The following is a 142,066-nucleotide window of genomic DNA, read 5'->3' on the forward strand; positions in this document are numbered from 1 at the left end:
CTTACATTACATATATATATATATATCATGATTCCCACCAGATATATCTTCTATCTTCTGAAGGGTATAACAGCGTTTTGGCGTTTTTTAACCTAACGGCTCTGAAGAAAATAAGTCTCAGATGCTATTCAATGGAAAATGTTCTAGAGTGCAAGCGGTCTGTTTCAGACCACATTAGCTAAACACCGGGAGGCGTTCGTTTCTTTTCGCAAAATGCCATTAGCACAATAAATAATAACCATTATACTCTTGAAATGTTTTTATAACTAAGTACTTGAAAACTTTTTTTCTCTCCATGGCAGGTGAGTTATGATGAATGAAAGCACAAAATTGATGTTATGTTTTGCCATGAAATTTGTCGGTTTATTTTTTCGCTCGCTGCAGAGATGAGTGCAAAAAAAAAATTGAAATCCTTTCTCTTATGCACTTCGCCCTCTATGTAGTATAGGGCGTTTGTAGATCTCCTTCACTCATCTTAATCCTGGGCTTAGAGTTCCATTTCGTTAACTCTATCTGCCGCAGTTCCTGTTCGGTTGACTTGACCTCTTCCAGTTGTTTTTTGGCCTTCCTCGATTTCTCAGTTTCCCTTGTATACGTTTTCCAGGAGACTGTCTGCCTCGTTACACTATCACGCGGTTCTCTTCTCGAAAAGATCAATTATGATTGATTTTGAGTCTTCCCTTGCTTCTTTTTAGCGTTTATTTATTCGAGACACCTATTAAGTTCATTACAATAGAAAACATGGTATAGGAGTGTAGTAAATGTGCTAGCCCGACATTTCCGGCATTTGGAGGAGAAGTCATTAAACCACTTGTGAGGTCAATAATTTGCATGTTAGGGGATTTTTGTGATAAGCAACTAATACAGTTATGATAGATCTTTCCACAAGACTGTCTATTTTGAATAGACACTATCACGCGGTTATCGACTGCATTCTGACAGAGCTAATCGAAATGAACATGATCAGTTTTGGTACGAAATTGGTGGTAACACAGGAAAATAACCCCATAAAAAGTGTGTATTCTTTCCAGGTTTTACCATTGATTAATACAAAAAACCTTCCTGGCCAGTAGACTGAAAAGGTGTAAAGAGAAGACGGTAGCGTGAATAAGAAGACCGAGAAAAACAAAACGAAGAATAACAAGAAAAACTCCGGGCACGGGTCAGCCAAAAAAAAAAGCGTTATGGATACACGCCAAAGTAAAATGTTGTACCTTTTAATCTCTATAAAAATCTAGCTCCAGTGTAGACTTTCTTAAAGTCCTTCGACGCGCGGTTTAGGTGTGCAAGTCTAGCTGCAGTGTAAAAAAGTTACGGTGGCCCACAACTGTCACGGCAAAAGAAAAACCTCGCGGCAAAAAGAAAAACCTCGCGGCAAAAAGAAAAACCTCGCGGCAAAAAGAAAAACCTCACGGCAAAAAGAAAAACCTCGCGGCGAAAAGAAAAACCTCACAGCAAAAAGAAAAATAGGTCCGCATTGCGTACATGAATCTAGTGCTAAGCTTTACAGTCAACTCTCTCTTAACGGACACCTCTATAAGACGGACACCTGGTGATGGTCCCTGCCGTTTTTCAGTCATTTTACTGTAACCAAACTCTCTATAAAACGGACACCTCTCTAAGACGGACAACGGACACTTTGAAATCATTAACGGACACTTGAGAAGTATATTTTTATCCAGTTTTATTAGTGAAAATACTTCCAAACTTCGTATCGACCTAAAGCAAAGTTAGTCGGAGCCCTAAGAATACCTGTATACCAAGCTTACTGACCACAAACAATGACGCTTTAACGGATTACTTTTCTGCTTACGTGTATGAACACTAAAGGGGACATTTTCTACTTACAGTATTACAGCTTGTAGAAGCTCTCAATTTTTGCTTTAATTTTTGCCGTGAGGTTTTTCTTTTTGCCGCGAGGTTTTTCTTTTTGCCGTGAGGTTTTTCTTTTTGCCGCGAGTCTTTTTCTTTTGCCGTGACAGCAAAGTTAAGGGCAATTTTGCAACGTAGCACTAAAGAAACTTGAAAAAAACAAGTTAACGATTTTTTGTGAAAATTCAGCGGCGAAAGGGTCAAATTGACAGCTATAAGGCCGCTGTAAAATATGAGTTATATTGCTTAAAAAGAAATTATACTTCATCAGTTTGACGTTTGTCATGCAAAATTTCAAGTTTCTTTCTTTTCTAAAATATACTTTTAAGTATGTTAAGATATTAATGCGCATTATATCAGTCAATGGAGCTGGCTTCATTTTGACGCCCTTTGTCTGTAATGAATGGATTACACTGTAGGAGATCCTTGCAAATACAAATCAGCAAATTTACAATATTTGCATACTGTATTCCTTAAACCTTTTTCGGGAATTCTTCTTAAAACACCCTGGACTGTTCACAGTCCCCTATTTTTCCGTGAAATCGTAGAGATCGATCGTTGAATTCGACGGGCCGCCATCTTGGTTCCTGAACGCGAGCAAAAACTGGGGAGAGTCGGAGAGTACAGGAACCAAAATGGCGGCCAGTCGAACTCAACGATCGATCTTCACGACTTCACGGAAAAATAGGGGACTGTGAACAGTCTAGAAACACCCACACTGTTGGCTTTCCGCGTAACGGCGTCTCAGAAACACGTTTTTGCGTGGGGCCATGGACGCTAGCTCGATATGGTAAATGTTTTGCCCCATATGGCGTAAAAAAATTAATCAGTCTGCAAGTTGTTTCCTGCATAAAACGTTGCAAAAAATGAAAACGCTTAAAGGTCAAATGAACAGAAATTTCGATTTTTGTTATTTTTTGCCAATGTGTTTATTAAGAGCCAAATAAACATATCCCAAAGTTTCAAAGCAATCGGTCGTTTCCTCGCAGAGATATTGCGAGTTGAAAAATGCTTTTTTTAGGCTGTCATAATCGTAGAGTGCTCGGAAAAATTGTCGGAAACAAAAACTTGTGACGTCATAATTGGTGTTTTTGAAGACGACCGCAGACCGATTCCGCAGACGGCACCTTAAAATTTAAATAAATATGTTTAGTGACATTTCAAGCAGTTATTTCGTTCTGTTCGGCTGTTTTTCAGTGGATTGATTGTTGGTTATTGTTTAGAGAGGCTCATTTTTTTAAATAGAATAGCTAAAGCACAAAAATAGCTTAAAGTTTTGTTTGCTGCGTTTTGCATATCATGTGAGAGATAGGTAGAATGCACGCTGGTATGAAAACAAATCAGGAATCTCTATTGTTCTTTCTCATTAGCATTCAACGTTAAATGAGCAGAATTATCTGCACGCGCGTTAACTATGCACGTGCGTTTTGAATTTTGGTTCACTTCAAAGCCGTTCTGCACGCGCGTTAACTATGCACGTGCGTTTTGAATTTTGGTACACTTCAAAGCCGTTCTCTACCGAACAACAACGTGAAATGACGAAATTCTGCGTATTTTGGACAACGTCAGCCACGACGGCTAATGTTTGGTTTTTCTATTTGGGGTTAGCGATAAATAAGCAGAATGCGTCCGAAAAGCTGCGAGATTCTCAAATAAAATATAAATTCATTTTGCACCAGACGTTGTCGTTGACGTTGCCGTCGTTGCGGTCTGCGAAATCGGTCTGCGGTCGTCTTCAAAAACACCAATTATGACGTCACAAACTCGTACCATTCCTTCCATTTCAGTGCGCAGTCATTCAGAAAAGTTTTCGTGAAGCCTTCGGAAATCTTCGTATTTTTTGCTGTTATTCACCCTTTAAGGCTCGGAAAGCAAAAGTTTTCTTAATTTTAATCAATAATGGATAGTTTTAGTGTTTGGTTGGTTAAAATGGCATTTTGAAATTTCTGTTCATTTGACCTTTAACAACACCTTTGTTTGAGACGAGTCCTGGCCTAAAAACGTCAGTGTTTTTAAAAATGATAGGAAGAAAACATGGAAAGAGTAATCAACAACCAACAGCGGACTCATTTCCGTTAAAATTGCTGTTTTAGTCACGTGACGCAATTCCACCTGCAGCTGCCACCTGCTTCCGGTGAGCACTAATTTCACCTGCCCACCCTGGACAGTAAAAATATCGATAGGGCCGACGAGATGAACCACTGTGTGTTTATACCTAATAATAAATATACGCCGATTATTTTGGAGGAAAGGCTTGTCGTCCATCACTTTAGTTTTATTGATAATGACACTATCTTTTTCACTTGAGCAATAGGATTTTACACGCAATTTCTCTGTCATCTGACAATAAAGATAACACGATCACTTTGAGACTTTACCGCTCTTTAAAACAAGGATTTTTTTTTATAATCCTTTAGTTTAGTGGCACGAGGTGTAATTAAGGATTAAAATTTCCATGCAATTTTGATGCAAGTCAAAACAACCTTCAGATATGAGCTTGCGTTTTGTCTCAAAAAAAAAATAGTAATAACAATAACAAAGCGATAAAAATCATGGAATTGCGCGCTACAAGCGCTGTATGTATATTAACGCAAAGTTTTGAATCTTTCACTAAAATATATTTATATATATACAGTCCCTCAACAGACAGAACTTTAATAAATGGACAAATAGTTAGATCCGTGATGGACGCGTGGGTTCCCGGCCGATGTATGACAGACAGAGAAGTATAATTGTTGTATCACTCGATCGACCATTATTAAATGTCTGTTCAGTTCATTTCAATTTGGCAAAAAATCGCTCTCTTTTCACCCAGCAACAAGATGGCGAGTGCTCGCAATATAATATATACAGCGGCCGCATATTACAGGCGAGCGATTCGAAGCAATTCTTCGAGCAAGCAATGTTTCAAGAGAAGGAAATTACCATTTTTATTTTTTCGTTGACTGCTGTGTAAACAAGAGGATCTAGCAAAAGAATAGATGTCTAATCATAAATTGACATGCTTGGTGATCTAGAGATGAATTTTAAAATACGATAAAGAAATTACCGCGTAAGGTTTATTGCGTTTTTCGCTCATCTACTAAACGATTGGTAAATTGATGTCTAAGAAAGTTGTTTATCAGCTGCGCCATATAATTATTGTAGTTTCGCTGGCATTTTGACACCGCCGAGAGAGAAAGATGGGCAAAACATTCGTCTCCTTGGAAACCTATTCAGTGCGATTGTATAGCCGAACGGCGGGCTTCTAAACGAGGCAATATTTATTTCTCAGGTGCTGTTTCACTGAGAAAAAGAAATCCTTATTTTTTTTAAACCGCTGTTGTTACAAGAAAAAAAAAAAGAAAACTCGCCGATATTAATGCGAAGACAAGCATTAGCGAACGTGATAGAGAAAATCGAAAAACTACAAAGCTAGCGACGCGATGTAAACTGCGCGATGTTCAACAAGCGTGGACAAAGACTGGCTATTATTTTAAAGGTTTTTTGAAGCCATCGCATTGGTATTACAATCGAGGTAAGTCTTGGCTATATTGACATCTTACTTGAAAACGGAAATCTAGGAATATTTTGGAATAATCAGCGTGCTTTAACGTGTTATCATTCATAAGGCGAATATATCGACTCGCTGCGTTCGAGAACGGCTTGGAATAATTTTATCGCGATATAGACTTGACCGTATAGTAAAAATTATCACTCTCGTCGAAACATTTGTGCTCTATCGATTTTATGAGAACCACTTAAACTACTCCGGCTTCCGATCGCTTCGAAACTTAAACGGAGATCTCAGTTACAGCGAGAGAAATACACTAGATATCCGTAAACTTTTTCGATTCGTCTGATATATCTAACTGCGGTTTATGCTTTGGCGTGCGGTAATTACACTTATCGACTAAACTTAATCCAGGTATCAATGCTAAAAGGACCTTCACCGCGTACATTTTACTGCAATGTTCGATCAAAAATTCTACACATTGCTGTAGTAAAGGCAACAATCTGCGAAAGAGCCAGAAAACTACGACACTAACAATTTTGTTTCTTTTTCGTGAGTGAGCGTATAAACCGTTTCTTTTTATCAAAACTCGAAAAAAAAAAAGCGTACAGGTTTATTTCATTCTTAAAAACCCAAGCACAATCGAGCTGCGTTTTCAGTGATGTTCGCTTAATGAGCGCTAAAAACACTGATGTTTAGCGGTATATATACTGTTTTCTCTTAAGTGTTGTCGGTGATGATGTCATCCGCAAGGAAACAGGCGAGGGAAAAACATTGTTTTTATTTTCTGAACACAAAAAAAGTCGAGGTAGAAGTCGGTAGCGGAGGCGTTGTATAAAATAATGAACACTGATATATTACGAACCGAACTTGTTTACCGAATGCAAATTCAAGACGAAAATGAAGAAACCATTTAAATTTGATCTTGGCGTCTTGAATTTTAAAAGAAATTGAAGGTAAATTGTGAAATAGCGCAGAATCTAAGTGGCTTTGAAGTCGCTTTCTTCGCGTGCGGTTATATCATGTATGGAGTGACATTTCTAAAAGATTTACGTCGTGCGCTTGAGATTTTGCCAACTTGGCTATTAAACATTAATCTTAGCCCTCCTTGAAAATAAAGCAGAAGAAAAAGCAATGAAAACAGATTTAACTGTCACTTATTAAAATGGGACAAAAAGGCCGGTGTTTGTACTTTTGTTTGCATATGGATCAGGGAAAACTTTTTTTTGCATCAGGTCCTTTTCGTTGCCACGACGACATTCGACCGCAAACGAAATCTGCGCCGATTAGTGGGGCGATATTTTAAATAAACACAGCTTCTACAGGTAACTTTTGTATTTCAAAAGGTGTAAGCTGACAGTAAAAACATGTTTATTAAAGTACTTTTTTACCAGCAGCAACGGCCGGAAAGCTTAAAGCCGAATAAGTTGCATGCGGGTCTTAAAATCATGGTCCTAGCTGGGACGACCGAAAATTCTCAAACATCTTGTAGTTTCGAAGCTCTTGATATAAATCGATCAAAACGTGTTAGTTAAATCTGAAAACCATTCAGTGAAGGGGGACGTATTATTTTGTGGTTGATCCGGTATTTATTGTATCTTATTTATGTCGCTGAAATTTACATTGGCAACAGGGATGAAGATTTTGAATGTTATTTTTTCAAAACCAGGTGTTAATTCTGAAGCCTATTTTTTTTTTACTGTAATTACATATTCCTATTTACTGCAAACTTGCCATGTTTCCATGACATTTATACATTCCCTAATAATCAACAAACAATTTTAAAACTTAAATATTCTGCACCCAACATATGAAATAAAAGTCATTTTCCAAATTAAACCTAAATTTTAAGCTTCCTAGCTCACGATGTACGCTAATACTTATAAAAAGGCTTTTCGAAGTGAAGATAATGTTATCTTTCACAGGCAAAAATTAATAAAAATTATCATCTGTTCATCCGCGATAGGTATATGGAAGCACATACGTTTTATTTTAAACTTAACAACAACATCTTTTAGAGATATTTAAAGTGATGTCTTGGTGATTAAGATCACAATTTGCACAAGTTACATCTGTTCCCCAGTAAAAGTTTCTCACAGTTTTTCGTCGATCCACAATTCACAGGGATACCTAACAGACCGTTTCGGTGAATATTTATTCGGAAGACCTTTAAACGCCAGCCTACGAATTTTGGATTAAAGTACGATGAAAAACTCGAGATTTCTTTAGCTCAAACTTTCGTGACATGGTGAAAGTAATGCCTGTTGTTTTTGGAGAGAAAAAAATGTCCTTTTTGGGCATGGAAAAAAATTCCAGCTACCATTTTCGGAAAGGCAACAGCGGCTCGTAAATTCGGGTAATAATGTTTTGTTCACTAAGATTTTCTGAAGTTTGAAAGTTCAGCGAGTGTATCCAAAAAAAAAAACTTTTCTTAGCGTTTTAAAATAAGGCTTTAAAACGCACCAAAAGGACATTATAGTAATTTTTTCTCGTTGGGTACACTTGAATTTACTTAAAAAGTAATTTATTCACCCCGCGAATTTCATGCAGTCTAATATATTGTGGAGAAATAGCGATAATATCTCGAGATTCTAATAAAAACAGTTCAATAACGAGTTTTTAAAACAAAAATAACAAAGAATTGTACTTAATCCAAAGGAAGGACATTTTCCTTAAATTTTATCACCACATTTTTTTCCTATAAGAAAAAATTGTAGCCTATGATCTGTTCTTATGCTAAAATAAACTAATATATTATTTGCTGACCAGATTATGTTTACAGATTTTCTGTGCCTGGTTTATTTCCTTATTATTTTTTTTAAGTTTTGGTTCAAATTTTATTTTCGTGCATCGAGGTTGAACATTATCTCACATAATTCTAATTGCTAGAAATACTAGCTCATTTATCGAAAGAAGTGCCCAAACCAGCAATTAACATTAATCAAGACATTGGAAGGACAGGAAAAATCATATACTTAATTGCCTCCATCATCGGTTTAATTTATCACCTGAGTGGTACTTGAATTATTGTATTTTAGAGCAGACACTTCTGACCAGACGACAATGAATTTCTAAAATGGTCTTAAGCCTCGGCTAAACGATCAAACATTTTTGTCCAACATCGTGTTGGTCACACACGACATGGAGTGGCTAATCGAGCAAACAATGTTTGATCAAACATCTACCAAAGTCAACCCACATCGTTTGTGCGTATTACCGCTGAAATTATAGCGCGACGTTACATAGATTCGGTTTCTGACTGGTTGCTTCCCCGCTTTGGCTTGCTTTGTTTGCAGAGGTGGCTAAACGATCAAACATTTGCGCGTAAAGCAAATGTTGGATGAAAATGTTTGATCTAGATCAAACATCGGAAACCATTTAAATGCAATGTTGAGAGAGTTGGCTGATAACGGTCAAACATGCTCTTCCAACATGATATTGGACGAAAATATATGATCGTTTAGCCGGGGCCTTAGAATGCATTTGAATTTTGGTCGTCCGTTTTTAGACTACGAACCCGACCTTTTTATGATCAAATAGTCAGCGAGGCAGAAGAGTTGATTATCGCTCATAGTAAACGAGGGCGAGTAGTCTAATTATGTTACTGTAGTAGATTCTCCAAAGAATTGCAGTCTAAAACCAAGAATATTAGCATTTTTAAGCCTAAATTCAATTCACGCGCGCGCCATCGCATTCTTTTAGCGAAGTGAAAACAACGGGAGAGTCAGACCAATCAGATTTGCTGATTTTCAAAAGAACGCGCTGTGTGTGTGTGTATACTAAAGTCAGTTAGTAGAAACTTAGCTGTGTTCTATTGGAAATCCGCGAATCTGATTGTTCCCCAAGAAACAGTCGCGCACGCGTAGCTCTTTAAGCGGTAATTTTCTTGATTTTTGTCTTCAAAGTGCACAAAACTGTAGGTTTTGGACTGCAATCCTGAGTCTACTAAAACAATAGACACACGCCCTCGTTTCTACGACGATGTCACTCGGTGCGCCCGGACATAATAGAGTGTTCTGTCGAGGAATATCGGCTAAGCCCGTGATTTCTTAAAACAAATATAGCCCGAGAAGCGAAGCCGAGGATTTAAGAACAATTTAGGGGCCACAGACCGAGTTGAGACAGAACCTCTTTTTTTCCCATCCGCGCACCGTTTTTTTTGAGGATAAACTCAATGAAAGCCGAAATTTAACAAACGAAAAAAACCAGACGAGAAACCCATAAATGAGTAATTTGGTTGGGTTTTTTGTCTGCAGGCGGCTTGTTTACAAAAAACAGTCACGGGCGGGCACTATCGATCGGGGCATTTTTTCACGGGAGGGCACTATGGGCTGATGTGCCCCCGGCGGACGGGCACTATCGCGTCACGTGTTCAATTTAAACCAATCAGAATCGGAGAAAATTTAGTGGTGAACTATAATCGCCATAGAAAACTCGGGCTCGTAGTCTAATTGTTAGTCTAATTGTTAGTCTCGTAGTCTAGCGTTTGGTACACGTCAGGTTTGCTAAGATATTTCTCCCTGCAAAGGACATGCGTCCCAACTCAATTTTTTCTCGTTTAAGCAAAATCGGAAAGAAATTAAATCGGATGATTATAATAACAAATTTAAACAATCTTAATAAATAGTTACTAAACATTATCATTAAAAAGGCGAAAGAAAAAAAAATCCAATATGTGAAACCAAGTTCACTGGCCTATGAAGTCACAAAATACGCAAATGAATGCAATCAGCGGCGTTACTCGTGAAATAATCAAGGCTCGACATGGCTAAAAAGAAGTCTTAAATGCGCTATTAATGAAATGTTGCTTACAAGGCCAGCTAAAATTACTATTTCACGTAGCAAATGTCGAGCGAAATATCCAGTGCGAGCCAATTTATACCTGGACACTGAACGTTAACGCGAAAAGCGCGGAAATTTTTGCGGCAAAGTGGTCAGCCGGTGCCATGGCAACTGGGGGTGCTCGAAAATTTTTTATACTGTAAGGCTCCGCCCTGAGATGTAAGCCCTAACCCTTCCATATACCTTTGACAGGAAAATAGCAGTCCTTTCACATACCGTCATACCTACAGAAGGGATACTGCATCTAAATAAACTATTAAAAATACGAGAAAAAAAAATGGTTGACTTCACCGAAAGAGGTCTGATTCGTTCAAACATGTCAGGTATTATCAAATCGTTACTGGCCGAAAGTGAATTGTGCGCGACAGTGCGATATAGCAGAATTTCAGCTTATAACCTTATTTTCAGGAAATACTTGAATAGATCCCTGCTTTTTTCGAGGGTTTTATTCTCATTCATAATGATGCGGCATATCAATGTTAAAATATCTTCGCTGGACGACGGTTTTCACTAAATGGTAACATGTTTTTGGCCAAACGGTAACGCAACTGGACGCAAGTAGTCGCAAGTTCAGTGAACTTCCGTTGGCTGGCCAAACGGACTCCCAAGTTTACTCGCAAGCACACGCTAACTCGTACCCAGATGTTTACACAGTTCAATGCCACTGCGCGCATTACAATTCAGTACTTGAAGTAAGACTTCGTCTGCAACGCAGGCTAGGTTAAGCTTTGGCCTGATGAGCCACTTGGCATGACAGCAGGCTTTACCTTTACCTAAATAAAGGTAATTACTAATTACTTTAGTTAGAACGGACAAATCTGGATGGGATGATCTATGAATACCTCACGGCGACAGCGAGACTGAATAAGCTCGCGGGTTTCGTTATCGAACTTGCTTAGCAGCATCTCTCCATTGCATCTGAGTGGTCACACTAATTTCAACAATTTGAAAGCCTCAAGGAAGGCTGCCAATAAACGAAACTTACTTGTTTCTACGATGCCAAGAACGATCGACAAAAACATGAATGTCGATCTGTCTGGAGAAGAGCCATTTTAGAATGGTTACCAGCAAGAGATGATACCAGTTACGTCATCATCTTTACGTCATCGTTACGTCATCATTGCTCAACGTTCACCGGGATTAAATAGTCTACAAAAAAGCGGTATTAATTGTGGACTGACTAAAACGTGCCTTTTTAGCGTTAAAATACCAAGAGAGCGTTACTACTCAGGGTCTCAAAGGGGGGGGGGGGGGGGGGGTTTCCTGGAGCCCTGAAATTTCTGCTTTGGAGCGCCGGAGCCCGATCATTTTACTGACTGGAGCCCTGATCTTTTTTTGGCTGTGGAGCACGGAGCCCAAAGAAATTTTTCGCGGAGCCCAAAGCCCAGCGTTTTGAAATTTGATCATTTGCGATCCCAAATTGCATTTTTTCTTGTTTAATGACTGCATTTTGTTAAACTTTGTTATTATTGACCTTAGTGATATTCAAGTTAAATATTCAATCCACTTTTAAATACCGGTAGTTGGAGACATGATAACCGTCTTCTTGGGTTTAAAAAACTGGTCGAAATTACGGACGTTTTATTTGCGGACTTGATTTAGCGTTGCAAAATAATTTTTATATCTAAAGATTGTAGACCATAGTGGAGCCCGGAGCACAAATGCAGATGATATGGAGCCCTGGAGCCCTGAAATTTTTGTCTTGGAGCCCTTGAGCCCTGCATTTTTTAGCCCAGAGCCCTGGAGCCCTAAACCCCTTTGAGACCCTGCCTACTGAGTGCAAACAGACAACTGACAAATAGCCAAACGTTAATGACTGCTGGCAAAAAGTCCAAAATTTTGAATAAACAATCAATAATCATTCCCGAGATCTGTAGCAAAAGTGACGGCCCATTTGTGCGCTTCTTTGAAAAAGACTGGTTTTGAAAATGGACTCCTATAAGCTAACCTTTTCTCAGCACTAATGAAATCAGGGTACTTAAACAAGGTTGGGGCAGCTGCAGAGTTCAGAGGAAGGAAGCCGATATCCAAAAGACAAACTTAACAGTGCGTAAGAAGTTTCCGGAAGAAATTCACCTTTGAAGTAATATTGCATTTACTGATACTGACAGTACAGTGACAAACGTCGAGCAATTAGCGAGACAAGCTTTTCTGTCATTTAGCCCCAGGATATTGAATTTGAAAGTAATATGCCAAGTAAACACCATCGCAGGCGACTCGAAAGGCGCTATCGTGTCAGGGTAGGAACTTGAGAGTTTCACGGAATTACAGAGGCGGACAGAGATCTTTTGAGTCAATTCGAGCCAGAGAAAATATCCAGAGCTGGTTTTACAAGCAATTTTCATTGTAACTGCGGAAAACAATGGCGACTTATCACAAGATATGGCGACACATTCATCAGCTGAACGTATGTAGTAAGAAAATTACTTTCGATTGCATGAATGCAAGAGTTACATAGCGCATTTGCGATAGTGATATAAAATAAGAAAAAGAAAGAAAAAGCTTTGGCGGTACATTTCTAATCTTTTTAATATTTTCGCTATTTTTGCTTTGGAACTAGCATGTAAACTCTGTATCATTTATTTACAAACAGTATAAAAGTTGGCTAAAATGCGTTGTTTTTACGGTTCCAAGAATTGAAACGTATAATGATTGAAAAACTTCAACCTCCAAACATGCATTTTGGAAAAAAAAAAAAAAAAAGATTTGTCAAGATCCTGGTTTCAGGCCTGACCATTAAAAATTTTAACCAAATACGTCAGAGAAATTCAAGCAAAGGATACAAAAGAAGTTGTTTTAATTTTCCTGTAATAACAAACTCAAACATTACGAAAGCGCAAATCTGTCTTTGCCATTTTTTGATCACGTACAATGCGAGGCAGTCGGCAGCATTTACTTTTTAAGCTACCGTTAATTAATACCACTGAATGTTCTAGACTGAAATGGTACAAAGTGTATGACAATATTGCTTCATCCTTCTACCAATGCTGACCGAAAAAACAGCTCGTCTTTGGGCGAAAAAAGTTTGTAAATAATACATTCACATTGAGCGTAGCTCGCATTTCTTTTCAAGCGGATGTTAAAGTTGCCATGTTTGTTTGCATAAGAAAATTTCAATGTTACAAAAAGTGCTTATTCGTGTAATCTTTTTCTTTTGTCCTTTCTTCTTAAATGAGGGCTGGATAACAAACGAAGCGCGGCTGCTGGTCTTATACAGCACATCAAATTAGTTTTTTGTTTTTATAGTAGTATTTAATTAAGCACAAATCCCGGCAATCCGTTCTTAAAATATGAAACTAAAGAGCAGTCGTGTTTTAGCAACGCCCCCACCGAACACGCAAAAAATATATTAAATATCAAGAAATTACCATATCAACAATAAGTTGATCAAATTACGATATGAAGGCTGGGAAAAGAGAAGTTAGAGCCAGGTGTTTAAAAGATATCATATCGATATATATTTTGTGTTCGTTTTATCGTCATAATTTTCCTGACAGTTTTGAAAACCATAGATAGCAAACATTACCATTGAATTTCAAAACTTCACTGAAAACAAATGATTACTGTGCATTTTGCAATGGGTAAAGAAAATGTTTTGTTTTTACAACTCATATTCTCTTGTATAAGTACGATAGTTATCATTTTTTAGCGAAATTCTCATAATAGAATTCAAGGCCACGAAATTTCACCGTACGCATACAGCCGGCCTTAATCAGTTACTGATTTGCAGATGTTAAAAGCCATTCGGGAACTTTCTTTCTCGTTTGCTAAAAAGAATAAAATTAAACAACGCAATTGTTAAGCCTGATTATGAAAACTACGAGGAGAGATAGAGTATAAATAAATTCAACCAGGATATAAATCATCCACTTTCCTTGCAGTTTAAAAACAATTTATTAACCTCCCGCCCACCCTGACTAACAAAGTATCTTTTAAAAGCTCAAGAATTGTAGATCACGAACCTTGATTCCTACATGAACGTAGCGATTAATTGCCAAGATACATCACTTCACAAATCATGATCAGATGGTTTGGCCTGTCGGAAGAGATCCGTAAAATTTGCTCACAAAGTGTGTCGCTATAAAAACCCGAGTCACTTGTCCAAAACGCATGAAAGATCGGGAAAACGTGATCTAATTGCCAGGGGAATTTAACAGCATTTGTCTGGGTTCTTCTCTGCGTTTAATTAATCATAACAACAGTCATCTTTTGATACAGTTGAATCCCGATAACTTAAACCTTCAGTAACTCGAACTCCTGCTAACTGAAACCTTTTTCGATTTCCCTCCAAGTCATTTTCTTTTTACAAATTTTACCCTCGATAACTCGATTTGCCAATATCTGGAACCCGTTTTTCTGTTTCCCTTGAAGGTTCGAAATATCGGGATAGGACTGTATATCATTCGACTCAATAAAATTTGGTTTGTATCTGATCTTAAAATCGGTTCAAAAAAGTTGGTAAAAACGTATAAAACTGAATTTTCGGTAACTCTCTCATTTACCTTCATCAGAGTTAAAATTGGTTCAGTTTTGCATAAAAAGTTTTAATACGCCGCCGGTCTCTAGGGATGTTCTCAATGTTAAATAAACTTGTGGAAAATGCACATGCTCATTCACACAGTTAATGTCCTGGATAGAATGTAGCGCTTCTAGGAATAGGCGTTGTTGCTTCTAGGAATAGGCGTTGCGTCATTCGACTCGCATCATTGTAACGCTTGATGGCTCAAACCAAAATTCCACGAAACGGCTTTTTTAATTTACCAGAAACGGGCTTTAAAAGAAAGTCTAGTTTGATGCTTGTTGTACGGAGCAAACGCAAAAATGGTGAACTAGAGTATGGAGACCTCAATAAGAGTTAGTCTAGAGAGCTTAGATACAGTTTTGTTTTTAAGCTTCAAGGGAAATAGATATGGGGGCAGATATTTATTTTCCCGCAAGATGCGGCTCAAAATGCAACCTGGTATTTGGTCTACCCAAGCATTATTAATTACAATTAGTGTATCAGAAAGAATGACATGTGTATCAATTTGAGAAATAACTGGAATTTATTTGAATTTCAGATGTATCAGGGACGGCGGAGCCGGGGGGGGGCTGGGGGGACTTTAGCCCCCCCCCCACTTTTTTCGGAAAAAATAAAGACTTACTAAGAGAAAAGTCACTTAAGCCTCCCCCCCCCCCCACTTAAAGTCACTAGTCAGCCCCCCCACCTGAAAAACTGCTCCGCCGTCCCTGTGTATACTGTCTGTATCCTCTCAGCATCTTTATCACACGAGGAAAAATTACCTTATATTCGTTATGTCTAGCAGACTTTGGCCATCCCCTTTTTTTTTTTCTTTAAAAAAAATTTTGTCCCCCCCAAAAAAGTTAATAAAAAAAACATAATAATATCTTGAAAACATTTTATTTTTAACTGACTCATATTAGAATATTACTTTTGAAAAGTAATTTTGATTAACATTATGTGAAACAAGGTTTAACCTCTCAAGCGTAATTACACTGATCAAATAAGTAGAAATCTGAAAATTGCTAGAAAGTTTACTGATTGATAAAACAAACTTGAGTGTAAAAATCAATTTTGAGATATACCAAAACTGCCTTGATAGATTTCGCCTAGCAGCGATACCTATAACTTGTTGAGTTATATTGCTGAGCCACAAATTAAGCCAGCGTTTTCATACTGAATCTCCGCACGATATAAATATGATCATTGTAATAAATAAAGGAGGCATTTGCTTGATCTATTGATGGGGTAAAAAAATTTATACTCGAACCCAATATAGAAAAAAAAATCATAACGGAATTTCATTTCATTTTAAGTTTTTAATTTAGAAGAATCTATATATCTATTTTTCAAAAATGTCCTCATGTTTATCCATTTCTTTATCCAATTGTTTGTTATCATCGCATTCAAATGGCTTCCTTCCAGCAGTGAGATCTGTTTTACAAAATCAAACTATTACGTAATACAAACTTCGGTTTCCTAGGTGAACTTTTATACTACTCAAACTCGCTCTTCAGTTTATGACAGCCTGTTAACTCTACGTGAAGAACCACGGAGAGGTCTTACGAAGTAAATAATGAAAAACCTTTAGAAAAGGTGTTATGAAAATTATCTGAAGTCCGTTTATTGTATTTAATCACCTCCCATTGGTAAGGCAGCTGGAGAGCGCGATGGGCTTCTAATTTTAAAATCACTTGATATTATTTTCCACTAAATTAAAGTGCCTTTTCGTACTATTTTTAGAAAGAAATTTGTGAAATTACAGGCTTCGCAGCCAATCAACTAAACATCATCGGCGGGGGGCCGGAATATTTAATATTATACATTATCAAATCCACTATTGATGGTTAATTTATGCACAGCCATTTCTCAATATTGCCGCGAGTCATTCTGAATAAGCCGGATTTAGCTCCGTATGTCTCGCAAGCATGATCACTTCTTAGTTAAACGTGTTCGTCGACCTTTTCGACGTACATAACAGGTCAGTTCGAGAAGACACTCGATTTAAAAGAGCTTGTGGAAATGACAAAGGAAATGTTGGCAGCGCTGGCTCGAAAACTTCTCAAGGTACGGATAGAAACAATTTGCTTGATTTCTTGACCTCCTTACTGAGATATAGAAAACATTGGCTTAAGATAGTCTTATCGTTTTCTTTGAATAATCACGTAAAGATAAAGAAAAACCTCAAAGTTTAAGGCAATAACTAGGGCAGATTTAAAATGATCGATTGAGGTTTTGCTTACTGAAGCGAAAAAACTGTTGCATGACTGAAATTCTCGGTCTTTTTATCTGTGACCCTCTCAAGCGGCGTATTAAAGAAATCGGTTCGTGTGTACAAGAATAAGCGATGTACAAAAGAGTACCAATAACCGGCATAAATTTTAAAACTCTAAGGCAAAAGCGTTTTTTCTTAGTTTTCTTTTTTTAAGGCGTGTTAAAATATTGGAAAACTCGGCCGTATTGGACCGGCGAGAAATTATCCAAAAGAAGAAAAAATAAACGCAGAATTGAATCCAAAACTTTTGCTTTTTCGCCACAAAATCGACAGAAATGTTTATTTTGAATTAATGACTTGTTTGCAAACTTACAAAAACGATTCCGATCAAAGGAAATAGATCTATTAGCAAAGAGCTGTGGGTAATTGAGGCATAAAATCGGTACGAGTGTATTGGCTTAGCCATGACAACAAAGTAACTCATTTTAAGCCCATTTTGAACCGAAAAGAAAATTAAAATAACAAATGAAATGGTCTCTCTATTTTTATTTTTCTTCATCGTTTTCAGCAGAAATTTTCCAATTCATGAACTCAATTTTTTTTCTTGACTCTTTTTTTTAACGAGCTGTCAAACATACAGATATCAGTTAACCGCAGAATAATATTTAGAGTAGAGCTCCTTAATGTGGAAGCCTGTAATGAAAGAAAACCCCAAAATAGACTCAATAAGGCGCCCGCAAAATCCGCCTTCGGAAGTGATTAACACGATAGTTTTCCTCCATTTCACGAATAAAGTTATCTCCTGTGCAAATTCGAAGTGATAGGAAAAACAAGTTCTTGGTGCGTTTTTTACTTTTAAGTATTTTATTTTTTCTCATTGTCAATTGAGCAATTAATAACTTGGCTAAGTGATCGGTCTTTAAACGAATGAGGGAAATTAAATGCGGAGAAGTAAAGTAAAAAACTTTACTTTGCATTAAGGCCACTTTTTCTCTTTAAAGCTCTCGCTATGGACATGACACTCGCGTCATCCTAGCCTATGCAACGATTTGATTTGTTTTCGAAACAAATTGGAAGAAGAGCTCTCGATAAAAACAGAAAACAAACTCTTTAACTGAGTCGCGCGCTTGCGTCAGTTAGTTAATTGGAGACACGTGGGTCACGTACGTTTAGCTGCTTCGTCGCCAGGCGTCCTCCTACTTGTTTGTACACGTTTCGCTTGGCGTTGTGGGACTGACGTGCACGGACGCACGGTTCGCTTGGTGTTGTGGGCCTCCTGTGCTGCCAGTTTTCCCGCCTTTCCGCCCTAAATACCGACGCCCTGGGGACGAGGCATTACGTTAAGCGGGCTCGCTTCTTTTTTACGCTCGTTAGTTTCCCGCGTTTCTTATGTTCTTGTGCGTAAGACAGGAAATTTGATCGTTTCAGCTTCAAACTCGAAGTATTATTTTTTTTCTTACAACGGGACCATACATTTCTTTAAATGTTAGCTCAGCCTTTTGGACGTTGTAGAAATGATAATTTTTCCTGATTCTCGTCAGCTATCTTCTTGCTAATGTGTCAGAGTATTACAACAGAGGAATAAGTTGTTAACAGGGTTAAATTTGATTCAAGGTCACCTTATTGCAATTAATTGACGTTGTTGCTATGGCAACGTGAGTCGCTTCTCTCGGGCCTTAACCGAAAACGAACACGGTTGTAACGGTTCCCCTGGATATAAGAAACCCCCCGGATAAAATGATCCCCGGATATAACGAACATACAGTGAGGTCTTGATCATGTCCCCAGTAAAGAACTTGATCCGGCTTTGCCATGTACATGACGAATATGTTAAATATAACGAGACATATAGCAAACTACAGACATTTTGGTAACCGAACGAGTTCGTGAAGGAGGGATTGCATTGGCAAATCAAGAAAGGATCTCACTCTCTCTACTATGCACTTAATTACAAGACGACACGCTTTGCTTTGTGTTTATGTTGTTTGGTTACCAGCTCCAGCGGTCGATGGGATAATACTTAAAGTTTACCGAGACCACAGACCTTTTCCTTCATGTAAATTTCTCAAGTAAAACCAGATTTGAACCGGAATTCAAATTTCGATTTTCGGCTTTTGTTTTATTTATTAGTCCATCTTTTGGCAATTTCATTTCAATTTGTTTTGACAAATAATTTTGAAAGTTATAAGAGAATCTCATATTTATTTTCACCGTTATTACATAACTTTAAAGCTTTATTACCTTGTAAAGTTATCATCTTATCAAATTCAGCTCATCGAATTAAAAAAAATGCATTTCACCGCAAAGATTCCGAAAAAGTCAAAATATTTGCACATAATTAATTCACAAGCTTAAGGTCGCGTTTGATTGCCTAAAAAAGAAAACATTTTCAATAAGGGCCGGGAATTGAGTGAATTTGTACGAGTACATCTAAATTCTTGCACTTGTCAAAAGCAGACATTTCGTAGCCAAACAGAACGATTTTAAAGGCAGGTTTAGATAGAAGCCTGTCCATCTTATAAAGAAAAAAAAATCTGGCAAGTTAACACAAGGTCGGCCAATTTTAGCAATAAGGCAAACTTCAAAGACTCATTCCGACAAAAATATCCGCATCATTAGAGTAAATAAAATAAAGAAGAAAATGCTTTGATAGATGGCACGCTTCCTGAAAAGAAAAAAAATGCCGTGTACTATGAAACAGTTTACCCTCACGTTTCGCCGAATTGAGCGTAGCGCTTGAAAATTGCACGAAATTGGAATGGTTGTGGCCCTTGAAGGGTCTTTTAACGCGTCTTATTTCGGACACTGGTCATAGGAACGTCAAAATCGGTCGGGTAAGCTTATTTTTTTCGACGTTAACTTTCAATGAAGCCCGACATTCTCTCTGATTAATAATGTATGAAAACTTTTTTTCATTTTCAATTGGTCCTCGTCAGACGACTGAAAAAGCGAACAGAGTTTGCTGCAATATTAAAAACAAATCTTATTTTAAACAGAATGCAAATGTTTTCAAGGTGATTGATGTGTATTGGTTGCCAATAGGAAACGCGGCTCTAATTGGAAGAAGAAAAAAACAGTGACAAAATGATTTAAAGTTTCCGGCTGCCTTCGATTCATTAAAATTAAGTGAAAATCTTATTTTGTTTCAAACTTTGCACTGAATTTCGGAAAAAAATTCAAGGCAAATGTGGCTGACATAGCTGAGATTTTTTCATCAGGATTTTACCAAAAAGGCTAGAAAAGAAATTTGATATTAGAGGACAAGACCTGTTGCCATGGTGACTTGACGGAACAACCTATTTGGTCAGGGCTGGTTCGTTTCCTATTATTTATTTTGTGGACATATGTGATTTCTTTATCCGTAGAAAACTTGACTCTTAAACACATAAGCTCCATCAGTTCGTGGGAAACACGCGGAAACAAAAAAGCAACGCATTAAAAGACCGTAGTGTTAATGTGCTTGAAATTCATTATGACTTGTAAGTGGAACCCCGATATAACGTCTTGTATAACGTTTCCCGTATTGTTATTTTTTTCCCGGCTATATTAAATTTGGCGGAACCCCATATATATATTCTCTATATATATATATATATTTCCCCCCCTTCTTTTTTCGGGGTGTATTGTATTTTTTCTCTTTTTTTTTTTACTTTCCTGGTTTTCGCGACAAACGACTGAAGTATTTCAGCTGAACTGCAATGTAAATGACATTTTTCTCCAAATTACGTTCACCCAGCAAAATCATACTTCAACGCGTTCTTCTCCAGAAAAAAAAAATCAATGAATGTTTCGCATAAGCTAATGGCTCCACTTTTACTTGGGTTGGTGTTTTGGTCTCAAAAATAATGCACTGCACTTAACACATTTCAATAGTGATTGTTTGGGTCTGGGTTTGAGAATCAATTATTTCACGCGTAGGGATTACGAAACTTCAATGTCATTTATGTCACAGAATGATAAATTGAAGGGCTTTAGCTGAGAGAATTACGCACATTGTGTGAACATCGGAAGGGAGTACGTTCCAGTGAAAACTAAAAAAACTGTCAATGGCGACTGCATTTGTGGCATAACATTAAAGTATTAAGGTTTTAATCCTGCTAGAAAGAATCACTAAAAGCTTGCCATTGTGTGCAGGTCTTCGTACATTTAAAGGAACAATAACGACATCTACAACAAGAAAATCGCATCATATATTCTAAAGCCAAAGAAATACATCCAACTTCGCTATATGACAGGCCAAATTTGAAGGCTTTTTTGTAATTATTCACAAACGGCTAAAAACACCTGCGTCGCCTGGAAGTAATGAATTTCTAACCCTTTTCTGAAAATGTAATCTGTTTTCGTTAAATTGGTTCGAACTTGCGAAATAATACCATTTCATCAAGTAAGCGTTCTGGACGTCTGCTTTAAACAGTGTTTCAGGGACGATCAAGAGATTACATGGCGGCCTATAAAGAATTTCAAAATGAGGTAAATTATACTTTAAGCTTTGCTATATTGTCAACTGTCAGGATAACAGATGATTATAGCTCCAGCGAAAAATTTTACTTAAAATTCAACAGAAGATGAAAACAACGAATAAAATCTTGCTAAAGATGGAAACATGAATTTATCTTGATGAAGGTACAGAGAATGTTCATTAGGCGTTGTGTCCAAATATTCATGTCTCTCATATTCTAGCAAACCGTAACATGTAGCTTCCAAGCTAATGTTTAATTCAGCTACGTTGAACGCCATCGAAGGCCGAAGAAGACAAGTGTGAAATTCATTTATTTGAAAACCTCGACTTTTGTTTTAATTTGGCCTACTGGCCTTTCAAAGTTCGCGGAACTGAATTAAGGGTACAAAATTCACTGCATACACTGGTATCTATTTCAATGAATGTGCGATATCGCTGCATGCAGGCAAATTACTTTTTCTTTATACAGTTAAGGTGGCAGTAAATGTCTCTAGTGGATCTAGAGGTTAATTCATTATGTTTTCGGGCGGTTTGAAGACGTCGAGACAAGTATAACGCTCACTACGTCTGGTTTGTGGCATCATTTCTGCTTTTATGCCTTTGTTGTATAAAACCAAGAATTAGCCGACTTTTCATTTAAGGAAAAGTCGGCCCACGTTTACGAAATATATGCTACGTGCATGATATATAAGCAATGCTTACGGAAAGCCACAAGAGGAAACATTAAAATTTGGAGTAATTATTATACAAACATTGGCTCGAAATGACAAACAAAGCCCTCTGAGATTAATAAATAGGCAAGTTATATATGAATGTTTTCTTGGAAGTTTCTTCATCCGCCTTGCCGGTGCGCATTGCATTTCTTATATGTAGGTACATAGCGCTTTTTCTTTTCCGTGCAAAATAATAGCAAAATTTAAAACCGATAGATTTTTAGGACTCGAATCCGCTGAATGAATTGATTATCAAGTTAGAAAAATCTTAGTCAAGTCCCAAAATTCAGTTCGTTCATGTTGTGTAGGCCAAAGAAATAAACGCACATTGCGTTTCACAAAAGCTATCGCTAAATCAAGAATTTGGCAATAAAACTCTGAGATTAAAATGTTAAGCAATGGGAAGTCATATAATTCATAAATATTCGACCATTAGTTATTGATTAGAAGAAAATATTACTTTCTCCTTTTCAGGACTTCCCAGAGTCGATGAATTTATAATCGTTAATTCGCTGTTTTATGACACTGAAGACCATCAAGTCATTTTGAACACCGAAACACGCTCCGGGAAATAATGTATAGTGCATGAAAATAATCATCCAAGAATATTTTCTTTTTAATATTTCTTGGTGATCCACGCTTTGGTTTAGTTATTAAATAATGTCATTTATTTGCTGCAATCACTCGCTAACCTATTGTTGCCTTAATTTCAAGCTTTAACACATTTAAGGCTACACCCTATAATTGTCATTGGGAGTTCACCCGATTGAATCGTCGCTTCGGTTCGGAAGTTGTTCGGACATGTTCTTTGTGTTTTCGTGTTAACTCAATAAAATTCTGCTTTTTCCTTCGCGCGCAAAGCGGAGTGTAAAATATCTCATTTCCATCAACGTCACTGTTCATAGTATTTTCAGTTATGCTAACTAGCATTCGTTTCGGTCGGAGTCACATGTCTGAGAATTGAGTGAGCCTGCGAGTTTGTGACAGGTTGCGAAGAAACGACAACTAAACTCTTTGGCTGTTTTCACGAAGAATTGCAACAAACCAACCACACCGCTACTAACCAAACAAAAAAGCAAACAAATAAAAAAAAAACAGCCAAACAAACAAGAAGACAGACTCTTTTCTCTCGATCCGGCAGTTGTAAACCATTTGAGATGTTGACTGAGAGAAACGGCAAAGCAATGCAGTGGAACCCCACCACACCTTTCCGAGTTACCCTTTGCCTCTATTTCAAAACGAGTCTACGTACGAAACCCGTTTCATGAGGGTGTAATGGGGATAGCTAAGTCAGTAAGCAGCATAAAAATGCTCCAGTAGTAAAGGAAAAACGCACTTAGTCAGAAGCAGCAAAAAAATCGTTTAGTCAGTTAGTTGACATGATTCTGAGTCCTGAGAGTCTTATAGTGGTTCCCAGTGCTGTCGCACTCCAGCTGCAATGTTCTTGAACCGTACACAAATCAGCTTGAAGAACATTGTTTAAAACCCGGCCACCACGCCCAATCCCATTTGAGTGTAGATGGAGAACCAGGCATCACTCTCCCCCACCCAGAAGTAGAAAAAAACGACAGAACTCTTCGATACTTCCCCTCCTGACTCCCCACATTGCCAGAGGAGGAGGTGCAAGCCCCTGCACAGTTCCGCCCCCCCTGATGTCACCCTATGGGCACCAGAGAACGGAGTGAGATGAGGTGGATAACTACCCCCAGGGCCGGGCACGGAGGGAGAAGGGGCTGAGTAGGTGAGGGGCCCGAAGGCGGGGTAGCCTTCGTCGCCCGCCATGACGCTAGATTTACGCCGAAGCGAAAAAGTCCTTACGCTAAGCAGTTAACCCCATTGACACCCTCTTTCATATGAAAGTGAGTTTCACCTACAGGTCCATTTTCATGCAAATCAAACTCATTTTCATTTGAATGGTTTCGCACGTAGACTCGTTTTAAAACAGAGGCAAAGGGTAACTCGGAAATGGTCTATTACGGCCACCCCGTCAGGCCATGTCGTAATTACGGCCACTTTATTTCGCGCCGAACAAGAGCTTTGCCAGTCATGTTTTTATTTAATTTTAAGAACCTCCTTAATACGACCACACTGTTAATACGGCGAACTTTTTGTGGCCGGTTGATAACCTGATTATGTATATAACAGTGTTCAACTGTACTGTCAGTTAAACAAGCGTCGGTAAATCCTCGTGAGGGTATACCGAAGGGTTTGCGACTTTCACTGTCCAATCACAGTTAGCACGGATACTACGTTATGTCAGCTTGTCGTAATCGGGTGTTGCTTAGCAGCAATGGACAGAAACCGTTGCCCGGATTCAGTGATTCAGTCCATTCTCCGAGACGTTACTCCGAGCGCTAGTCACACGCGGTAAATGTGTACGACATTTCGTAGAAACAATTTCAACCTTTTTTTAACTATTTGTTTCTTGATTATTTGTAGCCGATGGGAGGGTGCTCTTCGGCAGTGTCCCCTGAGGACCCGAACGGACAGCAAGCTGCAAAGACACACTGGTGTGTCTGCTGTTCCAGGTAAGTTGCTCTGACGAAATTTTTGTGTTGTCATAATTCAGCCCCTAACCTGGCAAAACGACGAAACATGTTTCCAGAAACACTTAAAGCGCGCGCATATTTCCCCCTAAAGCTTCCCAGTTTTGCCACACGAGAAGCATTGTTTCAAGCGTCAATCTTTGTTTCCAAGAAGCAAAATTTGCTTCTGCTACACGGCAGAAACATTCCGTGCCTGTCTGCGTTTGGCATTGAAACATAACAAAACGAGGAAGAAATTCAGTTGTGGACACGTTTTTCTGGAAACACGTTTCCTCGTTTTGCCAGGCCTTAAAGTGAAACAAGTGTTGATCCACGCGCCGGTATATATCTAACTGGATTTATGAAATCGTCGATTCACTTTTTTTTACTGCAACTCGGGCCAAAGGCTTTTCTGTCGCTTTTTTCCCCCAAACTCGTCGATACAAAAATTAGACGGAATGCCTATGTTAAGGCATATCGGACTCTTAAACAAAGATTTTAGCGTACATGGTGCAAAAAAGAGCTCACTTTTCACTGACCATGTTTTCTAAAATCTAGTCAGATATATATTTTGGGTAACCCGATTACTAGACTAAAACATTTTAAGGGGTGCCGGATATGTTTTTTTTAAACGTGTGTGAGGCAGTGGCGGCATTTTTTCTATGCAAATTAGGAGCAGTAAAGTTCGATTTAAGACGCTCAAAAAAGTTATCACATTTACCGCGCTGCTAAAAATAAAAATTCTGAACGTGACGTAAAAACGTGCTCAAGAATGTTCAAAGCGATCGATGTGCACTGATAAGGGAAAACATGGCGAAGACACGACGGTTTTTATATCGCCTGCCCCCGTCCCACAAAAAGAATTGTATTGTAGTGATTTCATTTGGCCCAAACTCAAACATGTTATCCCTGAGGCAATAAGTGAAACATTTGGATTTTTTTTCAGTCGAAATTTTCACACTTTATAAATACAATGTATAATTCTATTTTTAAGGATGTTCGTCTGAAAAAAGAAACATATTCATTTCATTTGCACAGTCAATATACATTCTGAAGAAACGAGCTTCGTAAACTCACTACAATTAACTGTTAGCCGAAGAGAATGAGATCAATGGAAACACAGCTTTATTTAGAATTCCTAAAGGGTAATTTTTTTCATCTTTTTTCTTTTATTTCTTAAAAGGCACAAGGGAAAAAAAGGAAAAAAGTCTAATAAAAATGTTTCGTGTAAGCGATAATCAGTTCAGCGCACTGTACTCACAATCTCAAATTAAAACAATTGCTTGATACAAGTATTACAAATTACATAATTTGATTGTAAAACCTGATTGGATATTATGATATGTTTCTATTCCTAACAGACAAGATTCTACAGCGGCGCTTTTGGCCAAAAAAGAGAAAGACTTGGACTGCGAACGGTAAGCATGTGTTAAATTGCTGCGGGCAACAGCAGTCAGTTTGCAGTCATATTTAAACAAATGAAATGACAAGTCCAGTGATAAGAGATTTGTTTCTTGTAGTCGTCTGCTATCTATCTCAAAATCCAAACAGAGATTCGATAACTGAGAAATTGTTTATCATACCTGAAATACTGGACAACGCCTTGGCGTCAATGGCCAGTACTAGAAATAAAATGAACGTATTTTGGGCAATTTTGGGCCAAAACAAAAGGACGGTAAAGAAAAAGCTAAAAATAAATAAATAAATAATTTACTTATATTGCGCAATTATCAATTTAAAAATTTTCAATTGCGCATTACAATACTAAAAATTTAAAATTTAAATTCACAAGCTAAAAAAGACCAAAATGTAGTTCGGAGATTCGAGATTCGAGTTAAAGCCGACATCGAAAGTTAGTTAGTTCGAGCGGGTTTTTTTTCGTAAAACCAAAAACCAAAGTGATCACACATTAAACGATTGTATTGTATTGTATTGTATTGTACTCTGCCCAATCACCAAGCACGCAGACAATCTAGTGAACCAATCAAAACTTGAAGCAAATACATGTAGCCGATACGAAGCGCGGGAAAAACGTGTTTGACTAACTAAGTTGGTTTTAGTTTTACTTCTGATTAATATTGGATGAGAAAGTGATGCAGGTTTTTTTAAACCAATCACTAAGCGTAGTAAAGCAAACCCAAATCAAATTGCGAATTACGGTTTTTTCAGTAATTCAAGTGAAAACCACTTTATCCTGGATTACTCAGTTTCGTTTTGCTTTACGATGATTTGTGAGACAGTTAAAAAAAACCTCGCGTTTTGTTTCACATACTCGGACTCACATCCCATAAACGTGATTAAGCTGTACCTTTCTTAACTTTTTGTGTTAAATACTGAAAGTGACAAATACTCTTTACAATACTACAATGCTAACAGTTTTTTCTCCATTCACAGGCCTTCTCCCGAAGAGGCTAAAAAATGGGCAACGTCCTTTGAAGCGGTGTTAAAACATAAATTTGGTGTGCAACTATTCCAAGACTTTCTTCGTTCACAGTACGGAGAGGAGAATCTTAATTTCTGGCTAGCGGTGGAGGAATACAAGAGCTCAGACGATAGTACTCGAGCAGAAAGAGCGAGGATGATCTATGAGGATTATGTATCCACTCTGTCGCCCACAGAGGTGAGCTTTACTTTACTTCTGATTTCTTTGATAGAAAAACGAGAGAGGAAAAGAAAACAATTGATTGCTTCCCAACTCATTTTTCTCAAGGTAAGCCGAATGGAAGAGACGTAAGCGCGGTACCCTCGTTCGAAATAAATTTCGCCCTCTAAGCTGATCTTGAAAAAAAGGAGGCAATACTCGAGTCTATTTATTTGCTTTATCGATAGATTGATTCGTTAGAGTGGTTTTTTAACCGTTGAAACAAAAACTAACGATTAGTGCTAATAGTCAAAACTTAAGAAAGAAGAAGAAAATAATGGAATTACTTTCTAACAGTATGTTATTATGTGACTGGTTAATTGTTTACTTCCGTAATTATTGAATGCCTGATATATTGATGGAGCGGTTTTCAATTGAGGGTCGAAAGTAATTCTGAATTGCATTGGTTTTTGATTGGTTTAAAAAAGTTGCGCCACTTTCTCAACCAATCAGAAGTGAAACCAAAACCAATCGTGACTCACTCACGCTTTCTACATTTTATGTCGGCTACATTGATCTGCTTTGGATTTTGATTGGTTCACTAGATTGTTTGCATCCTTTGTGATTGGCCAGAGTGATAACTTTGGTTTTGGGTTTTAAGACACTCAAATGAAAACCGCTCTATATAGATCGATTAGATTAAATTGGATTCAGATTATATCACGGATATAAAAACAAAGATGGCTACTAAACCTGAAAAAAAGAAAAGGTTTTAAGAAAACCGGATCTTCTACTTCGTCCACAAACAGTGGTGCATTGGAAACCCGGCTAGGACAGATGCATTGCTTCCAATAACATGGCGTAAACAATTAACATAATCCTTCGCACGCGGTACGTGCCTATATTTCGCTATCCAACTGGTTTGTGCTCTTTTTCTTTGCAGGTAAGCCTCGACGCTAAAGTGCGGGCAGAAATCGACAACAACATGAGCAATCCGGACAACGACACGTTCAAATGTGCACAAGATCATATATTTACTCTCATGTATCACGACTGTTTTCCAAGGTTTATCAAATCAAAACATTACAAACAGCTCTTGAAAAGACATTAATCATGGCTTACAGGCATCAAAAGGTTTATTTGCAAAAGCTTCAAGGATACTTCAAGTCAAGAGAAATGATTCTTCTTCTTTGCTGATGAAATTTCTTCAGTAAAATACAGACCACAATTCTGATACTCTACTTCCAATACTGATAGCCGAATATAGAAATTCTCTCATATTTATAGTCTTCATACTTTTCTTATAACGGTAGTCAAACTTCAAGCCAATGTCCTTTTGTGATCGTTTTCGTAATTCTCAGGACCTAAACACTTAATTATGTACTGATAACTTGAGGAGAAGTTAGATACCAATCACGTTTGGGTCTCATGAAGCCCTGGTGATGAGTTATAACTTCTCTTTACTTGTTTATGACAAATTTATGTAGAACGGTCGACAAAATGAAGGGACTGAATCATCGCTGGGAAAACGTCTTGACTGAAAGAAAAAAGGATAAAATATTTGGGAGAATTTCTATGTTGAGGTGTGACTACAAAGCTTTGAATTACATCGCCTAGATACTATGATAAGTGTAAATACAACGATTTAGGTAAAACTACCGCTTCTGTAAATTCTACAACTGGTTAACGCTCTAAACGTCAGTCGATGGTCGTCTGATAAATTCTTACAGCGGTGGTTAGACCCAAGTTCGAAAACTAAATTCCCCTTACGGCAAATTACCATGCATTTTATTTTTGACAACAAGCAATAGTTATCAAGAAGCTTTTCATTAGTACTGTCAGGAGAAAATAGGCATTGGTCACTCTTGGGTTCAACGGAATATTTTGTTAACATTCCACAAATCCCGGCTACATCTTGTAGGAATTGTAGCTTGTATATATACGTAATTGCAAAGAAATTCCGTAAGTACTGTTTCCCAAAAAATAACAATATTTTACTACGGAAAAATACATGAAATCATTCCGAGAAACCCAAGGGTGTAGAGCCAAAGCCGAAGAGAACCGACGGGATTAATTTTGCGCCGTTTCCGATCGGTTCCGATTTGTTCACTCAAATTCCGATTTGAGTCCGAAGTTAATTTTGTCGGGTGCGCCTTTATGCAATGTACGTGTGATAAATTATCAAGAAGCGCTATTTATTTCGCCCCAGCTGACAGAGTAAAAGGGGAAAATGTTAGGATTACCATGGAAATCGAAGTACAAATATTGTTTCCTTGAGAAATATGAAATTGTGTAAATAGATCAAGTGCAGTTGTACAAATGTTTTGTTTCCCCGGGACATGATGGGCTGGCCCGCCTGGTCACTATACAACTGCAAGTATTTGCAGTGAAAATTGCTTATTTATATGGAGAATAATTCATTCATAATAGGAAGAAATGACATAAATAATAAAAGATGACATGAACAAATTAATAATTGTAATAAAATATGAATTGAGTTACATTGTAAATAGGACAAAGGTTATTGTGACGAAATATAATAAGCTCGTGTTTCCCGAGCAATGGCCTTCAAGAAATTTGTACAGAAAATTACTAATAGTAGACTTGTGAAATAAAAAAAAGGGTGTTGATCTGGCGTAATAGTTCTTCTATTTCCCTCTTTTTTCTTCTTTTTTTATAAATTAAATTGACCACCATGAACAATTGAAAACTTAACTTTCTCTGAGTCAGAGATTGCTTACCCCTGTAGCTGGCCAGATTTTTCGCTTTCGCAATCATAATCCGGAGTGCGGGGGGGGGGGGGGGGGGCTTTATTATTGTTGATCATACTCTTTTAAGAATTCCATGACTATTTCCATGCCCCTTTCCATGACTTTTCAAAGTTTTCCATGACCCAAAATTGACCATTTTCTTGGAAATTTTCATTACCGTAATGATTCGATTTAGCGCCCCCTCAAATAAGGCCCCCTCCGAATAAACGCCCCTCCTGAATGTGTTTTTGTAAATAAGCGCCCCTATTCCAATAAGCGCCCCCACATTAGCGCCCCCGTTCTCATAAGCACCCCATCAATAGTGCCCCGTGGATACGCCCATACCGAGCAGACCACAGATACTCCTGACCGTCGCCGCCTGAAATACGCAATGAACATCAAAGAACTACTCAACCCGTTGAACATTTCGATAAGCGCCCGCCCGAAAAGCGCCCGTCCGAGCGCCCCCCCGAGGCAGAAGCGCCCCGGGCGCAAATCGAATCATTACGGTATCTTAATTTTGGGTACGTTTTTACCTTTTCTTCGCAAAAAAGTTAAAATTGGTAAAGTGCAAAACTTGAATTTTCTTGTTATTATTCCCTTAATTTTGTTTTGACGCAGGTTGTAAGAAAAATGTTTACTGTAGCACACCTAGAAACGAAAATGTCTCGCGGGTTACGTGTTCTTTGCAGCAAGCGTTAAACGGAGTAGAACTGAGTTCTACTTTCGCAACGTTTACAGCGATGTTGCAAATTATTTCTTTGCCTTGGTGTGTTACACTACACTCTTTTATTTTATAAGATCTAGTTTATAAGAATATCGAGGAATGATTTTTAAGAATATTTTAAGAATAAACCCGAGGTGAGATTTTGAAAAGAATACAGTTTTAGTTGAAACAAAATCAGGTATTTTCATTTCCCACTTTATCTCTGCGAGGAATGCTTTGTTTAGCCAAGGCCAGGCAACGAAAGAATGGAAGTGCAAATGTAACGAACAGACGACACCAACACAATTGATTACCCAAATAAGGAAAGTCAAAGGACGTGTCAAGAATTTTCAGCCAAACATGATCGGCAGAAAAATAAGAATATCAGCCTGGGTCGGAAAAACTGTATTCTTATATAAAAAAAGAGTGTAAGTAGCGTTTCGTGCAACTTGTAGAAAACAAAATTTTAACATAGCGCGCACGCAAGCCCTTTCTAATTCCTATTGAGCGATCATGGTATATATCTGACGTGTGCATTTGCATTTTAACTAAGTCGAGTTTTATAGCTGCGAGTTCCCATCGTTTACTCCGAGTTGGCTTTAACGTCTCGTATCCAATAAGGGCGAATGGAAAATTGTTTTATTTAAAATTCTTGGACATTTCCTTTTGACGTTAACGAAGTGATAGTGCGAAGAGGCGGGAAAATTTGTGGCGCGTGGTGTTCACTTCTTAAGTTGAATGAACCCGCGAGGAGAGCGAACAAGGGAGTTTTCTTTCGAAGATTTCCTCGAACAATCACTTCCAAAGTCGTCTATACGTCCTAGAAAATTGTGAAAACAGTTAAGTTTTACGGGAAGATCCGAAGCAGTACATTTTCTGGACGGTATACGCCTTGTGCAAGTCTAACAAAGCATGCGTTTAATTACATTGTACTTTAGTAAATAATAAAGATGGTAGATTCAAGCTCGGTGAAAAAGGAAGAATACATGAACGAGGGGAAGAAATCGAGCCCCGACGGGACGAACCCATGGCCTCCGAACCGGTGGGGCCCCAAGAGCACGGAGACCGCGGAGCACAAGTGACACGGCGAACTGCGGAAGCGACAAAGAGAAAAAAAAAGAGAAAAACGACACGGCGGGCCCACAACAGATGATCGACACGGGACGGCCGCCAGCACGAGGGGGGACAATCGTCCCACGCCTGAATAATTTCTTCACTACATTGTACTTGTTTACGTCTCCACGGCTGTCATGGAGACTACAATATTATGCTGAAACTGAAACGGAATTAAGCTCAAATTGTTGAGTCTACTTCCCAGCAGGAACCAATTCTTTATTAAAGGGACACTGTCATGTACTCAGTTGCCGGGTTAGAGAGTTTTAATTGAGGCAAACAAACCTTACCGCCACAGGACAGACGGAACTCAAAACTCGAAGCAAATACATGCGCAGGGAAGGGGACGTGCGGATTGTACTGAGTGGTTAGAAAGTGGCGGAGATTTAAACCATCACTAAGCGTGTAATGCAAAACCAAAGCAAACGCTTTACTTTCGACACTCAAGTGAAAACCGCTCTAATAATGTGAAAGGAATGATGCCCACTGCCGTAATACACATGATTTTAAATTTTATTTTTTCCCATGATGTTGCGATATCTCTCTAATCAAACTTGATGCATACATGCACTCTTCACACACTAAACAGTCGTTGAGTTTGTCCAGTTTACCAAGTCAAACTTAAACCTACAATAACTCACATAAATGCTCTCTATATTCCCTAGTTTTCAATAAATACAGCAACATTGCAATCCTCTCAAATTGGACACCTAAGAAAACCTCAGACTGTCTGTACTGTCAAGGTAAACCGATTAGAAAAGATTGTGGAACAAGTGACACCAGAGAAACACAAGTGAAGCAAGCATCCATGCAAGGAAACTACAGTGTAGTTCTACAATCAACTCTCGCTATCCGACACCTCTATAAGACGGAAACCTCCATAAAACGGACACCTGGTGTTGGTCCCATCCTTGCCGTTTTTCAGTCATTTTACTGTAACTAAACTCCCTATAAGACGGACACCTCTCTAAGATGGCCAGTTGGAGCCAGTCCCAGAGGTGTCCGTTTTAGAGAGAGTTGACTCTATATACTGGTGTATCTCGATGCATGGTTCCTAAGCTCACACGAAAACTTGCTTTCCATTGTTTAATTATACATATGCATTTAAAAAGAGTGAACAATTTGTTTGCAAGCAGCTCAGTAGAGAGAGAGTCACTATATACTAAGTTGTTCTTAGCACTGCCTGTATGGCAATGCAGCATTAAGAGCTTTTAAATTAAGATCTATATGTGTAGCTGTTAGCAAGCTCAAAACCGTACATACACTGTATTCTCTCAAAGACGAGATACACGTAGAAAACCAGTTATTTAAATTTTTCAGTTCGGTGGCTAAATTAATAAATTACAATATCAACTACCACTAGGCAAGGTAACAGGAATTATGTAATCTAAAATGGTTTCCCTGTGATTCAATAACTAATTGCCACAAGACACCAAGTCAAAATCAACTTGGAAAAAAGATAAATCCAGCCAAAGTTTTTTTTTGTCAGCAGAACTGTAAAAAGAGAGCAGAAAATTACATTAGTAATTTATTTTAAGTTTCTTTCTGTCTCTTATTGTGAGGGTCCTAAAGGGGATATAAATCCCATTTCCCAGCCCAAATTTATCCCAGATCCCATTTCCCAGCCTATTGTTTTCCCAAATTTCCCCAAATCCCAATCCTAGTTCTATATTTTTTTCTGTGATTCCCAGTGCCAGTGACCCGAATCCCATTTTTGCAGTGAAATTTGGCCAAATCCCAATTCCCATTTTACCCCTTCAGGCCCTTCCATTGTCAATTTGAGATGTTTATTGTGTTTATAAAGTATATGTACTCACTTTCCAGCGGTTTCCACAATCTAAACAAAGTACAAAAGTGGTCATTGGCTCATCAGCGCTACGTGTTTGTAGCTGTGTATAGGTGGTTCTCCGCTTGCCACACTTCCCACATTTAAAAAGATCTGTTTCTGTTCCTTGGTTTTTGGACACCTGCGCTTCACGGATTCCTTCCTTGGCACATTCCTGTCGAAACTGCTTCATTTCTTCACTTGCCATTTCCTGTGGAAAAAGATAGGAAAGAAATATAATGCTTGAGATCTTTCAGTGATAAAACATTTGGCTGTCTGCCAACAGACATCTTCCTTATAATTAAGCTGACACCTACATGGAAAAATGTAATCAAGGTTAGATTTGATCACATGCTAGGGTTTGGTCCAAACTTAAAAGGTAAAACCTTTTTGTACAGCTTACTAATCAAAGAAACAAAGAAAATGTAAGACAGGCCCGTCCGGTGTTCACGAGGCGAGACTGGCGAAACACTGTGATTTATTAAACATTACATAACTGAGGAACAATGTCATATAGCTGGAATTCTTTCTCCAACAGTACATGCTCTTATTGTCTACCTTGAGGTCACATGACATCTTGCAATAAAAGGGCTTCCTGCCAAAAGTCTCTGAGCGGGCAACATTGCAAAATATATGACATCAGAAAAAATGTTTACTGTAGCCACCTAGAAACGAACATGTCTCGCGGGTTATGTTCTTTGCAGCAAGCGTTAAAAGCCAAAAGTCTCTGAGCGGGCAACATTGCAAAATATATGACATCAGAGGGTTACTGTGCACTGTTGCCCGCGTATGTTGACTAACAACCACCGTTTTTCTCTAAGTCTGTTCTGCCTTATAACATAACATTATTATTATAATGTTTCTGCCTCGTGCGTTGCGGAAAACACTGACATTCAAGGACCAGTCATTAAGTGTAAACACCACATGAAAGTATTGCTCAATAGCCTTCACTTAAATGTACACACAACAGGGTTTCATCCATAGAATATTTAGCTGGAAATTTGCAAAGTTAAATAAACAGAACCACATGAAAGTACCAGTCTGACAGAATGGTTACACGCATGGGTTAAGTGAAATTATTGTAATAATCTGAAGTACTTTTAAAAGAAAGTTATTTAAAACCTCACCTCTGTTGGCATCGTTGCAAACCTTTCAGGAGAAATATCTCCAGAGAGCACTTTCACTTTAAGTAAGGGATTTTTGGTATCACGAAGGTTACTCACACGACTTCTGACACGCTGCTTATATTTTGCATTTGTGTCTCGAAACTCCTGGAATATACCTTGAAACAAAAGTCAAGGAACACAAACAACAGTGAAGGGTATAAGTAACACCAAATTCAGTTCATGATGCACTAAAACAAAGGAAATAAATAATTTAACTCAAACTCAAAAACAATTTTAAATACACAACATACACCCCACCCAGAAAAAAAGCTAACCCTTTCACACCTCTGACATAAAAATCCTTTTGGCGATAAAGGCCTTCTCAAACACAAGTGTAAAGCCCATGGACTTATACTTAGATGTAGCTCTTGAAGAATGATATATAAGTATTCGAATTATAAGCCTTCTATTGGATAGCTTGTTTTCAATAATTTTAATCCCAGAGTCTTGAGACCTGACTGACTAGACTGTAGAAAGCGTTAAATTAGGACTGTTAAAGGCAGCCATAACAACCAAACAAATTCATGTAATAAAGTCCCCTCCCCCTTTCAGGAAGTGAGCCTAACCACTGAACATTAGTGAGAGATCTTTTGTAAACAACACAAAATCATTATTTCTATCTTGAAAACTATCCTAAAAAGGTTGCAAAGGATACATTCTTCACATGCTGCAGCAAAGTCTTCAGCAGTTATGGCTGTAACCACAAACAAAACATATAAAGGTCATTTTCTTGTAGTTATTGTTGTTGCTTTTTGCTGTTGACAAGTAAGCTACCAAACAGATAGAGTAGAGCCAGGTACCCACATATTAAACAGGTCTGCCTGCCAAAAATATATCTGCATTTTACAATTTTTTAACTTATAAGAACCTGCAAATAGAGTAACACTACATATCATATACCGCCCCCCCCCCCCCCGGGAGGGAGCGCGGAAGAAGGGCAGGGTGGCGGGGCGCGAGAGCGGAAGAGGAGCGGGAACGGAACACGGTATGTCGTTGCACAAAGAAAAATAAAATAAAGTGAAGTCACCTACTTGGTTCAAATTCACCTTCCACTTTAAGGGAATTAACAATCATCTCCCTACACTTCCCTCGCACAGAGTCACCTGTGACCTTCGGGGGGTGGGAAGGTGATAACTTTGTTATCCTGTGGGGTGCTTGGTGCAGAAGAAGATGACTTTGTGCTCTGTGCTGGGGAGCTACTTCGACTGGATTTTTCGCTGTTTGGTGTCTTTCTGTCACCATTGGTTTCATCACTCTTTCCTCCAGATTTCTCTGTTTTGTGACAAAAATGCGTCATTCTACATAATTATGGCTTGTACATAGATGGACAACACCAGGAATTAAAACTAAGTATCATGTGATTTCAGAAAATCTCTACATGTATATCTGCCACACTGGCCACAGTTGATGTTAAGGTAAATGAATACCCCCCCCCCCCCCCCTCCTTCTACACCCAATTCTTGTCCGTTTATACATGTGCGCGGAGAAAGGCACTACAAGAGTAATGTGTCCAAGAACATGACACATTGATCAAAGAAGATAGGGCTCGGACACAGAACACTCAATCTAGAGCATAGCACAATAACCATTAGGCCACAGCACAGCCCAGGAACAAGTGCCAAAAGCATGCTTGGATTGATGGGTTATTACAATCATTTATACCATGCCAAAGAAAATACAGCCAATCAGAATACAGAATTAAGCCGTTGTATATTCGACAGCATTCAACCCAACATTCTCATCGTGCACTTGATATTTTTACCCGGCGAAATGTAGCACACCCACGCCGCGCCCGCAGGGGGGGCGCGGGGGGGGGGCGCGGTAGTGTATTTTCTATGGCATGGTGTACACTTTCTCATGGTAAACGATGGAATATCCCACTTGTCAGTCGTATTGTCTTTGTATACACACTCGCCTAAAGGCTTGTGTGTATACCGCAAAAATACAAGTGTCAGGTGAGATATTCCAGGGTATACCACAAGAAATCATTAAATAACTAGTAGTGTATGTACTGTATGATTCAAAATTTTGACCTGTAATACCTTTCACGATTTTCTCCTTTTATTTCAGTTTTTCAAATTTTGGGCAAGTATTTCAACTGTTAATACAGTGCTCTTCATAAATACAATATACAAACAGTTTCTTCTCACCAGGTAAAAGCTTCTTCCAGGATTTAATGAGTGACTTAGCCTGTGTTTGCAGATCTGCATTTTCACTCTTCTTTCTCAGAGTGTTGACGGACATGCCTATTCTTGTTTTCTGGAGCACTTCCAGAGTGATTGGCAGGTCTTTAAGCTTTTTCAAAAGATCCACTGCAACGTCAGAATCCATCTGGACACAATGACAGAGAAAACACAACAAAATTACATTCTGTAAAATAGTAATACAGGCAATAATTATTTTCTTTCAACTTGTCTTGTTGCATTGCAAGTTGTTTCCTGTTGTTGCAGCTGTTACCACCCGTGTTGCATGTTGCGGCAACCTGTTGCACAAAGTTGAACTCAGGAATACTTGGTGCAACATGATGTCACAACATGCAACACTGGTGGTAACAACTGCAACAACATGGAACAACTTGCAATGCAACAATGTTGCAAGAAAAGTTGAAAAAATTGTTGTTACTGGATCTTTAGTTGTTCAGGTTTTCATAAATAGACCTCTTTAGCTACGCATGTAAATTGCCCATTGTAGAGCATGTGACACTCTCATGAGAATTGTTCCTTGTCTTTCTGGAAATTATTCGTTCATTTTCACGTGAATTTGTTTGAATTTGAAATAAATAATTTTCAAGGGTAACATCACCTGGTCTACAATGGGACAAACAAACAAGCTAAAGAGGTCTATTGTACAGCTAACATCTGCTAAATAAAGGACACCTCCTAACGGCAAAAAATGATCTCCCTTAAGCAGGCACTTTTTCAGGTCCAAGAATGTCCTCTTGCAGGAGGTTCCACTGCATTTCTTTTTGGAAAATAAAATTCATTGTTAAGCCCAGGGGAAAAAATGGTCACATGAGGTTTCACACCCAATCATTTCGCGACATCCAAACTCACACCCACCTTTTATAGAGAGTACACTTACCGCGTTCACTCCCAAGTATGACAGAGTTTGCTCCCACATATGGCCTAGCTTCTAAAAACTAGCGAGTGAAAACGCTGAATATTTCTTTTTCTTCAAGCATGAGCAGAGAGTGACTGTGTTAGCAATCGGTGGGCATGAACTTAAAAGTGGGTGCAAACTCAATGGGGTGCAAAACCTCCATAAAAATTGACAGTCACACAGTCACCAGTAACCAGGGCTACTAAATTTTGAGGTTTGATTACCTGATATGCAACTACAGTGATGTCCCAATTTCTCAGGGACGGCGGAGCAATTTTCCAAGTGGGGGGGGGGGGGGGGGCTGACTAGTGACTTGAAGTGGGAGGGGCTTAAAAGACCCTTCTCTTAATAAGTCTTTATTTTTCTGCCGTCCCTGAATTTCTGGGGGGGGGGGGAACTCCAGGGGAAATGGAAATTGGTTCAAGAAACTGGGAGGTTTGAGAAGTCAGGTGTAAAATTACACAGAACTTCTATCCAAGGGAAATGGAAATTAGTTCAAAAATTCTGGAGTTCTGAGTAACTGAGGGTTCAAGAAAATGGGATTCTACTGTAAGAGACAAAAAAAACTGCAAGGTAAATAACAAGTACGACAGAGATTACACACAACAAAAATTATCTTGAGGTTCAAAAGGCACTGCAGAGCAAAGGACATACCTTATTATTTCTTATTTTCACGGGACTTAATTTTCACCATTTTTGCGAATTTTAAAAAAATTGCGAAATTTAAGACCCGCAATAAAGGTTGTTGCGAAAAATAACGGCGCGAACTTTAATACCCATCCATATAGTTTGTTATAATTTATCGACGTTACGGTCAGTTTACTACATAATTATCTTGGTACAGTCGTCAAACTAGCTCTACTTTGTTACGAAGAAACATGTCCAACCGTTTTTAAAGCTTTGTTTTGTTAAATGGTTTTGTTTAGTGTCATTGGAAACTAATGCTGTGGAAAATTAAAATCAGTTGTACCAATTTTGAGATTTATCAGTTGTGCCAATTTTGTTGATCAATACAGTCCAGTATTTTGACAATTTTCGCAAAATGTATTTGCTTTCAGCGTATTTTTTTGGCCAAATCACGAAATTTAAGTCCCAAGAAAAATGCCCGTTCCATTTTCACGAAATTAAGTTCCCGCGAAAATAAGTCACAATAAGGTATTGAAAAGTGGAACAAGACAGATCAATGCTGATGAAACAAAAATTGAAAGAAAAAAAGATCTTTGACGTTTTATTGCAAAAAATGCCCCAAATATAGCTTTTTTGGCTTTCATTTTCACATATTAAATTTATACTCTCTCTTTGGAATTGGAGCATATTGTCAAGCCAACATAATACAAAGTACAAATATGTACAAAGAAAATATAAAACATCTAGTGATCAAATCTCAGAACTAACTGTAAAGAAATGTATGGTGTCCATTAAGGAGATATCAACATTTGAAGCTTGTCTTCGGACTAAACGTGTTAATTTCGCGTTTTGCATGCGTGGAACGTACGTCCAGCTGGAATATCGAACATGTGTTTACGGAAGACGACAAATCCGAGTTTTTTGTACGAAGTCAAACTGAAACAGATGCACTCATGGAATAACTGCTTTCGAAACTTTCCTGGTAAAGCTTTGCAGAAAGAAAACATGAGCTATCGTTTCTGTACAGAGCTAGCAAGTGAATGGGTTCTTTGTAATGTTTACAATAAGCTTACCTGCACTGGTACACCGGCCGGCAAATGACAAGAAAATAAAGGAAATGTTCCACTCACCGCTCCTTCTTGGCCAACTATCTTTTCTAGTTGCTTGCCAATCTTGAAAACTTCTTCTTCGAGATTCATTTTGCTCAAAATTGCGAGTGATTGCGCAAAAAGAAGGAAGCAGAAACACAAATTTCACATTGCAAAAAGCGATTCGCGCCACATCATGGCCGACTAAGCGACTACGTAAGCCCGCGAGACTTTGCCAGCGGACATTGGGTGCCAGTCGCGCCGTCTTCAGGAGCAAGAGGACTTTGTCGACTTTGTTACGTTTCTTTTTGTGTTTACGGTGGTTTATACGTACTCTTGTCTTTCCCACCGATTCACAAATATCACTCTAAAGAAAAGAAAGAAAGAAGGTGTCATTTCGCTTGTTTACCATATCCATCCGATTCTAAACTAGCCTGCAGAAACACGCGCGGAACTCGTAACGAGTGATTCGCGCTCTCACTCGCGCGGGGTCATGTGGAGCATCGCGAGTTTTAGCCAATCAGAGCTCAGACAGATTGCTACTTTATCTCTTATAAAAGTTCTTCTTTTTCCAGCTAAGGCAGCCATTCTAACTTTGAAAAGCAATCTCATGCGCTGAATCGCACATCTTGCAGTCTCGCCAATATAAAGTTTCCTTCATTTGAATAAATTTGTTTTCGGGACAGAAAATACCGTGTTCCATATGAAATGATTAATTTGATGGGATCAAATTAAATTCGCTTCTTATTTATAATCATGACTAGAAAACAGACGAAATGGGTGTGCAGCTCGAACTATGAGTCCTGAGTATTTTATAATGCCGTCCTCAACAAGTACATTGTTCAAACATACAAATCTAAATCACTACTACAATTAAGCCTATGCGCCGCCTGTCACGAAAACCCAAAAACACAGTGGAAAAATGGGAACGTGCTCGCCAACAAATGCAGGCGCATGAACCTTTTGGGGTTAAAGGTACAGTACAAAATGAATGAATAAATTACAACTATCAATCTTTATATACGTCACAACAATAGAGTCAATTAACCCAATAACGGCTCACGTTCGTTCATACCTATAAGAACTATTTAGTTTTACATTCTCTGTCACTGCCACTTACAGTTTAGCCTGCGAATACAGCAGCCTCTCATTCGCTCCCGCTACGAAGAGCGAAGCGGGAACGAATGAGAGGCGGCTGTATTCGCAGGCTACTTACAGTTTAGTTCCGCCGAATGTAAATACATTTATTTTTTTATCTGTTATGGGCTGAAGTATTAGGAGCAACGATGACGGTCTTGTTTTTTATTGATAAGATGGCAGGTGTACTAAGCTGTGGTTAAGTATGACATGATACGGGCAGCTGTGTCTAGTGAATTGAAAACAACTGACAACAAATGCCCAAAATGCCTCTTGCACCGGAGGCCAGGTAGCTTGTATAGTAAACAGCAAATACCTCACCTCCCTTCTCACTTCTGAAAGTTAAACAAGACAAGCATTTTTCTCTGTTAGCAGATAATTAGCTTTTTGTACCATCGGGATTAAAAGGATCTTTTCTTTTGCGCGGAAAAAGGTTGTCCCTCCCTCTCTTTGTCCCGTACGTTTTGTGTGTTCTGTTTTGTTGCGTTAGTCAAGTTACACTAGTTGCCAAGGTAACGTGGTTAATTAACACCCTCTGCTGCATTCGCATTGGCCGCATATATTATGCTTGCAGAGTGGATTTGTTTGCCTGATCTAAAGGCGAAGAAGGGGTAAGCAGACGTTTAGAAACTTTTGTCTTTACGCGATGTGTTTATAGTTTTGCCGACCACAATTTATAAAAAAGAATGGACGAGGAGAAGACAGCCAGTGAATCTCCAGACGATGGCGATCGAGTCCTCGACGCTGATGAGGTTAAAAGCGGCGATAATGTTGACAATGCAAATGTTCCAATATCGAACGATCTGACTACGAAAGATCATATACATTTGACAGGTAATGAAGATAGTGTGGAACAAGTAGAAGAAAACATCAACGAATCAGACGGAAAAGACGGCAAGAATGAAGAGAACGGCGCCCAGACAGACGACGATATACAGCCTGAACGGCTTGAAGTCCCTAAAGCGACACCAGATGTCAAGGAAAATAGCGGAGAAAGTAACTCTGATAACGCAAGTTCGCACGAAGGATCGAGCGAATCTACATCTCCAAGTAAGTCGGTCAGTCCGCGGAAAGCGAAGAGAAGAGCTATCTTTGTATCGTATGCGCCGGAGGCGAGTTTCATCGAGAAACGTTTAATCTCTTATACAATCAAAGAATTGAAAAACATCGGATTTTGCGACGATATTTGGTTCGATAAAGATGACGGAGTGCCTATAGAAAGTCCATTCTGCTTTCAGCAGAGATTGGAGATTGCCGAAAAGTGTCGCGCATCTATTATGTTTTTATCTGAGGCCTACTTCAACTCCGGGGTTTGTCGCCACGAGGGAGAAATTTTACTCGATCGGGACGAAGAAAACGCTCACGACAACAGCGAAGAAGTTGAAAAGCCTGCAAAATTGTTCTGTATTAAATATAGCCGCAGCAAGCTCCCTCAAGAATACAAGCAGCTGGGGGAACGAGTACTTGACTTAAGTCACCATGCAGCTTCTAGCGTGGCTGAACTTTCTTCGGTGGTTGTGGGCGCTTTTAGCGAAGCCCTGGAGAGGTACGCTCCACAATACGGGATGCGCATTCCGTCTCCTCCAAGTGAACCTGATATTTTAAAACTAGACCGACAAAAGCCAGTGTCTACGTGGAATATACCCGATGTGCAGGCCTGGCTTGCTTCGCTGAAAATGCAAGCGCACTGCGCGCTCAGCTTCGAAGAGAATGAAATCGACGGCTATTTGTTGGTTTCCATGAGTGAAATTGACATGGAAAGCCATTTAAATGTTGACAGTCGAGTAGCAAGGCGGAAACTTCTGCAGCAAGTCAAGAAAATTCAAGATGATCAAGCACAGTTCAAGGAAAATTGGTACTTGAAGTGTAAAAAGAGCAAAGTTAAGGAAGATACTGTCTATGTTATTTGCGATCCAAATGATGCCCGGTTTTATCAGAACCTGCGAGCGGATTTAGCGCACAAAAACCTCCAGGTAAAATTTAATTAGAATTCTCAATTAGCGATTTAACAGTCACGCTATTGTGTTATATATTAACTTAATTAGCATGTCAATGGATTTGTGTAGGAATAATGTAGGATACAAATATCGTTTCCACAACTCATTACAGAGATTGATTCACGCTTTTCTGTTAATTGAAAACAATATATTTGCACTTATCATATCGCGTAAACCCGCGATAAAATTACCCTCTCGCAGATCCACAGTCAGAATTTGCAAAGCCCCATTTTTATCTAGACACAGACAGAGAAAAATAGGTATAAGCTGTTTTACTTAGCATTTTCATTAAAAAAGTCTTTAACTGTGTCACGAAATTGATAGTCAAAATCTAAGACTGTTTATTTACACAACTTGACAGCCAGGTTCAAAACTGCGTTAACTTTTTGACGCGCGTGTTGCCGCGCTCCACGCTTGAACACTTGACTAATTCGCGCACGAAATTTTAGCTAATTTGATCGATAAAAGTGTGTGGCTGCCAGAAAGCCTGTTCTGAAAACGTTTATTTCGGCTCGTTATTTTTTCAGGAACAAGTAAATAAACTTAGCTGAAGTATTTACGTTCCTGCTTAGATTACCAAAAATTATTTTTCGCAAAAAAAAGGGGTATGGAGAGGAGGGAAGTAATATTATGTTGATGGATGTTTTTGATGTTTTTTTCCCAATATTATTTTTCGCACGTTAATAGTTTCAGCGCTTAACGTATTTAAAAAAATAACGCAACTTAATATTAACCCAAATGGAAGGACAAAATGGTTTAGAATAAAGGATAAAGAAATGATAGGGTAATATTACTGATAAAGGACATTAACCCGAATGTCCCGAATGGCACAAAGAAGACATCTTTTTGGTAACAAAAGGAACAGACGAAAAAAGAAAAGATAAATCGCATATATATCGTTCGATATGCGAGTTAGAAAGATCCCTCTGAGAGAAATTAAAACTTTTGTATATTTATGAGCTTCCAAGTTTGAGCAAAAATAACAGAAATTCACAGCATAATGTCTAGTGTCGCGGAAATAAGGTTAGGCGGCAAGTTATTAATGACGGTGAAATTAACACTTCAATTCAAAAATTCGCGTTAATTTTATGGATCGTTAATTTCCTTCAATTTATGAGGTACATTACGATGTGAAGGAGCTTATTTTGATTGGTTCACGAGCTAAAGTATAGGAAAGCGTAGAAATGGACTGTTATTTACAAGTAAAACGCTTAGAAAAGAAGCTAAAAGAGTGAAGTATTTGAACTGCATATTTTGTAGGCTTGAGGAAGGGCTTTCATTTTCCCACGAAGCAAGAATTACCTTTTCTTTCAAAAATGGAACATAAAAGGGTAAGGGAATGGAACTTGGGGTGAAGCCTCCCCGTAAAAGACTCTGTCGATAATCCCCCTGGGGGGGGGGGGGGTTGGGATTTAAGTGCTTCAACTGCTTTTGAACTGATTTATCCAGTATAGTGGCATATGCATGGTTGCAGGAGTGTATAAAACTGTGGGATACAAACTAACTCTTTTTTCTACTTTCTTCACAGGTGTTCAAACATGAACGGCTTGGACAATCCAGAGAGGAGTTCTTACAGCTCAATTCTGCACACCTGGCCGCCTGCAGTCACGTGATCATCCTCCTTACCACCGCAGCTGCCACGTCACTGTTCGTGTACAACGAGGTTCTTTTCGCTGATTGGCTGGGTAAACCTTTCGTGGTTGCCATGGCAGCAAATTCGTGGGATAAACTTCGCCCGAACATGCAAGCCATACTGGGAGGGTGTCCCGCGGTGAATTTTGAGGGAAACCCTTATGAAGATAGCATTGACATTCTGTTGTACCACTTGAAACCTTTTCGTACCATGCCTGCAGTTATCCTGGAGCAAGATTTCTTGGATAGAATGGTCGAGGGCCTCAAACCTTTAAGAGTTCTTGCAGCGCTTCCTGGTAGGTGTAAGGGACGGACCATTATTTTCTTGGGGGGGGGGGGGGAAATTTTTTTTTTTTTTTTTTTTTTTTTTTTTTTTTTTTTTCTCTCTTTTTTTTTTTTTTTTTTTTTTTTTTTTTTTTTTTTATTTTTTTTTTTTTTTTATATTTTTTTTTTTTTTTTTTTCCCCCCCATAAATTATTTTTTTTTTTTTTTTTCCCCCCCCCCCCCCAAAAAAAAAAAAATCCCCTAAATGAAAAAAGTCGCTTTTCTGGAGAAAAAAGTAACAAGAGTTGTAAAGTTTCGCTATGGTTGGTATGAATGACTACTTCAATATAGAGAATATAGCACTCTCTCTTTTTTGCTACGTAGGCTGGAAGTCTTCAGGAAACTTGTTTATCTTTGGAAAAGTTCGAAAATCGATCGGAAACGTTCGTAAGGCCTTCGAACAACAATCGGAGAATCCTCGGAAGTCGCTTCAGTCTAAAAACTACACAGAAAACAAAAAGTTGCTAGAACGGAAAAAGGTGGTCCAAATATAAAAAAAAACCTGCCGCGTTATTTGGGACAGTCTTTGTCCCCCACGTTCCAAAACGCTCCGCCTCCTCGGCGCTATACTGAAAATCCGTGGAACGAACGCGAAAATGAAGCTTGATCCCCCTCGCTATTTTCGCGCTAGTTTCACGGATTTTATGGCGAAAAAGAGAGACTGCTCGCAGTCTAACTGAACGTCAATAAGAACATTTAAAAGTTTAGAGAACAAGTAGCGTTTTGGTAAATGTTTAATTTTCAAGTTGTTTTGTTCCATCATAAATTAGAAAACTGCGTCAAACTTTTCAAAAGTTTCACTTGAGCTTGCTAGACTTGTTGCACGTCATAATTATACCTAGTAACAAAAACCTAGCAACCAAATCGACAGTCTTTTCACCCTCACACCAGATGATTCTTTATACTGCCTTGTTCGCGCGCTGAAAACGTATACTGTACACTGATAATTTTAATGTTTTCCCTTACAGATAAAAGCAGTGTAGATAAGGAGGAAATATCTCCGCAGACAAGCCTCTTCCTCAGTTATCACTGGGATGTTCAAAACAAAGTGCAAGTTCTTGTTCAGTACTTGGAGAGTCACGGCTATCAGTGTTGGACGGATGTGAGTAACGCAAACAAGCGTCACGCAACTAGTAACTCGCCCAGTCACGAAAGCGCCCCAAATCAGATTCAGCGGAACATCAAAGCGGCCGCAGCTGTTGTGTGTTGCGTGACACCCAAGTACATTTGCTCGGAGAATTGTACAAAGGACCTTAACCTTGCTGTATCCATGAACAAACCGGTAGTTCCCGTGATGCTTCAATGGCTGGCATGGCCGCCGGAGGGTGGTCGGGTGCGTAGGATTTTGGCGCCTTTACAGTGTATCGACATGAGTAATGAGAGTCTCTTTAGGAGGAACCTGAGCACTGTTGAGAGCCACTTAAAGAAATTCGCGGGAAAACAAAGTCCACGTGATAGGCACGTTATAGAGCACGTGCAAATCGCCAAGAATCCGAAGCTTCAACAAAAATCGCAGCAAAAAGCGTAAATCAACAAGCGTCTTTGACAAATAACGTGTGAATTTCTCCCCACTTTGGCCCCGCCCTTTAATACCGTACGACTCAGGAGTCCCAATCACTGGTCGTGAAAAGTGTCTTGTATAAAAAGCAACACATCCTGTCTAATTTTAGCAATGACAAGAAAAACTTAACGAAGCCTCTTTTGGTTGATCAAGAATATATTTTAAGATCCAATCAGATATGCGGCGTAGTGGCAAATTCATGCTGGAAATCTGTGTGTTTTGGGGAAGGGGTAGGGGCAAATTTCTTTCGGAGAGCTGACACGTAATAACTATTCTTTTGTCAGCGCACCAGTTATTGAGGTGTTCTGTACCACCATCTTCGGCCCTTTGAGCCTCATTTGACAAATTGAGTTAGTCCCTGTTTTTTCCCCTCCCCCTCCCCCACGTGAATTTGCCACTTCAGATAGGTATGACACAATTTTATCACAATTTCACTGTTGTGGCTGAGTGCGTCGGTTTTTACTGAAACCTATTCATGACACTTCAGACTGTTCATCATTTTCGAAACATTGTTAAAGCGGGAACAAAATCGACAGAAAACACTACGAAAGAAAGGCAAGGAACAATAGAAAAGATTTTAAGTGAGCATTAATTAGAGATCAATGATTGCAATGGACTTGAACTGGGGTATAGACAGAAACAAGAAAAAGATATTTTAAACAGAGATATGTTTGTTAATTCAATTCTGTAATATAGCCAAATATGTTTATAAATGAGGGTGATTGAAATTTATCGTCTTTTGTCTTTCATGACGATCAGAATTTCTCTACCATGAGCGTCCCGCATGTCTTTTGCGAGTAGTATTTCCAAACTTCCGACAAACTCATTTTGCGGGCAAACTTAAAGTTCAATTTAATTCGGTTAAACTTGGTGCTCCATCGTTTTGTGAACTTGCACACTCAAGGAACGAATCTTGATTCTCGGTTCGCCTGTATTCATCCAAAATACAAATTATCGCAGATAATCCATGCATGTTTTTCGCTACTGCAGCAAACCCTTAATAGATCCAGTCATGTAGGTTTGGTTCTACATATTTCCTGTAGATTAAAGTCAGTATGCTGCACAAAAGTGACAAAGGTTTAAATTACAGGTTTGTTGGTTGTGTAGCTCACCAGTTTTTTTCTGCAACAGGTTGCTCCGGCATGCCCATACAATTTTCGCCAAAAAAAAATATCTTCAAGAAATAAAAGTGTAAATTCTCTTCATTTGAATCTATCAGAATAGACACTCTTACTCAGTGTCCTCGTTGCAAAGTATTGATCCAACTAAGTAACAACAACGACAGCAAACATTTTATTTCTTCTAAGTATAAAGCATACGTCACAAATTTTCACCTCCCACAATAAGCAGGGCCTTGTATTCGAGGCAGGTGGTGAAGACGAAAATTATCAAATCATAATACGGGTAAAATGATAGAAGTGTTTTAAAACAAGTTATAATTTAAAAAAATTCAGGAACTTTCAAAATCACAAGGAACCCACATCATTCCTGGCACACGAGCTTCAGGTTTTGAAAAGGCGTATTTTTAAAGTATGTGCTTCTAAATCGATACTTTGTGTTCTAACCGAACGCATATTTATAATACTATTTGCTGCATGCACACGCGCGCGCGCGCACGAAGAACCATTCTATCGCCAAGACCACTTATAAATTAGAACCTACGACATAAATCGTAGACAATGCTGCTGAAAGTTTTTGTAACCAACGGAATAAAAAAATGGGCTGAATAGAGGTACCTATAGCGATCGCCGTTTTCCAACGGCAGAACACAGCGAAACAAAACATGGTGTAACTTTCCAACATGTTGGCTAGTGTTAGAAGATTTTGGCGATATCAAGTGGACAGCGGATGGGCCTGGGTCGTGTGCTTTGCTTCGTTCTTTGTGCAATGTGTTGTATTCGGGACTATACAGTCTTTTGGGACACTTTTTATTTCATTGCTTAACGATTTTAACTCTGGAGAATCTGCAACAGGTACGCTATTTGTTTCAATGCATATTATTTTAAACTTGACTGACATTTATATTTAATACTGTCAATTTTTTTTAACGGATCCCTCTACAAGACGGACACCTGGTGTTGTCCCCCCCCCCCCCCCCATACCGTTTTTCAGTCATTTTAAGGGGTCATGAATGGTCCCTCAAAATTTCACGTTTTTCGCATTTCTCGCAATTTTTCTCAAATTTTTTTTGGGTTTCTTTTCCCTTCTTCTCTTTTTCGTTTTTTTTTGAAGGTAGTTTTTTGAAAAGTCTTTTTCTCCCAATTTTTTTTTTTTTTTTTCTCTTCCCCCAAAAAAAAACCCCCTTCCCCCTTCTCCCAAATTTCCCAAAAACCATTTTTATCCCCCTTTACTGTAGTTACTATACTCCCTATAAGACGGACATCCCCCATTTCACGTTTTCGAGATTCATCATTTGAAATTAGAATTCGTGGACCTGTTGATGCGAAAAGAAATCTATCCCGTGCCGAAGAGAGTGTCGTTGGGTATGGGAAAGGAAACATTACCTCATAACTGTAGTTATTTCCTACATCACTGACAGCGACGAAGCCGAATGGTCAGGAAAAGCGGAACAGGGTTTTGAGGCCATCACTGGACCCCTGGCAAGATATTACTTACCCAAACAGTATATCAAAATTTGTTGGCAAGTTCCTGCTTCACCGTAAAATAATACTCGTAAAAGCCCTTCATCATCTGTTCCAAAACGAGTCGCCTGTGAGACCATCTTTCACATAGTTATAATTAACGATAGATTTCTCCTTTGTCCGCCATACTTTATTTTCTAAACAACATCTTCTTTGTAAGTGTGCAATATCTGCTACGTTATTTTCATTTGTACACAGCATGGGTCGGTTCTTTGGGATATGGATTTCTCTTTGTCATCGGACCTATCACAACAGCCCTGTGTGAACAACTCGGATGCCGCGTCATGGCATGCACAGGCAGTGTGCTGACCACCTTCTCCTTGCTTTTGACGTCATTCGCTCCCAATATCTCCAGCATGTACTTCACGTTTGGCGTTCTGTGGGGGACTGGAGGCAGCTTCCTGTTCTTCTCCGGACTGCTTATCCTGAGGTTCTACTTCAACAGAAACATTTCTCTTGCTAACGGCATCACCATGACAGGAGCTGGATTCGGAACGCTCGTCTTCAATGTCATGCTGCAGGAACTCGACGAAGAATACGGCTGGCGCGGAGGAATGCGCGTTTTAAGCGTATTTGCTGCCTTAACGTTCCTGTGCGGATGCGCGTATATTCCACCACCGGCGGACTACTTACCGTTCGAACGGCCGAGCCTCTGGTTTCGGCTGAAGAGGCTCATTGATCCACGCCCATGGAAGGAGAAAGCCTTTACGATGTGGGTGTTATCATTGTCCTTCATCCTTTTCGCATACTTCTTTCCATACACATATCTGGTAAGTAAAACTCAGTGACTGTTAAATTGCTTATACTGAATACCAGTCACAAAATCCGTCCTAAATGCGGCTCTAACTATGGGCATTCATAGGGTTAGTGATCCCGGAGAATTTTGTGAGTGGGGTTAAGGTCACAGTGCGACAACGTTCATACATTTCAAATCGAAATGACTTGCTGCGCGTTCAAACTGATATGTAATACAATTATCTTAGGCAACTCATCAGGTTGTCAAAATTTCATGCACTTGTAAACGACAACTCTTTCTCAAGACTACGTACTATTAACACCCGAAGGGACTCCTATATGAAAGGGGCGGGGATGCTCGTCGGATCGGACATTTTGATAAAAAAAACCCTAAAAGAGGCCAATCTGGGTGTGACTCAAGCCTTTCAAAAGATATCAAAAACCTAAGAATAGAATTTATTTTCTTATATTTATTCAAGTGCAGCCCTAAACAAGACCATAATGGCTAAAATTATTGGTGTTTTGCCCGAAACACCCCTAAGTGAGACCAGAAATCCGAAATTTACACCCCTAAGCGAGACGACGAGCATTCCCTCCCCTTTCATATGCGAGCCCCCCCCCCCCCCCCGGAGATTAACAATTACAAATCTTAACAAATCTCTACTTGAATTGCTCTCATTGCTGGGTCTAACAAACCTATCGTATAAATGAGTGAAAGGAGTTGTAAGGTAATCATATACTAATCGTGGCTCATGTTACTTACCCGAACGACTTCACACACCCAAATGTCGAAATCTCTACTAACATCATTGCCATTTTTACTGTAGGTCCGCATGGCAATGACACTAGGTGTCCCCGTCTCTCAAGGGGCCCTTTTGCTTGGCTATCTCTCAATATCCGCCATATTTGGTAAACTCCTGTGCGGCCGGTTGGCGGATCTCCCGCGCGTCCGATGCCTGTACATTTTCGTTATTTCAGCAACCATTCTGAGCCTGTCTTCGATGTGTGTTACAGCGGCCAAAAGTTATCACGGCCTGCTCGCTTACACGTTAGTTGCTGGATTCTTTGACGGTTGCTTTGTTGTGACAGTCCCACTTATTACGCAGGATATTGTTGGAAAAGACCTTATGGCCAAGGCACTCGGGAGCTTGTATGGCGTTGTAGCATTTCCTTTGACTTTGGGACCTCCTGTTCTAGGTGAGTGAGTGAGTGAGAGACTTTATTTAATGAGGGTGACCCGTGACAGTAACTTAATTTACTGATAAACTTGGGGTCCTCAGCTTAAAATGGGTCTGGGGTCTAGGTAAAGCTAAATTACTGGAGGAATAGGATTGCGAAGACTGGTGTATTTAATTTCAATACTTGCAGTAAAAGAAATTAGTACTTTTAGAAGGCTCCCTGGGTCGGCTTGGTGAAGATAACCACAACTGGGAAAACAAGCAGCGATAGGTAAAGGGCTTCAGTTTCATCTCAGAACTCTCCAAACAAACTGCAACAAACTTTAAACGTAAATGCTTATGAAACATGATATTGAAATGATGACGATCCTAACTTAGAATCGAAACCTAAATGCGCAAGCAATTATTCGCATCGCAATTTGATTAAAAATACCTTTCTTTTCCCCGTCTACTTTTTTTGGTAGTGTTTTCTTAGACCTACTTCAAAACTAAAACATCTTTCACAAAAGCTGTCCTTTAACAATCAAAATTCGATCGATGTAACTAAATAAACATCTAAGATTCAAACAACTATTCGATGAAGATTTGTGAAAAATTGCGTTTGTGGTTTCTAAAAACCAACCACTGCACTTAATTTCCAGTCGTTTTGGATCGGCGTCAAGAAAAAAAATCTAGGGTCTTTCTTGTTCCGGCTTTACATAACTGTTCTTTTTTATGGGATTCCACTGCTAATCATTATTTTTTATCATTTTATTTTTTGTTAAAGGGGAACTGTACAAGTCCACTGATTCCTTCAAAACAGCTTTCTTTGTTTCCTCTGGTTTTGTTCTTGTCGGTGTAAGCTTGATCTACATCGTTCAGAGGATTCGTCCAGATCTGATTCACAAGCAAGAGCCTAGCAGACAAGAAGTGTACGATTCGTCTGTGATGCCTTCACCAAGCATTCATTCCGCAAGTGTGGTAGATACCTTGAGTGGCATGTTTGTCACAGAACAGGGACTGTCTGCCTCTCACTTAGATCCAATGGAAATAGGCTCTTACCAACGATTCGATAGTTTTCGCCGTGAGGATTCAAGAGCAACGTTGTCAGAGCCTTTCCATGGGCGAAGGGCAAATCAGACAGAGATAGAAGCCGTATACAGGCATGCTGTTGACAATTTGTCAAACATCAGTGAAGTAACAGGACATCATCGCGAAGGATCAGATACAAGTGACATTCCAAAAGCTAACGTTCCTGAACAATCTCACACGAGCAGTGTCTTCAGTGGATCGATGCTGTCATCATCAGAAATGCCGTTAGAGAATGTCGATTCTCCCACAGGTTTACAAAACGCCCTGGAGGCGACAGACGATTTACCAAAGGCAAGCGAATCTGGTGCAACTCTTGTGGGTGCAAATATGGGAGAGTCCCTTCATGTAGATGAAGGCGGTATCAGCATACCTGGTGATGGCATCATGATACAAGAAGGTGATCAGCAGGAACTCGCAACCGGCCCAGCCGTTGGCACACAGACTGTTCTGGAAGTAGGGGGCAGCGAGAAGCCTGAGAGCGATGATTTTGATTTATCCACAAAAATTCAACCGTTACAAGTGGGACTGGAAAATGAAGAACTGATTTCACCGGAGCCAATGATAACTGAAAACAGAGACATGGAGCTTGGAGTGGAATTGGTTAAGCTACCCCCTCCTTCTGAAAGTGATCATAAAAGAAGAACCGGTCCTCCGGAGTCATCAAATGAAGAAAGTGATACTGTCAGTTTTTCCGGCACGGATGACTTTGGCAACGATGTCGTGAAAACGTTAATACCAAAGACAAAAGAAGTAGACTCTGATGAACACACATTTCAAGATAGCGATGGGAGTACAACAATAACTCTATTCATGACAGGTCCACCGGAAAAGGAGGAAAATATGGAATTACAAGTTGTAAATGAGGTGCTTGAAATGGTTCGCATTCCACCACCCCCGGTAATACCACGCACAGGGCAGCTGGTAGCGTTGGAAAGCGACACAACTGAGGATCGGAAAAATACATCCCCTTGCGAGGTGAAATTGAATACTGATCAAGATGACCTTTATGAAAAAGAAGTGGCTGATGATAATTCTTCTTGCAGAGATGTGTCCATCGCTCAACGCAAAGAAAGATTACATCTTGCCATTATTGACCAACTTAATCTGTTAAGTGAAAGACTTGAAGCAGTTGCCGCTCGCCAGAGTGAGGAAGAGGATTATGGGGACGGTGACAAACCAGATCAAAGACCTCCATTCTCACCAGCACTTCAGAGCTTGCCTTTAACTCCTCGTTATTCCGCAAATCAAAGTGTACCACTCACACCTGTCCGTTCGTGGTCAAGTTTTCTCAACACCCCAGCACCAACTCCACGCCAAACACCTCCAAGTGCGTTTCACACAACAGCACCAACTCCTATTCATACTCCACTTACACCAGCTCAAGGTGTGTCAGGAATTTGCACGCCTAGTGATGTATCTGGGGCTAACCCTTCACGGTCAAATGTTTATGAAACGGAACAGATGAATTTTCACGATTCCACCAATTGGGACGACATAATCGACGTCTGCAGCAGCCCTTCTCCTTCTCAGGATGCTGTCAGCCGACATCGGAGCAGAAGTTCTTCAACCTCTGAATTTGGGCAAGAATTTGTGCTTAACGAATGGAGTATAAGAGAACCGCATGGATCGACGGAGGCATTCTCTTCAAAACCGTCAAGTGGAACCAACTCCTTAGTTTCGAATAGCGCCAGATCACTGGCTGACTTGAACAGCGTGAGTGAACCTATCGATGTTGTTGATATCACGATCAATGGAAGCCACAGAGGACACATGAACTCCCCTGAAAAGTACAGTCCCACCCAGCAACTGGAACCTTCGGTTGGTATGTGTCTACCACCAAAGCCATATGTACAGAACGAAAATACAGACGCTTCCGGAGAAAATCCGTTTTCGCAGCCATGCTTAGATTTCAATACGACAGAGCTCCAAACAAACCCACTGAACGACTCAAGCCAAATGGTAGCCACAAATTTCTTCCAAACCTTGGCACAAGAGGTACCACAAGATGTACCAAGGGAAGAGCATTTATATGGTGATGTGTCTCATCCACAAATAACTTACCAACAATTTAGCACTTCAGATCCAAAGGAAAATTATGACGAGTCAGCAGGTCCAAATGAACTGAAATCAGACACAGCGTTTATTTATTGTGAACCTAAATTGGCAAGTATTCCCCAACCAGAAGATTTTTCAAACACTTCTCCTGCGTCCAAACAACAAAAAAAGTCAGAATTCATAGCAGATTCAAGTGAACTCCAGATACAGAAATCCTGCTTTGATCCAAGCCCACTGGACTCAAAATTAAACCCATTTTTGGAATCAGACAAAAACGAATTTTCGGAAATTACTCAACATCATCCATTTCAAAAGTCACCGGACGGATTGCCAGTTCGGTCGCCAAATCCATTCCAAATTCCTAGTGAAATAATTTCACAAGATGAACACCTCCTGTCTGTCTATCAGCCAAAAGGATTGCCTATCGTCAAGGAACATTGCACAACCGAGCAAATAGAGGCGTCCTTATCTCAGAGTAGGTCGTTGACTCGGATTTCGCCAGAATTGAAGACATCGCCTCAAGCAACGGAGTCATATTTTCAACCCAATTGTACTGACAATCTGGTTGAACAACAAGCAGTGTCTCAGCAAATTAATTTCGCTGAAGAGGACTCACAAAGATCATCAGAAGAGTCGGAAACTGTTGTTTCAGACCATACATTCACCTCATCTGACGATACAGAACAGGAGACAGAACAGCAGCTGAGTAATCAAAGCACATGGACAATGTTTTCTCAAAGTAAAGAGGTCTTAATTTTTGAGATGGATACCGAAAGTGAATCATCTTCAGACAGTGCTGTGAAACATGAAAAAAACTCTTCTAGTTCGTCTAGGGATTCGAAAACAGGAAACGAGGTTTGTTTTACCGCCGATCAAGAGGATCTGTTTCCTCCACTACAGATCTTTTCTGACATAATCGACATCCCCACATCGAGTAGTCAAGGTATTCCTCTCAAACTACCTCCTCCACCAAGACAAACCCATCGGAAGCGAACGGACGTGTCAGATCTACCCAAAACAGGACACGCTCTTCCTAATACAATTGGTGGCAAGGATGGTGAATCCAAACAAATATCTTTAGTAGATAAGCACATTTTCAAAGAAACGGTTCTTCCACCTGAGGCAAAGTTAGTCGATGAGCATCGTGGATCTTTGAGACAACTAAAAGGTGGTAATGTTGTTGACACGCACCCTGTCTCAAGTGATGGAGATTTTTCGGCGACTGGGAATTCGGTGAGCGAGATTGAATCGGATTTGTTATCTGAATCTAAAATCGACGAGCTAACACAGAAACTGAGTGACAATTCAATATCTGTCACGGTGTGTCAAGAATTTGAATCAATTAAAGATGAAGACGAGACCTTCACAGGCGAGGAAGCTGATGATTCAAACCTAGATGGAGAAATGGCAAAGATTTCGTTCCACGATGACTTTGCACCTCTTTTAGTACAAAAAGATGAACCGATACAATATGTGAATCTTCGAGACCTTCCTGAAGATTGCCATGTTCTTCAGAAACGCCCTTCGACTACTTCGTCAACAGACGATTCTAGTACGTCCACAGATTCGAGTCTGTCAGAAAATGAAATGCCTTATAGTAAATTACACGAAGATACAGCAGAACAAGGATAATGATGAACAGTCTATAAACGTGATCACTAAAGGATGATTGAAAAGGTCCAGAGATGGGCCTACTAGACCAGGCCAGAAAACATTGAAATAAAACATTTGCTGCCTGAAGCCATATGTCGTTGTTGACGTTTTGAAATAAACATGAGATGAACATTATAATTTGTATTTTGTGACAATTCCTGACTTCCTTAGTTGCAAATTGTCAATTTCGATACAAAGTTCCCAACTTTGGCCCGACTGAACTTTGCAATTTAGCTAGTTGAGGAGAAACAAAACATGTTGTTTCAAATTCATGGCGATATCTGAACTCAATTTTTTTTAAAGGAAACATGTTAACTATGTTAACATGGCTAACATATTTAACATAGTTAACATGTCAACATGCTAACATGTTAACATTTTAACTATGTTAACTATGTCAAAATGTTTAACATAGTTAACATGTTAACATTAACATAGTTAACATGTTAACATGGTTAACATAGTTAACATAGTTAACATAGTTAACATAGTTAACATCGTTAACATGGTTAACATGAATAACATAGTTAACATGTTAACATGGTTAACATGTTAACATGTTAACATGGTTAACATGGTTAACATGGTTAACATGGTTAACTATAGTTAACATAGTTAACATGGTTAACTGAACATGGTTAACATAGTTAACAAAGTTAACTTGGTTAACCATGTTAACCATGTCAACCATGTTAACATGTTAACTAACCATAACTAGCCATGTTAACCATGTTAATATGTTAACTATGTTAACCATGTTAACATAGTTAACATGGTTAACATGGTTAACATGGTTAACATGGTTAACATAGTTAACATAGTTAACATGTTAACATTTTAACATGTTAACTATGTAAACTATGTTAACTATGGTTAACTATGTTAACTATGTTAAACATGTTAACATGTTAACCATGTTAACAATGTTAACCATGTTAACATGTTAACGTGTTAACTATGTTAACTATGTTAACCATGTTAACTATGTTAACCATGTTTACCATGTTATCATGTTAACAATGTTAACCATGTTAACATGTTAACTATGTTAACTATGTTAACATGGTTAACATAGTTAACATGTTAACATGGTTAACATAGTTGACATGTTAACATGTTTAACATGGTTAACATAGTTAACATGGTTAACATAGTTAACATAGTTAACATAGTTAACACGTTAACATGTTAACATGGTTAACATAGTTAACATGTTAACATAGTTAACATGGTTAACATAGTTAACATTGTTAACATGGTTAACATGGTTAACATGGTTAACATAGGTAACATGTTAAAATGTTAACATGTTTAACATAGTTAACATAGTTAACCATAGTTAACCATAGTTAACATGTTAACATGTTAACATTGTTAACATGGTTAACATAGTTACAATGTTAACATGGTTAACATGGTTAACATGGTTAACATGGTTAACATAGTTAACCATAGTTAACATAGTTAACATGTTAACATGGTTAACATGGTTAACATGGTTAACATGTTAACATGTTAACATGTTAACATAATTAACATGGTTAAAGATGAATTCCAGTCCGTACTGCGCAATCTCGGCTGCAATGTTTATGTGAGCCCACACGAAGGGAATGTTTACAAGCAAAACTAAAAATTCCGCGACAAACTTACCTTTTTCTTCATTATTAACGCCAGATATCCTTGCAGAACAAATAATAACGAGTAGAAGAACCTTGACGCTATTTCAAACCGACGTTTTAGCTCATCGGAACTTCTTGAACGAAACAAACTGTAATGGCGGACTAAAAAACGTCATGTATGCTGTCACCGAAGTGTAACGTTTCAACGAATTCAAAACAAAAACGTAAACAAACCCCGAGTCTGCGCAGTACGGACTGGAAATCATCTTTAACATAGTTAACATGGTTAACATGTTAACTATATTAACATGTTAACATGTTAACATAGTTAACATAGTTAACATGTTAACATGTTCCCGTTCGAACCTGAATTTTTTTGCTTGCTTTTCTCAACTGCTTAAGTTGAGTACATTACTGCGATGATCTTTCATTTGCTTAACATGTTAACCATGTAAACATTTTAACATGTTAACTATGTTAACATGTTAACATAGTTAACATGTTAACATGTTAAAATGTTGACATGGTTAACATAGTTAACATAGTTAACATAGTTAACATAGTTAACATCGTTAACATGGTTAACATGAATAACATAGTTAACATGTTAACATAGTTAACATGTTAACATGGTTAACATGTTAACATGGTTAACATGGTTAGTTAACATGGTTAACTATAGTTAACATAGTTAACATGTTAACATGGTTAACTGAACATAGTTAACATGTTAACATGGTTAACCATGTTAACCATGTCAACCATATTAACATGTTAACTAACCATAACTAGCCATGTTAACCATGTTAACATGTTAACTATGTTAACCATGTTAACATGTTAACTGTGTTAACCATGTTAACATAGTTAACATAGTTAACATGTTAACTATGTTAACGTGTTAACTATGTTAACTATGTTAACTATGTTAACCATGTTAACCATGTTAATAATGTTAACTATGTTAACCATGTTAACATGGTTAACATAGTTAACATGTTAACATGTTAACATAGTTAACATGGTTAACATAGTTAACATTATTAACATGGTTAACATGGTTAACATAGTTAACATGTTAAAATGTTAACATGTTTAACATAGTTAACATAGTTAACATAGTTAACACGTTAACATAGTTAACATGTTAACTATGTTAACTATGTTAACATGGTTAACATAGTTAACATGTTAACATGGTTAACATAGTTGACATGTTAACATGGTAAACATGGTTACATAGTTAACATGGTTAACATAGTTAACATAGTTAACACGTTAACATGTTAACATGGTTAACATAGTTAACATGTTAACATGGTTAACATAGTTGACATGTTAACATGGTAAACATGGTTAACATAGTTAACATGGTTAACATAGTTAACATAGTTAACATAGTTAACACGTTAACATGTTAAACATGTTAACATAGTTAACATGCTTAACATAGTTAACATTATTAACATGGTTAACATGGTTAACATAGTTAACATGTTAAAATGTTAACATGTTTAACATAGTTAACATAGTTAACCATAGTTAACCATAGTTAACATGTTAACATGTTAACATGTTAACATTTTAACATGGTTAACATAGTTAACATGGTTAACATAGTTAACATAGTTAACATGTTAACATGGTTAACATAGTTGACATGTTAGCATGGTAAACATGGTTAACATAGTTAACATGGTTAACATAGTTAACATAGTTAACATAGTTAACACGTTAACATGTTAACATGGTTAACATAGTTAACATGTTAACATGTTAACATAGTTAACATGGTTAACATAGTTAACATTATTAACATGGTTAACATGGTTAACATAGTTAACATGTTAAAATGTTAACATGTTTAACATAGTTAACATAGTTAACCATAGTTAACCATAGTTAACATGTTAACATGTTAACATGGTTAACATGGTTAACATGTTAACATTTTAACATGGTTAACATAGTTAACATGGTTAACATAGTTAACATAGTTAACATGTTAACATAGTTAACATGTTAACATGTTAACATAGTTAACATAGTTAACATGTTAACATGTTCCCGTTCGAACCTGAATTTTTTTCAGGCTTGCTTTTCTCAACTGCTTAAGTTGAGTACATTACTGCGATGATCTTTCATTTGCTTAATATGTTAACCATGTTAACATTTTAACATGTTAACATGTTAACTATGTTAACATGGTAACATAGTTAACATTCCTTCAAGCCAGAGCAGCCTCGAGAACCGCTAATGCCCCATAAAATTCCATCAAGGCCTTGGCAAAAAGTTGGCACAGATATGTTCTTCTTTGATGGGCGTCAGTACCTGATTACAGTTGATTATTACTCCTCTTTCTTCGAGGTTGACAAGCTTGAAAAGACAGACTCCAGAACAGTTATTGCGAAGTCGAAAATGCATTTTAGTCGTCATGGAATTCCGGAGGTTGTAATCTCCGACAACGGACCACAGTATTCTTCTGCTGAGTTTGCAAAGTTTGCAAATGACTGGCACTTTCAACACATCACATCCTCTCCGCGCTATCCCCAAAGTAATGGAAAGGTCGAGAGTGCTGTGAAAATCTGTGAAAACCTAATGAAGAAGGCAGCGTGTGGAAAGTTTGACCCGTACCTTGCTCTTCTAGACTACCGCAACACGCCCACAGAAATTGGTTCATCCCCAGCACAAAGGCTGTTCAGCAGAAGAACACGCAATTTGTTACCTCTGTCAAGTAAACAACTACAGCCTAACACACTTCCCCCACAAGCTGTCCAAGACAAGCTGATTAACTCTAAACAGAAGCAGGCTTTCTACCCGGGGGGGGGGGGGGGCACTCAAAAAAATTTTATACGGGGAGGCTCCGCCCCAAGCTCTTACCCCTTACCCTTTTATATACCATTTTCACAGAAATTGTACCCCTTTCGTATACCTTTTACTGAAAAAAGGTACCCCTTTCATATACCTAAAAGACATGGCATAGACTTAGAACAGGACGTTTTCTTGTCATTTTCATGTTGCACTTTATAAATTAAAATAATACAGCCATAAAGTGCGTCTGTTCGAAATATTTTAATTCAAGGCCCTTTTAAAAACCTAAATGACGGATTTACAAACCTTTTCATATACCTAAACTTGTGAAATCCCTACCCTTTTATATACCTGAAGCCTGAAAAAGGTACCCCTTTCGGGCGGAGCCTCCCCGTATAGGCCATTATATGGAGTACCCCCCCGGGGGCTTTCTACTACAACCTGAAAGGAAAAGCATTGCCTGAGTTGCAACCTGGACAGACAGTCAGGATGAAGAAGCCAAAAGAATCTACTTGGACAGAAGCTGTTTGCAAGAAAATGATTGGCCCACGTTCCTATGTTGTTGTATCGGGTGGCCAAACGTATAGGCGAAATCGCCGACAGCTGCGATCAGTGCCACAATCAGTTTCTCCAGCTATTGTGCAACCGGCATTTGAGCCACTGCGATCTTTGCCACAGGCAGATTCCCCATCTGTTGTGAAACCTGCAGCTGAACCTCTGCCTGTTGTGAAACCTTCAGCTGAACCTTCGCCTGTTGTGAAACCTGCAGCAGAGCATGTGGAACTTGCATCCAATCCGACTGTTACAAGGAGTGGTCGTATTGTGAAACCACCAGCCCGTTTTCAGGACTTTACTACTTAGACCTGCTAGACATTTTCTTTTTGGAACTCTGATTCATTGTTGAACATGTACACTATTGTTGTTTTTATTACTAAGGAACTCAGTCGCTTTTGTGCGAGAACTTTGTGAAAGACACTTTCTTTACAAAGGGGAAGATGCTGTGATATTGAATAAGTTTGCATAATTAAGTAACTAGTGCACATGACTCAGATTGTTATGTAACCGCGCCTCGGGTCTCGCGTGGTCTTGTTCGTCAGCCATTAAAAGTTGTTGTGTTAGCTTGGCCTCGGCGTCTTTACGTTGATCGTAACACATAGTTAACATGTTAACCATGTTAACATAGTTAACATGGTTAACATGGTTAACATGGTTAACATGGTTAACATGGTTAACATGGTTAACATGGTTAACATGTTAACATGTTAACATAGTTAACATGGTTAACATAGTTAACCATAGTTAACATAGTTAACATGTTAGCATAGTTAACATGGTTAACATGGTTAACATAGTTAACATGTTAACCATGTTAACATGGTTAACATTGTTAACATGGTTAACATGGTTAACATGTTAACATGTTAACATGTTAACATAGTTAACATGGTTAACATAGTTAACATAGTTAACATAGTTAACATAGTTAACATGTTAACATAGTTAACATGGTTAACATAGTTAACATAGTTAACATAGTTAACATAGTTAACATGTTAACATAGTTAACATGGTTAACATAGTTAACTATAGTTAACATAGTTAACATAGTTAACATGGTTAACATAGTTAACATGGTTAACATAGTTAACATGGTTAACATATTAAGCAAATAAAAGATCAGCGCAGTAATGTACTCAACTTAAGCAGTTGAGAAAAGCAAGCCTGAAAAAAAATTCAGGTTTGAACGGGAATCGAACCCATGACCTATGTAAACATATTAACACGGTTAACATAGTTAACATAGTTAACATGTTAACATGTTAACATGGTTAACATAGTTAACATGTTAACATGGTTAACATAGTTAACATGTTAACATGGTTAACATAATACAGTAAATGTGTTTACCATTTTACTATGTTATGTTTTGTTTACTATGTTAACCATGTTAACATGTTAACATGTTAGCATGGTTAACATGGTTAACATAGTTAACATGTTAACATGGTTAACATAGGTAACATGTTAACATGTTAACATGGTTAACATACTTAACATGTTAGCATGGTTAACATATGTTAACATGGTTAACATAGTTAACATGTTAACATGGTTAACATGGTTAACATAGTTAACATAATTAACATGTTGACATGTTTAACAAAGTTAACCATGTTAGGTTAACAAGCAGGACTTGCCAAAAATAGTCGTTTTTAACAGTTTTCGTTATTGTTTTCCAGTTTTTTAAAACAGAAGTCCAAGATGTGTTTATTTTTACATATCATAAGCATTCTGGCTTGATTTTGTATCAATTTCCGTTATTTTTTAACTTTCTACGAAAATGATAAAAATTAAGATGGCGGATCCAAGATGGCGGCTCTAATGACGTGACGTGACGTCATATGTCGTCACAGACAATTAATATTATGTCATCTTGTAGAGTAAGCTGAGGGCTTTCTTCTCAGTTTCGCTACGCCTTAATAAAACGAAAAATCCAGGGAGGGGTTCCATCCACCCCCCTCCTTGTACGATGGTGGGGGTATGAGTTTGCTTGTACGTCCGAGGGTTAACATGGTAAACATGGTTAACACGGATAACATGTTAACCACATGCTTTGTGGATGGTGTTGATTCTCTGTAGTTAGCAAGAGTCCAATTCTTTCCCTTCTTTGTTAACCACATGTCAACATGGTTAACATAACATGTTAACATGGTTAACATAACATGTTTACATTGTTAACAACATCGTTTACAACAGTGTTTTATGGCAAAAATTCAGTTATTAAACCGACGTGATTCAGTTAAGTTTGAACTTGAATCATACTTGATATTAAATTAAAGTTCTCAAAAATGTTATAGCACACTTGAAAGTTTAAAAGTTTCATTCGGCTGGGCCCGAGCCCTCCCCAAAAATTTGGCTAACATAAAATACCAATATTCAAAAATAGACCACTTATAATGTTAGGATACTGTTGGATCGGCTTTAAGCGTAGTAAGAGTTTTCCCAGTGCTATCTTTATAAGTGGAAAATGTTCTCAGAAGGCTGGATGAAATGCTATTTTAGTGCCCCCCAATAAATTTAACCCTGCTACGGCACTGGTTTGCACGAAGCTTGCATTGATATACCATGGCACAGAGAGGGTTGATGTTTTGGGAGGGTTCGATGGTGGGTTCGGAACTTAGGGCTTTCCACAAGTTGCTCGAAATTTCCCAAAAAGTTGCCCGTAATTTCTCAAAAAGTTGCTCGAAAGTTGCTCCAAAAAATCCAAAACGCTGCTTCTAATCAGGATAATTTCTTTAAATATATGCTAATTTCCCTTTGAGGGTTAGATTTCTAAACAAAAAAAGATTTCTAAGCAGTTTTCTGAACTTTTACAGCAAAAGAATTATCTAAATAACATATCAAGGGGAAAATTTGTAAAATGATGACGTCATGTTTGCTGAGGATTTTTTGTAATGTTTTAATGCAGAATGAGCCGAAAGTTGAAACGTCTCCAGACGTTTCTCGAAAATCTTCGCCAAACTTCGTTAATCTTCAGGAACGTTCGTATTGCCTTTGAACAACACTCGGATAATCTTCGGAGATCTTCTGTCTGGAAATTGCTCAAAATGCAACAAGTTGCTCGAGTGGAAAAAGTTGCTCGAAGGGGAAAAAGTTGCTCGAAACATGAAAAGTTGCCAAAAAGTTGCCGAGCAACTTGTGAAAAGCCCTAGTTCGGGTACATAATGATGTCGTTATCCTTTTTATTACAAAAGCTAAACGTTTTGGCCATTTCCCTGACATCCGACATTTTCATCAGCGAGAAATGGTCAGGTAATTCTTTCCCCAATAATTTCAATTATTTTTAACGGTATAATCTGCTTATAAACAACTTACAATTCACAACAAAATTTAAACTCCACATGAAAACTAGCAATATAAGAACTTACAAAAAAAGTCACGACACAGGGAAACATGGACTTCACAAAAAACAAAGGCGCGTTAATACTTTTATTAATAAGTAAAGACACGAGTTAGCTTTCTTGATTTGTCTAAATAGAGCAGTTTTCACTTGAGTGCCGAAAGTAATTCACATTAGATACGGTTTTGCGTTACCAAGTTTTGCGATTGGTTTAAAAACCATTTGTTTTAACCAATCAGAAGTAAAACCCACACCAAGCTTTCCTCCCTCACACACGTTTTCCCGCGCTTTCCGTCGGCGATATGGCTTTGTTTTGAGCTTTGATTGGTTCACTATGTTGCCTGTCTTCCCTTGTGATTGGCTAGAGAGATTTTTCGACACTCTATAAAAAAGCTCTATTTGATCTGGGTTTGAAAGTTTTCTTAATTCAAGACTGAAAAGCGCTAAAGATATACGTTTCACGGAAACAATTAAATTAGTTCTTTTAGAAGTTTAAAATAGCTTCTATATGCCCTGCTTCTTTGAAGCTCCCTTCGTTTTACATTCACGTATAATTCAAACTTTTATAAAATATTAAATATCAATTAAATTACTTAGTTGATAATTTTACCAAAAATTTGCCTGCAAATAATCGTAAAGCTAGCTAAGCGAATAATTCCAAAAAATTGTCCTATAAATTCGTTCTTCCCCCTTAACTTTATATAAACAGTAATCTGCAACTTCTTTTCCCAGTTGTAAACACGTTCGTCTGTTTCATGTAGAAGTTGGTTTGGATTGTGTGCAGGTCCTGTTGTTTTTTTTTAAAGAAAAAAAAAACAAGTGATTAAGCGAATAATTCCAAGAAAATTCGTCGTCTGTAATAAGGAAGTGACGGTGACAGTTGGGCAAATTCTCTTTGCTTCAAAGAGGAACTTGTCCAAGTCGTGTAGCAATTGTTCCACCTAAAGTGAAGACGTAGCGTGATTGATTAGAATAAAAAAAATGCCTTAAAACAGGCACGAAGTAAAACGTAGATTTAATTGATTTCGCGCCTGCGAAAATCCATTTATAGAATTGTTTCTTGACAAAGTTCCAAGTTGTGGCTAAGTTCTGTCTGTGAAAGTCTTGTCGTTGTTCTTGTTTCACTCACATCTATAAAGTCGTTTCCATTGCTTGTACTATCAATGATTGAATTTCGAGGAGTAGCAACTTCATGTTCTAATAAATTTTCAAACATTACACTAAACATGTCCATGGAACTAGCATACCATCCCTCTTTTACAAGTTTCTCTTTTTGAACAACTACTTCTAGATCGTCAAAGCTCATAGCTGGTGTTACTATAGTTAAAGAACCAAGTTTGTTTTCTTCTGACGTATCCACGACTTCGCTGGACTGTGAAGAAGGGCTTTGCCTATTGCTATCGCTTTCATACCCAGACGATTCATTCAAAGAGTCAGTGCAGTGCAACTGGGCAGCGGCTGACCACGCGCGGAACATTGCCGACTTCATTAAACTTGACGTACCCCTGTTGCTTAGCAACTCCATGGAAACGCTACGCTGTAACACGTGGTCATGATGCGCTGCCCTCGCAAAGAAAGCTGCTTCGGTGGGGAAGCTGTAAATTGTCCTCGACGGTCTTTTGTAATTAGTTGATCCCTTAGCCAGTTTGTCACTTTCGTTTAAAAGCATAGCCTTTTCTTGACATAGTTCTGTTTTCGATGGCATTAGCCATGGCACTAGGAAGAGCAGACAAACTCCAAATGTCATGACAGCACCGGAAAGGTAAAATGCTATGTCGTATTTTCCAAAGACATCGAAGATGAATCCTGTGGAAAATGAAAGCCGTGATCAACATTAAATTACAGAACAAACTTGAAGACTTTTAGACCACTTGTTCGTTTAGACGACCAAGTCGTCCTCGAAAAATTGGCCGTATTCACACTAGAGGCGGACAAATTGTCTGAGACAGACAAGTCGTCTTAGTGTGTAAAAGGACGGACACGATTTTGGACGTACAAGTCGTCTGAACTTGTCCGGCGATTTAGCCGTCTGGGAAGACGATTTTTCAAAGACGACTTGGTCATCTAGACGGACAAGTCGTGAAAACGTCGTTTAAATTCACTCTAGACGAACAAATCGTCAGACGACTTGTCCGTCTAGACGATTTGTCCGACTTGAAGTGTGAAAAAGGCCATCGTCTTTCTAAATCGACGGACAAATTCAGACGACTTGTACGTCCAAAATCGTGTCTGTCCCGTTTTCACCCTAAAGGTGGATTTCCCCTGACCCGTAATTTTTTACGTGCGTTTACGTGCGTGAAAAAATTTAGAGATAATGTATGAACGACTTGCGTAAACGTGTACGCAAGTCGTTCATACATTGTCTCTAAATTTTTCACGCACGTAAAAAATTACGCGTCAGTGGAAATCCAGCATAAGACGATTTGTCCGCCTCTAGTGTGAAAATGGCTAATGACGCGAAAAAGTCTTTTATAACCTATGGCTACTCACTAATCTGATAACCTTAAGACGAGAATCCGCAGAGAGAGACGCTCTTAGTAATAAGCTTCTGAAGTCACTCAAACTGTACTAACCTGCCACAGGGGGACCCAGTACGTTTCCAATGGCCGCCGCGAAACAAAGGTTCCCAAAGGCACGCCCCACAAGTTTCTCTCCGACAATATACAGGGTACCCATCCCGAACATAACAGCTAAGCATCCATCGAAAAGACCAAACACTACAACATATACAACTAAAGATAAGTAAGTCTTTGCTAGAGGAAACAGTGTGGCGTTGACAGCCAACACGAGGCCTATTATTTGAACGGATGCTACTCTGTCAATTCGGGGACTATTCCCAAGCCTTCCGAACGCTATTCGGGCAGCCGTTTGCGTGAAGGCCTGGTAACCAATGAGTAAGGCACTTTTGGAGCTGGGTATACCAATGTCGTTGGCAATACTAATCTGTTGAGACACAAGAGAGGCTTCTCAGTTCCTGGGAGTCATTAAGATGTCAAGCTAATTTGCGCATATTAATTTTCCTCTCTTGCAGCAAAAATAATCAAGAACATTTTGGAATAAGAATGACTCGTGAGTCGTTGTTTTTTCTTTCTGTCACGGGCATTTTTCTGCTTTTCAGTAAAAAGTACTAAAACTGGCGAAGTACTCTCACTCATACACGAAATGCGCCTAGAACATCATGATGATGATGTAAAGTAACTTGTTGTTGAAGGTAGTGGGGAGCCGTTGTAAGTATTTAGCTGTTTTTCCAGGCCACAAGGCCAGAACTTGAAAAGGTCAGACTGACTTTTTCAAGTTGAGATCTAAAGTTCCTGATGGCATCACAATAATATCACTTGTTTATAGCTTTAGTATACTGGCGCAGTAATTCTTTAACATAACTAGATCACTATTTGTAGGTTTCCATACGTCTTTAGGCTCTTAAATTTTTGAAGTAAAGCTCGTGACAGTGTCCCTTTCATGCCGAGTGATCTGTGCTTCTTATTGGAAGTTACAAATGTAGTGATTGGGTGTGGCAAAGAGCACGACTTCGTATCTATTTCTCGAAGGGATGGGGGAGGGAGCGCTTAAAGACGGAACGGTATCTATCTAAGAGGACAGCTTTCAAAAGCGGAATCTGAATAGTGGAAGCGCCTGCCATTTTTGGCGGCAATAGGGAGATAGTCTGGGCTTGGCCTTTCTCGATTATGCTAGTAAAACTGGCATTTAATGCTACTAGAAATTCTCGCATAAAGCCAAAAAAATGCTAAAATAATGCCTGATTTCTTTAAAAAATGCCACTTGAATTCCAAAGAATGCTTTGTTTTATTTCAAACAAAACGTACGAACTCTTACATTATATGCTCATATCAACAACAGGTGAAACTTAATAATTGTTTGTTTATAAAAATAAGAAATAAAAAAAATATAATTTAAAAAAAAAAAATTAAAAAAACACACGCAAGTAACACAACACAAGTAACACAACGCACAAACAGTCGAAACAGACAGAAATAATCAAATAAAGTAATAAAAACTGTGAAACTTTAGGATTATTTATCCTTCTGTGTTCTGAGTGCTGAAATCTGGATAACAGTCATGAAAAATGACAGAAAATGCTAGCAATTCTTTTTCAAGAAAAAACGAAAAAAAATGCTCGTTTTCCCAAAAAATGCCGAAAAAATGCTAGCATAATCGAGAAAGGCCTAGTCTGGGCTGCCACCACTCCCTCTCTCTCCTTATCGGTGTCCGCTTTGCAAGAGTTGATTGTGTGTCCCGCTGGTGGAATATTTAACAGCAACATTTTTGTAATACAACGAGTACTGAGCTAGCAGTCTCTATATTTGTACAAATTGAGTGACGGAACGCAAAATCAACGAGCCGCAAATTACGCGACTACTCTACTCAGTCGGGAGAACAAGTGCCAGTTGATGGCGACATCACTTCTCCGAGAAGTGACTGACCCCGAGGTTTTCGTCCCAGAAGTTGCTAAGCAATATGGCGTATTGTATGCGCGATTGCTTTCTAAGTACTCGTGAGCGCTCGCGCTTGTTTTTTTTTTCGAAACCAACACTTATTCCCCCGACTGCACTCACGTGAGAGAATCACACTTTGCATACTTACCAAAAAGACGAACGGTATGAAATTTCCAAACGCGATGAAACTCAGTGAAATGGCCCACACCGCAAAGGCCTTATTTTTCCAGGGATTCAAACTAACAAATTCCACGAAACGTAATTTAAACTTGTTAAGAATGCCAATATCTCCCTGCCTATGTAGGTTTCTCTTTTGCAGTTGAACACGTTGATCTACCACACTGTCAGGTCTGCCGTAACTCAAACTAGAAACGCACATTAACAATGACATTCCAGCAAGAATTCGCATCGTTACCCTCCAATCATAGTGATCGATAAGTTGATTGATGGCCCACGTCATCGGCGGAACACCCAATCCAGCTCCAGCAATGGCAATCCCGTAAGCCAGTGATAAATAGTTTCTAAAATACGACGGTAAAATGACTAGAGAGGGGAAGTAACAAAAACTCGTCCCAGCTCCCCAGAGGAGCCCATACGTGACGTACAACAAAGTGAAGTTGGTGACGAATGATGTCGATAGAAGACCCACGAATGAGAGAACGCCTCCGACGCACGTGACTACCCGGCATCCCAAGTGTTCGCACAGCGCGGTGGTTAGAGGTCCTAGGAAAAACATGACACCAAACGCCAGCGAGCCTACCCATGCTGAAAATGAAATAAATTTCATGATTTGCTGTTGCTTGTAATGCCGTCTAAAAGTGGTTTATTAAAAGTACTTGCGATATCCTGCTTCATTCACTCTTAGGGCGCTTTCCATTAGTAAGAAATGGTCGGCCAGACCGGTTTATTGGAGAACAGAATTCCGTTGTTAGTCATATTTGTCCTGTCATATCAGTCAGTGCCTAAATATTTTACATTGTTGTGGTGGACTTGTGGAAAAATCTCGTGGAAAATGCCCATTTCACATTCAAAACCACAGATCCGGCCGACCAGTTCCGACTGTTAAATGAAAAGTGCCCTTAGACAGAAGAGAGATGTCTATTCCTTTTTCCCTTGACTACTAATAATTAGTTTAGTTTGTTCCTAGAATTTGTTCGCCTCCATGTTGGAGAACACATATACCGGGGCAAGTTTTCTTTGCTATTCAGTTAAATATTTTTGAATCCATCAGCCTTGCACAATACAGGAAATATCACGATGGTAATCGGAAGGGAGATCGGCATCGAATCGACACGAAGCAAGTCGTGACCGCCATTTCGGCTTTTGCTTGCATTTTATCTTCTTTGAACGAGCAGCGATAACAACGAATAGCAACTCTGCCTTCGGTAGATACGGTTTAACAATACAGAGGTACTCGTCTGGTCGCCTACACAGATCGCATGCAGCAGCCACACGTGCGCTGACGTTAAAACAACATTAGCTCAAAAGGACCGCGGATATCACCCTCATCCTGACCCACTGTGAGATGGTGATACATATCCAATTTTCAAGCTATTTAGTAGGTCAAAAGGTAAGCTAATGGCACTAATAATAAAGACGTGTGTCTAAAAACAAGATATAGGACTTTCACAGTCAAACTTTAGCTCATGCTATATATGGTGCTAACTGTTAAGTTTGTGGATTAAAACCTGAAGTGCGACCCTTCAAATAAACAACATGATATTAAACATTACTCTCCTGTGGTATTGTTCCGATTTTCTCCGAATGATAGAATCCCCGTTGAATTTCAGTTAAAGCCCGGGAGGGGGACTCCCGTGTAAAAGGACGGGGATGCTCGTAGGAAATTTTGAATTAAACCAAAAAGTTGTACCCAAAAGGAGACTAATCTGGGCGTGGTGCAAGCTGTTTTGATCCCTAAGCGAGACGACGAGCATCCCCGTCTCTTCAAAATGAGGTTAGGTTTATTAACTCACCCTTTTTTAACTAAACTGGTTTAAGAATAACGGTCTAGTATGCTGTAAACGTTTGGTGTTGAGCCCGTCGGGTCAGGGTAAGCTGTAATTTCACAGGAAATGCTTTTAGAAATGTCGCGTCACGGAAGGGGCATTTTTAAAAATTCGGCCTTTATTTTTCAAGTTTATCTTTCGTATCCGTCTCAATCTTGTTAAATTACTATTCCGAGGTCCCTTTTGATTTAATTTTAAGGTAATTTTGTACATTACATTTGTATTGACCTATTATCATGTATGTCTTTCTTATGGGAAAAGAAATAGACTGACTGCTGGTATTCTATAACTGTTATGACGCCAAATGAAATCCCACTCTTTGTGCGTCGTGTGATATGCCTGATGTTTTTTCAGGTTTTAACCATAGGGTCAATTTTAGTCCAAAGTCCAAGGCCACCAAGTAGATACAAGCACGTGCGAGAAACTAGCCTGCGGCTAACAACTGAGAAATGGCCAACATTGACCCAAAACTTTAATATTTTTGCAATAGAAACAAAACTTGGGAAAGCAGCCAAAGGGGGTCTTGTTCTTTTTTCACGCTCACGAAGCCAGTGCGGAACTCGCGTGGCCAGAATTTCACGCGAATGTCGCCCTCGCTTCACGCACAACCAAGCACTGCGCTGCAAACCGAGACACCCATGTCGATTTGTCACGCAATCTTCCAACGCGAAGAAAAAGAGAAAAATTGGTAAACGATCAGCTATTGGGACCGATTAGGATAAAGAGTCAAGAAGCAACAACATCCAAACTCAAGCCACTCATCTGTCCTGTCATGGAATCGATCGAGCCCGGGCAACACTACACAACGATAAGGAAAACGATAAGGATAACGATAAGGAGCACATGAAGATAGCCTTTTTTCCATTTGCCTTTCTTAGCAAAGCTTTCTAGCTAACAGTACGCCTAGGAGGTTTCACCTATTATTATATAAATGGTACTATAACATTAGATAACTTGAAGGGAACTTTCAAAAAATCGAAAGAAAAAAATTAACCCGAACCTACTATATATAGCATTACCGAGTTCCGGTATACGATTAACCGGATGTCATACGAAGTAACCACAAAAATCACGTCCGCTAGCTTAAAACATGTGTGCAAAACTGGTTTGTAGTGAGCTCTCTAACCGGAATGATCCCATTAATTTACGTTATAATATTCCATTACCCTGTTCGTGGTAAACATGGCATATTATTTACCATTCTTGAATTTTCCAAACAAACCTGAACCAATCGGAAGCGAAGTTTGCCTGTGATGTTTTGGATTACAGTTGTCCTTTGAAATAACCTCTCGGTCAGTCAAGTTATATTTGAAATATATTAGTTTGTCCTACAGAGATTTTAAATCCTACCGGTATATATCCAGAAATCTATTAGCATCCAGAAAAACTGCCCCAAAGTGAATACAAACATGACAATTAAAATTAAAAATAAAGCAGATTAATTTACCTGTAGCAGATTCGCTGCGGTGAAATTCCCTCCCAAAAGCAATAAAGAAAATCCCCACAGAACTGTGTACGCCGAAGATAATAAATTGAACGACGAACGAAGATCCGCATACGAACCAAGATCTGCGAGAATCGTAAGGGAAATCTTTGGAATAATTCGTCATTCTGCCCACGGGCCCGGCCCGTTTGTGGATAAAGTCAGGCGCGTGAATTGAACTTCACTCCTGTGGTTTGGACCTTGTTGTTTATAGTTGATCAAACCGGTTTGTTGTTGAGTTGGTGATAGGTTGGTTTCCTGTTCATCGACTTTTAATTCAACCGCGACGGGTACCTGCCTGTAGTGGGATTTCGGCTAGAAAAAACACAAGGGAAGTAACAATAAATTACTTTAATAATACTTTAATAAAAGCGTAAAAAAAATCTACGCGGACGTGAGCTATGAAAAAAGAAAAAAAAAAACACTGTCTTCGGTTCACTTGACCTAGAAACAAACAGCCAAAATTTTAACTCTTGGGATGAGAGGACGACTGACATGTCAGTCTAAACTCTCGGCTGACATAAATTTTTCTGTAAATGTTTGTGTGACGGTGCGATTTTTTAACTATCAGCTAAGGTCGTGAAGTTTTTCTGGGTAGAATGTGAATACATTGATAGCTCAGTTGAAAAGTGGCCTAAAACCCAGCCTCAGAGGGGAGCCTCCCCCGCTCCCTGCGCTCACTCTTCCCCGACTTCCCACAGAGAGACACAACAAACCCACATTTCACCATCCGGGACTGAAATTGCGGTTGTTTTACAAACATAACTCAGAGATGCAACAAATTTTATCTGCAAATTTAATAAGCATATCCGTGATTGCCATTTTCGAAAACACATTCGCATTTCGAGCTGGTCGAGTACGAGCTAGGCTAGAGGGACTCCGCAGTCCCATGTATAACAGGAGCCACAATCCCCGATCCCCTGTGTATAACCATAATGTCACAAAGGTTTCCGGTATACAGCAGCTATTCGTGAGTGCTGCACGTGTCAAACGCTTGAGCAACGGATCACACACAAACATTTCACCCGCTTACCGCGTAGCGGTACCATTCTCGTACCTCGAGTCTTCGTCCCCTCTGCGCAGGCTTGAAGACGCTGGTCAAAGGGAACGAAGACCCTGGGAACGAGGATGGTAGCGGCAGCAAGTCACGCGATTGCAGGACATAGTAGCCTCCCGGCCCGCTATTGCATATTGCTACTACAAGATACACAAACAAACAAACTTCGATCCAGCAATTAACAAAAATTTCAAGCACATAACTCACTAGCTGGCAGATAAAAAGATGTTCAGTTTTTTTGCCAGGAGCCGCCACAGGGGCGATTTTTACACCACCGTACACAAAAAATGACCAATCAGTCTGCTGCGGACCGCTTTGCTAAGCGGACCGCTCTGCTAAGCCACCAGGCTGCTGGGCCCTCCAGAGGGGCCAAAATGCGAAGTTTTGACAGCGATACTGAATGTTCTCCTTTGGATCGAGCTACTTGGGTACGAGATTAACAGGAAAAAAGAATGCTTGCGTGACTTGGCTTGAACTCAAGAAATATCCAATGCGAAAAACGAATCGAATTCATGATTATAGACAAAACATGCTAATTTTTTAATAACATCTTTAGTTTCTCTTTTTTTAGTTTTTCAAAACATTTTTACTTAATATTTCGTAAATTAACTTAATTAAAATCTCCTGTAGCTATTTACAGTAACGGACAAAAAACATGATGGAAATACGATTATAAGGACCCATTTTAAGTAAATACCGGTATTCAAACTGTTTCTAAAATACCTGTTCCAAAACTTTATCAGTAAATAATTTAGACTGTGAACTGTGAACTGTGAACTGCGAGGCTGTGAACAGTCTGAAAATAATTTGACTGAGTTACACTGACGAAAATTAGCTGGCGTTGGTTGAATCATTTTCTTTCTGAAAAGCCACGAACTGGCTCGGAAAGTCCTGCGTCGGCATTTTAAGAGTTTTTAGACCTCCAGTGCATTTAAAATTAAAGATATCATTCATTATGGTATATGTTTGAGAAAATGACCTCAACTATAGCAGAGATAGTTTGCTAAAACGATGAACATGTTAACTAATTGGTCTTATTTTTGTGTACCTGAAAAATTCAAATTCCTTTTAGGAAGACGCGTTCACGTATGTCCATTAAAGTACGATACTGCCGGTGTTTAGAGTTTGAAGTGGAATTGGCAGATGCAGTATTTAGGCGAAGCTAAGGCTAGTACCAGACAAACACAGTTGGAGACAAACCACAACTGAATAGACAGAAGATGTTATTTATTTGCAAGTTAAATTCACAGAAAACAATTTCCCCATTTTTTCCCCCGCTTTTTCCCCGGTGTCGCTAAGTAAATGCTAGATTTAGCGAGCTCAGTCACAAAAAAGGAATAGACAAAAATAAATTAAAAGAGGTATAGTTGAAGACTGAAGCCTTCACTGAGTGTGATTGCAGATTGAATTTGACTGAGCCCAGTGACTTTTGTTAGCTTAAAACCACAGTAATTACAGAACCAGTCTAACTGCAGCCGCAATAAAAATAACTAAATTAGGAAAGTAGAGCTAGCCATGATAATTGTTTCCGAGGTAAATGTTTCCTAGTTAAGCCACGCGGGAAACATATGTTGCAGAACAGGAGGCTCCTGGAGGAAACACATTTTGCTTCTTGGAAACAAAAACTGTTTCTACCTCAAGTCAAAAACATTTTTGTTTCTCGGACACAAATTTTGCTTCTGAGGGCCTGATTATATGGAAGAGAGTTGTCCCTGGTAGGAGTGTTACCCTCTCCTCCGAGCAATCCTTTAACAAGCGTTTATATGAAAAAGTTGTCCCTGCGGTTAACCGAGCCAAAACTTGGCACTCTCGGTTCAAAAGACTGGCGAGAGTTGTTTTGAGTTGTTTTAAAACATCGTCGAACAAGACCATTTTCTAGACTAATTTACCACCGACTTTGATTTCAATTTATCTACAATTTAGTTTTTGCTGATTTTAGCGTTTGCGCATGCTCCGTATGTGTCAACTTGTCCCTAGTAGGCGAGGCAAAAATAACCAAACTGTTTATATGAAAAAAAGTTGGCTCGCTCCCCAGGGTCACCCCACCTTCAAAGCGAGTGACCCTCTACCCAGGGTCACCCTGCCCCCGAGCCAACTTTGCAATTTCTCATATAAACAGTTCGAAGCTATTTATAAAGAAACGTATGAAAAGTTCTCTCGCCCGGGGTGGCTCGGTATGAAGGGTAACCCTCCTACCAGGGACAACTCGGGACAACTCTCCTCCATATAAACAGACCCTGAAACATATGTTGCCCAGTTTTACCACAATAATGGAAGCAATATGCTGACTAGTTTGTGCGCATGCTAGAAGCCCTGGCACGCGTAACACTTTGTTCCCGGAACGGTCCCCCTAACATTGTTTCCTTGTTTATTCACCCAGGAAGCAAAACATTTCCCTAGCTTCCAGCAAATTAAGCCACGTAGACGTTCTTGTTTCAGCAATTCCGTCATAAAAAAAAAAAAAAATGCTTATAAAATACTGTTTTGACACGATTGCTGTGTGAGAATCCGGCTTAACTGTGATTTTTTCAAGCTGTACTGTTTAACGTAACATATACGTGTTAAAAGTTTGGTGGTGACCAGCGCGTTTGCATTTTTGTTTCAATACCAGAGCGTTTTGCCTTTTGTTTTAATACCATACCAGAGGGTCTCAATGGGGTTAACCGTTAGCCGTAAAACGGCCAAAATTTAGCCGTTAGGCGTAAAAATTGGAAAAATTTAACCGTTAGCCGTAAAATATGTTAACCGTAAAAAATCGCTCAGTAATTTTAAATAATACATCATACCATACCGTTTTTATTTTGTTTTTGTTTTAATACATAATGGCTATGGTAGCAGACTGAATGAATAACCAATCGTGGTCCTGCTTACTTTTCCCCTAGAGCTTGTACTTTGCGCCCGGAATAACACCCTCCCTTCCCTTCCTATCTCTCGAAGTCCTTACCCACCACCCCCCCCCCACCCCTCATATTTGGATGGTACGAAGTAAACAAAATGCAAACTCCGTCTTGATTTTCACTAATCACGCAAATGAAAAAACCCCTTGGAAGGCCTCAAAGTTGGAACTTCAAAATTAAAATTATGGTAAGAAAAAGGCAATTCAAAATTACAGACTTTCAAGGCCAGAAACCAAACCAATTTTTTTCGATCTGGGCTTTGTATTTTTTTTGTAGCGTGCGAATGCAGGCAGATTCGACTTGTTTCATTCATTTGCTTTTGAAGGCTACATTTCAGAGAAATTTTGTAATACCAGTTATTTTAATTTCGCATCCGGAGTACTGGTCAGGATTGTTCATGAGAGCGGCTAGTACCTTAGCAATAATTATAATTACCTTATAAAAATGCATGGCTTCTATTTTCTGTCACTGCATGTAACAAGAGCTAAATGGAGTCCCTCTGTTTTCAACCTTTTCATGAAGGAAAACGCAAGAGAGATACATTTCCTTTTGCGCAGAACTTTCCCTAACATATGTCTCACATAAAAGGTCCAATAATTATTTAAGTCACTAAATAACGCACGATTTTAGCTTTAGATAGGCAAGAGGTACTCACTTGGATGCAAGAGGATGGAACGGACCCACTCAAGCTGTGAAAACCTCGGTGACACTGTCAATAATCCTTTTTTGCCAGGGATCAAATCAAATCAAAACATCATTCGCGTTTCTAAGGCATCGATATCAGGCTATAGGCAGAATTTATCATAAGCTATTGTTTTAAAAGCGTACTATGCAAAATTTCGTGAATAAATTGGGACCTTGTCACCTTTGTGTACATACGTAATAATCCTTTCACGTGTTCACACTTGGCAGATCTCCGGTTGTCAACAATTTGCAGTATATATTAATAAATAACTTGGGTAAAACTTGCAATTATTGCATGCCAGTTATAATTCAACCTCCTTGTTCGCCTTTTCATGAAAGAAGGCTCTGCTAATAGTGAATACATCTCTATATCTCTTTTACTGTAGTTTCAAGTTGTCAGGCGGTACGAATGAAGAATCTGACCATATAAGGACAAAATTCTCTTATGACAAAAATCTAATTTCTCCCAAGTTGATTAAAGGAAATGTATGTAACGAAGTAAGATGACATTTGTTATTGATCAGTTTTATTCTAAAATATTAAGGGTTAGGGCGCATCATACGTTCTTGGTTAAAAAAGAGACCTTAGTATTGCTCTAGCGGGCCGGCATTAGACCGAGGTCTATTCTTATATGGGAAACGTACTCTTCAGTTTATTTTGATACAAAACTAACCTTTACTATGCAAAACAAAGGTCGACTTTGATTATTTTTGTTCATTACAATTGCAATACTGAAAGGGGCTAACTGGAGTGCATGCTCTTAACACAGAAGTGTTGCAAATACTGCACTGACAACTGGTAATGATTTTACGGCCGATGTTCGTCAGTCGAGGCTCGACCGTTTGCGTTTTTACAGTACCTGAATATGCGTATAACATTTTTCTATAATATTTTTGATCAGTTTATCAACTATTCTTTTTGCAGAAATATGAGGACCTCCCGGGGGGGGGGGGGGGGTCCATGTTAAATTGTTCCCAACAAAATTTTCCTTGTGTTCCCGTGTACCTTGAGTATAAGTACATTTCTTTGATTTTGGTGTTCCCTGTTTCCTTAAATGTGCTCTTGTTCCCGTGCTCTCAGTTTAAATTTCCATTTGTTCCCCGTTCCCCATGTTCCTTGAAAGAAACCCCTTGGAGAGCCTCAAATATCACACAACGTAAAAAAGAGGATTTCTTTTTAAGCAAAACCAACAAATCAGTAATTTATTCTTTCTGTGGCGTGAAATACTGCTTGCGAGTTCAAACCAAGCAAATCTGTTGCCACTGGCCGTTTTATACTTGAATATTTCTCCAATATGGCTTGAGCAAATTTTTCGAAAATTTTGCCATCAAATAAACTAAAGGAAATGACCTTTGAGAGGACATTATTAAGGCTGTCTTTATTAACTCAGGTGGACGAAAGCACAAATAATGTTCTAAAGGCAGCTGCTTAGCGATTGATATTGCTATAGAGAACAGGAAAAATGGTGCCACTGGTCGTTTACTTGAATATTTCTACAATATGGCGAGCAATTTTTCGAAAATTTTGCCATCAAATAAACTAAAGGAAATGACCTTTGAGAGGACATTATTAATGCTGTCTTTATTAACTCTTATAAAACAGGTGGACGAAAGCACAAATAATGTTCTAAAGGCAGCTGCTTAGCGATTGATATTGCTGTAGACAAACAGGCAAAAATGGTGCAAAAATGCTCGTCGCAGTCAGTAGCACAACAAGGAAGTTCAGTCTGGCTTTCACTGAGTTTATTTTGTTTTAAACTGTATCTATTAATGAAAACAGCGACACTAAGCTGTTCCACTGATTACTTGTTTGTCAAAGTTTTGGTTTTTATTGACTTAACACTCAACTTTTGTACCTAAGCCATCTGTTCATTTTTGCATAATAACAGAACTTATACGTGTTGGTAAAACTTACTTTGACGCGTGCTGATAAAAAAAATTGCATGCACAATCAGTGAACGCTTTCGGCAATTCTACTTTTCAATAAAACCTTAATCTTGACATTTTTTTGCTTTGATGTGAACAGCGAAAAGCTGAAAAAACTCGAGAAATTTCTCGTTTTGAATTTTTCGCGATAAGGGAATTCTAAAAATAACTTGAGAATATCGACTTAAGCAATACCCGAGAGAAATCCTAAAAAATAGTCCACTTTATCTGAAAAAACTGGCACTTATTTCAGGTTTTTTTAAACACAAGTGAAATCGACAAAAAAGGTGTCGTTTTTTCGTGTTGCGTGTAAATCACAATTCAAAAAGTTAATTTTCGTAGAGTTTTGCAGTTTCTAGATCAAGGTTTTATTGAAAAGTAGAATTGCCGAAAGCGTTCACTGATTATGCACTTTAATCAAATAAGAAGATTTTTAGATGCTTGGAAAGAAAATTCTACAATGAAGGATACAAAAAGCTATGTTTTTAGCAAATATTTAAAATATTCTCACCTTTTTAAAGATGGTTTGTTTTCGTTCCGAGTTTGATGAGGTCGCACCTGGAGACTTGCATTATGTTAAAGAAATGGCTGTTATAAGTATCAGGTTTCCTGACGACGGAAATTAAAGCTGCTTTGTTTTGAAGTCTGCTGAGGAGAAGTTTCGGGAGCAGAGACGAGGGAAGCTGGGCGCGAGTGGGAGCAAAGGTTGTGAATGTCGTCCATGCGGTGAAAATGCAGTAGGGGAGAGGTTATATAAGCAAACATAATTGTGTTACATATATTGTTTCTTTTGCTGGTGTTTCTTTTGTTATTTATAATCTGCTTTGAATTTGTTACTTGGGTCACGCAATGCTCTTTTCCACTCGGCGTTGCGTGACGATTCAAAATGACGGCTGCGTAGCGTTCGAACGCTAAGCATGACGGGATCAACTTCCCGCCACATGGACTCGGACAACATCATGCCGGGTGTCAACGGAGAAATCAAGAAAGATGGCCTTGAAACTGGCGAAGAAAAGCGCGACCCTGGCTCAAAACCGAAAAAATTGGATGAGAAAAGCTCCAAGACTCGAAGGACGTCGGAGGTTGCGGTATTAGATGCAGAAAGACAGTGTTTAGTGCAGCGACCGACGGATCAACAATGGCGTACGGCAAATTTTGATGAGTCATTCTTTTTGTCGTTTTCTTCGTACGTATCGTTGGTTCTTCGTTGATGTTTTCGCTTTTCTTTACAGATCCTGCTGAAATTATACACATTAGGCCGGTGGAGGATGGAAAATCGGAATATTATGTACATTATCACGGATGTAAGTTGCCTAAGTCTTTCACTTTCAAGCTGTAAAAGAGGTTCTTCGAATTTTCGCTCAAAAACATGTCCAGAAATTCGATGAGCCGCCGCCAATGTAGTTTCAAAACCTGTGCATTAACGAAATCATGAATTTATCCGGCCTTAGGTGATTGTGCTTGTTCAACGAACGCGGTGCAAAAGAAAGAAATTCGATTGTACACAATCTGATATGGCAATTTAATTTGACGTCATACTCAAAGAAGGCATGATGGATGTCAGGATCATAATCTAATTATCCATTTAGGTCCCCAGAGAGACCAACATCAAATTTCTCTTAAGAATTTCAACTCTTAATCAAGAGAAAAGCTTGTGGGAATCAATAAAATGATCACCAAAGGGAAATTGTTTTAAACAAATTCTCCCAACTAGAACTTTAATAAGAAAATGCATGGAGATCAGTCAGGAGAATAATATTTGTATGTGGATATTAAAGCTTCAAATGTTAATTTTGTACTAAATGATGTCATGCATTTTACAGAATTATCTACCCAGGAAAATTTAGGTTAAGGATTTTGGGTAAACAATAAGTAATTTTGGATTTTTGTAAGGCTATATTGCTCAGATATTGAGGTTGTTTTTGATGTTTATACACATAAATTATCATGGTTGAAAACTTGTTTTGGTTTGATTTGTTAACTCATTGTTGTCACAACAAAAATAATACAAAATTGACCATGCCGCACGTTTTATTTAATAACTCCAAAAGTATTTACAGCTATAAAATCTCCAATATCTCATTTGAAAGGGCACAAAATATGCTTTCTAGGAAAAATATAAACTCCTTCATGCATACTTAAAACGTTTCAAAAAAATTTTGAATCACAAAAAATCAGTAAAAATAAGTCACAAAATTTAGGCAAAACTGAAATAGTGCAAAAACGCTCCACGGGGTAAATTTTAAGGTCCAAGTAATCATTTTCCGTGTTCTAAGACAAAATTGCTCCCGAAAACCGGATGAAAAAATTCCAAACAGGGAATTAATTATTATTTTTTTTCCTTACGTAAACAGAAGGATCGCATTTCAGTTTCCATGGCAATGACTTATCAGAGCTCAAGTTACGTGCGGCTATTCACGACTGCATAATCCCTTCAAAACGAGTGATTATCAAAGAAATTGAGCTTTACATTCCCAAATTCGACAAAGGACAAGTTGTTCATGATAAAGGCGAGTTTCTTAACATAAAAAAACGGCGATCCGAACGGCTTTTTGTCGCATTTTGCAGACCATGTGCTTAAATCGCGAACAGACACAAACATGTGCGAAGCAAAATAAAAGATCATTTACCTCAATTTTTTGCTTCGAATTTCAAGCTAACTGTCCAAATAACTTTGTTTGAGACTTGAAAAACCTTCTGGATCAACTTCCTCCTCAAAAAACATCTTCACCGCCTTTTAAAAGCTGTTTTAACTTCATTCCACTTCGGCCGCCATGATGGAATTTTTAAACAAACACGTGTCACGCTTGGAAAAATTGGTCATGTAAGGCACATTCAAGTGTCTTGGCTCAAAATCGCTCTGTAATTGGCTAATTATATCAGCTTCCTGTTCTCCAAATTTGGAGGAAAACGGAAGTAAGGCAAATTTTCTAGGAATTTTCGCGTTACCAGTCCAAAAGGACCGGTAAATGGCCGTGCGTGACAAGAAAGAGTTAAACTTGGCTTGATGATTTTTTATTAATCCCTTTGTCTAATACTGTTAACATGAAACAAAGGCAAATAAAAATCAAGCTTATCTATTAATAAAATAATATTCAATCCAAAACCAGTAAACAGATGTGTTGAACTCTAACATGCAAGTCCATTTGCAATATAATATGTATACCATATATTCAAAGCTGATTTCCAGTCTGTACTGCGCAGACTCGGGGGTTTGTTTTTGTTTTTGTTTTGAATTCGTTGAAGAGGGTACCAAAGGGGGGTTCGTGATCCCGTTTCACGCACAAGTTTTAACCAAATTCACGTGTCACGTATACTTGAAACAGCAGAATTCACGGATCACGTTTCTTTTCTAACTATTTTTCACGCGTCACAGTCTAATTTTTGCCCTATTTTCACGCGTCACGGACTAATTTTTGCCCTTTTCACGTGTCACGCATAAACCCTTTGCCCCCCTCGTTGAAAGGTTACACTTCGGTGACAGCATACATGAAGTTTTTTAGTCCGCCATTACGGTTCGTTTCGTTCAAGAATTCCCGATGAGCTGAAACGTCGGTTTGAAATAGCGTCAAGGTTCTTCTACTCGTTATTATTTGTTCTGCAATGATATCTGGTGCTAATAATGAAGAAAAAGGTAAGTTTGTCACGGAATTTTCAGTTTTGCTTGTAAACATTCCTCCGGTGAGGCTCACATAAACATTGCAGCCGAGATTGTGCAGTACGGACTGGAGTTCATCTTTAATATAATAATACAGTGCAATCCATGATGCAAAAATTTGTTCAAGAAATAGGAGCGCTTGAGACACTGGCAGCAATTCCAAGGGAAATTACTTTTAGTTGGAGTTATCCGGAGCTAAAATGAGGGCTTAAAAAAATTAAGATTCTACTGTGTTAGTATAATTATCATTGTGTTCTGTGTTTCTATGAGATCAGAATGATTGCCCACACTGGTATTTTTTCGGATTGTTCAATAACAACATCTGTCATAATAAGGGAATAAAATGACTTTTTGAGGGAATATTGTTTATTTGCGCCCGCGTAGATTCATTTGTGGCCCGAGCGCGAAGCGCAAGGGCCACAAATGACACTACAAGGGGGCAAATAAACAATATTCCCGAAAAAAGTCATTTTATTATCATTATTATCAATATACAAGGCCAAATAACATCCAGATAGGTAACAAATGCATTTAAATCAGGTGATTTAATAAAGTTAACTTTTTCGATTCAATAACACAAGTACTTCGTCGCAAAATGAAAATTTTACACGATACTACTGAGGCCTATGTCTTATTGTGCAGTTGTAGTATAAAAGAGCTAACTGCGGTGTCTCTGAAAATAATAATTAAGTAATGGGTTGATTCATGGATAATAATACTCTACAAACTTACATTTTCCGATTGAGCTTCGGCGTAAAATTCCTGCAACTGCTTTAGCTAAATTAGTTCGACCGGAAATACAATTCAAGTGAACGATGTTTCGTTTCTCGCAAGACAACAAGAAGTTGCTCTCTGTCTCTTCGCCTTGTGCATTTGCTTAAATCCGATTTTTGGCTGCATTTTGTCCCATTTACAACAAATAGACTTTGAGTTTTCTTTCCGAACACAATAATTTGCTTCGCGAGAAACTGTTCGAGGCTGCGTAACTTCAAACTTGCTGTACGCGTACGCACCTGAATGGTTTTCCCGCGTCAGCGACGCTGATTGGTTAAAATTAATCGGATGATGAACCGAGAACCAATCAGCTGCAGGGCCGTTAATTCATTAACGGCCCACTAGGAGACATTTGCGGCCCGCAAAGCGCGTGTTTTCAATAGGGCGGTTTTCAATTTGGCCGCGTGTATTGATAATAATAGTTATTGGTACAGAAGAAAGTTCGCTGTACAACAAATACCCAAAGTTAATACAATTCCCAAACCATAACACATCGCAAAAGTGATAAAATTCTTATTTTATGTTATATTTGACCAGCCAGAAACGAGATACGACCAAGCTAAAATTTATTTGGCCGGACATCTTGATCGGTGACCATGCAGCTGTTATTTCCAGCCTGAGGCTGATTTACACATTGCAACAATGAAGGTTTTCTTTTTTTTGGTTTTAGTTAACAGACGTTTGGATGTTGAACTCTTGTTCAGAATGATTGCCCACTTTTTTTTCCGATTGTTCAATAACAACATCTGTCATAATAGTTATTGGTACAGAAGAAAGTTCGCTGCACAACAAATACCCAAAGTTAATACAATTCCCAAACCATAACACATCGCAAAAGTGATAAAATTCTTATTTTATGTTATATTTGACCAGCCAGAAACGAGATACGACCAAGCTAAAATTTATTTGGCTGGACATCTTGATCGGTGACCATGCAGCTGTTATTTCCAGCCTCAGGCTGATTTACACATTGCAACAATGAAGGTTCTCTCTTTTTTTTGGTTTTAGTTAACAGACGTTTGGATGAGTGGGTACCGATGGAAAGAGTTGATCTTCAACATAGGGATGTCAGTGAGCATGTTCCTATTATAGAGGAGAAAGTTGACATTGAGGGCCCGGAAAGAAAACTGACAAGAAACCAGAAACGTAAACATGATGAGATCAACCATGTTCAAAAGGTAATTAATAGGAAAACTAGAATGTAGCCTCCAACAGCCGATTCCCTCTATAGCGCGCGCCTGCAGGGAATCACGGTAGTTGTATTCATCAAATCTTGCGCGAGACTCAGCAACGTGCATCGTTGCTGAGTCTCGCGCAAGATTTGATGAATACAACTACCGTGATTCCCTGCAGGCGCGCGCTATAGAGGGAATCGGCTACTGGCTGAAAGCTATGTTAGTATAAAGGCATTCAAGGTACATTTAGTCAATATTATCATTTAATGCATTTTTCCTTCCCTTTCATTGGCCGAGAGCCCACCACATGATCTGCAAATAACTGCCTATAAATAATGGTCAGCTCATGCGCATAAGCATCTGACAGTGATTTTGCTGCAAATAATATTCTGCTCATGCTTATGTCCACTTCTGAGAAAAATGGCAGCTAGTCTTCCTAAGATATAGAAGAGTGGTTGGATTTGTCTTCGAGGCCTGAAAAATACAAAGAAGGCAATCGAAGTTCCTCTTATTTAGCAATATCTAAAAGAAAGACAATTGGATGAAGATCAGCTCGTATTATCAAAGGCGAAGTTACACTTTCATCTGCATTAATTTAGCAAAAAAAGTGCGGTTCCACACAGTTCCCAATGTACTTGTGATAATTAAAGAAGATAAAATTTGACAGTCGCCTTACATTAATTTTATACAATGACTTTTTTTCTTTTTTTGCAGACCTATGCTGAAATGGATCCCACAACGGCAGCATTAGAGAAAGAACATGAAGCTGTAAGTGTAACTCTGAATGTATAAGATAAATATTGTTGTTTTAACATTCTTGAGTGGTGTCATCGCTCTCTCAGTTCCTTGCCCCCGGGTGGCCGATAGGGCCGGACATCAATGCTTGCCATCTGTTCCTATTCTTGGCCACAGATGCTGCTGCAGCCCACGATGTTAGTCCCAGCTCAGCACATTCCTTTTCCACCGTGGTGTCATTGCAAGCTATCAGCTATCTCAAGATAGGTTCCCACACTGTTAGATTTACAAACAGTGAAAGTGTTGTGCTTTGTGTATATGTTGTGGTTCAATTTCACCCTTGGTAAGGTGTGTTTTTTCCTTTGTTTGATTTTCATTATAATCATAAAAAATACCAATTTTTACCAACGGTCAAGTTGAACAACAATATACATGTATATATGCATACTTGTACATAATGTGCACATGACTGGCAAAAAATAAATGCACAAATAAGAAGTAGTTTTACATAACACTGTAAGGGTCGGTGTGTCGAAAAGTCAATTTTTTTTTTTCAATAAAGGCTTTATCTGCATCACTAACCGATTATAACATCTCCTATTTGATTAATGCTCTCATTATTTGTTTGTCAATTCTAGATTACGAAGATAAAGTTTGTAGATAAAATCCAGTATGGCAAATACGAGATAGATGCGTGGTACTTTTCACCTTTTCCTGAGGAGTACGGCAAACAGTGCAAACTGTGGATCTGTGAATATTGCATCAAGTACATGAAGTTTGAGAAAACATACAAAGAACACTTGGTAAGGTTTTGAACCACTTTTGTCTATTGACTAAAATCAGTCATAATTATGATTAAAATCAACTGACTTTGAATAAAGAAACAAACAAGTAAAATGGATTGAAATCTACCAATCATAACCCACATTTTATTGAAAAGTGTAAAGTGAATATTGCATACAGTCACTAGCCTCGTTACATTCCTCTTTGTGCCCTGTGTGAAGAAGCCATCTGGTAAGGGATGGCACTGCTTTCAGTCTGCAGGCCTCAATCCCGGACGAAACCTGTTGAGACAACTTTTCTTTTCAATGTTTTATCGCAGTGATTACAGCCATTGCAATATGAGAAATGAAAACAGTCCTCACCCCTCCCCCCCATTCAATGTTGACATTCGCTTTTGCTAACATTTGCTAAAGTATGTCTGCCGAGAAACGTTTTCGTTAAAAAACAACATTGAATAGGGGAGAGGGGGGAATTAAATACACTCTGAATTGGTGTAGGGTGTAATTTACTGTCGTGTTTCAGTTATTGTCTCAAGAGTTTCGGCCAGGATTGCTGCTGGCTACCATGACAGTGCACATTTGTTGACCATGTTTATTTTGGACAGTCCTTTTTGTCTTCCAAGTGCTGTTTCACTGGGGCTGTCTAAAGTAATACCACTGGTAACACTGTTTTCTCTTTATCTGCACTGATGATAGTTTTGGAGAGCAGTTGATCTTTTGGGGTGAACAGAAGTCTTCCTTAAAGGTTTGATCTCTGTACAGTCAACTCTCGCCTTGCGGACACCCCGCTATTGCGGACACTCGCTATTACAGACAAAATTCAGATCCCCGGCAAAAGACGTTTGACTGGAAATGACTCCCGCTATTACGGACCCTCGCTATAACGGACACAAAATGACGCCCCGAGCGTGTCCGCTATAACAAGAGTTGACTGTATATGATGACTAGGCCAGTTGTCTGACCGGTTTTTCATCCTGCCCCAGACCATTGAACTGAACCCGAACTCTTCCTTGTTCGGGTTGGGAGTATCTTAAGCACAAGGTTTACTAAATACTTAAAAGGTTTATTTGGTGCTAGCTCCGAGTCTCACATAATGTTAAGTTTTGTCTTCCAACATTTTCCTGCAGGGAAAGTGCACAATGCGGCAGCCTCCTGGAAAGGAAATCTATCGCAAAGGAACAATATCAGTTTATGAAGTGGATGGAAAGGAAAATAAGGTACAATTGAAAAATATATATCATTACTTTCTTTGATTTGCCATTAAATTTATGGATTCTCACAGCTCTATCACTGTATTTTATGCAACATGTGCTCCCTTGTCAGTTGAAGTTGATTCTTTTCCTTGCATGTTTTACTTGTACAGTTTGTTGCTTTTTACATTCTCATAGGCTGTATCGTTTTCCAAATCTTGTCATTGCAGTTATACTGTCAGAACATTTGTCTGCTTGCAAAATTATTCCTGGACCACAAGACTTTGTACTTTGATGTGGAACCTTTTTTGTTTTACTTATTAACGGAAGTGGACAGAGAAGGGGCACATCTTGTTGGATATTTCTCAAAGGTAAATACGACTTTAATATTACTATAATTCATAAAATCCTGCCCAGAAGACCCCCCCCCCCCCTGTGAGCAGCCCCCAAGGGCAGATTTGTATTTTAAAGAAATTTTTGAAACCAACGGTCTTTTGAGTGGAAAATTATGCAATCAGCATACTGTGAGTAACATCTCCACAAAGTTCATTTTTCTTGGGGGGGGGGGACTTGTGCCTTCACCACTATTACTTTGGCCTCCTCTTTCTGGATTTTCTGAATCTGCCCCTGACCCCCTTACCCGACCCACGGTCACACAGGACAAAATCTACCTTGCTGGAGAGCAATCTATGCAGGGTCGTAACCAGGTGTATTTTTTCATCGCTGATCCCAAATTTTAGCTCTTAATTTTGATTCCTGATCCCCAAAATGTGGCAACATTTGATCCCTGATTCCATTCTGATCCCATCTGATTGGCTGATCCGGATCCCATGACATGACATGCCATATGACTTGTGACCCGGGATCCCGGGTCCATGATCCCGATCCCGAGGCTATGATCCCTGATCCCATATACAGTGGAACCCCGATATAACGATCTTCGATATAACGATATCCCCGATATAACGATGAATATGTTATGTCCCGGCAATAGTAAAATGTATGAGACGGAACCCCGATATAACGATTCCTCGATATAACGATATAATTTTACTGCCCCCTTGGCATATCGTTATATCGGGGTTCCACTGTACCTGGTTACGACCCTGATCTATGCACAGGGACATCCAAAACAAAAAAAGTCAGGAATGACTGGTTAAAGTTGCCAGCGAAGCAGTGCTTAACACAACAACACTTACATAAAGTGGTTCATTATTAGGGCTTGTGGTTAATACGACTTGTTTTGTCTTTTTGCTTCTTAGGAGAAAGAGTCACCAGATGGAAACAATGTAGCATGCATCCTGACATTACCGCCATACCAGAGAAAAGGATACGGCAAATTCCTAATAGCTTTCAGTAAGTGTACTTCTCTTAAAACTCAGGAGTTACAGTACATTTGTAGGTTTCACAGGGGTGGGGTAATCTTTATTGCTTTACATGTGGGTACTATACTGAGGCAAACCCCTTCTCTGTCTTACACGTACATGTAACATGGCTCTTTTCCTACCCCATCTAAGACCAAATTGAACCGCATCCCAGACTGAAAATAAATTTAAAAGATGTTAGAGCGGTTTTCATTTGAGTGTCGAAAGTAAATTGCGTTTGCTTTGTTTTTGCATTGCTACGCTTAGTGATTGGCTTAAATATCTCGCGCCACTTTCTCAGCCAATCAGAACTAAAACCAAAACCAATCGTGACTCGCTCGCGCACGTTTTCCCGCGCTTTGTGCCGGCTACATGTATTTGCTTTGAGTTTTGATTGGTTTACTGGATTGTCTGTGTCCTTCGTGATTGGCTAGAGTAATTACTTTGGTTTTGGTTTTATGACACTCAATTGAAAACTGCTCTAAAATGTCACATTTTTAGACTAACATTCAGACTTCATCAAAACCAAGTCCAATATGGTGAAAAATCTGCAAGGCCCCATCTAGCGGCATATACAGTAAAAACCTGGGTGTAAGAACCTACTTTTTTTGGAGTTTGGCAAAACAGGTTCTTGTATTATGGGGGTACTTATTGACAGTTTAGGCTAAGTAGGTTCTTAATTAGGTTCTTAATTTCTACAGAGTAAACATTGTTGTTGATTATCAGAAAATAGTATAAAATCTGGTCTGTTCTTCATTATAAATATTTATTAATGTACCCAAGTTGCCAAAAGTCCAACAACATTAATTGATCAATAATACAGTACTGTACTTTTTGGTTTTTGGTAAAAAATAAAAAATAAATTAAGTAGTTAAACCCCACATATAAGAACCTGTTGGAATTAGTTTGGCTAAACAGGTTCTTATATTTTGGGGTATTAAAAAAGCAAATTTCTGCCAGAAGGTTCTTAAATCCCTAGGTTCTTACACGCTGGTTTTTACTGTACTGCTATACTGAGTTTACAAGTTGGGGCACAGCCATTCCCAGGGAGTGGGGGAGGGAGGAGTAGTGGGTAGTCGCTAGGGTCACACTATCTGTTGTCTCGAGAATTGTATGTACGATCTACGTACATTTGACAAAGATTACAAAACAGCCCATTCCCTTAATGCATTGGATCTGTCGGGCAAAGCTGCGTTGTGGCAAGTCTAATATTGTAGTTGATTGGTAGTTTGTCTCCAATTTTACTTTTTTGCTTTGCCAGGCTACGAGCTGTCTAAAATAGAGCAGACAGTTGGATCTCCAGAAAAACCTCTATCAGATCTCGGCAAGTTAAGCTACAGAAGCTACTGGTCGTGGATTCTATTAGATATACTGCGTAACTTCAGAGGGACGCTTTCCATTAAGGATCTCAGGTGGGTGAAGAGAGCATGTTTTCCGTTGTTAAATTTACGGGAGACAGGGAATAACGATTCTAATGAACGCTGTCTCGGAGGAACACCAAAGTTTTGCCGAGAACCCACAGTCAAACCGGACGTTCTTTTGATGGGAATTTGCAATGTTGCGGCGCAATGTTCCAACATTGATTGACAGTTTGCTCGTTGCAACTTGCAACTTTCAATAAACGTTTCTTTTGTCTTTTCTCACCAGCAACATGACGAGTATAACACAAGAGGACATTATCAACACGCTGCAGTCATTAAACATGGTGAAATACTGGAAGGGTCAGCACGTGATATGCGTCACACCCAAACTTGTCGAGGAGCATGTCAAGAGTGCGCACTACCGCAAACCAGTACTGTCAGTGGACACGTCTCTTCTGAGATGGGCGCCGCCGGGAAAGAAAATTAAGAAAGTAAAGCACTAATGCTTCTGCTGGCAAGATGTGGTGAAGATTTCAACGGTTGTCGTGCAGCAGATGGTTTCGATCAGCGAGGAATTCCAACTAAAACTGAACTGAAAGCACATTTAGCTTCACGAATTGAGATGTGAACAGATTAGGCAATTATACTTGGGTGGTGTTTATGACCTCGTTCTTTGCCAGGGCATTACTTAGTTTGTGAAGTTTTAGGTTCTCAGTTTTATTCTGACTTCTGGTGGCTGATTTAGTGGCATGCATGAAACCGTGTTCCAGGTTGAGCGGGAAGATGTTGGTCGTGTATTGAAATGTGGAACAAAGTTAACAAAGTGGACATTAGATTATATGCAGTACTAAGTTTGAAGCGACTTAACCAAACGTGGTTATTGTTTTTAAAGGACGGCTGTCATCAAAACAAACGATACAGCAAGTACTTTTATTACTAGTTGTGGCTTGCTGTTGAGTGTTCGCGAACGAACCAATCAGAGCTTGCAGAAAGCTTTGCAACGGGTGCCAGGCGCGGGAAAATTTGAGAACCCAATTTACGCTTATTTTAGTTTGCGCCTAATTGGCTCACAAAGTGATAGGTTTGTTCTGATTGGCTAGATTACCTAGCACAAGTATTCCAAACCAACACTTAAGCGTCGCAAACGCAAAACAGTTAAAAAACCCCTAAATCACAGAGTAAAATAGGAATGAATTTCAGCAGCGTTTTTAACTTCATGTGGGCTTCTTTCTTACTTTTTTTTCATTGCGTACAGACAACAGGCGATCGTCAGCCAAAGCAAGTAACACGTGTACAATTTTTTTTATCATACGTGTATAAACCATGTAATAAAATCTCGTACTTTTCATTGGAGCTGTGTTGTGTGTCTGCTTTTTTTAGTATACTGCTGGTCACTTTGTGCTACACAAACCGAAGATTTTTCGTACTCAGCCGTCGCTGAGGGAACAAGTGTCTTCGTTGAACTACTGGTAAATTTTCGGATTTTTATAAGAGGGGTGATCGAGAAGATAGAAGTGAAGTTGTTTTAAATGCGAATTACATTTCGTATAAAGCTAAGTTTAGGAAAGCTATACACCGATTTCACAAATGGCGGACGCGCGGAAAAGAACTGGTTCTGAAGCATGAAAACGAGGCGTTTTAGGATAAACAACTTTCGTGTTACAAGGGGAGAAGTGAAAATTACAGGAGTTTTGAAGCTCTCCTCCGTTGAATGGGGGTATTAGCTCGTTTTCTAGGTTGATTTCGAGATTACCGAGTTCGAAATAAGTTCGCGGCCAAATATCTTGTTTTGTTTCTGGTTGTAAGCAAAACCCTGGGTTTCACATGGCTTGAAATACGGTGGGTCGCCAACGATGTTAAACCTCGGACTTATATCAAGAAAGCTCCGGTATCCAGACGAGTGTACACATTTTCTTAAGGATTTTGGTAAGTCATTGAAGAATTACGAAAATAAACACGCAATTGTCTGTGTCAACATACATGTACGTTGTGAAAAAATGTGTAACAATGGATTTTCGGGCCGGTTTCTTTATATTTTGTCTGGTAAAATAACCATACGTGATACCATTAAGTACCTGAAATGCATCAATAAAAATGTGTTATTCTCAACCGACTTAGTAGTTTTTTTGGACTAAGTAGGCTAGTAGATTCTTGCATTTTAGAAAAAAATTGTATTCAAATAATTCAGACAGACTAAAGCGGCTAATTCGATTAAGCATAAAACATCACTTGGCTCCACGCAAACCAAAGGAGTTACATTAAGTGAAGCGGACAGTAAATGTTCAACACAATCTTCAGTGAACAAGATCATCACAATGTTCCTCAAGTCAATAACAATGCTATTTACTCTGGAATTCCTTCTGCTGTGTCGGACGACTGAAGTTGTTTGATCTCAGGAAGAAATTAATCACGTGCTAGACAACCACGACGAAGGTCCAACTGATAGAGCAAATATTCACGGTTTCGCTTCGTTTTACAAGCTTTACAGGACACTGTGAGTGAAGGTGCCCTCCGTTTTAATTTATATAAAGCTGAGATTATTGGAAGCGATTTTTATTCATTTATCAAGTATTCTCAAATATAAGGGTTTATTACAAAGAAGAAACATATATATCATACCATTGGAATTCAATACCGGTAGTCTTGGGCTTCGTCTGTTACAGTATTTGTCAACATTTTAACGATTTGCCATAGCACAGCAAAGGTGTTTTGCGAAGTATAAAAATAATTAAATAGCGAGAGAATAATAGTAATTTGTTTAAAGGAAATGTGACCGGTCAAGGTGGCTCAAAGTTGAATGTTGACTTGTCAAGTTCCCATTCAAAGCCAGAGTTCGTGCTCTACTAAATCCGCAAGGAGACAGAGTTAGAATTGTTTGCTTTCACAAAAGTGAAAAGAACATACCTTAACAGCGTCTGGAAAATAACGTACCTTGACAGAGTTTGAAAATTAATTTCAATATCGTTCCGTGTAAATTTTTACCGGCCAACAGCCGTCGAAGCTCCTTATTGGAAAACCAAAACTTTAACTCTGTTTCCCTGCAGATCTACGGTCCCTTTCTTCTTGCAACACAGAAACAAGAATAATTACTAGACTGTAAACTCGTTAAGAATTCCGTAATCTCGAAAACCTGGAAGGAAAACGGTCTATTACCCCGTTTAACAAACAAAAACTTCAGAACTCGCGTATTTTTCACTTTTCCCCTTGTAACACGAAAGCTGTTTATCCTAAAACGCCTCGTTTTCATGCCTCGTACCAGTTTTTTTCCGCGCGTCCGCCATTTGTGAAATCGGTGTATAAATGGTCGTTTACGAAATTTTAAACCTTGAATTTCCAAGGTTACACATGCGCATTACCAGGCTACAGGTCCTTCAAAAAAAGAACAGGATGAAATGAAATGAGATGACCTACCACTGTGAATTGCCAATAGTTTGTTCCATTGAAAACTATTCTTAGAAATAAAGAATGATAAATTGCCGAGTTTACAATTATCAGCGAATGAAAAATTAATTGTACATGTGACGTCAGACATTCCATTGTTTAGACCTGAGGGTTTATTTTGCAAAATAGTTTTCGGACTACGTCGCCTGAAATTACGGCCAAAGCACCCAGGTCTACAATTTTGTAACGAGAAATCGATTGCTGCGAATACCCCGTAAGAGATTTAGGATATAACTACGCCATGGGACTCTGTGTGAAGTACGCTTTATTCACAATTTCGTTCTTGATTTTGGTAAGTGTAAAGTTTTATACGAAACTGTTTCGAACTCATGCAGTTTTAATCATGTTAAGACCCTCTTAGAATGTAGGATTGCTACAAGAAAAAGTTCAGTATGCTTTTAATAGCTTGCTTTGTGCAGTGTTGACACAAAGTTTGTTTGAAGTATTTGCTAGGTAAGTGTGATTTGGAGAACATATCAATTAAGGGTGCACAAAATGTAATTAATTTCCAGCGCAAGCGTTTTAAATCTTTGTTTGTTCTTTCGTATGGCGGCTATCAAATAACCGTGAAATTTAATCGTTTTCCAGTAAATCTTTAAAACGTTTTCTAAAGTAATAAGCGTTTGATTTGAACATCAATTTAAGACGCTCAATTTCGGTGGCAGAAACACAGAACAATACGTTTCCTTTGCAGTTTAAAGGAATAGATCAATGTGAGAGCCCTGTAGCATATAAGCATATTTGAAAAGCTTCTAGACAGAGTTACTTAATTGCATTTTCTTGAATAACAATAGTTGTTTACTTTTTCCCCTTGAAAGCTTTCCGATCCGACAGATTTATCACAATCAAAGAGCACGGTTATTAAAAATCCATTGCCTCGATCTCGGCGCGATATCACGGCTCCATTCTGCTAAAGTGACCCCTTGACCTAGGTGTTATGCAAAAAACCAAGGTGGTTTGAATTACAAAACGTTTGTTCAAGCGTAACTCAGAGATCAGTTTGGGAGCACGCCATGTTACATATGTTTCCGGAATCGAGTATACATTTATCATTCTGGTGATTTCAAAAGCACGAATTCCACGAGATATGTTACAGTTTTAAGGGGTTTACACGATCTACGCCGCATAGAGCCTCTATAAGCTTCTATTTGAGTTAGAACCGGCCTTTAGAAACACCAAGAACTCATCATGGTTCATATGGACAAATGTTCGGTTTTTGTTCGCTGGAGTATCTTCACTTTGAACTGTTTGGTTTGGGTAAGTTATAAATAAAGTAGAAGCTTTTTTGAATCTTTGTTTTTGAACAGACTGAAGACACAAAAAGCGCGGGTAATGAGGCCGTTTTCGCGCAATTTTCGTGTGTAGCTCGCTCGGAGGTCTCGCGCGTTATTAACAAATTGGAAATGACATTTAATTTGTAAATGCACTTTGTCTGAACTTAAAACAATCTACGTTCTTCGACAGACAGCAGCAAGACTGTACAATTACAAACCCTTATTGTTGTTGAATCGCGGTGGATCTTTTATTGTTTTCGTACCAAAACTCTAACAATATCTTAGCCGATGACAGCGCGTTTCTTCGGAGCAAGGGACCTGAAATCGCGTGATTGTTTTTAGTAAACGAAGGTCTAATAAATTAAGTAATCCGTTGCCGGATAGATCACGTATTTATTACAAATGCCAATATTTTCACAACCAGCATGCTTTCAACAATCGAGTTATCAATTGGAAATGTTTTTAGCGGCATTATTGTACAAGAGAACGATCCGCGTACCAGTGAATCTCTTGTTCTCGGATCTCAAATCAAAACTTCGCCGGTTTTGCGAGCGCATGTTTCGATTCACTGATTTTCGCATTCAAAGCTGCGGCCTCGACGTTTTGGCCAATTTTAGATTTACACCTTTCGATAAGGGAAAGACAACTGAACATTTGATTTCTCTATTAACATTTATGAGATGTTTTTTTCTGCTGGCTGCATGACACTTCCTTAATTCAGTCCGCATTTTTAATAAGCTAGGGGTGAATGCTTCCTTGTTCGGTCGCCCTGAGTTGTGTTGGGTAAATACGTTTAACTTAGTTTACACACCGTTTCTTTATCAGCTTTCGTGTTATAGTAGTAAAATAGAGTTGACGCTGGTCTTAAGCCAGAAAAGATCAGAAAACGTGACTCAGTGGATTACAGACCATGACCAAATTAAAGTTGCTAGATAATTTTATTGTGGCTATAAAAACACCATTAGCTAACGATGACCTTGAGAGAATTTTTACTTTTTTCCCAGTGAAATGAAAAGCTGGCAACGATTTATGTGGAATGGCTAGCTTGTTTACAATCGTCACACTTCGTATTTTTGATAGCCCAAAACGTACTGAGAGAATCAAATCTTCGAAAAAAGTAAAGTTGCCGAAACGCTGCCATTTTCGGGCAATATAGATAAAGGTCAATAAAGGAGTGTTAAAATCCATCTTGCACGTCATACTTGCAGTCGAAGATTGCACAGCTGTCTGAGAGTTCAATGACATGTCAAACCAAACTAGACAAGATTTTTTTTTAACAAAGATTCCCTTTGGCGGCGGTAGAAAAAAAGAATCTTTCTTTTTTTTTTCAATCGGCAATTTTTAGACAACCATCTCTCCCGAAAAACGAAGCTATATTAAATAGAGACCCATTAGAAGTTTTAACAAGGGAGCAGTCATAACGCTTATCTGCAGCGAGAATGTCATGAATGTACGAGCTTTGCTATATAAAGAACCACCGGGCGATAAACCATAAAATGTTTTTGTTGCAATATTACTGCATTAACAAGTCAGTAAAATGGGATTTTTAAAGCATCACCAAAATGCCATGGCAATACGCAGAGAAAATGTCGATTCACAGTGTGCCCCCATCCTACTCCCCCAGAGAACATATTGAGGGTTCCCCCCTGTCACCTCCTGCCCATCCCCCAGTTTCTGAAAATGGGTGCCTACTTCATTGTTGTGTTTAATGGTGCATTTTATTTTCTGTCGGTTTTTTTTTGGCGTTCTCTCCCAAAAGCTTGGAGGTGCTATTATGCTCGGCCTTGGCATCTGGGTTACCACACAAGACACAGAGTACAAGCACTTAGCTGGCAATCTGGTGAGTTTGATTTGGTTGTATGTTTCTAGGGTAATAGTGGGTGAAACAACACAACACCAGCAGGATAATAAGGGCTTTATAGTGGTAGCTTAAACTGGGACAGTGGAAAGGGGGAGGGGAGCACTTAGGTTTCCCAAAGAGAGTCCCCCAAGTTGTTGTTGTTGTTGTTTTTTTTTTTTTTTTTTTTGGGGGGGGGGGAAGTCCCTTGGACTCCACTACATCTACTACTGATTTATTCCAAGGTATGTGAAATTAGGTGTTTCTTCTTTTATGATCTACCAGTACTCAGTGATGAAAAAAATAAATAAAATAATTACAGCAATATATGAGAAATACATCAATCAATCTATGGCACAAGATAGTGTACTTGTGAAATACTTTTTCTTTTGAAAGCTAAACAATTTAATGTTTTAAGGCTAGAAATATTTTAAGGTGAAATAAAATAGGTTTTTCTTTAATTCTCAACAGTATGTTACGATCGGATACATTATACTGTCATCCTTCGTATTTATCATTGGTGAGTACATTTTAACTTTTGCAGGCTCGAAGAGTTTCCTACTTCCAATAGCGTGTCCAACGTGATAAAAGATTAAAAACTAGTGCAATAAATCATACAGACAACCTTTAAATAACTATGCGAGGCTATTATAGGAAAACATTTTAAGGGTGATCATGGCATCATAGAAGTTACCATGGCAATGATACAGCTCTCTGAAAAGAGCTCCTAAAATGAAGTTTTTGCAAATTATCTCGAAAACTAATTTGGTGACCTACAGTGTATATTATTTTTTAAAGTGTATATGACAGTTTGTTTGGTTCTTGAGTGTATCACTTGTTTGACGTCACTGCGCACAGTGGGGAGCTGGGTCTAGATCGGCCATGACGTCAAAAGCAGAATAGACCCAGCTCTCCAATGTGCGCGTTTTTGGACCCAACCGGAAGTAAAAATTTCACGATTTTAGAGCTCGAAAACGCGGTGAAAAAAAGAGATTTCGAATTTCTTTTTTCGATGTTCCCATCAGCATTCCACGTACATTCGATCAGGCAAATAAAAAAAACTGTCATATACACTTTAACTCATAAGTTCACCCTTACAACTATTTCCTTTGTTCACCCCTTCCCCTTAAAATTCAAACCACATGATGATCCCATGATGATTTTTGTGTTAGCTTAAATTAGTAGAGTTATGTATTTTAAAGTCTTTATGACACAAAATCTTTTATTTGCTTTTTTCTTTCAGTGATATGCTTACATAAAGGATTCATAGTTAAAATTTGTGCAAAAAATTTTTTCTGTCATTTTTTGCCTCTGAAATGTCGCACTCTCAGCCATCTTGAAAATTCATCAATTACAGTCGACTCCCGGTAACTCGAACCTTCAAGGGAAATTGAAAATGGTTCGAGTTATCGGGAGTTCGAGTTATTGAGAGTTGAAAACAAATGACCGGAAATAAGGAAAAAACGGTGTTTACTGATTTTCTATTCATACAATGTATACCAGTGTACATTTTAAACAAATTTAGTTAGAGTATAGAGAAGCCAAAAGAGAAAGGAACAATATATTTCAAAATCACTGTATAAACCAGAACGTAACGTAACGTAAAACAAATTAAATCAGCTGCGAACGTTGCAGGTTTCAAAGAGAACAACACTATAGGCTACTGCTGCAGAGTTTATGCGATTTATTTTTTCGAAAATGGTCAGTTAATTCATCCTGACGATAATCCTTTAAAGTTTTCTAAGGTTGGATTTAAAAGAATCAGTATCAACCTCCACAAACAAACTGAACGTCTGGAGCACGTCAATGGCGTGGCACATTTCGTGTTTTGAGGGGCGTTTCGGGGACGGCTCTGACTCGTGTACGTTTTTATTTCAAAATTAATTTAACGTTTTGGACTACAGTACATTGTTTGTTTTGACCTGTCAGGTATTGACAAACATGGTTCGAGTTATCGAGGGTAAAATTATATAGAAAATGACCTAAAGGGAAACGAAAATTGGTTCGAGTTCGCGGGAGATTCGAGTTATCGAGGGTTCGAGTTACTGAGGGTAAAATTACAGTATATGTATAATGGAAATCCAGGGGAAATCGGTTTTGGTTCGAGTTAGCGCGAGGTTCGAGTTAGCGAGGGTTCGAGTTATCGGGAGTCAACTGTAACTAGACATCACAAAGGTGACGTGACGTACCTTTTGTCATGGCGGCGCGCGGCCAAAAGGTACGTCACGTCACCTTTGTGACGTCTACCGGTACTTGTTTGATGAATTTTCAAGATGGCTGAGAGTGCGACATTTCAGAGGCAAAAAATGACGGAAAAAAATTTTTTTGGACAAATTTTAACTATCAATCCTTTATCTAAGCATATCAACGAAAGAAAAAAGCCAATAAAAGATTTCGTTTCATATACACTTTAAAAATATTAGTAAAAAAAAAAAATGGATTGACCAACTTCACAAATTTAACACTTACTATTTTGTCACTTTATTCAGGATTTATGGGAGCATGTGGAATCCTTTTGTTGAAAGACAACCTTCTCAGAGTGGTAAATATAACTAATGTCTTGATACTAGAAGCAAAGTAAAAAGTTGCTGCCTAAGGTATAAATTAGAGCAGCTGTAAACCCAGGGAAGACCCCCCCCCCCCTTTCCCCTTTGTTTGGATCTGCCAGTGAAAGATGTTGCAACCTTATGTGACAAACACAAAAGTTTAATGTTTTGTCTGAACTGAACCAGATTGTGAGTTGTGAGGGTGTGTTGGGGATAACTTATCAATTGTGTAACCTCTCATCTGCCACTCTGCAATTAACTTACAAGGCATAAATTGTAACATTTTTAACATTTCGCTCTGCAGTACTTTGCACTGATGCTAGTGTTACTTCTGGCAGAGCTTGGGGTAGCTATTTATCTCTATGTTGAAAAAGACAAGGTGAGTGTTGCGGAGTTTAAATTACTTTAATTGATGTACCTTGTTTATATATTCTATTATTGAATTTAATAGTTTGCTTGATCTGGTAGATATAGTCCTTTTACCGCACTTCCCCATTTTTTTTTTTCATTCAGACTACAACCACAAAATAAAATATTACTTCATTTCAACAGATCCAGGATCATATCACTTCAAACTGGAATAAAACATCAGATGAAGCTAGAATCATCATTCAAAAAGAGGTAAATACAGTACTAAATAAATAAGTAAAATAAATACATAATTAAATAATATAAATTAATAAAATACAGTATTAAATTAAAACATAAAAAATTATGATAAATTGTTTGTTATTTTTAAGCATTTTTGTTTGTTCTATTTGTCTTTTAAAGTTTGAATGCTGTGGACTTAAGCCAGTAAACCTTGAACACAAGTCAAGTTTTGACAAATCCTGTTTTGTTGATCAGAATACAACAAAGGAAAGATTAAAGGTAACTTATGTGTACTAACATTACTTTATCAATTATGGGTCAGCATGCAGCTATGATGTATATCAAAATATTAAGTTTCTCTTCAATTCTACAGTAAGTTCTAAGGTTACTCAGCATTAGTTCTCAAATCTAACATTAGAGAGGTTAAGCATGACGTTTATATTTCCCGTGAATGGCAAAAATTCAACTTAGATTGCCATTCACGGGAAATATAAACGTCAAGCTTAATCTCTCTATTTTTCTTTAAGCTGATTTCAATTCTAGAATTCAACATCGACATGTCAGTTCTGCAGCTTACAAAAGTGATACAATCACAGAAAAAGTTGATTTTGTCAACAGTCAAAATGTTATCTTATTGTTAGCATTAAACTACTTTTTTTGCTAGGACTGCTATACACACCTAATGGACTGGATTAAGGCTAATCATGTTATACTGGCAACGTGTTCTGCTATTGTGGCTGCTTTGCAGGTGAGTTAAATTTTACTGGGAAAAACTCACAAGAAAATATTAACTTAACCAACCACATACTGGTTTAAAAAGTTTGACCTGGGACTCTGTTTATGGAATCTGTTTGTTTTCCCCCCAAACTTTTGCCCTGCTCAAATTACTGATGCAATTTAAAATTAGAAATTCCAGTATTCTAATAGAGAACAATCGCACATTGCATATTGTACTATGAGAACAGGCTAATAACCTTGACTAATAATAAAAGAACAAGAACAGATTCTGTTTGTAATATTGTTGCAACTTGCCTATGTGCTCAATGTACTGTTGATAACAGACCAGTGCAAATCAAAAAGCGAGAATACTAGTAAGAATTGTTTGGTGTGTAATACTATTGTGCTTGGAACTGGGGAAGTTGCAATCAATCAGATTTGAGGTCAGTAAACCACACAACCTAAATTAGCAACCATCTGATTTGTTGTGGCACAATCAACACTGTCAAAGTCAAAACAAAGTGCTCATGCTTTTTTGATTCACACAGTAAAGGTCTACAGTGATGAAGAGCCCATTTTAACAAGATAATTATGTTACTTTAAATGTTTTCAGCTGCTTATACTAGGAGGAACCTGTCGACTTATCGCAGAAATTGAGTCGGGTGATAGATTTGTGAAGCGCACAAGAGTAGTACCAATCAATGTCCAACAAAATGCTCAGAGACAGCCTCAAGTGCAACAGACACACCCTGGACCAAGACCTCAGCAAGCTGCCGCTACCACATCTCAACAGCAGTCAATCAATGCTGACGATGATTCAGAGATTGAAGAGAAAAGAAGCACTGCTAGAAAGAACTGGGCCAAAGTCAACCCTAAATACAATGCAGTGTTCAGCTTATTAGACTAGCAATTTAAAATTTTAATTTATTATTGAGAGCATTATTAAGTAGGGTGGGGGCTACTCGACAAAGTTTTATATGAGGAGGCTCTACCTTGAGGTCCAAACTCTTACCCTTTTAAATATATTATTTTTGACAGAAGAGTTAACCCTTTCACGTACCTACAGACTAGAAGTACTACATCTTTTTTTTAATCCTTGGAGTCAGTGAACTTAATGAAAGGCCCTTTTACCCTTTAATTCTTTCTGTGGTTTTCAATAAGACACCATCAATTTTTTTATTCACTTTGAAGACTGTAATTAAGTGTGCAAAGGACTATATTTTCTTATATTAAGTTGTTGACATGTAGGCTTTGGTGTATACAGTTGGGTAATTTGAAATGGAGAAATAGAGTTTATAAGAAATGGCAAGCTTCCCAAGGGCCCTGGTGGCTCATAAAGTTGAATCATTTTTAGTTAACAATATTTTGGTGTGCTTTAAGTATAAGAGTGAGATATTATTTTATGTACATATTTCTCAGTAAGGTAGCTTATAAAAGGAATGGGTGTTCCACAAAGGAACTAAAAAATAATTAAGTAATATTTTAAGATAGTGTATCTAAAAGTTTGATAATGTTTTGCAAGACAGTGTGAAGTGCAAGAGTGCAGACAACGTAAGAATTGAAGAAGTGGGGTTAACAAAGTCAAACGTCACATACTTAGTTTGTGTGAACTTAAAAGAACTAAAGAATTAAAACTATGATGTATATATGTACCAAATAAAAAACTGAATATTCAGTGACAACAGCTGACCATACATCTTTTGAGGTTTCTCAAGATTATTTCAATTTTTAAGCCACTTCCCCTCCCAACATATAAAAAAGAAAAAAGATACACATTGTAAAGTCGGAGGATGGTGATGGGCATATATATGATATCCCTGACTTTTTGAAACTTGAAAAATATTAAATAATTCCCTGACTTTTTCCAGACCCGTGGGAATCATGCAGTAATATGAAAAGAAACAAAAAACACTGGTTGGCACAACCAAGTACATTCTTTCGCACTTGGTAATTTGCAATACATATATATAATTTTGTCACATTTACCGGTAGTTTTGCAAATTGTAATTTTATTCTGTGTTTGATATGTTGTGCGTTGTGATTTATAAGATAACAAGTGTATACAATGTACTACTGTCAACAGTATCGTCAATTCATTATATTAACATTTCCAGGTATACCACAGACGTCACACAACATCAGCTGTAGAGCAGGTTGCGTAAAAATGATACTTCAGGTAAATATTGTCGCACTCCAGGGTAACACTGGACCTGTATTTATCACAAAAGAGAACAGCAATCAGTAGAGTTATCGTCAAACAAATAGGTCCATGTACATACAGTCTACAAGGTAAAAATGTCACAAGGGGGAGTACAAGGGGTATCAAATGGTTTTTGTGAGCATGTGAGGACAGCGTTTTTCTTTGCAAGCGCGAGCATTGATAAAAGTTAGCCTTGCAAGCAATGAGCACAATAATCAAGAACCTATCTCCACTAAAAACTGAGCATGCAAGCGCTTGTAAAATTATGTGAGCACAAGTAAACAAGAACTCACTAAAATTTTGCGAGCATTTAAAGCAGCAGCCTAATTTTGGGAGCACTGCAAAATTTTGAGGGACCATTCAGGGGTTTCAAAATGTTTTGAAGTATGCATCAGCAACTGGAAGAGTAGGTGGCTGTGATACTGAGCTTGTTTGTTACAAGCTGATTGCTATGACAGACCAGAGTAACCAGCAACATGTAATCAAGTAGTCGGTGAAACTCCAGAAGTCGCCAGCTTGTTTTGAAAACCTTGACCATTCATGACCCCTATTACATATTTTTCTATTATAGACCTTATGAGGGAGCTGGGCTAAACAGAGCCATCAGCTATAATTATTTATATATTTCAATAATGACCATCAAATTTACCTGATTGAACCACCTGGAAAGGTTAACAAGCTGTTCCTTCTCCTGAATACTCAGCTCTGTCATCACAGGGTGGAGAGCATAATATAACATGATATCTGCTAGCGTCAGCTGAAAACCCACTAGATATACTGTCCTTGACATGAATTTATCCAAATCCTGATAAGAAATGCAATATTTTTATTGCGATAATTTAGCTAGTTTGCTAAAAATTACTGCACTCATGTAAAAGTTAGAAGCGTTCTCTGGCTAAATTTTTTTTGTTAAAAAATATAACCTTCTGGCTGCCAAACTATAGCCTTTAATTTGGCAGCCGCAAGCTTATATAAATTTTTTTTTACAAAAACATTTTAGCCAGAAAACACTTCTAACAGTCTGTTACATGGTTATGGATCCTGGTTACTCTTCCAGTTTTGATTACTGTGCTAACTTCAATAATATATGAACTCTTCTGCTCAATCATCAGTTACATTTTTGCTGCCATCAATCATCTAAGCCGAACTCTTAGGAAACAGAAGTTGACTTCAACCGGTTCAAAATGTTACTTCTGTGGGTTGTGATTGGTAGATTTCTGTTTTTTAAGGTTTGTTGGTTGTCAACATAATTATGACTGACAGCAGTGAAAAGCGCAATTGTCGGTTGGGGTTTGAATGTCAAAGTTCACGCCAGGCAGTAACAAATAGATGATTATCAAGATAAAAAGGGAAAAATTAAACTGGGGGCAAGGCAGGAGCCACAAAAAAAGTCACAGCCATTTTTCTCTCTAGTGTTTGTTTTGACTCACTTTTAGTGCTCCTCTCAAGAGTGTTCCATCGTTCATATAAGATTCCAGTTGTATCTGCCAGTACTCTAACCACTGATCAACTTGAGCTCGCTCCAGAGGTGAGGTACCCAGTAAAGTTTGTTTTGATATCATGGAGAGGTACGAAGCTACTGTTCGTACTCCAGTCACTGTTTGACCTGAACTTAGAGTCAGTGATGGTCCCTAACAAGAAAAGAGGCAAGATCTATAACCCTGGCTGCATTCTATGTAGGTTGAGCTGAAGATCTTTGAAATTGCCTGGCATACTGGCATATGATTGTAGTCGGCACCTTTTCACTGGTGTACAGAAGACTGACAGTGCTCGAAACTAACTTTTGCGAGTAGTCTTCCGTGAACAAGTGAACGGAAGTTTTTACTAGTCCCAGAGGAAACCTAACTGGTCCCATAATTCATAACTTGCTTTTACGAGAAGTCTGTCTTCTATAATTTGTCTATTAATGGTTTTCAAATAAAGGCTTATTAGAAAATCAACATTGTCAGCAGTGTTCATTCTGAACACTCGGAATTCTCGCAGCCTTTATCACTCGGCATACCGATCGATGCAACTTGATTCATTCATCTCATTCACAGGTGCTGTTTTACCTTCTTCTGTGCTTTGACTAGTCTCCTTAAAGTAGTTTAGCAAAGAAAAACTACGGCAAGCTACCATGGTTGTTGTTGTTTTTACCAGCAACTAGGCAAAGAAAAACTCAATAGATCAGCTGGAACACATACGTTTACCACGCTTCACTGGCAATCACAGACGCCCGCAATGTTGTTGTCTACAGCGCATGCCTCAGGCTTTCTGGAACCAAATTTCTCACGAATTTCAAAATGGCGTCATAAGATGCACGATCGTGAATAGAAGAAAAAGCATGCAACTAATAGTCATTTTTATTAACTCAAGATATATAAAATCAAAGACAAAAATGAAGCAAAGGAACAGTGTACTCGTCCATGAGCAAGAGTAAGTGGAAATTTCACTCGTCCAGTGGGAAATTTAACTCGTTTTTGACGAGTGAACGAGTGTTAGCTTCGAGCACTGAGACTTATTTTAGGTATGAATAAAGGACCTTAGCGAAGATCTATAAAAAAAACTTGGTGTGTCTTCGACATGGAGTGTACACGGAATGCTCCCTGGTCTGGGCCATTCCATTAAATATCCACAATCCCCTCTGACTACTGATGAGGTAAGTCAAAATTTACCCCCTAAGTAAAAAAAAAAGATCAAATTGCTGACATGATACCCCCTTTCAGAAATAACCCGATTATTCAAAACCCCTCCAGAAAAAAGCCAACTTTTCCCTATCCTCTTCAAAAATTTTCGAAAGATCGAAAAATGCCGTCAGGGCCACCCCCTCAGAAATGACTTTTAAAGCCCCTAGAAACTTATGGAATGGCCCTAATAAGCTCCGTTAAGTTTAACACCTCTTACTTTAATTGTTCACCCACTCCACTGCGGTAGCACCGTAGCACGGGAGCAATAGATTTATACACGAAAAAATTAAAAGTGGCCGGGTATTCTGAAGTTGCTCAGTAGACATGGTAGAGTACATATGGTTTGGAATAATGTCTACTAGGGTGAGAAAACGTTCAATTGATAAACTTTTATACCTACTTGCAAAAAGACCTAACTTACTTTTTTGGAAGAAATAGTTTAATCAGGACAAAAGACACAAAACCGGTCCATAAAATATTGTTCAAAATTACAAAATTATCTTGAGTCTGGCCATGGCAGAAGTAAAGAAAGGAAAGCAGACATTTTTTTCTTCTCAAATACCCCCTTAAACTATACCTTAGGCGACGTGAACTCTTCGGCTCCCTCTACGCGTATTCTTTCTCTCGGTATCTCACAGAACTTTAGCAAATTTTCTATTTCAGCACAACCATTTACCGACAACACGGCCGCCATGTTTGATTTTTTTCGTTTTACTTTTTTAGAAGTTACCGCTGGCCGATAGACATTTCAAGTGATTAGTACTCAGTACCACGCGGTTGCAGCACCGGAAACAAAGAAAATCAAAACAAAGCAGCCGGCGTGAAAAAATAAAATTGAATGAATCAATATAATGTTGTGAACGACACATGGCGAACGAATAGGACCAAGAATTTCGCCAAAACTAACGACAAAAGGTAAGAAATTTAGCTTCATCGCTAGTCTGGTCGGTTGATTTGGTAACGTGAATCAATTAACACACCTGGAATCTGCCTGAGCGAATTTCTTTTTACGGAATTGTACTGTTAGCTCTTGCCACGAACAAAAACTGAACTTTATTTCACAATGAATCCATTCAGTCGATTGAAAAGGCACAGATGTGCTCGTATTTGAAGCTTGCCAGTTTGAAGCTTGCCAGTTTAAATAGTTCCCTTTAAAATTAGTGTCTCTTTCCGCTTTTTTCGCAGTTAGTCACTGAACGGAGATGGTGTCACTTAAATTATGAACTAAAATACGAAACATTTCTCGATATTTATACTTTCAAAATTACGATTTGGAACGTAGTTTTAAAATATCAATTTACGACAAACATTTATAAATCCCCACAGCCGGTTTCCGATTTAAATTCTCAACAAAATAAACATCGAAAAATAAACGTACTTTTGATGTCACCGTTTATGACCCCATGAAATATATTTTGACTTACGTTTCGCATTTTATTTATTTACATTTGTAGGCCATTATTTACTATGATACTAAACCTCTCTGTTTAGCCAAAAACAAGGCTCAAAAAATTATGTCCTTATCCGTGACTTATTCCCTTCACGCGAACGATTTCCTTTTAGTCAATCTTCGCACAATTTGTTGAGCGTTCAAAGTCTTTTCTTTTCATTTATGCTTGTATTTACAAAGTGAATTTGAATAAATTACCGAATTTAAATTTCCCAGGAAGTGAGAAGAGGCAGGCGACTGAGCCCTTGTTTTCGGCATGCTCACGTGACACCTTTCGGATTTTTCATGCTATTTCTGATTGGGCTAAAGGCAACGACCAGAGACGCGGGGCGGGGGGACTAAAAAAAATTATACGGGGAGGGTTCTTACTCTTTCGTGTACAATTTTGACAGAAAAGGTAACCCTTTCGTCGATAGAAAATTCCATCCCTTTCACGTACCTTCAGAAGGGTTACTGTATCTTAAATTGAACAACCCCTTAAAATACTTAATTGAATCAACCGTTCCGTAAGTCCGTTCAGGATATTTTGAAAGGCCTTCATTACTCACAAACGGTGTTACATATTTAAAAAAATGCCAGATGCTACCACAACAGAAATACAGTAGAATCTCGATTTCTTTACCCCGATTTCTCAAAGCAATTTTCGTTTCCCCTGGAGGTTAGAAAAATCGGATTCTACTGTCAAGGCCCGGCAAAACGAGAAAACATGTTTCCAGAAACATGCTGGAAACATGTTTCCGTAATTGTTTCCTCGTCTTGCCATGTTTCCATGCTGCGCGGATACACGAAATGTTTTTGCCGTTTAGCAGAAGCAAATTTGCTTCTTGGAAACAAAATCATGATTGACGCTAGAAACAATGCTTTCCGTGTGGCAAAACTAGGAAACATTTGGAAAACAAACGCGCGCCACAAATGTTTCGGGAAACACGTTTCCCCGTTTTGCCAGGTAAGTGAACAAAGCGCTTTTGTTGGATTCAGGTTCTATCGAATCGTCATTGCGAACAGAATTCGCACGAGCTGTTGACGCGTAAAATTGCCCGATTAACTGTCGTGCGAGCTCTGCTGTCTCTGACAAAGTTTTGATAGTTTTATTGGCTAGTTTAGATCGTTTGAAACAATGATGTACTAAAGGAGTTTCTCGTTATGTAGCGTGAAGTCTGAAAAGACTATTTTTATAAACTGTGTAGATAACAAGCAAGCAAAAGAAAAGAGCCGCAAAGGAAAACACCACGTTCACCCGTACAATACGCAACGCACAGTTTTCTGTAAAATAAGTTTAGAATGCCAAGCACCAGAAGATTGACCAAGGAACAAGGTATGTGTTTGAGCATAATTTACTCAATAAAACTAAGTAGTTTTGGTCGATGTTAATGTGCTAAAGAACTACCTTTTCTGTAAGGCCCGCAGTACGCCAGGTCTCATGTGACTTACACCGTGGTTCCAAAACGCAATATAAAGATAGGTAATGGGTGCCAGGTTATTTTTCTTTTTTACTTTGAAGCCGCTTTTAAAAGGGCGAAGCCACCATCTCAAAGAAAAAGTCCCCTCTGGAACCCAGGGTAGAAAAACAAGAGAAAGAGCGCATAAAAAGACAAACTATTAAACGGTTACCTTTGTTGCGACATTTTTGCACGCGCGAAAATGTAGTTCAAAGTCAAATTCAATGGCTCACGTGACAATATCACGTGAACAGTAATTAACCATTGCGCGCGCAGAACTGGAACATTAATTGTAGCACTACAGCCGAACCTCTCCGTACGGACACCTTCTTAACTCTCTATTACGGACAATCTCCAATGTTCCAACAAAATTATCATATATTGTCTTTCGAAAAAACCTCTATAATACGGACCCTCTCTAATATGGACAACGGAATCTAAATCTCGGCCGCAGAGAGCAAATACATATCAAGTGAACTCCTTTATTACGGATACTCCGGTCATCAGGCGATGATATTTTATGTTCGTAATGCAATTTCCTGTTTTGGTTACAAAAACAACAACGTAACGCTATTTTCATCTTAGACGTTTTCAGATTTGTGTTTACTGTTACTTTTTTTTGCAGCATTGCGTTGCAGAATATTTCGAGTTACTAAATACTTTAAGCTCTCAATGAGGTCAAAAGTGACGTCGTAGTCGTGACCTCTATAATACAAGACACCTGTCTTATACGGACACCTTGCTCTGCCCCTTCGGTGTCCGTATTAGAGAGGTTCGACTGTATATCTTATAGAAACTAGGCCCTATTGTAAAACTCACTCAGGTTTTTTTCATTTGCAGGATCACAGAGTATTTTTAAGAGATTCAAGTACGATGTTGCGCATTCTAATGATCAGAGATTACTGAACAGCCAACTGAGGAGCGCTTTACGCTCAAGCGCACCACCATCACACATTCAAAACCTGCTGTTACGTGGCGCGGATGTAAACTGTGTCGATTCTTTAGATTACAGCCCTCTTCTTCTGGCTCTGACAGCTTCGCCAACAGAGAACATGCTGGACACTGTTCAACTACTCTGTGAGTTTGGAGCGAATGTAAATTACAGCAGCGGGGTCTTCTTTGGTGAAACTCCACTTCATTTCGCTGCAACACTCAACGACTTTGCGCTTATAGAACTACTGTTTCGTTACAACGCGAATGTGCACGCGCGAAATTACGCGGGGTACACGCCCTTGCACGTAGCGACACAAAACGGCAACGAAGCTAGCGCAACGGCGCTTTTTCTCTGCGGAGCGGACCTAAACGCGAAAGAGATTTACTGCGGGTACACCCCTCTGCACTTGGCTGTGATTGGTCAATTTGAACACGTTGTCAAGGCAATTGCGTCATTCGGTGCAAGGATTAACCAATCGGATGATTGCGGGTTGACTGCGATTGACAGGTGCAGCTCGAAAGACATCCGGGAATTTCTAATCGGTGCTCTTCATCCGGGATTGTTGAGTCTTGAGTCAGTATGCCTTTCCGTTATACGAGAAATAACAAGAAGAACTACTGGATTATGCGGCTTTAATGATCTACCTCTTCCCTTTACGTTGAAGAGAAAATTGAAACTTGAGAATTATCAAGTGGCGTATGAAAGACACGAGGGTATTTTATGATTGGATGAAATCAGATTTGTTCTCGATCGCCCAGCCCATATACCAAAATTCAAACAAAACTTATTTTAACAGCATTTCATGAAAGATTTTTTTAATGTTATTTTCCTCCCAACTTTCATTTTTAACTATGCATTTTATGATGGTTTCTTTATTTTGCTGTACGCAGAATTTCGTAAAAAAAACAGATTTTTATAATAACTTTTCGCATAAAGTGATTTATTACGCTATAATTTTTATGAATTGTACATTTAATTTATTACATAGTACCAAATGCCTAATATAATTTATTTGTGTATTATACATTGTAATTTTATTACTATTTTAAAGAATGATATCCAGTGGAAAAGCTTAATAAAATTTTATCATTTTAGCCTAAAATCTGTTTATTTTTTATTTGTTTATTATTTAAATTCGCTTTCTCTGCTGTAGGAGGTGCACATTACAACATTTCTGGCCGATTAGAAATCCGGCCCAGAAGCTGTGTTCGACTGTTTTCACGAAAGCTTGTTTATTACTAAAGGTTTTTCCCTGATTCTGACTTAGTGGATGCATTAAGATTAGATTCGTTCAACAAGCAAATTCAATTTTTCGTGAATGAGTTGCATAGGCCAATATTGCAAACTTGCGGCAATAGTTATCAAGGGTTAGCTTGGCGGATTCGTCAAGCTAAGCTAAGTATAAGAAACCAGCGAATGTCGCGTGACCTAAATACGAGAAAACAAATATTAAAATGCCGCCTGAAAGGACTACAGCCTAGTCCCTTGGCGTGGCTCTTGTTTTTGATAACCGTACAAAGCCTGGGACTGGAGTGGGCGAGTGCTCTTCGGTGACGTCACCACTCACGATTCAGTGATATGAATGATGCGCGCTTTCAGTGCGACACGCAGTTCAGTTCGCATACAGCAGTACGCGCAGACAACACGGGTCTGCCTAGAAAGGGTGCGCACAGTAGGAATAGAAAGATAATGACGACGTACGTATTAATGCGTACCACCGTGTGCGCGCTCCCCGTACGCTCGTACACGGTCGACATTTGAAGAGTTCTTGGTGTGGGAATTTTAAGTTTGATTTGCGCTGGTTGTTATCATTTCAGACGGTCTGTACGCCGGCCGCGACAAATCGAAGGATGGGAAGTATACGGAGATATCTGCAAACGTGTGGCCGAGAGCATACAGGATTGAAATAGCCCGATTTCTCTGGCCTGTGAGCGTGGACGGATCTTGAAAGCCAGAAAAGGGCTGGGGGGGGGGGGGGGGGGGGAAGAGTACACCATCATAGATTCTATCGACATCCATCTTTCGACATGCTAAACAAACAACACGGATCGAAATCCGCCAATCACAGCCAGCTAGCACGACCTTCTGTGCTCATTTGCATGAAACCAACAACGGTATGTATCCGTTTTGATTGGCTCATTTCAAACAGCAATTCGAAAGATGATGTCGAAAGATAGCTATGCACATAACACTGAAAGCGGGTGTAATGGCCAAAAACCCGTTTCGGTAGTGTTGACTTCATCAAGGGTACAAAATTCGTAAATGTTCGAAGCATTTTCCATGTCACAACTTCTGTTATTTATTACAAAAACAAGCCAGGATAGCTGAGTTATAATAAATTCCTAAAGTTTTTTCTTTAAATCCGTCTTTCCTGGTCATTTGTTTAGTATTTACAATATTTAGCATTCATATGTTTTCTTACATGTAATTCACATAAATTGTTCTGTTTCTTCTTGTAGACTATTAACAAGAGTAAAATAATAAAACCTTGTTCGATATTCAGTGTACAGGTAGTTACATGCAAATCAGGAAAATTGTCGAGTTTTATCTCATTTGATACCGCCTTATGGCCCGGAAAACAACAGAGATATATTACAATTAGATTAAACACGGCGGTTCTTGAAAAATGGGCGTTGGAGTAAAATAAAGAAACTGTTTTTACAGGTTTTATCTGCCTGTCTGAGTTACAGACTAGATGTTAATGGGGGTATGTCACGGGGATTTCGCAGATTTTTGACCAGTCCAAGCTGTTCTGAAATTAGTGGTATAGGCAACTTAACTCATAAAAAAGCATTATCTTGGAACGTCTAAATGAAATGTGAACTTAATTTGCGGATATAAATCAACCTACGGCTATTAATAGAGATTTTTTTAAAGACGCACGGAAACAACTTGAAAACGCCGGTTAGCCTAACTTTTTAAAGCTGCGATCTGTTTCCATCCGAGCCAAAAGTGCTCGCTAACAGTTTTAGTGCTCTAATATAACAATTTTCAATAAAAATGGACTATTATTTTAGGTTTCCTGTGACACAAATGTTGGCTGTTAAAAAATCTGGTAAAGTCCGTGACATAGTCCCTTTAAGAACTGGAATGAAGTGGAAACTAAACTATTTTCTTTGCGACTTTTGAAAAATTCGCCGTCAGTTTACACTAACACAAGCGTTGCACAGTTGCGCCTTGCTTATACAGTCGTCATGGCAGAAAGCACCGCATTTCCTGCACACTTCCATGGCCTTAAGCCGACACGAACAATTTTTGAGCAACATCGACCTGTTAAAGTTCTTGGTGGAAACCACAGTGGACGAAAAACTACCTTTCGAGGCATTGCCCGTAGTAGCTCCTCGCCGCATCAAGTTCTCTCTGTTTGCCGCCGCCGCTTGCTGACGCATTGCGGCGCGTGAAGGCGGTCTAGGTTTTATAAGCGACGCAGGCGAACGTAACTCTACGGCATCGTTCGAGAGAATGGACGCGCTAGAAATAGTAGTCGCTGAAGACTCCCTGGATAACGAGCTGTCAGAACCAGCCTCGCTACACGGCGTCTTAATCGTCCGTTTTTTTGCGTATACCGTAGTAGCAGTAAGCATATTCGACGGCGCGCTAGTCCTTACGGCTTTTAAAGCCTCCGTAGCAACGGCCACAGTGACCATCCTGAAAATAGGAATCGACCGCTGCCGTGGCGGTCGAGCTGTTGCTCTGAGCTGTTTCGCCGCTTCCGATCGCCTGGACTCGGTTACCCGTTTGGGAAGACAATGAGTCGGCAGCTTCTGCACGGGTACGGTCAGCGGCTGTATCATGGCGCTTGTGATCCTGGGTGATTTAGGTGGGGTGTACTGTGGCCTGCCGTGACTGGGGTCCTTGTGACTTGCGGTTATCGTACTTCTCGGTGATGAGGCTGGGGCCGGGGAGAGAGGCGCGGTGAAATAGGAATGAGCGAGGTCTTGGGACGAGGAATCATTTTCGGAAAGGGTTCTATAAAGAGACGTAAGAAAAAATTGTTTCAAGATGTTATGAAAGTCACACTTTATGACAAACAGCAAACTTGATGTTCCTCACCCCAACGAACTGGAGAAAAACAAATCTAAATTAAAACAACTTACTTTTTGCCCCAGACAGGTTCAAAGAACTTAGCCTGCAAAACAAAACAAGTAGAAGTGTGAAAAGAAAGAAAACTAAACCAAACAGACCTTCAAGCTAGTAAAACAAACGCGAAAAGATTAACCTTCCCATTCTCAACAGTCCAAAAGTTTAAAAGTGAAAAACTATCCTTAAATTCATTTTGCCAGATATTGAAAAACGATAAAAAAAAAAAAAAACAGCTCAACATGAAAGAAATGCCAACTAGCTTTCATTTGAATGTCGCACTCAAGGGTAACCACCTTGTACAACATAATAAAAGCAATGCTCAATAGCTTTCGTTTAAATGGTCACACACTAGGGTTTCATCAATAGATTTAAAAGAAAGTGATAAATGATCATCGCAGTGAATTTCCAATTTAAGCAATTGGAATAAAGAAGCCTGAAAAAAAAATAATTCAGGGCTGCTTCAAGCCCTGAATTTTTTTTTTTCAGGCTTCTTTATTCCAATTGCTTAAATTGGAAATTCACTGCGATGATCATTTATCACTTTCATATCCATCCCCAGTTCATATATGAATCATTTCACATACATTACATCATAGATTTAAAAGTTAGAACCATTTTGCCTTTAGGTGTAAAAGAGGAATTCAATGCAGAAACTACACACATTTTAAATGAAAGTAAATAAATGTAATTAAAGTAGTTGTGAAGATTGTAAAAGAGACATGAAACAAACATTGCATGTAACCCAACCGAAAACGAACATTACTCGGCCAAAAGCAAGCAACAAACAAAACAAAACAAACAAAAAAATAAATAAAAAGAGGAAAGGGAAAAAGAAAAAGAAATCACCTTCCACGGATCTAACTTTGCTAGCCTCTCTTCTTCCTGTTTCATCTTTTGTTGCATATCAGTCATGAAATCACCTGAAGGGTACAAGGGATGGCAAAATGAAACGCTTAGCAATTACATTTTAGCCACTATCTCTAATCTCTTATTAATTTGGCTACAATCTTTTAATATTTAATCTTTTAATATTTAACTTTTTAATTTATTTATTATTATTTTTGTAGTTAGCATATTACAGATGAAGAGCCATGTCAAATGGATATACTGTAATAAAGTCGTTATTATTATTATTATTATTATTATTATTATTATTATTATTATTATTATTAATCTCGTGTCTGGGCACTGTCTAAATTTATTGCACACTGGAGAATAAAATTATTGGTCATCAAAATACAGGAATCTTAGCAAAAGGAATATAACCATCAAATTGCATGTACAGCATGATTATATTCTTATTTTTAGTGAAGATAAGCTATTTTACTCGCAGCAGAACATTGTAAGTCATTATTTTCCTTTGATACACATGCATTAAAAGTGAAATGGTCAATAAATGTCATATAAGCCTTACCATCCTGGAGCCGGTCCTTCCATGAATGGCATGCACTAGCAAAAAACTCGTTTGTAAATGCAGTGTGTGATGGTCTGAAAAATAAAGAAATAAATAAACAAGTGAAACGACAAGACAGTTACCTACATTGTTCTTCTTTCGGAGGATCAATGTTGCTTTTGGAACTTTACAGTTTCACCGTAAAGTAAAGTGGTATTTTATGACCATTACTCTAAAGGCAATATACAAGCATTACATGTACATGTACTCTGTTGAGATGTAATATAAATTCCCTTCAACCAGAATTTGCCCTTTTCTGCTCAACGGATCGACCAACACAAGGTACACATTCCAGCTATCTGTACTGGTAAGTAGCAACCCCCAAAAGTAGCCACACACCGAAAAATAGCACCAGGAAAAGGCTGCCACATGTAAACTCAAAAGTAACGAGGGTTGTTACTTTCGGAACTTTACAGTATTTATTTGGTGCACCCTGAAAGGTCAATTTCTTTGTAATCAGGCAATATAATTGAAAACACACACACCTCAGAGCGCCATCAGATCCTACTGCCTTGTCAACTCTTGGTAGCAGTGTAACCAACTGGTACTGATACCACGGTGGAAGCATGTTGAATGTACGCTGGTTTATGAGGGACTGCAAAGAAATGCATGTTTGAAAAATAAGCCAAAAGATAGCCGATTGCAGTTTGTGAACGACCAGGAGAAACATCTGAGAGCCAAACCAAAAAGGAAACCTGTTACTCTATCACACTTGTTTTACTGGACCACATGCCCAGTGGGCCAGTAAATTACAGTTTTTACTTGCCTCAAATAAAGTATTTCTTGCCATCACTCAGACTCACAAGGCTACTAAGGCTAATTTCACTTGCCCACTGGGCCACAAACTTCTATTTTCACTTGCCCAAGAACAAAATTTACTTGTCTCAGGCAATCAGACCTGGTTTTTCTTCCTGCCCTGCACTATTAATAGATCAGATTGGTAAGGGCTGAAAAAGTACATGTATGTGAGGAAGGAGACTGAGGAGTTGAATGGTATGTACCACCTTGTAGATTGGTGGTTGTCCCCTGTCTGCTTGGCAGTGTACAGTCGAACCTCGATTATCCGGATTTCTCGATTATCCGGACTTCCTACTCTGGTCCCAATTTTTTCATGAATATTAATAAGTCACATTCAAGACCAGATATAACTAAGTTCTACGACGATTTAAACGTTATTTCAAGGTGGTTTACCTGTCAAAAAACATTGGAAACCTCTGATGTGTAGTTTTCTTTATCGAACAACATTATTTAATACTTCGGCAGGCAACTTCCTTATTCAGTTTCCACTAGCCATAAAAATATTCACACAAATTTGCTTTCTGTCTTTGCTTACTTGTATCATACTGAAGTTTACAAAGCAAAATGGCAAAATTCAGAATAATGTCATAAAAAATGTTGTGGTTATTCATCGTGGTAGAGTACAATAATAAAGTATTATTTCGTTTGTCTCACGACGTAGTCACGTGTGATGGAGATCGCAACGTTTCGACTGCATACTGCTAGTCTTCATCAGGCGATAAGGTCGACTGGTTGTGCGTTAGCTTATAAAGCACACGGCTGCGCATCACACGTGACTACGACGTGAGACAAACGAAATAATACTTTATTATTAAAATTCAGAATGTTTTTAAACATTCTAAAAATCCTTCTATGAAGTGAAAGACATCGTAGAAAGTTCGATCAGTCAACACCGCACGTTAGCACCACGACTAGTCACCAAGCCCATCACGAAAAAACGTATGGAACGCCTGGAGGTTCAGAATTGTTTGCGCACAAATCGGCGTGTTTTCGTCGCCTTTTTCAGAGAAAAACTGCCTTTAAAGAGTGTCTTCAGAATTTTTGTTTCTAAGGATGGTTAACAGATGATTTATCGCTATTATGAAACAATTTTTCTTTTTTTTTTCTGTTTAATGTGGAAAAATGCACCGAAAATGTGGGGGATGCGGCAGTTAGCGAGCTATGCGGATCCTCACCACCGCATCCTGTCAGATGCCCTGGCGTATTTTTTGGCTCTTTAATATTCATACTTTCGATTATCCGGACTCTCGATTATCCAGACTATTTAGCCTAGTCCCAACGAGTCCGGATAATCGAGGTTCGACTGTATTTGAATTATAAGTACAGATGTTGAAGAAAGTTTTTAAAAATTTAGTATCTTTTTTTAAAAAAAAAAATTAAAATAAAATACAGTTGAACCCCTATTAAGCGGCCACCCTCGGGGAAATGGCAACTGGCCGCTTAATAGAGGTTGGTCGCTTAATAGGGGTTTGTCAGAAATTAGCATAAGGTCTTTTTAAAAGGTAACATCATTTCAATACAAAATAAGGCAAAAAGGAATAGCGGAATCACAGGAAGACGACAATAAACCTGTGTTTGAATGATTTTATCGGCCGTCATGGTCTGAGCTTGTTGGAAATAAATTTAATTATCGTATATGACATTCTTATTGGCCGCTAAATAGAGGTAAAAACAATAGAAGAACGCTCATCGGGACGGCAGAAAGGTGGCCCCAGCCGCTTAATAGGGGTGGCCGCTTAAAAGGGGTTATATTTACAGTATTATACTGACAATATTTTCTGGACTTAAGTAACTGGCCGCTTAATAGGGGGTGGTCGCTTAATGGGTGGCCGCTTAATAGGGGTTCGACTGTAATGCATTTTTATTATTTCTCTTTGAAGAGTGGGTGCCCATACAGTGAAACCCTAATCAACCTCCAGGGAAAATGAAAATTGGTTTGAGAAATTGGGGAGTTTGAGAAAACGTGGGGAGGGGGAGGGGTGGGGTTGTACACTGTTCAACTGATGGAAGGGAAACCACCTTTGGTTTGAGTTATCAGGAGGTTTGAGAAATTGGGTTTCCACTTTATTACCGAATGGTAATGAGGTATTAAAAATGACGATTTATTTCCCTCACTCGCTCACTCCATTCTGATATCAAACCGCAATCAATTTATGCATTAACGGTAAAACATGCTGACAGAAAGGTTCTTTAAACGCATTCAGTACATCTCTAGCTAATTTTTGAAGCAAAATTTAAGTTACCTTATAAAACTGGAAAAACTCGTGTTTGCAAAAGCCTAAAAGCTTCTAAAGCTTTGTTTTGGAGTGAAATAAACAATACAATTGGCCATTACATGAATAAGCTTCAGTCACCCATTGACACAACTCCCATAAACAACAACAAAAAAAAAACATTCAAAGGCAGATGTAGTGAGACCGTTACACCATTGAACGCTTATTTGGGAAAAAAGCGAAGGACAGCACTTCATCGAATTACCATGAGGTTGCTCGAAGGGCCTTTGATTACATTGTACACTGACTAAATCATTTGGATAAGGATGTGGTTAATGCCAGTCAGTACATTTCATGATACTCACACGAAGGGGTATGCTGGTAAGAATAGAGTCTGGTGACTGAATATCTACTCGTCCTTCCTTGGTTCTCTTTAATTGTGCAGCTGAAAATAAAGATTGAATAAAAATATGAGGTCTCCTGTATCTTACCATAAATGATAATTTACAGTAACTAAAATAAGAAACAGTACTGGCAAACGGGTCCCAAAATCTGCAGGCTAGAGATCCTGGATTTCAGGATGTGTGAAGAAAATACATCTAGTGACTACATGTACAGCTGCATGCATTATTTCACAAGCAAGTCAATGTAAAAATTATTTGTCTCCGCAGCATACACAACTCCAAATTTTACACTGTATTTTTTTACCAATATCAGGGTTTTCATTAAGAATTGTAATAGGAGGAGAATAGTGTAAAGTACCGTATTTATTCGGTTATAAGGCGCACGGTTTTTTCGAGGAAAATCTGTTTTTCTGTGGGAAGTTTATGCCAAAATTGGGGTGCGTCTTATAGCCGAGTATTTTCGCCCAACAAAATCTTATGACCGCCATTTTACCGGAACTTACAAATAAAACAAGAAAAATGAAAACACTTATGTTGGTCATTGACTTTTAGAACAAGAAAACAGATGTATAAAGAGACAGCAAGTTTCAATGTAAAGTTTATTGTCGCGTATAAACAAGTTTTAGCAACGCGTGTCTATGCCAGCATTTTGTTGAAACAGACAAAGAAAATCAAGCATACTCATTTGAAACAAACCTTTCTAAGCGTGGAATATTGGAAATGACTTTAGAAGACAGGGAAAACACCAATAAAGCTTGAGAATCTTTCAAAAGCACTCGATAAACAAAGTACGAAGCGATACGAAGCATGCTTGAGAACTTGGTAACCAAGCTACAAACTCAGTGGTTACTGGAAACTACACATCTGCCAGGTTACTAAGCAGCTAAGTTCGAAGCATGAACGATGGAAAGATGTTTTGCTCGGCATATACTAAAACCCGAAACAACGAAACGAAACCACCGAAACGAAACGACCGAAACCACCGAAACGAGCGAAACGAAACCGCCGAAACAACCGAAACGGCCGAAACGAGCGAAACGAAACGAAATCACCGAAACAAGCAAAACTTCAAGATTTTCGCCACTTACCGTACTATACACCCCGTTTAGCCTACTATACACTCTGATTAGCCTACTATAAACCCCGGTTAGCCTACTATACACTCCTGTTAGCCTACTACACACTCCGGTTAGCCTACGTTTCACTTAGGTTAGCCTACTATGCACTCCGGTTAGCCTGTTTACGGTTAGCTCTCAATAATTGTAATGGGTTTTGCTTGTTTCGGTGATTTCGTCTCGTTTCGCTCGTTTCGGCTGTTTCGGTTGTTTCGGCGGTTTCGTTTCGGTCGTTTCGCTCGTTTCGGTCGTTTCGTTTCGGTGGTTTCGTTTCGTTGTTTCGGGTTTTAGTACATGCCGTTTTGCTCAAGTGGATTTACGTCTTTTTTAGCCAGAAATGTTACCTTTTCACTCGAAGATTGTGCCAAGGAGTATGAACAACATTCAATCATTCAAATTCTGTAAGAAGAACTGTCCTTAAATTGATCACCGAATCTTTACAACTCTCCAACTCATGGTGCGTCTTATAACCGAGTGTTTTTGGAAAATTTTCAGTCTGGAAACTTAGCATGACAAAGTTGCCAAGTTTGGGGTGCGTCTTATAACCGAGTGCGCCTTATAACCGAATAAATACGGTAACCGGAGGATGATTTTTATAGGTTCCACATCTTAATAAAAAATAGGTATAGGACTTTGAAATTTAGCCGGAGAATTCTACGTAGTAGCCGGAGAATTCTCCGATCTCCGATGCCTAATGAACACCCTGCAATATCATGGGCAAGCAGGCAGCATTGCTACAATACCTTTGTACTAATCAAAATACCACCCAAACATCCAGACTTTTTCACAGTCATTTTAATAACACCAGTTGCGTGCTCAAAATATTAGTAAGTTTACCACTCTCCTTACATTGTAATAATTATGTGCATCAAACAAGTCTAAAAAAACTTACCAACACTCATTTTCTTGTATCTTCTTGGCTAAAATTAAATGAAACCAGTTGTTAAAACACAGATCCTCATCCATGTAGCACAATTAATTTTTGGAATTGTTTAAATGCTGTCAATATTCCTTGTTAGTTAATCAAAATGAGGGCAACATCAACCAAATTTGTCGTTTACACACAGGAAATTAAACAACACAATAGCCACAATCTACAGTGAGTCATAGCCTTTTGCCGGTTTAAAAGTGTTACAGTATTGCAAGAAAAGCTGGATGTTTGATCTGTTTACAAAATCAAAAAGTCAAGAGTTGAAACTACAGCAATAAAAAACAAATACATTGTATCTCCACATGAAACCCAGTTGGCACAGATTCCATCTATTACTTACACAAACATAACTATAAGGACCCTTTTTTACCACTTAGTAAACCCTCTAGTCAGTCAGTCTTATGGATGGCTTTCTGCACTTTCGACCTTCGTCTGCTTGGTCTGTTTGTTCAGACCTTTCATGTTCTTATACACATGTTAGGCTGTTCACTCGACAGTTTATTCGGATTGTTGTTGCTGCAGTCTTCATCCGTTACTTACATAAACAGTAAAAGCCGAAATATTAAAACCTACTTAGTTCCGAAACTTTTTGGTTTTAATATCATAAATGGCATCCCACAGTGTTAGAGCTACAGTTGACTCCCGATAACTCGAACCTTCAAGGGAAATTGAAAATGGTTCGAGTTATCGGGAGTTCGAGTTATTGAGAGTTGAAAACAAATGATCGAAAATAAGGAAAAATGGTGTTTACTGATTTTCTATTAATGCAGTGTATACCAGCGTACAAACTTGATTAGAGTACAGAGAAGCCGTAAGATAAAGGAACAATATAATTCTAAATCACTGTATAAATCGGAACGTAACGTAATGTAAAACAAAGCTAATAAGCTGCGAACCGTTGCAGGTTCAAAGAGATCAATGCTTTAGGCTACTGCTGCAAAGTTGATGCGATTTACTTTATCGAGAAATGGTCAGTTAATTCGCCCTGACGATAATCCTTTAACATTTTCAAAGGTCGGATTTGAAAGAATCAGTCTAAACCTCCACAAACAAAGTGAACGTCTGTTGCACGTCAATGGCGTGGCACAGTTCGTGTTTTGAGGGGCATTTCGGGGACGGCTCTGAGTCCTGTACGTTTTATTGCAAACTTAATATTAACGATTTGGACTACAGTACACTGTTCATTTTGAATTGTCACGTATTGACAGACATGGTTTGAGTTATCGAGGGTAAAATTATATAGAAAATGACCTGAAGGGAAACGAAAATTGGTTCGAGTTAGCGGGAGGTTTGAGTTATCGAGGGTTCGAGTTAACGAGGGTACAATCACAGTAAATGTAAAACGGAAATCCAGGGGAAATCGATTTTGGTTCGAGTTAGCGCGAGGTTCGAGTTAGCGAGGGTTCGAGTTATCGGGAGTCGACTGTATTCCCTTGCTAAAACAAATCAAACAAAAAAAGCCAATAATTCAGTGGAGACCCACAGGACACCCACCTTTGATGTTGTCCAAAGGTCAGAAAATTTCTCTAGTTTATCTTTACCATCTTCCCCATCAGTAGAACCTGGAGGCTTTGGAAAGCTGTGGCTCGCTATGGCATTGGCAGTCACTGACGCACTTGATGGAGGTATTAGTTTGGAGGAGGGTGGAACAAGGGCAGATGGAGGCTTCACCTGAAACAAAAAGTACAGAATATATGCATAAATTTACTCTCAGGCAAGGAAACTGCAGTTAGGGTAACAATAGTAATATAAAGTGCTCTCTGGGCTATTTGTGTCTTGCGAATCTCACCACGATCTAAACTTCAACTTATAAATTTGTTCTACAATTAAAGTGGCAAAGTTACAATAATTTCATTACATCATTTTTTGTGAGGCACAAAATTATCCTCAAATCAGAGCAATACCAAAGTGGTACCAGTAGAAGTCAGAGGAAGCACTCGTCATGTGAACACATCCTTTTTAGGAAGGTAGAAGCAGAAACCAGAAGGAACAAGGATGTTTCAGCGTGCAAAGAAGTTAGTGACTGCTAACCTGGGGCTAATGGATTTTGTGGTCGGGCTAGTGGACTTAATCCTTCACTTGCCTAGCGGGTGAGGGAAGCATCATAAGCATCGTGCTTTTAATTATTATTATTATTATTTTTTTTTTTTTTTTTGGGGGGGGGGGGGGGGGGGCTAGTAAAAATGACTTTCAGGCTAGTACATCCTGGTACAGCTTGCCTGAGGGGCAAGCTTGGAAATTCAATTTCTTTGCACCCTGATGTTAACAGTTGGGAAAGAAGATTTAGGCAGTTAACAAAATTGATGACAAACGAGAAATAAATTAGTATCTATTTAAAGCAATTTCAATGTGCACCATCTGGCATCAGTGACATAGCTGCATGCTCATCCCAGACCCAATATGGTAGTTTTTTTCAGTTGGTGAATATTACTGTTGGAGCCATAACCAAATGACATACATTTAAAACAAAGGTTTCAAAAGACAATAAACAATACCATAACCACAGCATAATAGTCAAAACAATGGTTTCTGCATCAACAAGATATACCCCTATTATCTCCTGACCAAAGAATGTAAGACTTACTTTCCCATTGCCATTCTTTCCACTCACTCCACTACCACTCTCAACAGTGCCCACTTTGAGATTTTTTAACACCATCTTTGGCACAGGTCTTGTGCTAGTCAGCCTAGGCCTTTTATTTGCCGTCTGACTACGTGGTCCCGGCTTAGGACCGCGTTTTTTCTGCAGTCTTCCATCTTTGGTGAGCGGCACTTTCGGTTTGGAGTCGGGTGGTGGATTGGGCGGGGGCGGTTTTAGCTGCGGCATCACAATATCGTTTGTTCCCAAAGGTACCTTAACTTTCCCATTGTGGAGGTGCGGACCATTTATGGTATCCTTGTCAAGGAACATGTTAAATTCCGAGTCGTCAGCCATGTCCATTAGGTCGGAATCAGAACTTTGCACTATGATAGGGGAATTAAATGAAACAAAATTAACCACATAATTTATAATTACCTAAATGTTGTAAAAAAGTCTTTTTCTTCACCAGAAACAAATGCAAAAAGGATCCCATACCAGAATTTTCTTCTGAGGTTTCAACTCTGTTTGGCTACAAATAGAAGATTGAGATATTTAGTACAGAGTAATGAATTACATGACCATAAATCAATAAAAAAAACTAACATGAACTTTATTCACTATTATTGTACATGTACTTGATGAAAGAGGACAAGCACATTGACCACAAAAAGTACAGAACCATTGAAGCACAGATAAGACCACAACACTAAGGATTACAAATGAAAATGCCAAAATTAAAGCCCTACATACAACCACCTCAACAATACTCATCCCAATATAATGCACCTACCAATGTTGAGCCATAGGGGTGGGTAGTGACATAGATGGGGGATTTGACAGCTATTATCTGCCTTTAGTGGCACTGCTTGACTATTTTAGTGGACACTCACACAACTTTGTTGAAGTTTAGTGACTTTTTTTGACAATTCACAAAATAATGTCAGGACTACAGTAAAAATCAGCGTATAAGAACCTAACATTTAAGAACCTGTTAGGCTAAAATTTCATTTTTAAGCACCCTTCACATAAGAACCATTTTAGGCTAAAATTCTAAAACAGGTTCTTATTTTCAAAAAAGAAAAAATTATCTTCTCAAAAATATAGAATTAAAAAATCTTCTCAAAAATATATTTATAACACAGTCTGTACACATTATAGTTACAGCATAGTTACAAGATTTATTGGGAATTATAGTGAAGGTTACAGTATAGTTTTGATTTTAACGGAATCAGATTAAAATTGTACAGTATTTTGCTTACCGAAGCCTTCAAGAATACTGTTATTGGACATTAAAGAGCAGATCATTTACAAATTCTACTTTATTTCTTGAACAAAAGTTAAGAACCTAATTAAGAACCCAGTAAGCCTAATTTTACACTAAATACCATTTTATATAAGAACCTGTTTAGGCTAACTTGAAAAAACCTAGGTTCTTATATGCGGGTTTTTACTGTATATGTGGTGGGACATTTGAACAGAAAATCTGACTTAGTTCAAATTCCCATCCTATGCCCAGCCTCAATCCCTAGTGGCTTCATGCTACTGAAACCAGAATAAGCTCCAGCCTGATAGGCCACTAGGCTCGAACACAGACTTTACCTACCTACCTAGTAAAGGGTAGGTAAGGTAGTAAGGCTAAGACAATTTTACAATAAAAGAATTCGTAAAAATTCAAATTAACTGACGATAGATATTAAAGTGAATAAGGTCGCTTACATTTAGTTTGTAACAGCTCATTCGTCCCTCCACCTTTATGAACAGATCATTTGGACCACGAGAGTGATGGTGAAGCATGGCATTCAGACATGCTAAAGGAGCCGACCCACGGCTGTCAGATATAATGAGGCATAGTTAGTAATGCTAACTGTTGAGTTACATGTACATGAAAGTCTTTGAATACATATCTCTGAGTGAAAACACAAACAATTAACTATCTGAGATTCAAACCTCAAGTAAATTTCTGTGAATCTGAGGTAAGGTAAAATAAGAGGATAAGAGAGGGATCTTAACCCAAAAACCCAACAAGGTCAGCTACCTGAGCTGACAAATTAATGGAAAACTTCTAATGATTTTGGTGGGAGCAATGTGAATTTCATGCCGACATCCACAGTTATGTCACATTGAAATTGCTGAATTTCTCAGACTCTTTATTCTAAAACATGTTTGCCCCATTTTCAAAATGGCAGCTTCTACTGCAAAAGGTCTAATAATTATCCCAAAAAATCTCTCTCCAACGGTTACTGAAAAACGCCAAATGTCAAAAAAAAATTCAAACAGCAGATGTTCAGACAGTCGAATTACTTCATGACATAAAATGCAAAAGAATAATTGTACTGGCTTTTCACCAGATTGCTTTAAATGTATACAAGGCAGATGTCAAATTAATAGAGTTTTTGTCAACTTCTGCTCTGCAAGTCATTATAATTCCTTACCATTCCCCCTCGATAATTTTATTTCATTCAAAGAAAATGAGAACAGAGATTTTCAGGAAAATGCAATCAAAACAAGAAAAACCTTGCAATTTTCAAGCATAATTTTGATGGATAGATTATAATCTTTAAGAGGGTTATTTCTGAATCGTTGAATATTAAATTCTTTGCATTTAGTCAACCATTGAATCATGATGTCAGTTTCAGCAATTCATTTTCTGTGGTTTGCTTCAAATAAAATTATAATCCGTTCGATTCCTACGTTTTAACAAGTTACGCTACAATCAAACATCGCACGGAGTTTGAAATAATGCTATACCTTAGCAAGTGACCTCTCCTATTACCGCTTTACCTTATGTCAATCATATAAAGCCATAACTAAGATCGCGTTGCGCTAGGAAGGTGACTACCGGTATACTCACCTTAAATCGCGCAATCCTTCCTCTTGTATAACCTTGAGGATATCTTTGTGAGTGAGAGGCTCCACAGACCTCTCTAGCACCTAAACGCAACGATAAAATTACTCAGTTGACAATAATAACCACAGAAAACAAATCACACAGCCTCGAGTCAGCTGACATAGAGTTCATTGTGTCACCATTGCTATACCTGTTTGGCCGCTTCAGCCCACGTTAAACCCTTCTTTTTCTTCGTTTCGCCTTTTTCCGAACTCATTTCCCGAAAGACCAGTTAGAGGTCGATACCACCGTGAAAATCTGATCTTTTTAAGCGCGGAAATGGTCAGGAATGGGCGCAATACGAAGTCTAATGCCGAATAATTCAGACGGTCAAACCGCCATTTTGCCAGCGACGAAACGAACACAACGGATCACGTGACAATTTAACAGGAAGTTTTTAACCAGGCCACCACGCCTTCATTCCATTCATTTCGTGAAAGAGCCTGGGTCGAAATCTCTTGTTGTGATCAAAAAATTTTTGGCAAACCCATTTTTTAACGCGATCACAAAAGCGAAAGATGACCTTAAATTCAAAAGACAATTTCACTGATCCATTATGCAAACAATGAACTTTTTGAGCATGAAAAAACACTAGCGACAACTAAGACCCCGAAAACGCACTGATCACACCAAGTTCAAGACCCATGCGATCAAACATGGGTTCGCACTGATATAGCCATCGCTCGGCAAACTGATTTTCAAGATCGATCCTAGCTCACGTTTTCCTTCACGCAATAGATCTCGTTTTGTTCCTTTTCTCTAGCTTTGGCGACCTTATAAAGGTCTAAGCCGGAAAAATGAGATCACTCGCAGCCCAGCGGAATTAAGGAACAATAAACATTAATGAAATTAAAGTGAACACTTCGATTGCATTTAAAGCTAGTACATGAAGGCCACAAATAGAGTCACGCGATCCAATTTACGCTTGGTGAAAAGCGCGCGGCTTTTTCTTGAAAACATACCTGAGAACCAAATGACTGCCCGCCATCCAAGCTCTTTCTTGACCAATCAACGCACAGAAATCTCCCTTTCGTTTTGCAGGTACGAACGGAGACCGTGGCGTTGGGTACGTGATGCATTATGGGAGCATCTCCACAAAACTTTGCCCAAGGGAGTAGAGAAGGGGAACTTCAAACCTCCTAGGAGTCCCCAGGGATTGGAAAATCGGAACCTAGAACGTTGTCACAGGCAAAAGTGGCGAGAAAGAAAGTTTGCTTATGAAACCATCTATTTAAACAGGAGCCCATGCACCTATCTGTTTATCCACCATTTCTAGGGGCAATTTTCCGGTAGCCCTGATAAATGCCCCCGGATTTCCGAAGACAAAGATAATCTCGTTCCGTGAGTAGCCTGCGAACCCAGACGCATTCCGGCTGTCGCTGTCCCGCCGAAAAATATTTAGCCTGCGAGCAGGCCCGTTGGGGCACGCGCGCCGGGGCACACGCGAGTGGGAGCGAGCGAAAGGGGGGGGAAAGGCGACGCCGCCGCGTCGCGGCTCGCCGCCCGTGAGCCCGTGCGTACCCCAGGGAGCCGCCGCAGGCTAAAAAATATTCCGTGAGGGGCTTATGTCACAAGTGACAGTGATATCTTTAAGTTGACAAAAAAAAATCACCGAGCTTTTGACACTCATGTACGTTCAGCCAATAGGGAGCTGAACACATGCATATAAAAATAACTTCTTTGCATTTGACGAAGTGCAATTCTTAGAAAGTCACCTGGTTCAATCCACTTCATTATTCATTCCCGTATTGACCGCTGAAAACGAAAGCTTGACTTGCTTGCGTTATTTGGCTGTCTGGCGAGCATTTCATTTTGCTCGTTTTCTTGACTAATTCCCTGCCCTCTTTAGAACGCTTTGAGGCGACTGTTGAGGGGCTGTGTGAGGTGGGTATATATGTTGCATACGTCCGTGCTTGGCAAATTGACCAACTCATTTCCTTGTGTCATTCACGAGTTGTTTACGAAAGAGCTAAGGCGAGCGAGAAGGATAACTGACGAACCATAAGCTGCGAACTTTGAATTCGGAATGAACTAGTCTGTGTGAGCGGTGCGTATCTTGCCATGAGCTAAACAGAACCAGTTTCAGATTGTTCAACTAATGACAATGTTTAGAAGGGAAGAATACGTACTGCAAAATGCTGCGATATTTCTTTGTCTGTTCACCTATGAAAAACAAAGGCCTTGTGCTTTGTCCGTTCTCGCCAAGCTGCTTTCACCATATGATATTGTACGGGTGAGGTTTGGCCATTTTACCTACTTTATATCGGACAGGCAAATGAAAAGAAAATTATAGAAAATGAAAATCGTTGATGTAATGGCAGTTTCTTTAAGACAAAGAAAAGACTAAAACGAATTCTTTACTGACGCTGTTTTTAATACAGTCGATTTTTGGGTTCGAACAACACCTACAGGGTTATAAAAGGTGAACTTTTTTGTTTATAATCTCCATCTCACAAAACGAAACGAAAACGAAAACTTGGTGGGGCCGTGGGGGGCTAGGCACGCTCATGGAATGATTAACTTTCCTACCTGGCGTAGAGTAAATACGTTTGAATGTCGCGTTTCGGGTTCGAAGACACCTTGTATTTCCCCGTTTTGAAGACTGCGCCATTCTCGCATTGTAGAGTAACAAAGGGGAATTGGACTCCTTTAAAATGGCACCCAGAAGAGTGAATATACATGCGGCTTATAAGGAACCTTATCATAGTTTTGAATTTATATTGCGCTTTTTAACATGTAAATGAGAAAAGCGCATTACAATATTAAAACTTAAAAATATTAAAATATATAATATATAATTAAATTTAAAAATAGGAAATAACTAACAAAAATAAGAACACTAATTAATTTATCTTGCTGTCTTATCTCACAGGTCCTTCTTTGTATACCTTAATTACCTTGCACCTTTCAGTTCTTGTTCATAACTGTACACGATGGCTCCCCCTCAACTTCGTGGAATGGTTCATCGCGGTTTACAGAGATCACTCATTCGAGCAGTAAGCGCAGGCTTGGTGGCTGGATTCTCGTACAATATTTTGTTTGCCTGGCCTAGAAAGAAGAGTTATGAAGACTATTATAAGGACTTCGACGCAGAAAAGGAGGCAAAGGCGATACAATTGGAGGAGAGCCAATCGATGTGGGAAAGGTCATGAATGTTGTAGTAGTTTGGTCTTGGCAGCCGGTTATGGTAAGTGTAACCCATTGTACCTCCTTCTCCCCATCCTACTACAGCTCCCGCCTGCTACTGATCTAGACACTGAGCAATGGAAAGCGCATTCTTTCCCGGGATTTCTTTATCCTCCATATCGATCTAGATCTGTCTACCACTTACAATTCTAGCCCTTCCTCCAAGACCTGGTCGTTCTTGCATCGGAATCCGGTTGTTTCGCCTACAAGTATTTTCGCCTACAGGTCGATTCGCCTACAGGAAGTCGATCGCCACACAACCAGTGTTTCGCCCCCAATTATGCAACTTTGTGGTTTAGGTATCCAGTCCACTGATAACAATGTGACACTGATGTGACCACCTCAGTCACAGTTTTCTGCTCTTGACTACAAAGAGAAACTAGAACTTGTCTTCAGTGAAGCTTCCTTCCTTCCTTCCTTCCCTTCCTTCCTTCCTTCCTTCCTTCCTTCCTTCCTTCCTTCCTTCCTTCCTTCCTTCCTTCCTTCCTTCCTTCCTTCCTGTTGAGCCACTCCCATTTCTTACAAGATTGCAATCTACTCCCAAAGGGTTCCTAAAGGTAACTTTGAGACGAGAAGCGAGAAAAGTACAAAATAATGCTTTTTGGGAGGAGGAGGAGGAGGAGGAGGAAGAGGAGGAGGAGGAGGGGTCAGAACGGAGAGAGGCTTTTCAATTTTGCTTTATAAAAAAGCGAAGGGGAGGGAGAGCGACAAAAAATGTGGCCTTCCCCATAATTAACCACTACTTATTCATCACTGTTCATGTGATGATTATAGGCTAAAAAGAAAAGAGAAAAGTTTTTGTCAGAAAGTTTTTATTGATTTTTGTTAAATACAAGTTATTTTAGGTCGAAGGCTGCATCAGTTTATTTTTATTCATTTATTTGTTTTTTTTTCTTGCAGGTCATCAGCTGCCTGGGCGCGTTGTGAAAACACTTGGTCGTTTATGCGTTTATATATTGTTTAACTCTTCTAAATCGGCAGTGGATAAAATAAACTGTTAGCAAACTGATAAAAACTTTAAGCAAAATAACGGATTTATTATCATCAATAAGTTCTGAAGATTAGGTGTCTCCGGGTGTGAAATTTGTTTTCTAGTTTTGTCAGATGAATAAAAGTATAGTTAAAAGTGTTTTTAGATTTTAAGATGATTTGTCTCTTGATATTTATGCCTCCGTCTTTGACGTTATTCACTTTCTAATGTTGGTTTAAAGTAAATTTATCTTTTCTTCTTTATTTGGTTTTTGGGTATTTTTTTACCGGAGTTTTGGAAACAAAAAATATCGTAAAAGCTTCGAAAAGCTCGGAAATCAGTTTACGGTACGGACAGTTCGAACGCGACTCGACGAAGTTTTTGACTATTTGGCGCCTTCACACAAACGGTCAGCAGGCTTACCCATACAACTTACGCGCAAGAGTTCCCGATACACGGACAAGTTGGATTTGGTTGAAGAGGTTTCGAAGTCTTTACAAGCTCCATATTCTGTGGATTTTCAGGTAATTAAGATTGTTATTACCAACCTAATCTATGTTATTTAAACACTGCTAAACCTGTTTGTGTACTTGATTTCTGTGGACGGCTCGTTTGTGGCCCGTAATGGAGTCATTTCTCGGCGCGATTATGATCACGTATTACGCATACTGGTCAATATGAACGTAGTCTTTATAATTTGCTTGCTGTACCATTTGTGCAACGATACATTAAGCTTACGCTTCCCTTTCATACAATTCAAGATTATGAATAACTAAGAAATAAATATTCGAAGTAAAGTAATTGTGATCTTTAGTGTAAACTGACAAAAGAAACTCTTTATATATCAATATTTGTACATAAGTTATAAAGCTAAGAAAACACTTAGCGGCTTACGCCGCTGTTTTCTGGCGCTCTTTTTTTTTTTTTTTGAGGGCCGCCCCCCCCCCCCCCCTTATTTGGGTATACATAGATCAAGAGACAATTTATGAACAGCATTACTTTGGAATTGGACATCTATGTACAGTTTACAGTAACACATTTAGTTTACAAATAAGACTAAGAAAAGTCTGTTTGATTAAACAAATTTGTAATAAGAATTTTGTGTTACTGTTGAAGTCAATGATATTTCTGTTGTATGAAATTATAACTATTGATAAAATATATCATGGTGAAGTTTAAAGGTCGTAGTTTTCAGTCATTAATATCGCCAACTGAAACAATAAAATAACACTGTTTTTTTTTCCATTTAATATTTGTTTGCAGTAATCTAAAGCGACTTATCACAATAATCATCAACCACAAATTTCATTACAACATATTATTGTCATGTTCATTGAGTTGGTTCTTGCCAGGCTGCCTTCCTAAATAAACTTACTTGCCCTTAACAATCAACTGGCTATATGTTCTTAAACTGAAATTCTTCGGAGGTATTTTTTCGACGTTTTTGCTTGTTTACAAGCTAAAAACATAGAATAGGGGTTAGTGGACAAAATTTGGAACCATATATTTGTAAACTCTCAAGGGACTTTTTTAATTTATCAAGGGACTGTTTTAATTTCTCAAGGGATTACTTTCCGCTGTGGGTGATCACTTGCGATCTCGTGAAAAAAACGTGACTTGTCACATTTACAAACGTTATATAACAATTTTAAAAGTGACATGTCAGCTTTCTTATCTCAACGCACGTGTGTCTGAAAGGCGATCTATAAAAAGCGTTGCACAAACAATGGATTGCGTAACTAAAACACGAATAAATAATCACTAGCACTTACATCGTTTAAAAATTACAAACGTCAAAAATAAACCATACCAAAAAACTCGCTCTTTTCAAAGATATTATTGAAGTTAAAACAAATGCAAGAGATGGCAAATTTTGCTGTTTCATTTGCTAATTTCGCTGCCGTAATCGACTGCCTCGAAAGGTCCTTGCAATTTTAAAGTATAGAATTGTCAGATCTCGATTAAATTTGCACTGTTTATTTTTGTAATGTTAAGGAATATGTGTATAAATACCCGGTGCGGACGAGCCATTTTTGACAAAATTATATGGCTGCATTTCCTCCGCGAAGATAGGAAATTGTTAAACTAAACTACAAAGAAACTGTAATGATAAGTTCGAAGAACAATGCACAGGATAAACCTTCGACTCATACTTCATGCAAAAACGTCGAGATCTCGAAGAGACTTTGATCTGTATACTGAATCACTTTTATGTGAGCCAATTCTGAATTATTATAATTATAATTTGGCAAATGTACTACTTTCCAATGCCGCCATCATTTTTTAGTGTTTTGTTCTATTGCTGTCGCATTTCTGTGGCATTCATATTACTTGTCGCTGTTTAGAAATTCCTATGTCACCACCATCAGGGCGCGTTGCTTGTCACTTTACCCCTTGGAAGTCCTTTCCAAAAAAATAGACTTTGGGTTTTATAAGTTAAGTTTTCATATAATACAGCCCTGGCTAGCCTTGTTGCAAGGTCAAAATTGAATGTAATTTGGTATTTTTTTTTCTACCCACAGCTATGGCACCTCCTCAGCTTCGTGGTTTTGTACAGAAAAGCCTCTCGCGGGCCATTTATAGGTCAATAGCTGTGGGCATTGTGGCTGGTTGTGTGTGGAAGTTTGGTTATGCAGACCCTAAACGAAGGCAGTATGAAGATTTTTACAAAAACTATGATGCAGTGAAAGTGGCCAAAGAAATGTATTTAGAGTCACAGGCTGCAGAACAATCATAGGAGGTACAGTTCTCAAAATTGCTATAAATTTTCGTTCAAAGTTATGTGCAGTTCCAGAAAATATTGTATACCCCATGGAAAGTCATTGAAAATTCCAAGGGGGTGGGGGGTCTCAAAAGCAGAGCTGTGCTCTACTAGAGCTGGGTACCACAGGCAACCTACTTTTGTCTTTGGGCGACTTGTATAACATTGCTATCATAAACACGGTGGGCACAAAGTGACCCAAAAACGCTTACCTTTATTCATCTTTTTCGTTTTTTATACTGGCTACCTGAAATTTTGCAAAAATATAGAACTCGTCATTCTGAAAAATCGTATGTTTTTTGTTTTTGGAATTTCGAATTTTTTGGCGGGAAAATGACGTCACAAAGTTGACGCCAAAATTTTTTTTAATTAATGTGAAACATTTTATGACAGTTTCTGAAAGAACTTGTCGCAAAGATCCTAAAATTGAAAAAAATTCTGAAATACGTCAATCCAAACCAAAGTTATGGTGCATTGAAGTTTGAGTTTTCTGCCATTTTGAGCTATTTTTAGTAACAAAATGGTGGGAAATTCAAACTTCAATTAGCGATAACTTTTGATTAGATTGACATATCTCAGAATTTTTTCAGTTTCAAGATCTTTGCGACAAGTTCTTTCAGAAACTGTCAAAAAATGTTCCATACTTATTAAAAAAAAATTGGCGCCAACTTTGTGACGTCATTTTCCCGCCAAAAAATTCGAAATTCGAAAAACAAAAAACATACGATTTTTCAGAAGGACGAGTTCTATATTTATGCAAAATTTCAGGTAACCAGTATCAAAAACGAAAAAGATGAATGAAGGTGAGCGTTTTTGGGTCACTTTGTGTCCACCGTGTAAAAGCTTTCAGAGCTGGGTATCCAAGCTTTCTTTCAGAAAAGCCTTCGGACACCCTGCAATAATTTTAAGAGCACAGCTTTAAAAGACAAATTTTTAAAGGAAAGTATGAGGCTTACGTCGAATTTCTAGAGGGGTGGGGGAGTTCAAAACAAAAAACCTTCCATGGGAGGGGTATGGATATTTTCTGGAACAACACAATGCATTCACTTACCATATCTTCTCATTAAATGCCAGGCTGGGTGGTAGGCATTTAAAAAATACTAGTCTTTGTAGACAAGGCATTTATTTAGGGCCTGGAGTTTTGTTAAATAAGGATAGAGCGTTTTTTGTTTCATTCGTCATTGTTGACCACCTCACTTTTTGTCATTAATATCCTAAGTTCATTAAGTTAATTACTGGTATGCTTTACTGAAACAACAGTGCTCACACCCAAAATAAACAAACAAAAAAAACAACAGCAAAAACCAAGAAAATAATGTCATTTACTACTGGTACATCTGTGGTGAATATCATTTTAAAACAGACCACGGAAAATTTACTACTCATTTTATATACCTCGCAATATGTTGAAACTAACTCTTATTTTTGTATTGTAAGGTAAAGTCTGTGTCATACAGCCGGAGCTTATCCCGCTTTCCGTAGCATTAAGCGACTAGGAGTATTGCTACTCCCCCCTGAATGGGATGCTAGTCAATCGCAGGGTTACCCCCCAGCAGTAAATTCGCCGGTACCCATTTATACACCTGGGTGGAGAGAGGCACTGTGAGAGTAAAGTGTCTTGCCCAAGAACACAACGCAGCGCCCTGGCCAGGCCTCGAACCCGGGCCGTTCGACTCGGAGTCGAGCGCGCTAACCATTAGGCCACCGTGCCTCTTGTATTGTACAGGAGGTGCATATGGGGTAATCAAACCTTGTCTTTTAGTGGCCCTGGCCCAGAGTGGGTACTCGGGATTTCAAGTGACGGGGATGATCAAAGGTTTTTTTTGGGCTCGAAATTTTCGATTCCGGGTTTTTTTTAGGTAGGAAATTTGGCAAGTATTTTTTTGATTTAAGTTGGGATGTTTTTGGGTATTTAAAACAATCTGAAGATTTGTGGTAGTGCTTTGGCTGCATAGTTCTGCAAATAAAGTACAAACAAACGTGTTTTGCTGTTGATTTTTGAGGGGTTAATTTTTGATCTAGGGATTTTTTTTTGGGTTATGTTGGAAGCCCTCTGGATTTTTTTGGGTCTTGAGTTTTTGAAATTCCAAGTACCCCCCTCCCTGGGGGCCCTGGTCTGTTTTAAATAGACAACCACCAACTTTTGGCCCCTGTAGGTTTCCTATCTTCTGCATTAAACTTAAATAGGTGTTTATTTATTTATTTTTTTGCAGATGACGTTTTGCAGAAGAAGTTTGTGGATGCTGTATTTTTTGTATGATTATTTACACAAATTTTACTTTATTTGGGTGAATATTTCTTCACACTTTTGAAAGGCTGTTAAGCTGAAGCTGTTATTAAACTGTAATCATTGTTAACACACTTAAAATGGTTTTGTCTGACTGCTGCTGCATGCATGACTTGTAATCTGAGTGATTCAAATGTGTTTGAAATAAACTGCTGCTGCATGCATGACTTGTAATCTGAGTGAAATGTGTTTGAAATAAATAAATTTTAAGTTTCACGATGGCCTCAACTATTACACTTATATTGTATTTATAGCACTGTCGTGAATGTGTATGTGTTTATATCAAGTGTTGAATGAAACCTGTATATTGGGTACATTTTTACCTGCACACAATTCTGTACAGTAAGGATGTTCAGTGCAGTATTAAGGAATCGCCTTAACTGGGCCAACTGTCTTTTTCTAGACACTTTCATGTTTGGTTTCACAGTGGCACCAAGTGTCTGTATTATCGGGGGGGGGCATATTAAGCGGGCTCTGAGAATAAACGTCACGCACACACTGCATAAAAATACAAAGACTAAAACACACAAATTTAAAGCAACAGAATGATGGTTAATGCCTTAGTTGCCACTTAAGTTCAAACTGAAGAACCTGCTCGTTCAATGAGTCAAATGTGTGTTCACGGCAGTCCAACACTGGACTTACAGTTGTCAAGCATGGCATGTAATTATGCTATTGTATTTCTAATAAAAATGGGTTAATCTGTTTAAAGTTTTCATTTTCTAGTGGGGCGCATTTAGCACCCAGTCACTATTTTTATGGTGCAAAGATAACCAGTGACCAAAGAGTGTCTGTAAAGTGAGGTTAACTTTGTAAAAGAACGTTTTACATGGTCACAAAAAAGTGTCCGTTGTCCATATCAACGGGTGTCCGTATTAAGCAGGTGACTGTAGAGTGGTGTTCCACTGTATTATTACTTACTGGTATGTTGTTTTTACCATGCTCACATCCAATCTTTGTAAAAGAAGCCCAAACTCACTATTGTTCACTCATTAAGCCCTTTGGGTAACAGCTTACACACTGCCCTCACAGACGTGGGGGGCCCATTGTACTCCAAGCCAAGCGCATACCCCCCAGGGTGGGCATCCCCCTACTCAAATTTCCCAAATGTCTTTAACAGTGTCCGTTGTGTCTGTAATCGATTTGTGATCATGATCATGCTTTATGGTGCTTTTGGGGTTTTTCTTTAGATGTCGGAGGGCAGAAAATGTACGCGCTGAAGTTGCCAATGCCACAGGCAATGTCAAAAACAATCCAGATATGTCCAGGATTGACCGCTAATGAGATGCATGTTCCTCATGACAGGCATCACAAAGTGTCCCCATTGATAAAAGTTCACCAAAACACATCAAATTCTGTCAAATATGAAGTAACATTGAAATGTCAAATAACACAGTCAAACATGAAGTACTCATTAAACAATACTTGCGTTCAATCCTGGACATAAGTGAAACAATCTTTAGTTAACAGATTGCGGACCTCTCCTGGTAGCGTTTTGGGGAAATGAGTTTCGTTGAGTCCTACACCATAGTATCCCACCAAGCATGACCCTGTTAAAACAATTTGTGTCTTGACAAACCAATTTTGTGCTGTGCTAGCAATACTTTCAGCACTGAAATGTTGGGGGTCGAGCCCCTTCAATTTTTGTTTGGAGGACCACAGCCCCCCTGCTCTGCTGCCTATTCCTCAGATTATCAGCAGAAGGATAGGGAAGGGACTATCGAGTAAGTTATCCTAACGGGGGGCGGCGGGGGTTGGGTGTAGTTGCCCCCTGCCAGGAAAAACTAAATTTCTAACAGTATTTGATTCTGCTGGGCTATTTCTTGTAGCTATATTGGAGTTTCCCCCCGCAGCAGAGTTTGCCTCCCCACTCCCCTAGGGAAGGGACTGTCTGCCAACACATCTGTAAACATGAGAAAAGAAAATTTTAAGTTTGTATAAGGGAAAACAATTCTTGGACAATTCTTTATTTAATTCAAGGGAAAGATGACGAAACTGCAAGAGTTGTTAAAATTTTAATCACAAAATGCCACACTAAGCTGAACATTTATTTTGGCAAAACTATTTAAAAGTGCACTCATCCTTTACACATGCATGCAAGCTCCAAAACAGAAAGGCATAAATATACACCATTATAAGAACTTCAGGCAGAAGTTGCCTCAGCTCCTCACTGACCCTCTCATTTCTTCCAGCCCTTCTTTTCCAGAAGAAGCTCAAAGGGAGTTTGCATAAAATTTGCTGAGGGGGATGCTCATTCTCCATACTTGCAGTTTCACTCAGTTACTTAGCTTAATTTTAATATTTTTAGACTTATTGAATAACTTACACTGTATATTATACAGCTACCTAGTAATTATGTGACCTTAAAAAAATACTTATTGCGGTTTTCATTGAAATGCAAACTCTGAAATTCAAAATCCAACTACTGACTGCGTTTTTTGCTGCCGTCAATCATAATTATTATGGCGACTGCCAATGACAAACAGAAACAAACAAAATGGATCGACATCTACCAATCACAACTGACAGACATGACCTTTTGACCTGGCTGAAGTGAGCTTCTGTTTCCCGAGAGGTCCGCTAAGATGATTGACGGCAGCAAAAAACGTAAACCGGTGGTCGAGAATTAAATTTCAGAGCTCGCATTTCACTGAAAACCACAATAAGCCAATTAACATGTATTAAATAATAAACATATTATGGAAACTTAGGGACCAAGCAAACTTATTGACTTGGTCAATGCCTTTATAGCATAACTTAACAAATTTTAACATTTTAGCCAGATGATTTTTTTTGACATACATGGTTATATGTCAGTGTAAATAATGTCAATCTCTGAGCACTGTTAAATGACAGACAACCAGAGTGCACAGAAAAAAATATAAATACACATCTGATAGTAATTTTCACTAGCATGAAACAAGGACCAAGTCATGTACAATAAATTGCTTGTTAGTCCTTTGGTAAAAACAATGTAAAAGTCTAACTTTAAATTTACACATCAGAAGCTATTAATATTGTTTAGTTTCTTTACCATGAAATGACAAATTAACTCCTCCTTCAGTTGATGGAATGCTAGTTCACGACATCACTGACACTACATACATTAGTTTCCTGCATTGTTACATTTCCCTACTATTTTACCATTTTATAGTGGAGGGAAAGAGGTCTAGATACCCAGTCTTTATTAGCATAGATATTTACGATTTTATTTCTCCATTTACTCTGTAGTTTTTGTTTCAATTAAAAAGATATATCAAACACTAAGTCTTGAGACAGTGCTTCATCAACTATCCAAACACCTTAAATTTGATCAAAAATACGCCGCTGCACGTCATATTTTCAACCCTCTTCTCGATGTTTGGATATGCCGATGAAACACTACCTCTTGTGTTTGATATATTACTTCCTGCCTGCTCTAATCCCAGGTTCCCACCCTCCTGTCCCCCTCTACTTCATTTACTTGAGGTTTCAGTTTGAGTAGCATGCACTTTGCATAACACAGCAAAATGGTAATGGACTAGTTTACTGTGTGTTTCAACAACAGTTAAACTTGGAAGTACAAAACCCATCTAACAATAATATTATTGCTTTTTCAATTCTCAGCCAAACATAATTACAGTAGCAATCAACTAATCTCGAAGAAAAGAAAAAGCAAAAAACAAAATGGGTCCAAATCTACCAATCACAACCCACAGATATGGCCTTTTGAACCTGCTGAAGTGAGCTTCTGTTTCCTTAAAATGTCTAGACTGTCTCCTTAGATAGGCATTGAAAATGCAATCATCCATTGAGCAGAGTTGAGCAGAGGGCACAGTTAGTTTAGATTTATATCTTTGGTCTCCATCCACCAACTAGCCTGAATATTTTCTTGCATTCAAATATATTCATTCCAAGTGCCTGAAGTTCCTCCTCATTCAGGCTCACAAGCAGGTCACCGTCTACGTCGTTATCAGCAAATAATTCGACGTAACTGTCAAAGTGGAAGTGCCGCAAGAACTGAGACACTTCACTTATTGACATCTGTGACAAATCATCAGGTACAACGAATGTTTCCTTGTCCCGCTGTATTGAAGGCTTCTTTTTTATGGAAGGGGGCTTTGGCTTTATAGGTGGTGGTGTGCTTTTCGCCTCTGGCTTACTCTCATCCATGCTCTTCTTAGACTCCACTTTCACTTTGCGTGGCGGTTTAACAGGCTTTTGAATTGGCGTAGTGTCGCTACCCTCTGTTGGTGTTTGGGGAGGACCGCTCTCTATTTCTAAGTAAATATCATCATTTTCATTAGGTATTGTCTTATTTGAATTTTTATCCTGAGCTTGAGTTGAGTCACCAGGAGGTAGAGCTGCAGCACTATCTTTCTTTGGTTCCTGGGAAGTTTTGGGCTTTACAATCTCAGGTTCATCAATATACAAATATTCATGCTTGTCTTCATCAGAATCTTGTGAATCGTTGCCGCCTGCTTCAGAAACCTGGGAGCTTGATCCACCTGAGGAGCTGTCACGAGGGGGGACAGGGGGTGGGGGCGTGGTTGACTCGTCTATAACATACTCGTACTCTCTTATAGTGTCCCTTGAAGCATAAATGTTCTGAAGTTCCATGTTTTCGATCTTTAGAAGACTCACACCATCATGGAAGAAGCGACAGATGCGAACATAATCCTTGTCATCTGACAGTGCCCCGCGTGCTACGTTGATCGTGACTGGAAGATGCTTAGGGCAATTCACCACTGTTCTTACATTACCCTCTTTTGTTGAGCAAATGACAGTGGAATCTTGGTAAACCTTTTCAAGCGAGAGGACGCCAAGAGAAGTGTTGAAAACGTTCTCACCTGATCTTCGAGTTATGGATGGTGGATCTATAAACTGAAAGTATACTGGCAGCTTCAGTGCTGACGTCATCAGTTCTTTCAGGTAATACTCTCGACCATCAAGCAAGGTCTGAAACCCTGCACTCACACTAAAAGGTAATCGTATGGGATTCCTTTCTTCTGTACGAAACAATACACAGTCCTCTTTCCCTCCAATTCCGTGCTCCACGCGAACCACTTCCAGCTTGTCGCCGGGATTAACGCTCACTGCCTCTTCCTCTAGATAGTAGCCTTGGGTGACTCTCACAAATCTCGTTGGAATTCTGCTTATTTCTTCGACAGTTTCGTAAATGCCTCGAAAGTCGGCGGGACGAAGCTCGACTTTTTGCGAACAGTTTAGAGGAATGTGCAATTCCTTTTTCTTGCGATCTCGAGCTAACACTTTCTCCGTTGTTTTAACGGAGTGCAGCGTGAGTACTTGCTCGGCCCCGATGCAAGAATCCTCCGTCGGGCCATAGTAACCTTCTTGCACCTTCACTATTTGTGGCAGAGGAAAGCGATCAACGAACTCGAAAAGCCTGTACTCAAAGTCGCTCCATACCAAGTTGTCTAGCATTGGATCTTTTACTTTTGTTGTTGTCATTTTAGCGCTACAATAACATCCCCACGTTCAGAATAATGTAAGATAACGAAACCGCTTTGTGTAACCAGGGAGCGGTTCTAACCTTCCGTTTGTGCTCGAACGCGATCGAACGAGGACTGTCGAATGTCGAGTAACTTCCTCGTGCCAGCGGTAAAATAGACAGTCATGTGGTGTAAGACAACACATAGCATGACCTCTATTCGTTGTCATTATTTACAGGGTTTTTTTATCGAGTGACAAAACATAGCAATAAACGTTACTTAAAATACAAAATAACATTAACAAACTTTCGGATTTTCACTTTGGAACACCACACAGCAATTTTTTCTTTTATTTCAATATGTTGCTACACTTTGTGATCCCAAAGACAACGTACCACTTGATACCTCATTGTGTTCTTCCCTGACTGGATCCAGGTCCCCTCTTTCCACTGCGGTTCACCAAAAAAACAGATCAACCAAAACACGGCGGTTGCAGAGATCAGCAGATCGCAGGTCGATCCGCTTTCACGCTTGCGAAAAATGGACTGGCTAATGATCCTTCTTTCGCCATTCGTCGTGGTATTTGTTTATCCTGTAGTTATCGTTATTATGATGTATGGTAGTGCAGTATTTCTCCATGTATATCGACACAGGCGGCGCGAAATTTACGATGCGTATTCGGGGAACTTTTGGGATGGCGCTATGAAAACTGTGGCAGCAGTTTTTGATTCGCATGGCCTCCTTTGGCACGGTAAGTATCAATGGTTGTGAAATTATTAATGATTTCTTGTCCATGTGTTTATGCTACGTAGGTGTGAAGATTGATACATTTTGGCGTTTTTTAAAACCCGTGCGCGAAGTCTATCAAAAATATATGACCCGGTCACATGCAGCCAATGCAATTCTAAGCGGTTTTGTTTATTTCTTCTGCAAGTGTTGGGTTATCATAGTGACCCCAACGGGGGCGTTTTAATATGATTATGCAAGTGTATGCAGCCAAACTTTCATTTTACGTGAAGAACATTTTTTTGCGTCGGAGTTTTGCATGCGTAGATGATTTATACACTTGCATGATAAAAGCCTGCGCGTGATCTTTGAAATTGGAGCAGGAAACTCTCCAATTTCTCCCGGGGGTAAATCGGTTACTTATTTGGAAAGCTAATTATAGGAAAAAATAATATAATATCTTAGGTCAAATAAATGGTTAAAAATTCATGAAAAGTGTTTTTTTTTTGTAGTATTAAGTATCCTAGATAAGTAAGCTTTTATAGGGTAATCTGACGGCCATTATAATAACAGTGTATTTTATTACATGTAGCTCCAACACAGGCGTTTAAAATAACAGGAAACTCAACAGGAAGTTTATAGTGACCTTGGCCTCATAAATCTTGAACAGAACACACACGGTTAAAAGTCACATGGCTGATCAAAGTGTTATAGCAGAGCTCCTGTATGTGTATGATCAAAAAAAGAACCCAACAACAACAACAACAACAAAACATGAATTAAAAACATCTTAAGCCCAGGGTAAACAAGGATGGAACTCTTATGCACTCTTGTTGACTGTCATGCGCTCTCAATGACTTTGAAATGCTCAAGTTTTCCACAAGAGTCGATGAGAGCTTGACAAACTCTCGTTAATTTTTGTTAACGTTAATTTCGGCACCGTTAATTAAGTGGAGCAATAATTTCCATGACCTTAATTTCCATTATTTTGGCCCTAATTTCTCGCTACAGTCCAGACGTTCTTGACTCCTAGGACAAGGCCTTATTTTATCTGGGTGGAAATCTGCCGGTATCACTGAAACTGCGAAGAACGCTTCGCCTAACCCCTAGTATTAAAAAAAAAAAATTGTTCCTGTTGTCCCAACAAGTTTCTTTCTTTTTGTTCGTCCCGTTAATTTCCTTCCTTTTTAAATTTTACTCCCTCTTTCGCGTTAATTTCCTTAATTGGGAAGTAATTTTTCCTTAATTGGGAAGTAATTTTTCCTTCGATTCCTGTTAATTTAAGTGGCGTTAATTTTAAATACCTTAATTAACACAAGCGTTAATTTCCTATAATAAGGTAATATTCATAAGTAAATTTGCAATCTGATCCATCAATCAAATGTACACTTTAATAAGAATAAAACATTATAAGGGACCTTGAGATACCCCGATTTTCTGGTACTGGTACTAACAGCCAGCAGTCCTTGAAAGCAGTCCTTGTTTTTGGCCCGACTCCGCAGGCTCATTTTAGCCCAAACAGCAGGTGACAAAAATAATGTCATAAAGACTTTCTACTCAGTAGAAAATAATTTTGCCTCACCTTAATAGAACGAAAACCCAGAGGAGGGGTTCCATCCAAACCCCCCCCCCCTCTCAGCTCACTTTTGCTGATGAAGACTGTGTTTGATGTAGTCGAAAGCTATGCTTTGAACCTTTTTAGACCTTG

The 142,066-nt window shown here is 38.7% G+C and overlaps 12 protein-coding genes and 1 long non-coding RNA gene across 21 annotated transcripts in view; 8 read left to right on the forward strand and 5 right to left on the reverse strand.

Moving 5' to 3' along the window:
• The first annotated feature begins 4,874 nt into the window (after positions 1-4,874).
• On the forward strand, positions 4,875-29,836 carry LOC144646348 (regulator of G-protein signaling rgs-2-like). 4 transcript variants are annotated; one of them, XM_078505909.1, is made up of 5 exons: positions 4,875-5,389; positions 24,535-24,623; positions 25,982-26,038; positions 27,015-27,240; positions 28,145-29,836. In XM_078505909.1, exons 2-5 carry the CDS (start codon positions 24,538-24,540, stop codon positions 28,310-28,312), a joined length of 537 nt encoding a protein of 178 aa, XP_078362035.1. In that variant the 5' UTR covers positions 4,875-5,389; positions 24,535-24,537; the 3' UTR covers positions 28,313-29,836. The 4 variants fall into 4 exon arrangements, with proteins under 4 accessions (XP_078362035.1, XP_078362033.1, XP_078362032.1 ...); XM_078505907.1 differs by lacking the exon at positions 4,875-5,389 and adding an exon at positions 12,173-12,614; XM_078505906.1 differs by lacking the exon at positions 4,875-5,389 and adding an exon at positions 16,283-16,775.
• A 2,429-nt stretch (positions 29,837-32,265) lies between these two features.
• On the reverse strand, positions 32,266-39,775 carry LOC144646327 (transcription elongation factor A protein 1-like). The gene is given in 8 exon segments (XM_078505878.1): positions 32,266-33,264; positions 33,588-33,806; positions 34,723-34,877; positions 35,417-35,455; positions 35,793-35,880; positions 35,882-36,033; positions 36,912-37,092; positions 39,618-39,775. Coding segments are annotated over 8 exon segments (912 nt in total). The 5' UTR covers positions 39,687-39,775; the 3' UTR covers positions 32,266-33,255.
• A 1,228-nt stretch (positions 39,776-41,003) lies between these two features.
• LOC144646328 (uncharacterized) lies at positions 41,004-46,954 on the forward strand. Its single transcript, XM_078505879.1, has 3 exons — positions 41,004-42,685; positions 44,238-44,637; positions 45,634-46,954. Exons 1-3 carry the CDS (start codon positions 41,399-41,401, stop codon positions 46,191-46,193), a joined length of 2,247 nt encoding a protein of 748 aa, XP_078362005.1. The 5' UTR covers positions 41,004-41,398; the 3' UTR covers positions 46,194-46,954.
• A 970-nt stretch (positions 46,955-47,924) lies between these two features.
• Positions 47,925-55,702, forward strand: LOC144646329 (uncharacterized). The gene is made up of 4 exons (XM_078505880.1): positions 47,925-48,199; positions 49,067-49,638; positions 50,431-50,800; positions 51,548-55,702. Exons 1-4 carry the CDS (start codon positions 48,028-48,030, stop codon positions 55,537-55,539), a joined length of 5,106 nt encoding a protein of 1,701 aa, XP_078362006.1. The 5' UTR covers positions 47,925-48,027; the 3' UTR covers positions 55,540-55,702.
• An 8,977-nt stretch (positions 55,703-64,679) lies between these two features.
• Positions 64,680-79,354, reverse strand: LOC144646330 (monocarboxylate transporter 13-like). 3 transcript variants are annotated; one of them, XM_078505882.1, is made up of 5 exons: positions 78,909-79,354; positions 71,799-72,149; positions 68,494-69,110; positions 66,465-66,834; positions 64,680-65,697 (listed from the first exon to the last, which is right to left on the reverse strand). In XM_078505882.1, exons 2-5 carry the CDS (start codon positions 71,959-71,961, stop codon positions 64,937-64,939), a joined length of 1,911 nt encoding a protein of 636 aa, XP_078362008.1. In that variant the 5' UTR covers positions 71,962-72,149; positions 78,909-79,354; the 3' UTR covers positions 64,680-64,936. The 3 variants fall into 3 exon arrangements, with proteins under 3 accessions (XP_078362008.1, XP_078362007.1, XP_078362009.1); XM_078505881.1 differs by lacking the exon at positions 78,909-79,354 and adding an exon at positions 76,444-76,608; XM_078505883.1 differs by lacking the exon at positions 78,909-79,354 and adding an exon at positions 72,868-72,884.
• Positions 79,300-90,789, forward strand: LOC144646331 (histone acetyltransferase KAT8-like). The gene is made up of 10 exons (XM_078505884.1): positions 79,300-79,540; positions 79,630-79,701; positions 83,838-84,007; positions 84,719-84,772; positions 85,378-85,542; positions 86,649-86,738; positions 86,942-87,082; positions 87,974-88,067; positions 89,337-89,487; positions 89,723-90,789. The coding sequence occupies exons 1-10, from the start codon at positions 79,315-79,317 to the stop codon at positions 89,937-89,939; spliced, it is 1,380 nt and encodes a 459-aa protein (XP_078362010.1). The 5' UTR covers positions 79,300-79,314; the 3' UTR covers positions 89,940-90,789.
• A 2,202-nt stretch (positions 90,790-92,991) lies between these two features.
• LOC144646344 (leukocyte surface antigen CD53-like) lies at positions 92,992-102,186 on the forward strand. Of its 2 annotated transcripts, none has more exons than XM_078505897.1 (9): positions 92,992-93,169; positions 95,911-95,991; positions 96,460-96,508; positions 98,478-98,530; positions 98,839-98,913; positions 99,087-99,155; positions 99,306-99,404; positions 99,790-99,873; positions 100,456-102,186. In XM_078505897.1, the coding sequence occupies exons 1-9, from the start codon at positions 93,119-93,121 to the stop codon at positions 100,747-100,749; spliced, it is 855 nt and encodes a 284-aa protein (XP_078362023.1). In that variant the 5' UTR covers positions 92,992-93,118; the 3' UTR covers positions 100,750-102,186. The 2 variants fall into 2 exon arrangements, with proteins under 2 accessions (XP_078362023.1, XP_078362022.1); XM_078505896.1 differs by lacking the exon at positions 92,992-93,169 and adding an exon at positions 93,190-94,134.
• LOC144646350 (eukaryotic translation elongation factor 1 epsilon-1-like) lies at positions 101,832-105,434 on the reverse strand. Its single transcript, XM_078505910.1, has 4 exons — positions 105,286-105,434; positions 103,473-103,673; positions 102,692-102,847; positions 101,832-102,052 (listed from the first exon to the last, which is right to left on the reverse strand). Exons 1-4 carry the CDS (start codon positions 105,400-105,402, stop codon positions 101,981-101,983), a joined length of 546 nt encoding a protein of 181 aa, XP_078362036.1. The 5' UTR covers positions 105,403-105,434; the 3' UTR covers positions 101,832-101,980.
• An 88-nt stretch (positions 105,435-105,522) lies between these two features.
• Positions 105,523-109,601, forward strand: LOC144646345 (uncharacterized). Of its 2 annotated transcripts, XM_078505899.1 has the most exons (3): positions 105,523-105,623; positions 107,346-107,473; positions 108,438-109,601. In XM_078505899.1, the coding sequence occupies exons 2-3, from the start codon at positions 107,440-107,442 to the stop codon at positions 109,253-109,255; spliced, it is 852 nt and encodes a 283-aa protein (XP_078362025.1). In that variant the 5' UTR covers positions 105,523-105,623; positions 107,346-107,439; the 3' UTR covers positions 109,256-109,601. The 2 variants fall into 2 exon arrangements, with proteins under 2 accessions (XP_078362025.1, XP_078362024.1); XM_078505898.1 differs by lacking the exon at positions 105,523-105,623 and having other exon boundaries at positions 107,156-107,473.
• A 1,204-nt stretch (positions 109,602-110,805) lies between these two features.
• On the reverse strand, positions 110,806-126,134 carry LOC144646332 (polycomb group protein ASXL1-like). Of its 2 annotated transcripts, none has more exons than XM_078505885.1 (13): positions 125,959-126,134; positions 124,961-125,040; positions 123,826-123,937; positions 122,605-122,638; positions 122,113-122,492; positions 121,023-121,199; positions 119,490-119,517; positions 117,444-117,523; positions 114,553-114,662; positions 114,029-114,102; positions 113,461-113,534; positions 112,629-112,660; positions 110,806-112,500 (listed from the first exon to the last, which is right to left on the reverse strand). In XM_078505885.1, the coding sequence occupies exons 1-13, from the start codon at positions 126,073-126,075 to the stop codon at positions 111,672-111,674; spliced, it is 2,127 nt and encodes a 708-aa protein (XP_078362011.1). In that variant the 5' UTR covers positions 126,076-126,134; the 3' UTR covers positions 110,806-111,671. The 2 variants fall into 2 exon arrangements, with proteins under 2 accessions (XP_078362011.1, XP_078362012.1); XM_078505886.1 differs by lacking the exon at positions 125,959-126,134 and adding an exon at positions 125,148-125,366.
• A 1,714-nt stretch (positions 126,135-127,848) lies between these two features.
• On the forward strand, positions 127,849-134,416 carry LOC144646351 (uncharacterized). The gene is made up of 4 exons (XR_013569394.1): positions 127,849-128,183; positions 129,083-129,676; positions 131,675-131,892; positions 134,127-134,416. It is a non-coding gene; the product is annotated as an uncharacterized LOC144646351 (long non-coding RNA).
• A 1,786-nt stretch (positions 134,417-136,202) lies between these two features.
• On the reverse strand, positions 136,203-139,884 carry LOC144646352 (uncharacterized). Its single transcript, XM_078505911.1, has 2 exons — positions 137,465-139,884; positions 136,203-137,414 (listed from the first exon to the last, which is right to left on the reverse strand). Exon 1 carries the CDS (start codon positions 139,649-139,651, stop codon positions 138,029-138,031), a length of 1,623 nt encoding a protein of 540 aa, XP_078362037.1. The 5' UTR covers positions 139,652-139,884; the 3' UTR covers positions 136,203-137,414; positions 137,465-138,028.
• A 203-nt stretch (positions 139,885-140,087) lies between these two features.
• The window catches only part of LOC144646353 (DGAT1/2-independent enzyme synthesizing storage lipids-like), a 9,423-nt gene continuing 7,444 nt past the window's right edge, over positions 140,088-142,066 (forward strand). Inside the window, exon 1 of the mRNA XM_078505912.1 lies at positions 140,088-140,383. Coding sequence (XP_078362038.1) covers positions 140,173-140,383 — 211 coding nt within the window. The 5' untranslated portion in view covers positions 140,088-140,172. The remainder of the gene's footprint in view (positions 140,384-142,066) is intronic.

Source organism: Oculina patagonica, chromosome 3, assembly GCF_052425735.1.
Source record: "Oculina patagonica isolate OP01 chromosome 3, crgOcupat, whole genome shotgun sequence".
Classification (NCBI taxonomy): Eukaryota; Metazoa; Cnidaria; class Anthozoa; order Scleractinia; family Oculinidae; genus Oculina; species Oculina patagonica.

Bases quoted from the DNA above. Each gene is read 5' to 3' on its own strand.
- LOC144646348 (XM_078505907.1), top strand. From the start codon at position 12,570: ATGGCGACTTATCACAAGATATGGCGACACATTCATCAGCTGAAC. The intron at 12,615-24,534 runs GTATGTAGTAAG...GATTATTTGTAG, and splicing joins GACACATTCATCAGCTGAAC to CCGATGGGAGGGTGCTCTTC. The intron at 27,241-28,144 runs GTGAGCTTTACT...TTTTCTTTGCAG, and splicing joins CCACTCTGTCGCCCACAGAG to GTAAGCCTCGACGCTAAAGT.
- LOC144646328 (XM_078505879.1), top strand. From the start codon at position 41,399: ATGGACGAGGAGAAGACAGCCAGTGAATCTCCAGACGATGGCGATCGA. The intron at 42,686-44,237 runs GTAAAATTTAAT...CTTTCTTCACAG, and splicing joins TAGCGCACAAAAACCTCCAG to GTGTTCAAACATGAACGGCT. The intron at 44,638-45,633 runs GTAGGTGTAAGG...TTTCCCTTACAG, and splicing joins AGTTCTTGCAGCGCTTCCTG to ATAAAAGCAGTGTAGATAAG.
- LOC144646329 (XM_078505880.1), top strand. From the start codon at position 48,028: ATGTTGGCTAGTGTTAGAAGATTTTGGCGATATCAAGTGGACAGCGGA. The intron at 48,200-49,066 runs GTACGCTATTTG...ATTTGTACACAG, and splicing joins CTCTGGAGAATCTGCAACAG to CATGGGTCGGTTCTTTGGGA. The intron at 49,639-50,430 runs GTAAGTAAAACT...TTTTTACTGTAG, and splicing joins TCTTTCCATACACATATCTG to GTCCGCATGGCAATGACACT.
- LOC144646330 (XM_078505882.1), bottom strand. From the start codon at position 71,961: ATGACGAATTATTCCAAAGATTTCCCTTACGATTCTCGCAGATCTTGG. The intron at 69,111-71,798 runs GTAAATTAATCT...TTTCATTTTCAG, and splicing joins CCGCAGCGAATCTGCTACAG to CATGGGTAGGCTCGCTGGCG. The intron at 66,835-68,493 runs GTAAGTATGCAA...GTGTCTCAACAG, and splicing joins TCATACCGTTCGTCTTTTTG to ATTAGTATTGCCAACGACAT.
- LOC144646331 (XM_078505884.1), top strand. From the start codon at position 79,315: ATGACGGGATCAACTTCCCGCCACATGGACTCGGACAACATCATGCCG. The intron at 79,702-83,837 runs GTAAGTTGCCTA...TTTTGGTTTTAG, and splicing joins TTATGTACATTATCACGGAT to TTAACAGACGTTTGGATGAG. The intron at 85,543-86,648 runs GTAAGGTTTTGA...ATTTTCCTGCAG, and splicing joins AAACATACAAAGAACACTTG to GGAAAGTGCACAATGCGGCA.
- LOC144646344 (XM_078505896.1), top strand. From the start codon at position 94,066: ATGGTTCATATGGACAAATGTTCGGTTTTTGTTCGCTGGAGTATCTTC. The intron at 98,531-98,838 runs GTAAATATAACT...TTCGCTCTGCAG, and splicing joins AAGACAACCTTCTCAGAGTG to TACTTTGCACTGATGCTAGT. The intron at 99,156-99,305 runs GTAAATACAGTA...TGTCTTTTAAAG, and splicing joins GAATCATCATTCAAAAAGAG to TTTGAATGCTGTGGACTTAA.
- LOC144646350 (XM_078505910.1), bottom strand. From the start codon at position 105,402: ATGGCGGCCGTGTTGTCGGTAAATGGTTGTGCTGAAATAGAAAATTTG. The intron at 102,848-103,472 runs GTGAGTCAAAAC...ATTTCTTATCAG, and splicing joins TCTTGAGAGGAGCACTAAAA to GATTTGGATAAATTCATGTC. The intron at 102,053-102,691 runs GTAAATTTGATG...TGATAAATACAG, and splicing joins TTTCCAGGTGGTTCAATCAG to GTCCAGTGTTACCCTGGAGT.
- LOC144646345 (XM_078505899.1), top strand. From the start codon at position 107,440: ATGCCAAGCACCAGAAGATTGACCAAGGAACAAG. The intron at 107,474-108,437 runs GTATGTGTTTGA...TTTCATTTGCAG, and splicing joins AAGATTGACCAAGGAACAAG to GATCACAGAGTATTTTTAAG.
- LOC144646332 (XM_078505885.1), bottom strand. From the start codon at position 126,075: ATGCATCACGTACCCAACGCCACGGTCTCCGTTCGTACCTGCAAAACG. The intron at 122,493-122,604 runs GTATGGGATCCT...CCCCTATCATAG, and splicing joins AACCTCAGAAGAAAATTCTG to TGCAAAGTTCTGATTCCGAC. The intron at 117,524-119,489 runs GTAAGTTTTTTT...CTTTATTTTCAG, and splicing joins ATACAAGAAAATGAGTGTTG to CTGCACAATTAAAGAGAACC.
- LOC144646352 (XM_078505911.1), bottom strand. From the start codon at position 139,651: ATGACAACAACAAAAGTAAAAGATCCAATGCTAGACAACTTGGTATGG.